At 35.0% G+C, this 121,896-nt stretch overlaps 16 protein-coding genes across 24 annotated transcripts; 9 read left to right on the top strand and 7 right to left on the bottom strand.

The window, feature by feature from the left end:
- The first annotated feature begins 520 nt into the window (after nucleotides 1–520).
- LOC130749654 (uncharacterized) lies at nucleotides 521–1,872 on the top strand. Its single transcript, XM_057603027.1, has 4 exons — nucleotides 521–626; nucleotides 843–902; nucleotides 993–1,109; nucleotides 1,191–1,872. The coding sequence occupies exons 1-4, from the start codon at nucleotides 540–542 to the stop codon at nucleotides 1,710–1,712; spliced, it is 786 nt and encodes a 261-aa protein (XP_057459010.1). The 5' UTR covers nucleotides 521–539; the 3' UTR covers nucleotides 1,713–1,872.
- An 8,149-nt stretch (nucleotides 1,873–10,021) lies between these two features.
- Nucleotides 10,022–12,768, top strand: LOC130745294 (BTB/POZ domain-containing protein POB1-like). Of its 2 annotated transcripts, none has more exons than XM_057597468.1 (5): nucleotides 10,022–10,305; nucleotides 10,456–10,568; nucleotides 10,658–10,721; nucleotides 10,801–11,065; nucleotides 11,425–12,768. In XM_057597468.1, exons 1-5 carry the CDS (start codon nucleotides 10,149–10,151, stop codon nucleotides 12,173–12,175), a joined length of 1,350 nt encoding a protein of 449 aa, XP_057453451.1. In that variant the 5' UTR covers nucleotides 10,022–10,148; the 3' UTR covers nucleotides 12,176–12,768. The 2 variants fall into 2 exon arrangements, with proteins under 2 accessions (XP_057453451.1, XP_057453453.1); XM_057597470.1 differs by having other exon boundaries at nucleotides 10,079–10,226.
- Nucleotides 12,769–13,792: 1,024 nt separating this feature from the next.
- LOC130745293 (BTB/POZ domain-containing protein POB1-like) lies at nucleotides 13,793–16,129 on the bottom strand. Of its 3 annotated transcripts, none has more exons than XM_057597465.1 (5): nucleotides 15,874–16,129; nucleotides 15,475–15,602; nucleotides 15,341–15,404; nucleotides 14,998–15,262; nucleotides 13,793–14,635 (listed from the first exon to the last, which is right to left on the bottom strand). In XM_057597465.1, exons 1-5 carry the CDS (start codon nucleotides 15,992–15,994, stop codon nucleotides 13,861–13,863), a joined length of 1,353 nt encoding a protein of 450 aa, XP_057453448.1. In that variant the 5' UTR covers nucleotides 15,995–16,129; the 3' UTR covers nucleotides 13,793–13,860. The 3 variants fall into 3 exon arrangements, with proteins under 3 accessions (XP_057453448.1, XP_057453450.1, XP_057453449.1); XM_057597467.1 differs by having other exon boundaries at nucleotides 15,475–15,650; nucleotides 15,773–16,017; XM_057597466.1 differs by having other exon boundaries at nucleotides 15,773–16,017.
- Nucleotides 16,130–18,571: 2,442 nt separating this feature from the next.
- LOC130748342 (amino acid transporter AVT6E) lies at nucleotides 18,572–20,744 on the top strand. The gene has a single exon (XM_057601530.1). The coding sequence runs from the start codon at nucleotides 18,875–18,877 to the stop codon at nucleotides 20,318–20,320; it is 1,446 nt and encodes a 481-aa protein (XP_057457513.1). The 5' UTR covers nucleotides 18,572–18,874; the 3' UTR covers nucleotides 20,321–20,744.
- Nucleotides 20,745–25,406: 4,662 nt separating this feature from the next.
- Nucleotides 25,407–26,600, top strand: LOC130748124 (uncharacterized). The gene has a single exon (XM_057601271.1). The coding sequence runs from the start codon at nucleotides 25,495–25,497 to the stop codon at nucleotides 26,095–26,097; it is 603 nt and encodes a 200-aa protein (XP_057457254.1). The 5' UTR covers nucleotides 25,407–25,494; the 3' UTR covers nucleotides 26,098–26,600.
- An 833-nt stretch (nucleotides 26,601–27,433) lies between these two features.
- LOC130748123 (protein NUCLEAR FUSION DEFECTIVE 4) lies at nucleotides 27,434–31,161 on the bottom strand. Its single transcript, XM_057601270.1, has 3 exons — nucleotides 30,717–31,161; nucleotides 29,055–29,947; nucleotides 27,434–28,329 (listed from the first exon to the last, which is right to left on the bottom strand). The coding sequence occupies exons 1-3, from the start codon at nucleotides 31,044–31,046 to the stop codon at nucleotides 27,864–27,866; spliced, it is 1,689 nt and encodes a 562-aa protein (XP_057457253.1). The 5' UTR covers nucleotides 31,047–31,161; the 3' UTR covers nucleotides 27,434–27,863.
- Nucleotides 31,162–33,241: 2,080 nt separating this feature from the next.
- Nucleotides 33,242–34,210, bottom strand: LOC130748549 (uncharacterized). Its single transcript, XM_057601773.1, has one exon. The coding sequence runs from the start codon at nucleotides 34,063–34,065 to the stop codon at nucleotides 33,427–33,429; it is 639 nt and encodes a 212-aa protein (XP_057457756.1). The 5' UTR covers nucleotides 34,066–34,210; the 3' UTR covers nucleotides 33,242–33,426.
- Nucleotides 34,211–42,727: 8,517 nt separating this feature from the next.
- On the bottom strand, nucleotides 42,728–50,488 carry LOC130742617 (probable mediator of RNA polymerase II transcription subunit 15b). Of its 2 annotated transcripts, XM_057594718.1 has the most exons (8): nucleotides 50,369–50,487; nucleotides 49,438–49,827; nucleotides 48,942–49,012; nucleotides 48,188–48,262; nucleotides 47,423–47,992; nucleotides 46,987–47,319; nucleotides 46,399–46,570; nucleotides 42,728–44,736 (listed from the first exon to the last, which is right to left on the bottom strand). In XM_057594718.1, the coding sequence occupies exons 2-7, from the start codon at nucleotides 49,817–49,819 to the stop codon at nucleotides 46,421–46,423; spliced, it is 1,581 nt and encodes a 526-aa protein (XP_057450701.1). In that variant the 5' UTR covers nucleotides 49,820–49,827; nucleotides 50,369–50,487; the 3' UTR covers nucleotides 42,728–44,736; nucleotides 46,399–46,420. The 2 variants fall into 2 exon arrangements, with proteins under 2 accessions (XP_057450701.1, XP_057450702.1); XM_057594719.1 differs by lacking the exon at nucleotides 46,399–46,570 and having other exon boundaries at nucleotides 50,369–50,488.
- Nucleotides 50,489–51,179: 691 nt separating this feature from the next.
- On the bottom strand, nucleotides 51,180–61,118 carry LOC130742616 (mediator of RNA polymerase II transcription subunit 15a). Of its 2 annotated transcripts, none has more exons than XM_057594716.1 (13): nucleotides 61,015–61,118; nucleotides 60,855–60,908; nucleotides 60,141–60,267; nucleotides 59,646–59,757; nucleotides 59,419–59,539; nucleotides 57,856–59,130; nucleotides 57,021–57,091; nucleotides 56,318–56,392; nucleotides 54,768–56,141; nucleotides 54,288–54,623; nucleotides 52,535–52,735; nucleotides 52,359–52,447; nucleotides 51,180–51,624 (listed from the first exon to the last, which is right to left on the bottom strand). In XM_057594716.1, exons 3-13 carry the CDS (start codon nucleotides 60,251–60,253, stop codon nucleotides 51,420–51,422), a joined length of 3,972 nt encoding a protein of 1,323 aa, XP_057450699.1. In that variant the 5' UTR covers nucleotides 60,254–60,267; nucleotides 60,855–60,908; nucleotides 61,015–61,118; the 3' UTR covers nucleotides 51,180–51,419. The 2 variants fall into 2 exon arrangements, with proteins under 2 accessions (XP_057450699.1, XP_057450700.1); XM_057594717.1 differs by having other exon boundaries at nucleotides 60,141–60,264.
- A 5,633-nt stretch (nucleotides 61,119–66,751) lies between these two features.
- Nucleotides 66,752–70,760, bottom strand: LOC130748500 (pentatricopeptide repeat-containing protein At1g80550, mitochondrial). 4 transcript variants are annotated; one of them, XM_057601730.1, is made up of 3 exons: nucleotides 69,263–70,760; nucleotides 68,468–69,058; nucleotides 66,753–68,242 (listed from the first exon to the last, which is right to left on the bottom strand). In XM_057601730.1, the coding sequence occupies exon 1, from the start codon at nucleotides 70,711–70,713 to the stop codon at nucleotides 69,376–69,378; it is 1,338 nt and encodes a 445-aa protein (XP_057457713.1). In that variant the 5' UTR covers nucleotides 70,714–70,760; the 3' UTR covers nucleotides 66,753–68,242; nucleotides 68,468–69,058; nucleotides 69,263–69,375. The 4 variants fall into 4 exon arrangements, with proteins under 4 accessions (XP_057457712.1, XP_057457713.1, XP_057457714.1 ...); XM_057601731.1 differs by having other exon boundaries at nucleotides 69,295–70,760; XM_057601729.1 differs by having other exon boundaries at nucleotides 66,752–68,242; nucleotides 68,602–70,760.
- Nucleotides 70,761–72,066: 1,306 nt separating this feature from the next.
- LOC130748733 (3-isopropylmalate dehydrogenase 2, chloroplastic-like) lies at nucleotides 72,067–76,408 on the top strand. The gene is made up of 11 exons (XM_057601978.1): nucleotides 72,067–72,389; nucleotides 72,486–72,615; nucleotides 72,701–72,812; nucleotides 73,100–73,175; nucleotides 73,309–73,397; nucleotides 73,897–73,983; nucleotides 74,984–75,100; nucleotides 75,236–75,343; nucleotides 75,474–75,527; nucleotides 75,603–75,755; nucleotides 76,026–76,408. The coding sequence occupies exons 1-11, from the start codon at nucleotides 72,167–72,169 to the stop codon at nucleotides 76,101–76,103; spliced, it is 1,227 nt and encodes a 408-aa protein (XP_057457961.1). The 5' UTR covers nucleotides 72,067–72,166; the 3' UTR covers nucleotides 76,104–76,408.
- Nucleotides 76,409–77,335: 927 nt separating this feature from the next.
- LOC130749233 (BRAP2 RING ZnF UBP domain-containing protein 2) lies at nucleotides 77,336–81,088 on the top strand. Its single transcript, XM_057602556.1, has 11 exons — nucleotides 77,336–77,645; nucleotides 77,743–77,967; nucleotides 78,064–78,178; nucleotides 78,776–78,873; nucleotides 79,127–79,233; nucleotides 79,350–79,596; nucleotides 79,690–79,743; nucleotides 79,862–80,005; nucleotides 80,144–80,208; nucleotides 80,476–80,530; nucleotides 80,669–81,088. Exons 1-11 carry the CDS (start codon nucleotides 77,469–77,471, stop codon nucleotides 80,783–80,785), a joined length of 1,404 nt encoding a protein of 467 aa, XP_057458539.1. The 5' UTR covers nucleotides 77,336–77,468; the 3' UTR covers nucleotides 80,786–81,088.
- Nucleotides 81,089–81,554: 466 nt separating this feature from the next.
- Nucleotides 81,555–85,715, top strand: LOC130748473 (transcription factor bHLH25-like). Its single transcript, XM_057601699.1, has 4 exons — nucleotides 81,555–81,763; nucleotides 81,902–82,207; nucleotides 83,877–84,242; nucleotides 85,197–85,715. The coding sequence occupies exons 1-4, from the start codon at nucleotides 81,728–81,730 to the stop codon at nucleotides 85,263–85,265; spliced, it is 777 nt and encodes a 258-aa protein (XP_057457682.1). The 5' UTR covers nucleotides 81,555–81,727; the 3' UTR covers nucleotides 85,266–85,715.
- Nucleotides 85,716–95,202: 9,487 nt separating this feature from the next.
- Nucleotides 95,203–100,407, top strand: LOC130749536 (transcription factor bHLH19-like). The gene is made up of 4 exons (XM_057602911.1): nucleotides 95,203–95,361; nucleotides 95,461–95,883; nucleotides 99,195–99,584; nucleotides 100,177–100,407. The coding sequence occupies exons 1-4, from the start codon at nucleotides 95,320–95,322 to the stop codon at nucleotides 100,285–100,287; spliced, it is 966 nt and encodes a 321-aa protein (XP_057458894.1). The 5' UTR covers nucleotides 95,203–95,319; the 3' UTR covers nucleotides 100,288–100,407.
- Nucleotides 100,408–102,030: 1,623 nt separating this feature from the next.
- Nucleotides 102,031–106,215, bottom strand: LOC130742633 (transcription factor bHLH18-like). The gene is made up of 5 exons (XM_057594733.1): nucleotides 105,520–106,215; nucleotides 104,709–104,841; nucleotides 104,274–104,603; nucleotides 102,463–102,846; nucleotides 102,031–102,324 (listed from the first exon to the last, which is right to left on the bottom strand). The coding sequence occupies exons 2-5, from the start codon at nucleotides 104,742–104,744 to the stop codon at nucleotides 102,241–102,243; spliced, it is 834 nt and encodes a 277-aa protein (XP_057450716.1). The 5' UTR covers nucleotides 104,745–104,841; nucleotides 105,520–106,215; the 3' UTR covers nucleotides 102,031–102,240.
- Nucleotides 106,216–114,112: 7,897 nt separating this feature from the next.
- Nucleotides 114,113–116,285, top strand: LOC130748899 (F-box/LRR-repeat protein 14). Its single transcript, XM_057602150.1, has 2 exons — nucleotides 114,113–114,239; nucleotides 114,667–116,285. Exon 2 carries the CDS (start codon nucleotides 114,686–114,688, stop codon nucleotides 116,087–116,089), a length of 1,404 nt encoding a protein of 467 aa, XP_057458133.1. The 5' UTR covers nucleotides 114,113–114,239; nucleotides 114,667–114,685; the 3' UTR covers nucleotides 116,090–116,285.
- The last annotated feature ends 5,611 nt before the right edge of the window (nucleotides 116,286–121,896 follow it).

Raw genomic sequence — 121,896 nt, 5'->3', positions numbered from 1 at the left:
TAAAATTAAGGGTCTACCTAATATGCAAACTTTTTAGTGGTGTAACTTTGCACCACTATGTTAATTGTCCATTTTACCCCTGTTCAAAAAATTAATCCCATCAAAATCCACCCGGTAATACCAATATTTTTTTCTTTTTATAAAATAATTTTTTTAACAGGGGTAAAATGGACAATTGGTATAGTGGTGTAAGGTTGCACCACTAAAAAGTGGTGCATATTAGGTGGCACCTAAAATTAAAAACTAAATTACATACCTATATGAAGAGAGGGTAAGTGTTTTTTTCCAAGAAAAAAAATGTTGCATACTAACTTAATACGAGTAGGTTATTTTAGTTTTGACTGAAAATAATTAGCTTTCTATTATTAATTGAGCATTTTATTTTTATTAGAAAAAATACATAAACGCGTCAATTAAAAGTAGAAAGGAAAAAAGTATCAGGCCCAACCCATCCCAAGGCCCATTGGAACTATAATAGCAATATGAATACCATCAAAGCAAGCAAGTCTGAAGCAAAGAAGCACACAAGTGACACAACCATGAATCGTCTTCTCAAAATCTTCCGCTCTCACACTGGTGGTGCGTCCGTCACCGGCACCGGTAGCGGTGGCGCCGTCCGCCGAGCAGTAAGTGCTCTTCTTCTCTTCTTCCCCATCTTCTTCTACTACTACTACTTCTGCTACTTCTTCTCCTGCCCCCTCTTCTTCTTCTCTGCTACTTCTTCTCCACCCCTTCTTCTTCTTCTTCTTCCTCTTCTTCTTCTCCTTCCTCCTCTTCTTCTTCTTCTTGTTCTCTTTCTTTATCCCTCTTCTTATTCTTGATTTTTTTCTTTTATTGTTCAGCATTCTACCTCTGATTTTGTGGTCGCCGGAGTCGGTATCCAGAGTTTCCGTAATTTGTTGGTTAGTTGATTTTGCTTATGGTATTTTTCTTTGGTATGACATTGATTTTATTTTAGCATTTTAACTACGATGGATTAATTGAAATGACAGATGATGGAAAATGCTGTGAACCCCAAAATTTGGGGGAAGAAGGACACTGCAGAGGCCGCGGGCTCGGCGGCCGCCGCTGGAGTGGCTTTTGTCAGTGTTTTAAGCTTAAGAGATTTGGTCAGTATTTTACATTGTGACTTTCCATTCGGCTCTGTTTTTTTTTAATCGGGATATTGAAGTTAATTTGTTATTATGCAGCTCGATCAGAAGCCACTTATGGCTAAGGGTGAAGCTGATGGGGCTGCAGGTGCGGCGGGCGCCGCAGCCACCTCCGTGGATGCGGTGGGCACTGAGACGGTCCCCGCTGCCGGTGGGGGAGACAATGCAGGACCTCCAGTCGTAGCTGCCGGCGGAGTAGAGGATGGTGAGGGCGCTCCTGGCCGAGGTCGCGGTAGAGGCCGCGGAAGGGTGCGCGACCCTGATGAAGATCGCCGCCGTGCGGAACGGCTTAAACGCCGTGAGCGCCGCTTAAGGCAGGAAGTTCGTGAAGCTGCTGAACGTCCTCAGAAGTTCCGGATGGGGGAGTTTTTGCTGGTTGATTACGGTAACTCTCTTCTTTACTCTCAGAAGAAGAGGGTGCGTCATGAGAGTGACGACGAAGAAGAAGATGATTCGGATGATGCTCTCTTACCCGGGGAAGAGCCCTCTGGTATTAACCTCCACAGTCCTAACCGTCGCTCTCCTTCTCCTCCTCCTAGTGGTGGAGCGGTTGCGGTATGATTTGAGACCGATTTGAACTTTGCTGTGAGGTGACAATCTGTCATGTGAATAATTAACCTTCATGTGAATAATTAACCTTTTACTCATACGGTTTAAGCAGTAGTATATTGTCAATTTGCATGATTTCCGATTTACCCATGTAATGGAATGGTTTACAAAATTTGTCTCGCGTACAGTGTCTCTTCACAATAGCTTTCTAGTGGCAGCACTTTAGCTACAGTGTCTTGATGAAAACAAACTTTTGGCTAAATTTAAAAGTAATTGTATATGTTTTTGTTTATTTAATACAATCAATTTGTACGTTGATTAAACTTTTATTGAACATATAATAGGATCTATACATCATTAGATGAAGATTTTGTAAATGTTAATACACACCGGTAGAGTTAATGGTAGAATTAGTTACACTAGGATTATAGGCCATTGTCCTTTGTTTGTTTCTACTGAAGGTAGTAGATAATTGGTCACATGGTTGCTTGTACTAAAACTAAAAAGAGGAGAAAATTGTAATTTCAAATCTGTTGCAAACGTAAAAGTTGCATTTCATGTCCACCAATTCGTAAGAGTTTTCATATGAACTTTTCTAGTGTAGTTTTCATACAGTATTTTAATTTAACAATAGACTAAACAGGACACAATTTTAACAGTCGAAGCCTTACATAAAAAGTGAGCAATGCATATTTACTCAAAAAAAAATGTAAAGGTAACCTCAAAACTTGTACACAAATGTCATTGATCTGTTCCATGTTTAGAGACCTCACGAAGACTTTTCAATACCAAGCGTGTGCACCAAGTATTCTAGGCTTCTAGCTCCAAACTTTTTTTTTAGCTCCAAACTCGTAACAATATGTTGTGAACTATAATTCATTCACTTCTAAAAGTTGAGCATAATGTCTGTTATAAAAAATGCCATTGTTCAATTTATTTTTCTTTGGCTGCAATTGTATGTTTAGTTATGTTTGCTTCCTTCTTTCTTTCATAAATTAGAGAAAACTTTTAATTAGGAATAAAAAATCAAGTTTTAACTTTCGCATCAAATTCTAGTCGTTTATTAGCTTCTGACCTCAATCCTAGGAAGTCTTAAACAGTTAAACCTATTCCCTAAAAAATTGCACCAACAAACAAAATTATGTCAAGCTGAACAGTTGTATTTACCTTTCTAAGCTAAAACCTCATCCTTTTCTGTCATTAGTATTATAATCAGTAAAATTAAAACAGATAGCAGAAAATGAAGCATTCTTCATTGTTGAGAAAAGAAAACAAAACAGAACTCAAACCATCCCCCCAGATGGCAAAGTCACTCATAGTCAACAATTTATTACACCGAGTTCTAATTCGAAGTGGTTCTACACAAAAAAAAGAAAACGAAAATAGAAGTTCACTTTAAGCTAAAGAGAAGTAAAGCTACCCAACAATGTAAACAACATTCGATCACTATTATAAGTAAAAGTTAACTTTTTAGATTCATTCAATAAATAATGTATGTGATCATTTTAATGACCACATACATTATTTATTGAATGAATTTAAAAAGTCAACTTTTGCTTATAACAATGATGTGAGGGTGTATGAAATAAAGATGTTTGAAATGGCTTGATGCTCTATTCGTTTGATCGATCACACTATAAGATACAAGAGAATCAGAACAATTAAAGTACAGTATACAATAAGTATTTGAGAAGGAAAATTAAATGCATTAAATATTACAATTAAATGATAAAACTGATTTGGGAACTATTCTACATATAATTGATGTCGCGCAGCTGGGAGGCGCACACCAAGCAATCTGGTGCGCAGCCTGTTGGAGCCATGTATGGGAAATGTTTTATTGACCCTAATTAATTGCGATTGGTGCAGCTGTTACTTAATTGTCATAGAATCTATGATATACCCCTTAAATTATTGCAAAAGTTAAAAATTCAAAGGCAAGTTTTTAGCTAAGCCAAAAACAGCTTAAGGGAATTTGGATCATAGTAGTACCTTTTAATTTCAAAAAATGCATATCAACCCAATCCCAGGAAGTACCATAAAAGTCCTTGTTGCCAATGTTAGTTAGGGGATCATATTTATTTCTTCTTGGACACATGAGGAAAATATGGTGTCTTAAATTACCCATGAAAATAGAGAGAATCAGGCGCAAGGTAAGGAAGTAAGGAACCAAAGAAATTTCACCTAAAGCAAGAGATTAATATGAGATTAGAAATGAAATGAGATGATTGAAAGAAGAAAGCAATGAAAATGACGAAACAAGTCTTTTTCTACCAAGTGTTCCCTCAACCATCCTTCCTTCTCAATTTCTTGCCTATTCCTAACTTACGCGGTTGAATTTTGTTTAGGTTGGAAAGAAGATAAAGCCAAACAAAAATAAACCCTTAAGACTGATCATCACCGTTTTAAAAAAAATGCCGATTACAGACCACAAGGCTTAATAGGCCTGGGCCTTAGACCCCATAAAAATATAGTTTGTATACTTATTTTTTATTTTTCTAGAAAAGGTGCCGCCCATATTTTGTTTTCAGAAAAGGTAGCCAACAATTATTGAACAAAATTAGAATAGTTGGCCATATATTGGGCCTTGGATAAGTCAAAAGGTTAGCCCAACACAATCAATCAATCAATATCAATATCAATATCAATATCAATATCAATCAATATCAATATCAATCAATATATATATTAGAAAAGAAGAACTTTCATCAAACTGATTTAGTGACGTGTCGTTCTCACGTTAATTCTTAGTGACGTGTCATTCTCACGTTAATTCTCATAAAAAAATTACACATGTCATTCTCAGGTATTTTAGAATATTAATTATTTTTATGGTATTTTTATTGAATTTTGAAATTTTATTTAATTCATGATTTTATTAGTTTTTATTGTGATTTGCTAGATTTTCATAGTTTTTATCTATCTTTAATCAGTACCTTTTTTAATTTTAGATTTGATTAGGATTTATGTTGTTTATTTCTTAAATTTATCTTAATTGATATGTTTTAATTTTATATTATAAACTAATTGATTGATATTATTTTAAAAGATTTGGTCTATTATTTATTTTTGATTTATTTTCAGAGTATATTAATTAATTTTTATTAAATTTTTGGATTTTTAATTAATTCGGGATTTTATGAGTTTTTATTGTGATTTGCTAGATTTTGGTAGTTTTTATCTATCTTAATTTAGTACCTTTTTAAATTTTAGATTTCATTAGGATTTAGATTGTTTATTTCTTAATTTTATCTTAATTATCTTATTATTTATTTAATTTTAATTCCAATAAATATTTTATTTTATTTTAGAGTATAATAATGATTTTTTATTGAATTTTCGGATTTTTAATTAATTCATGATTTTATGAGTTTTTAATGTAATTTTCTAGATTTTGGTGGTTTTTATCTATCTTTATTTAGTACCTTTTTATTTTTTAGATTTGATTAGGATTTAGGTTGTTTATTTCTTAATTTTATCTTAATTTATCTTATAATTTATTTAATTTAAATACCAGGAAATATTTTATTTTATTTTTGAGTTATTGTTAGAGTATAAATTAATTTTTATGGTATTTTTATTGAATTTTCATATTTTTATTTAATTCAGGATTTTATGAGTTTTTATTATGATTTGCTATATTTTGTTAGTTTTTATCTATCTTTATTCAGGATTTTTTTAGTTTCTATTTCATTTGTTGTTTATTAATTTTCTAATAATCAAGGTATTGATTGATGTATCAAATACAATAGACATATTTCCCGTGCAACGCGCGGGTAAAAAAACACTAGTTTATTAATAAGACAGTTGCTATTATTCACCCAAAAAAATAAGACCGTTGCTTGCTATTTTTTTTTTAACATCCATTGCTTGCTAATTGCTATTTAACATTTTGGAAAGAACATATTTGAAGTAATTTGGAAAGTTAGAAATTCTACCCAATCGGCTAACAATAAATATAACAATTTCTTTTGCTTAAATATAGCATTGTTAAGGACCCATTTGGGCGGTTTTTGGTTTTATGTTGTGAAATTTTTAAAAACCAAAACTAATTTTCAATTTTATAAATCTAGTTTTTGTTTTTTGTGGTTTTGAGTTTTAAAAAACTTGTTGTCAACTTTATAAATTCACTATAGTTACAACAAAAATTATCAACTTTGTGAGTTCACGACAATGGCTGGCAGTGATGACATGATAATAGAGGGGTCAGATAACAGTGGTGCTAGAGTTTTGATGTAACCTAACGACGGTGATAGTGGCGGTTGTGGTGGTGGAGTGTGGTGGTGGCAACAACGACAGTGGTGGTGGAGGTGGCAACAGTGGCCGTGTTAGGGCTGGTGACGCTAGTGGAGGTGGTAGTGCAGGTGGTGGTGCCAACATCGATGGCAGCAGTGACGAAGGTGGAGGTGGTTGTAGTGGCAATGAAGGTGTGGTGGTTGTGATGATGGTGGTGGTGGCAACGACGTGGTGGTTGTGCGAAGACGATTGCGATGGTAGAGGTGGTGGTTGCAGTGGAGTCGACAACGGTGGTGGAAGTGGAAGTGGTGCTGTTGGAGGGTGGTGGTGATGGTGGCGCAGGTGATAGTGGTGAATGGTGGTGAGAGGCGGTGGTGGAGGTGGTAATGACGGTGAAGGGTACTGGTGGCGACGGTGGCACGGGCGAATGATGCATGTGGATGTGGTGGTGACGATGGTGGTAGTGGCGGCGGCAGTGAAGGTGGCGGTGATGGTAATGACGGTGATGGTGGTGGCGGTGAAGGTGGTTGTGGTGGCGGTGCTAGTGATGGCGGTGGGTGTTGATGGTGAGGAAGTTACATGTTATTGAAACTAAAAATCATAATCACAAAACCATATTTTGTGGTTTTGAGAAGCATGCCGAGTTCATAAAAAAAAAATGCTAAAACAGTTTTGAAAATCAATAAAAACCCACTTCAACTCCATTTTTTCCGAACAAGTTTTATTTTCAAATTTGCATTTGAAAACCAAAAACTGAAAACTGGCAACCACCCCGAACAGGACCTAAGTTTGTTATTTTTCCCATTGTTTGATACTTTGATTTTTTTTCTCTCAAAAAAAAAATTTAACATTGTTTCTACATTCAAGTGAATTATTAAAGGAGATATTTGATATAGAAGTGTTGCAGAATCTCATTATTACATTTCTTGGCTTCTTGCTTTCCAAGTTCTACTTTTCATCATTTTTTTATTTATTTGTAGTATTATTTTATTTGTATTACTTTTTTATGTTGTTTCTACTTTTATATGTTTACTCTCAGCAAGAAAAAATGACAAATAGAAAGTATGAATTTGGTTTTGTAAAAATTGAAGAAAAAAATAAAAGTTGAAAAAGTAATTGAATCTTGACGTGGTGCTCTTGATAAATTTATTACATTAACAATTTCGCCTTAGACTTAAAAATACCTATACACGGCCCTGGATATGGTATCGTGAAAATTGCTAGTATTTGATTTTATTTTTGGGTACAATATATCTGACTGTTTTGCAGGACTTGGACAATTTCTTTGATGTTTTTATTCCGAAATTTTTGTTTTCTTTCAGTTTTGTTAAATTTTGATTTAATGTACTTTCTTTGTCTTAATTCTATGGTCATCCTATTTTTCTGAAGTTTCTCCCTACCTTCAAAGTAGCACTAATTTTATGTCTAATAGATGATACAGGTTCTGCGATGACGAATTAACAAAAAAAATGTAAAGATATCAACGGGGATTGTGTTGTATTGAAGTTTAGAAGGAGTAATAACTATCATTGTATGTCACTAATGTGAGATCGTGATTGATATTCAAAAATATGTTTAACGGTTGTGGTAGAAAAGTACTATGATAGTGGAGCATGAATGTAGATGTACTAAATTTATTGACATTTTTTTCAAGTTAAAACTTATATCGTAAAGAATTTTTATCATTATTTCATAACTATTTTCAAAAATATTAAAATAGTTTTAGAAGGAAATTAATTAAGAGTATCATAAATTAGAAGGTAAAGCTAGAAAGCTTCCACATGGGATTAAATGATTTTTTTTCATAACTTTAAAACTTATATTTTTTTCACGCCAGATCGGAATAAATTAACAAATATATTGTATTTATTTATGAATAAATAAATTAAGAATATAATAGATAAGAAGGTAAAACTATAAAGCTTCTACGAGGGACTAAAAGATTTTTTTCATAACTTTAAAACTTATAACTTTTTTCACGTGGGATTGAAATAAATTAACAAATATAATCTATTATTTATGAATAAATTAATTAAAAGTATCATAAATTAGAAGGTAAAACTATAAAACTTCCATGGGGGACTAAAATATTTTTTTTCATAACTTTAAAGTATTCCAGAATAAAAAATCAATAAAATAAATTTTATTATAATTTTTTTTGTACATCGGAAGATTATTATAATTTTTTGTTTAGTTTTTTATTTTCCTCTAGTTAACAGAAAGTTTAAATAAATTTTAGTAAACAGGTTTTAATTTTGACTTTTCATCCTTGGACCGTATTTCTTTTTAAATGAATGTAAAATGCATTTTTTACAATTTTATTTTGAATATAGGGATCTCACGAAGAAGAATATTTATATTAAAATATTTTACAGTTAAAAAAGTTAAAGATTAATTCTAATATAGTTTAATATTCTCTTCCATAAAAAGTACTAAAATTGTTTTAGTTAAACTAGTAGAAATGTTTCAATATCATTTTATCAGTACACTTAAAAGAATTTTGATGTTAAAATTAAGTTGAAACTAATAGAATTTTCTTAATATAATTTTAGTACTTTTTACATACTTTTAAATAATTTTAAGAGAAGATATACGAAACCATTTTAATTTAATTGTGAAAATATAGATTACACGGGGAAGAACATTTATATACAATATTTTCAAGTTGAAAGTAACAAACAATAAATTTTAATATAATTTTGGAATTTTTTTATATGTTTAAAGTAGATATACAATAAATAATTTTTTGAAATGTTAATAATTTTAATTTAAGATATTTTTTATATATATCTTAATAATATTTGAAATGTTAAGGGAATTTGAATAAATAAAAATATAAAGTTTATATTCATTTTTGTTTACGTTACATATACTAAAAAGCTCATACGAGAATAAATAATTTGCATGAAACTCTTAAGTTGAAACTAATAGAAAATGTTTTGTTATAATTTCAGTACTTTTTATAGAAGTCCCACATTGACTACTGATAGAACATAGATATCATTTATAAGGGTAGTGCAAACCTCAACTCTTGAGCTAACTTTTGTGGTTGAGTATAGGTCTCCCAATTTTTAATAATGAGAGTAGATATACAAAAATATTTTAATTTGATTGTGAATATGAGGCTCCCACGGGGAATTAAATGAACATATATAGCTTATATTTTTCTATGTTGAAGTTTTTCGATGAGAAAGTAAAATAAATTATTGAGTCTCTAAGTTCAAGTTTTCTAAGTATCCAATCAGCATAACAATCTCACAACATAGATTAATTCAACTTTTAAATGAACAAGTTGTCTTTATACATGAGAGAGAGAGAGAGAGAGAGAGAGAGAGAGAGAGAGAGAGAGAGAGAGAGAGAGAGAGAGAGAGAGAGAGAGAGAGAGAGAGAGAGAGAGAGAGAGAGAGAGAGAGAGAGAGAGAGAGAGAGAGAGAGAGAGAGAGAGAGAGAGAGAGAGAGAGAGAGAGAGAGAGAGAGAGAGCAATTCATCACACGAGAATTGTAAATATATAGTCTATATTTGTTGATGTTTAGGTTATATAGTAAAAAACTTATACGATGAAGAACATTTAGTATGAAAATACTTTTAAGTTGAAACTAATAGAAAATGTTTTAATATAATTAACTTTTTCTAGACTTTTTAAATATTTTAAGGAGTAGATATATATATAAGCATTACAATTTGATTGTGAATATAGAATTCGAAGGGGAAGAACATTTACATTAAAATATTTTTAATTAAAAATAAGAGAAGAACAAATTTTATTATAATTTCATTTGTTGAGTGGGAGAGATCTATAGATCAATTCCTAAATGATGCAATTTATCAGTCTGATGTATCAAAAAATATCATATCTATTATATATTATAAATTATGTATCATTATTTGAAGATAGAAAAAATGAAAAAAAAAAAACAAAATTCCTACAATTTATTATATTATTATATCATAATCAAATTAATCAAATAAAAAATAATATTTATATTTATTTTTTATTTATACAAAAAAAAATCCATATAATAAAAACAATTTATTATATCTTTAGAAATATAACCGTGCATCGCGACGCGTAAACATACTAGTAATATATAGATATAGAGTTGGAGATCTATCTCTCGCACGTAGATTTGATAAACCCTCTCCACCTCCATCTGTTGCAAATTGCAATTCTCAATTTTGTTTTTTCAGGGTTGAATCTTTTAGGGAAGGAGATGGAGTCGGATTCCAATTTTAATGTTGGCTTCGCTTTCAATGACAGCCGTTTCTCAGACAAGGTTCTCCGTATCGAGGTAATGACCGACCCGTTTGATAGTGTCACCTCCATCGCTGACTGGCTTCGCCACTGCAAGAAGAGGAGACGCGAAAACGGTCTCTAACTCTCGCTCTATCTCCTGATTATTTTCTGTTATATTTCCATTGAACCTATCTATCTATCTTATAACAGAGCACGCTATTTTAATTTGATTTCTTCTTTCTTTCTGCTCTATCAACACTTTTGGTTTCACATGCTTAATATAGGTGATGAAGCTGCAAACTGTAACATGGATGGCTCTGCCGCTACAGTTGTTAGAGTTAAAACACTGCATATAAGTTCTCCTATCCTGGCTGCTAAAAGCCCTTTCTTCTACCAGGTAGATTAAGACCTCTTCTATGTATAGTTCTGCCACAAATATGTTTGCCTAGCATTCATATATATATATATATATATATATATTTGCAGCTTTTCTCAAATGTGACGAGTGAGTCAGAGCAGAGACATATCACCCTCAGTATTAATGCATCTGGTAACTTTTTATATCTTTACCTGATCTTTTTAATTTTCATCAAAAGTCGCCTAAATGCCATACTGTACTTCTTTTGCAGAAGAAACTGGTCTCATGGAGCTACTCAAATTTATGTATAGTAATACCTTGAATATTTCTGCGGCACCTGCTTTACTGGATGTGCTTATGGCTGCGGATAAATTTGATGTGCCTTCATGCATGAAATACTTGCTAAATTCGCCCATGACAACTGACTCTGCATTACTCTACCTGGAGCTTCCTCATACTGTTGTTGCAGCCCAACCACTGATTGATGCTGCAAAGCAGTATCTTGTTGACCGATACAAGGATATAACCCACAAACAGTAAGTTCGCATTTAATTCAATTTCACTTGCATAATCTTAAGGGAAAGATCTTGAGGAACAAACCATGAATTCAAAGAAGGGACTGATGTGTGTTTGTGTATGCGTGTTGCGTCTAATGTTTGAAGCTTGGTGGACGTCATTTTTTTTTTGTCAATCAACTTCCTTCATGTTAAAAACATTTGAGAGGTTTTTTCTATTATGGCATTCTATGAAGTGTCTTTTGCAAACCATCATTTTCTCTACGAAGACATTATTGATTCTAACTGTCCATTATTTTGAAAAAGACTTGTAATTTTTCATTATTTTCATCTCAATGTCATTTTTCTTTCCTAATACTAATAATCTTGTATATGAGTAGGTTTGAGGAAGAGCTTATGGCCTTGCCTCTTTCTGGGATAGAGGCAATCTTGGCTAGTGATGATCTCCAGGTTGCATCAGATGATGATGTATATGACTTTGCATTAAACTGGGCTAGACAAAAGTACAAGAGTCTGGAAGAAAGGCGTGAAGTTTTGGGTACACGACTTGTGCGTTTAATTCGCTTCCCTTATATGACATGTCAGAAGCTTGAGGACGTCTTAACATGTAATGACTTTGAACATGAGGCTGCATCTAAGCTTGTACTTGAAGCCCTATCGTTCAAGGCGGAGTCATTGGCAGCAAAAGAGTCTACTTCTTTGAACCAGCGCTTTGTTAAGAGGGCATATAAGTGTGTGATGTACCTGCATCTGAAGCGGAAGAAGTGCGTCGCTTTGTTCCCATCTGGCCATTTCCAATCTAAGGCGTTCCATTTTGGTGGACAGATGTTTTTTCTATCAGCAAAATGTGACATGGACGAACTTGACTCTTTCCATTGCTTTTCATTGTCTTTGGGAATGGAGAAAAGGTGCCTGGGAAGCATTGATGTGAACTATGATTTTGGTGTATGGTTGAAGCCAACAGAGATGTTTGTTAGCTTGTACAAATCCAATTGCACATTTACCGCTGGGATATCTAGTGGATGTAGAAACCTCTTTAAGGTTCCATGGACTTCGTTCATTGCTGAGGATAGTCTTTTCTGCAGTAAAGGCAAACTCCACCTGATAGTCAAGCTCACTATCGCATCTTGATCCCTTTATTTGTGCTTATGAACTATTTATTCTAGTTGGATAGTCTTGACTTTTAGTTGCTGATTTCTCATTTTTTTTTAAACTAATGGTGTTAGTCTTGATCTCATATGTTTTTATTAGTATGAATAATATCTGAACATTTTAAAGTTATAATAGTTGCGTATTTGATAAGTATATCCAGTCATAAGAGGTTGTGACTCAACAATCAAGAGAAAATGTCACTACTTGCATTCCAAGGCCATAGATTTTCAACGAGAAAAAATCATTTCAAAATTGAGCATGCTGATGTTCTGCTTGTCTACTATACTAGAATTCTCGGTATGTATTCGACAATTTCAATTTACCTGAGTCTGAATCAATGATGTATTTTGATACTGATACCAATATCAACGTAGCTTGCAAATTTACAAATTATGGAATTTTCACGTTATAAATGTGTACTTTCTTTGTTTAGTGTCATTAAAGAATAGGTTGAAGTCATCATGGAAGAAATCTGTTAGAATTAGTGTAGGTGTATTTGAATTGATCTTTTGATTCATTAGTGAATTTTTGGCTGACCAGCTTCCTTTTGGAAGAGGAAAGTTATTGCACAACTTTCATATAATTGTTCCATGAAATTTCATGTCTTCATAAGTCAGGGTTGGTGTTCTAATTTCATATAATCGTTCCATGAAACTTTCTGCTTACATTCGGTATTAGAGTTTGAATTAATATGAGTTAGAAGTTAGAACCCATTATTTGTCATTGGATATGATTCTCGATTGATTTCTTTGGTTGTTTTGTTGAATATGTGATGTCTGATCGATGGTAATCTTTCTATTCAATGTGCAATTGTGAACATGAGAGGTTCATGAGAAGAAATTCAGATCTATGAAAACTTGAGAGTGAATTTGTGCTAGAGTGGAAGGAGAGGGATATAAGTTCCTGCAGCTTGTTAAGACAGTTAAAGCCACAATGTTCAATATTTCAGATTCTGCACAAAGTTGCTGTTTTGAGACCTTTGTGCTTTGCGATTGGTGGCTTCTGTTGTAGCTTTGGACCAAGTTGGTTGGGTCTTGAATCGGGAGGTGAATGTCTGTCTATGTTGCTTCAAGACCCATGTCACCTTGCGTCTGGTCTGTTTGGACATTGGTGGAATCTCTTGGCTTGATGCTTTAATTATCAATTTGTTTCCCTTTTCTTCTTCTGTTGTTCCTCTTCGTTTCTGTTTTTTGCCTTTTGTTTTTTTTTACTGCTTCTCTAGAGTACCCCTTGTACTCCCCTGTTAATGCAATTTCTTGTCTTACTAAAAAAAAATATTATGGCACATGTATAGTTTTTAAATACGGCATTCATGTCAAAATATAATAAATGTACCACAAACTTAAAGTTGGTTTGTATAAAAAGGACTAACGCGTCCACTCAATTTGGTTCTTATATTTGGTGTGGGTGGAGGAAGTTCCACCAGATGTGAACACTTTTGTAAACAATGCCGTAATGGCTTCTATGCCTTCCGTTTAATGAAATTTTACATCTCTTGCAAAAAAAATGAGGAATAGAGGTAGGACAACATACGGGACGAGCACTAAAAGCCAGTGCAACAAAGAATAAATAAAGCATAATATCACTAAAAACCAATGCAACAAAGAATAAATAAAGCATAATATCAAACTAGAATAAATAGTTCATAAACAGAAATAAGGGGATCAATGTGCGATCCAAAGCTTAGCTCTAAGGTGGAGAACGTCGTTAATGAAGAAAAGACTATCCTCAGCAATGAATGAAGTCCATGGAACCTTAAAGGGGTTTCTAATTCTACTGACGCTACGGGTCCCTGGGGTAAATGTGTGATTGGATTTGCACATGATAAAATAATCAACTGTTGGCCTCAACCTTACGCTAAATTGAAAGTCCACAGCAATGCTTCTTGAGTAACCTGTCTTCATTCCCAAAGACAACGAACAGCAATGGAAAAAGTCATGTTCGTCCATGTCACATTGTGCTGATAGAAAAAACATTTGTCCAGCCAAACGGGATGGTTTAGAATGCACATGACCAGATGGGAACATAGCGACACACTCCGCCCGCGTCAGACACATATCCATCGTTGTCTTATATGCTCTCTCCACGAAACGACGACTCAAGGAAATAGACTCTTCTGCTGCCAAAGTCTGTTGGCGATCTGGAGCCTCCGCCTTGAAAGATAAGGCTTCATGTACAAGCTTAGATGCGCCCTCATGTTCAAAGTCATTACAGGTTAAAACAATCTTAAGCTTTTCACATGTCATATAGGGGAAGCGAATTAAACGCGCAAGACGTGTACCAAGAACTTCTTGTCTTTCTTTCAGACTCTTGTACTTTTGTCTAGCCCAGTTTAATGTAAAGGTATATACATCTTCTTCTGATTCAACCACGAGATCATCACTAGCCAAGATTGCCTCTATTCCAGAGAGAGGCAAGGCCAAACGCTCTTCCTTAACCCTGGTCAAACACAAGATAATTAGCACTAAAAAAGAAAGATGACATTATGATGAATGACAACAAAAGAAACAAGTCTTTTTCAAAAGAATGGACAATTAGAATCAATAATGTCGTCGTAGAGAAAATGATGCTTTGCAAAAGACACTTCATGGAATGCCATAATAGAAAAACCCTCTCAAATGTTTATAACACGAAGGAAGTTGATTGAACAAAGAAAATGTCATCCACCAAGCTTCAAACATTAGATGCGACACACGCATACACAAAAACACAATAGTCCCTTCTTTGAATCCATGGTTTGTTCCTCAAGTTTTTTCCCTTACGATAATGCAAGTGAAGTTAAATAAAATGCAAAAGCTTACTGTTTGTTATACATATCCTTGTATCGGTCAACAAGATAGTGCTTTGCCGCATCAATCAGTGGTTGGGCTGCAACAACAGTATAAGGAAGCTCCAGGTAGAGTAATGCAGAGTCAAGTGTCATGGGCGGATTTAGCAAGTATTTCATGCATGAAGGCACATCAAATTTATCAGCCGCCATAAGCACATCCAGCAAAGCAGGTGTGGCAGAAATATTCAAGGTATTACTATACATAAATTTGAGTAGCTCCATGAGACCAGCTTCTTCTGTAATGCAAAAGAAGTAACATTTAGGTGACTATTTAGTGAAAATTAAAATGATCAGGTAAATATATAAAAAGTTACCAGATGCATTAATCCTGAGGGTGATCTGTCTCTGCTCTGACTCACTCATCCCATTTGAGAAAAGCTGAAAATATAAAAAATATGAAGGCTAGGCGCAGAACTATACATAAAGAAGAGAAGAGGTCTTAATCTACCTTGTAGAAGAAAGGGCTTTTAGCAGCCAGGATAAGAGAACTGATATGCAGTGTTTTAACTCTAACAACAGTAGCGCCAGAGTAATCCATGGTCCAGATTGAGTCATTGTTGTTTGCAGCTTCATCACCTATATTAAATTAATTTGAAATTTGTTCATCAGCAGTAAGATCCAAAACTGCAAGTGAGATAAATAGTGGTATGTAATTAGACAAGTTGCACACTTTAGACAAACACACCCAATTCATGAATAGAAATAGAACTAACTAAAAAAGTGCAAAATCCATGAGAATCACTTACTAAGTTTCTAGTTATGAAATATATATATTTCTCAAAACAAACTCAAATTACATCACTCAGAATCACAAGAATGAATTCGATGAAGAGCGAGAGTAAAAGACCGTTTTCGCATCTCCTTCTCTTGATCGGGTCATTCATGATCTCGATACGGAGAAGCTTATCGGAAAAGCGGGTATCATTGAAAGCGAAGCTAAAACTGGATTCACAAGAATCAGACTCCATCTCCTTCTCTAGAACATCAAACCCTAAAAAATATAATTTGAGAATTCAAACAGATCAAAGTGGAGAGGGTTTATCAAAGTGCGAAAGATAGAGGAGCATGTCCTATTTTTGATGCTATAAGCATGTCCTATTTAATACACTTGATTCAGTTTTTTATTTTTATTTTGGTTACAACTTACAACACTTGATTCAGTTGATTGCGTATCTACCAAAAACAAAGATTCAGTTGATTGCGTATTCAAACTATTATATTTTTAAAAAATCAATTTTTATTAAACAATTTCTTATTTTCAATTTTTTATTTCAAATTTTACTATAAATATTCCACTTGAAATTTGTATTTACTTCAACATGCAAGTAATTGCACCATGTTTTTATACATTGGAAAACAAGACAAGAAATAAAAGCATTAAGGAATAAGTAAGTTAAGAATCCGCAAACCTGTCCTGTCCAACGGCTGTGTCCACGTTCGTTTTGACCACGTTCTCCGCCACCTCTTCAAGTTGTCCCTCTCATGAGATGCGGCCAGTGTGAAAGATATAGTTGATTGGCTTACCAAGCTAGCTGCACGATCCAGCACCCCCGCAATGCAAAACACCTTTTCCTAAAAAATGTGCTTGTTCCTAGCCTCTCAAATAGTAAACAAAAGACGTTGCACGCATGTAGGTGGGTTTTGGTCTTGTTGCTAGAGACCATGCAGGTGAGGTTCTCGCAGCTGCAACAAAGTACCCCACAATGGTGCTTTCTCATACAGTAGCGGAGGCCCTTAGTCTGCGGTGGGCGATGGATTTGGCTATTCAGCTGGGGTTCAGGAGAGTGCAGTTTGAGACTGATTGTTTGCTCTTACAACAGGCTTGGAAGAAAGCTTCTGGAAACTCTTATTTATTTTCCATTATTAAGGATTGTTATAAGTTAGTGGTGTTTTTTGATCATGTTGATCTTACTTTTGTGCATAGGGAAGGAAACTCTTGTGCTGACTACCTTGTTAGGAACGCTTCTTCTTACCTAGACTCTGTTTGGATTGAGGAGGGGCCTCCGGGGTTGTCTAGTCTTTTGAGGGATGATGTATTGGCATATATGCCGAACTCGTTTTTGATTTAATTTTATTTGGTTGTTGATTTCAAAAAAAAAGTTAAGAATCAACGTTCAAAAAAAAAGTTAAGAGTTCTTAGGTCAACATGGAGAGAGATATGGGTGTGAGGTCTCTCCTCGGCTAAAAAGTGGGAAGTCGCTTCCCATTCCAAAGATTATAAATCTGAGATTAGCTTATGTAAGTCGTAATGAGGTTAACAACATCAGTCGGAAACCCAAAAAGATCAGTCAAAGTTTCCTGAAGAAAATCTCAAAAAACATTGTCATATGATTTTTTCCATGTCAATTTTAACACCAAAGTTTCTTTCCTTAGCATCAAAGCTAATCTTACCTGCTCTTTTACAAAGAAATTAGCTATCCCTAATTAATTAGAAGAACGCTTAGTTAAGGACTCGGAAAGTGGACAACTAGGCATAACACTATGAACATAATTAACCAATTTCATATGTATAATTGAGGTGGGGAGAGACAAAGAAATAGGGTTGACGAAATCATATCTCTAGTGTTTTCTCTGATTGAGTTTACAACAATCGTTTCTTTTCGCTTTCATATTTATTTGCAATAAAATCATTACACTCAATCAACCAGTCTTTTATTTTTGTTTTTCCGTCTTTTTACAATGAGTTTAATTAGTTTAGAGTGTAAACGATACCAACCCCTGAGGTTTAATTTTTTTATTACTTCATGCAATATGTACACTTGCATATTGAATATCAACCTGCAATTGGCTTTTCAATCCTGATTCTGCATTGCCTTTGCATGAGACTACCACCATCGTGATTTCCGTCGTGGGGAAAAGGAGGTTTAGTACCCAATTCCAGCTTCGTTGAGTTCGCCGCGCAAATCGTCATCTTCTTTGGCGATCCTTCATCGAAAAGTTCCCAAAATCTGAATTTCGTGAGTTCTTGACTTTCTAAACTCATTTCCTATCTTTGAGCACGCATTTGATGGTGAAAAATATAACTTTTCCTACCCATAACACATGCTTTGAGTTGTTGAAGAAAATCACTCCATGCATGTTATCTTTCATGCATTCTCATGCCTTTTGCACTGATTAGGACTTCATTATGACTTTTGGACCCTTATAGACAATCTCCAAGCAACAAAGATGAGCTCTCATAAATGAAGCTTAGAGGAGGGAAAAGGAAGATGTTCAAGAAATCTGAATTTGTACATCGAAATTATGTAATGTTTTTTTATTTCTAGTAATTTATATGATTATTGTATCATACACGGACCATAAATATTAAATAACTCTCATGCGCAAGATAAAATTTACATGGTCATGTTAGATGACTAACCTCACTGGGTAGATAATTGATTGCCTCAAAAATCAAAATTGATGATGATATATGTACAAAATTACTTAATTTGATTAAAATTTTCTCCCAAATATAACATTTAAAAGAATTTTTTTAGAGATCCAATTTAATTAGAAAGTCAAAGAGTTTAACATATTTAACTTAATAAGAAATACAAGTAAAGTAAACTCAAAGAGACAACGTAGGAACTAGGAAACTCCGAGGAACAACGACCTTTCTCCCCCTAAACTTGCCGTTCCTTGCGTTTCTCTCTCTCTCTCTCTCTCTCTTGATGTTATGTTGCAGGCAGCTGCTGAGTGCAGAAGAAAAAGAAGAAGAATGAATGAATAATTCAATTCAATGCAAATATCCATTGACCCAGAGATCTAGGGTTCTATAAATCCAAAAGAGCTCCCATCTTTTAATCCCAATTCTGTAAGTTCTTCCTCTCTTAAGATCTGTATCATTTTGATCTGTCAAATCGATCATGTCTCACAGAAAGGATTCTAATTATTCTTCATTACCCGTTAGCTCCTATCTAGAATTACAGCCTCACAATGATTCCTCTTTTGATGAACCTGGGGAGAGGGATTATTTGGGATCTAAGGTTGTCGATGATGACTACGATGATGATTTCGAAATTGACATTGATAATTACCCTCTTGTTGTTGTTGGCTCTAATCACGGTTCTGGGGTACCCGGGGCTGTGTTCAATTTGACCACCACGGTTATTGGGGCAGGGATCATGGCCCTCCCTGCCACCATGAAAGTTCTAGGAGTGGTTTTGGGGATTGTTTTGATTATTCTCATGGGGATCTTGTCGGAAATTAGTGTCGAATTGTTAGTGCGGTTTTCTGTTTTATGTAAAGCTTCCTCTTATGGGGAGGTTGTTCAGCATGCTATGGGAAAGCCTGTTAGGATTGTGTCTGAAATCTGTATTATAATGAATAATGCTGGTGTTATGGTGGTTTACTTGATCATCATGGGGGATGTCATGTCTGGTTCCCTTCACCATTTGGGGGTGTTTGATCAGTTGTTGGGGAATGGTTTGTGGGATCATAGGAAGATTGTGATTTTGGTTGTCATGGTGGTGTTTCTCGCGCCGCTTTGTTCTCTCGACAAGATTGATTCGTTGAGCTTGACTTCAGCTGCCTCAGTGGCTCTTGCTGTTTTGTTTGTTGTCGTTGCTTTCTTCATTGCTTTCATTAAGCTCGTCGAAGGAAAGATTGACGCTCCGAGGATGTTTCCTGATTTCAGCTCCAAAAAGGCCATCTTGGACTTGCTGGTGGTGATTCCTATCATGACCAATGCATATGTTTGTCATTTTAATGTGCAGCCGATATACAATGAGCTCCAAGGGCGGTCTCCGCAGAAGATGAACCGGGTCGGGAGGATCACCACAGTTTTGTGCATCCTAGTTTATGCTTCAACAGCACTCTCAGGTTACCTCCTATTTGGGGATGATACGGAGTCTGATGTGCTGACTAATTTTGATAAGGATCTAGGAATTCGGTTTAGCTCGGCCTTGAACTATATTGTCCGCGTCGGCTACATTCTCCATTTGATACTTGTCTTCCCTGTTATTCATTTCTCCCTACGCCAAACGGTGGATGCCTTGGTGTTTGAGGGATCTCCTCCCTTATCAGAAAGTAGGAAGAGATCGTTGGGGTTGACTTTTGTTCTGTTGATCCTCATATATATTGGGTCTACCATGATTCCAAACATTTGGACAGCTTTTAAGTTCACCGGTGCAACCACAGCAGTTTCATTGGGTTTCATATTTCCATCTCTTGTTGCATTGAGATTGAGCCATAAGTGGGATTTGAGCCATGGAGAATGGATTTTATCTTGGTTAATGTTGGTATTGGCTGGGATTGTTAGCATAGTAGGAGTCATTGGCAATGTCTATAGCATGCAGAGTAAGTCTCAATGACTCCTTTGTATCAGTTTTAATTCACAGGAATCAGTTGATTTTTTTACAAGGCATAGGAAGGTGACTTGTTCATTGGCCCTGCTGCGTATGCGATTCAAACAGCAGAAGATAGACAATGTAAGGATCCTTTAATGTGTAATAATTTTTTTTCTATTTTACCTCGGCTGTGATACATAAGATATGAGATGCACTTCATGCCTCAGAAGGCCTTGAATTCTTTAGGGATGATTCAGTGTGGAGGAATTTTTTGGCTGATTTGTTTGCCACAGGAATAGCTATGTATACGGTTCAGTCAGTTCTATTTTTTGCCAATTAATTTTATAGAAGAATGATGTTGCAACTTTTTGTAACGATTCTTACAAATACTTAAATGGTAGATTTCGAAGATTTATTTCATTGCCAGTAAAAATTGTATGTTCTAGTTGGTTTTTGTCTGCCAATTTTCTCTTTGAATAGTGCAAGTTTAACACTTGACTAACCATTTCATCTACTTAGTTCAACTGTGAACCATGACCCGATTTGTGGATGAACCAGTAAGGTGAAATAAATCAAATTTCTTGTACAAGTTAAAACCAGCTGCCAGCTGGTACCTCAACATTCTGAAAAGCTCCCCCTTCTAACTCTTCCGTAAATATTTACTCTTGAGCATTTCAGACCAGATTATTTTTCAGTAAGGCTTGTTATATTAATGTATGTTTTTTAGAAGTAAAGAATAGGCTTGTTGTATGCATGTATGTTTTTTAATAAGTAAAGTTTAATTAACAAAGGAGATAACACAACCAAGTACTGGGTTGACGTAGTAGTTCAGCACTTTATTCCTTAAGCAAATTATTGGGAGTTTGAAACCTAACTCTTGTGAATAGAAAAAAAAAACTCATTGACTAGTACATACCGCTTATAAGAATCAAATGAGAAGTGCACCTTACTCATTTCTATAAGAACCATTTTCGAGTTTATAGTGTGTTAATTATTTGTAGACAAAATGCTTTTATTTAATTGAATTCTTTCTCTCTTTTCACTCTAAATCATTAATGATATCGGTAATTTTGTAAAATTGATATAAATTGAGAACAACTTTAATGTAATTATCGAAATTAACTAAATTTTTCGTGAAGTAGTTATTTTTTGTTCTTATATTAAAGAACGAAGGTTCTTATAGTACGATACTGTGCGCCTAGTCATGACTAATTCACATTATAATACTGCTTCTATTTTATTTATTAACGGTTCAAAAAGAGAAGAAACATAACTCGAGTGAGGAGCCCTGATGGGGAAACATCTTGGCATGGTGTATGGCGGCTTAGACGACGTTGTCCATTGCGAGATTGTTGATCAGATCTCAGCTAGACTGTACTTCTAGCTCTAGTAGAGGGCGGTTCTGATTTTTGCAGGGTTTTTTATTTCTTGGGTGGTTTTTGATAGGCTGTGAGGAAGTCAATAAGCTTTTTGCAGATTTTGTTGGGCTTTATTGTTTTTTGACGGGGTTGTTGTTCGTTGTTTTTTTCGGAAGTAGGGTTGTTGTTCGTTGTTGCTCTCAGTTTAAGGGTTCTTTAGGGAGATTTTTTCTGCTTTGGTAGTAGGTTTTCTTCCCACTTCAGGTGGGTTTCTTCCCACATCATGTGGGTTTTCTTCCACAATAGGTGGATTTCTACCCAAATAAGTGGGTTTGTTCTCTTGTTTTGTCTAGGCTTTTCCCCCTTTCCTTGGCCTCCACCATCTTCCTCCACCCGCCACCACGCTTGCCTCCACCTTGGCCTTCTCTACCACCGCCATCTAGCACCGGGTGCCCAAACGCAGATCCAGTGTTCGGTTTGTCTTATCTAAAGGAAATCAGAGCTTTGTTGAAGCCTTTGTGTTTCTAGAAGCTCGATCCGCAGCCGAGATGCCTCGCCACAACCCAAGCCTGTGGCCATCTTCTCTTCGTCTCTTCCTGGCGGCTTTAAAGGTTGCAAGGGGTGGCCCTGCTTGGTTTTGTTTTGCAATATATGGGTTTAGATCCGGCGATTCACCGTCAACAACAACAGTTCTAGCTGCCACCTACAGCTCCGGCGACGGATCCAGCCACAGCCTCCACCCTGTTGGACTCCGCACTTAGTCTCTGCTCCCCTTGGCATCCCGTCTCCTCTTTCGTCATATCCATCACTTCATTGCCCCTCTGTCAGCTCCTGCTGCTGTATGTTTGGAATCTACAGAAAATCTCCTCATCCCCTTGCTAACAGAGCTGCTGGTTTTGACCCTTATTTGTGCACTTGAAGCCGCTGCTGGTTTCCTATATTGTTGCACTACAACTCCGGCAGAGCCGTTGTGTTGCGTAAAGGGAGCGCTGATTAAAAAGTAAATCAAGATCTTCTTCGCTCAGAAGTCAATTGTCTCTCTGTTTTTAGGGTTTTAGAGGTTTTTGTACGTCCCTATGGATTTTACTTTATGTTTTTAGCTGGATGTATCAGCTGAGTGTGCATGCTTGTTCTTCATTTTCTTTGGGTTTGTGCATTGCTGTAGCACTCTTAGAGATTATTCTCGCATGATGTAACTACCGTGAGGCAATCCTTTGGGTTATATTTCATTCATCTTTGATCGAAAAAAAAATAGTAATAGGTTGATGTACATAAATTATAGTACTATTTTATATTCAATTTTGGCTGGTCCTTTGAACCAAGCAGATAAAGCTAACAGACTGTCGTTTTCATTAGGAGCAAGGGCCACATAAGTAACATGGAACGTTGTGATTAATATATGCGGATTACAATTAATTCATGCACTTTTTGTTTGCATCAAAACGGTTCAACTAAAGAAAGGATATCTACGTATAGTATTTTATAATAGTGATTGTCTCATATGTGGGGTTTGAACTATTAATCTAACAATCAAACAAAATTGGTTAAAAGCAATAACTTTGACAAACAAATTAACAATTAAAAAAAAAACAAATTAACATGTGATTTGAAGAGAAAAAAAGTGGTACATGCTTAATTTGAGTCAGGTTCGAGTTTTATTTATGCAAAAAAAAAACTTCACTGTGGAAGTTAGCCCCTTATTAAAATGTGAATGTTTTATCTTAAATAAATTGCATCCCGTGGAAGATAGTATAAGGAAAATGTGAAGGAAAATGTGATGAAACGTGCCTAGAATTTACCTAGCTATACCACCAAGAAGGTGACGTATTTATATCATGTTCACATGAGAATAGTGCTCTTATGCTTTTTTTTTTATTTGTGCCCGTGAACCTGCAGCTTAGATCCAAATTCTAATTGACAAGACTCAAGAGTATGTCCGGAAGCAATGGATAGTGTTTGTGTTGTGCCATTTTATGATGTGGGAAATTAATTTTAATGTTACTTTTTCTATGTTCATAAGTATTTTTAATGTGAGAAATGTATAATTTGTGTTTCACTTCCCGCACATGTAAGTGTAGTGTAAAATTAAGTGGAAAAAAAATGAAAATGTGTGGCATTAAAATTAAGGGGAAAACTTAGGTACAATACCATTCATGCTGTTGGTACTGTTTTCCAATCAAAACATGACATGATTTTTTTTAACATCATATCCAAAAAAAATCTAAAACGTTTCCTATTCCCCCAATCTCTCTCATCTCCAACCTCTGATCTCCAAATTCCTTCCATGACATACACCTTACTTATCCAAACTCCAATACGCTTCCTCTTATGCCAATCTTAAAATTGAATTTTCAACCTCTACACTGCAACATGGACGACCATGAAAAAGGTACCACGAGTCCGTAATTTTAATGTTGGATACAGAATCAACAGCAGTACCAATTTCATATGATTAACTTGCTTTATTGCAATTTCTTCATTTCAAAAACTCGTTGTTGCTTTCGTTGTGGGTGGGATTTAGAAAATTCACTTTCTTGATTTCCAAGATTCTTGCTCCAGGGTCATGTTTCAAGGCTTGTGCAGAGATATTGTTTTTGTTGTCTTTAAAAATGGAGGAAAATTCATCACAAGTTAAGGAGAGAGGAGATATATTGGGTTCCAGATATTCAATCTACCATGGAAACGAAATCATATGGGAAGCGGAGGTAGCAGAATAAAAGAGTCAATGTGAAAAATTAATGGGTGCCACATGGCATTGTTTAGTTGGAAAACAGCACCAACAGCATATTTGGTACTGTATATAAGTTTTTCCCTAAAATTAATTCCCTATGAAGTGTTTGGGACAACTTCCGACAAGTTATGGATTACATTTTGTTGTTACATTCAGCTGCACTTTTACTTTGGAGAATAAATAAATAAATTTTGGAAGTTTGTGAAATAACTCCCTCTCTCAGTGCATATTATAAGCTACATTTTTTTTCCAGTTTTTTTTACTGTAAAATATAAATCACTCTCCAATATCTACTAGCCTACTACTTATAGTTATTTTTTTTTCATATTTATCCTTATTTTTAATTCTAGTTCATTTTTTAGACAATAAAGGACCAAGTTGCAAATTAATTTTTTTTATTATAAATAAAACGCAAATCAAAGCAAATGGTACAAAACCCTCTATTTTAAAAGGGTGCCAAAGTAATTGCCTATTTTTGGAGGCCAAAAGAATTTTTTCCCCAATATACTTAGTTTTTTTGGGTCAACTCCAAAGACCAAGTTTGAAAACTATTATTTGCTACTTTCCTCTTGACTACATACACCAAGTGAGTTATGGGTGCCTACTTGAAGGCTTATTACTCTCTCTCTGCCCTTGATTGACGGTACATAGTATATACGTTTCCGCATGAAATTCTTTGGTCTCACTATCTTTAATATTTATAGTCTAATTTTCAGTAGTCTAATTTTTGGAGCATACGTTACATACCGGCGTCCCCACATGCACATCCACATACTTTTTCTTTAGTCTTTAACCACAACATGCTTCATTTGAGTTTTGCGTACCAAATATACATGTTGGAAAAGTGAGTCTTATTAGAATGTGAATGATCCCGGCTTAAAATAAAGTTGTCGGAATGATGAAGGATATTTCTGTTTGATAAAAAAAAATCTAAATAAGTTTAATCCTTAGACTTTACCATTTACTTACGAGTTTTCTGTTTACCATCCATCACTTCTTTGTCTATCTATATATAATACACACACATATTTCAGTCTTGAAGTTGAAGGTCACATACATTACACACAATCACAATTCACACATTCCTGTCTTGTAACTCAGCAGAAGTCATGGATTGGTTCTCATGGCTTTCAAAAACTGGCCTTGAACCATCCCTAGTGTATGACTATGGCCTTACCTTTACTCACAACGAGCTTGAACATGATGACATGTTCTACTTCAGCCACGAGTTTCTCCAGAGCATGGACATATCTGTCGCTAAGCACAGGCTAGAAATTCTCAAGCTTGCAACAAAAGAGAAGAGATCAAAGAGGCCACGCCCGGTGACAAAGCTCATGGGGGCAATCAAGAGGACAAAGAGGTCCTTAGCTAACTACGTCCGGTCGTTGATTCACCGTGAAGAATCGGCACTTGTGGTGGTGCCAGAAAGGCCTAGTAGTGGTTTTGGGACAAGCTGGAAGAGTGCTGTGATGATGAAGAGGAACAAAAAGTTGGTGGGGGCTAAGCAAGAGAGACTCTTTCTCACCAATGGAAGCCCTGCAGTAGTTCCTGCTCCTCCTAGCCTTGATGGTTTTTCTAGTCCTGTGGTATACCATTTCCAGAAGGACGAAAAGGTGAATGAAGATGAAGATGATGATGATGATGGGTATTGGTCAGCTGCTGTTGAAGAAATCAAGTGGGATACCATGTTCCAGGATCTAAAGCCAAACTAAAATTTCCCCTTTTCTTGAGTTTTCTTTGGGGGTTAACTCTTTCTATGATTTTATATTAGTAGCATGTTCGGATGAGCTTCTTTTTCCTTAACTAATTGTGGGACCTAAAAGTCGTCCACAAAAGCTTATTCCAAGAATTGATTCTGGCTTTTGGATCAATTCTAGAAGGATTTCCATTTGGTTTCACAATCTGTACAGAATCCAAAGTAAGTTTACTCAGAAGTTATGGCTTGTAGCTTCTAACCAAAAGTGATTCTAGAACATTTCACTGTGGAACCAAACATGCTGTAAGTGGCAGTTGAGGGGGGTCACACTCACATAGTCTGTCTGTTGTATTACTAGCTCTGTCTCTATAGCTTTGATTACATGTTTATGTCTTAGTAGGGGGGGATATGCATCAGATTAATGTCTTCAGATGCAAGAAAGTATTGAGGTAGATATTTAGTTTTGTAGCAAGAAGTATTTAATTTGAAGCCCAGAGAATGGGACTTGAGTCTGCTTAACTTGAGTTTATGACTTGTACTATGTCTTATGATGACAAATGCATATTAGCATAGTATATTTGATACTATCTTGGCATTCAGGTGTCTGATTTCTTGAGCCTTTCTCCCCATCATCAAATTTTTATTAAATTTCATTTAGCTAGAAGATCCTTTGGAAAAAAATATTCTCTTCTGAACCTTGAAACATGTAGAAGGAGAAAAGGGGTGGATCACATGACAATATTATGTGCATTTGCTCAAGGCGGTGACTGCAGAATCTGAGAAGGTTGACAGACCTATATTAGAGCATATGGGGGCAACTGACCACTCAAACTATTTAATTTCATCACAATATTATTCATATTAGGTGTATTAGTTGTCTTCACTGAAGTATAATGTTATATATTTTTATATACACGTCTATATGTACGTTGCCCCTTACAACTTAAAACTTCTGGATCGATCACTCAGTACTAGCAGCTGAGATCTTCTTTGTTTGGTAAATCTGGGATTGAACAGTGGGGGACCTCATTTTCCTTCAAGTATATTATTGGTTCAGCATCTCCTTTTATGCAATAACATTTTATCCTAGTCAATAAATAAAATGTGCATAACAATGATTGTGTACTCAGCAAACAAGTATCAGCCAAATTTTAGAAACTAAAGGAACCAAGGAAATGAGAAAGGAAAACATCTGAAGAGATTGAGGACAGAAGATTCAGCTTTTATAATTTGAATGAGCCATCCATAGAGCAGAGGGAGGAAACACTTAAACTTCTTGGATTATATAAAAAGATCTAGATCACTGTACCAAAAAAACTAAGGAACTGCATCATAGTTAATTTCTAGGGGATAAAACCAAAAACACTTAAATATGCCATGAGAGAACCCTTTAGCAATTTCAATTTATATACAAGATCCTGAAGAAACTAGGGGAAATTTTAGGGAATGTAAAGCATCACCTATAATTTCCAATATAGCATCATGGTATGACACAACAAAAATTGTTTAAATATTGGGAAGTTCACAAATCTATCTCCAAAAGACCCTGACCACATTCTGAAGATCACAAAAAGAGTAGACAATTTCCCATAATTGTATCCCATATAAGCCAAAATAACACATCAAAGCCATAAATATGCTTAGAGTGTTTGCTATATGCTCATTGAAGAATAGCTCAAGATATTTGATAAATCTTGTACCAAGCATCACCTATAATCTTTCCAATCTCATAAGTAGTAAATATTCATTGGACTCTGTGCAAACATGAAACCAAACATGCTATCAGTGGTTTGAAGTCCGCGACAGACGAAATGAACCCCCTGCATACAACATTTGATATACCGGTCGTATTCTAACTGTCAAGATGATGCTCAAGATGGTACCAAGTCCACAGGCACCAGCCAAAACAAGAAAGGTGAGCCTGAAGCAATCTGCGCCATAGCAGGTGGAGTTTCCTTGCTTTGCAGCTTCTGTGTCATACACATTGCCAGCAAGGAAAACAGAGAAAAGAAGGGCACCAACCGGATTGCCTAGCATAATGAAGCTACTAATAACACCAAAGTGCTTCAAACCAAAAAGCTCTGAGACAGTTGGAAACATTATAGAATATTGAACCCCATAGCAGATCCCAAGCACAGCCGTTGCAGCATAAAGAGTGCCATCCAGAGCTGAAGCATAAAGTAAAAATGCTATGATCATAATGATTTGTGTACTTGTCATCCAAAATGTCCTTGGCAGTGTTACCAACCTGCCATCATGATGATAATCTCATTAATATATGCACAAACCGAGAAGATAATCACAACTACAACAATAACAAAAGTCTTATCCCACAGTAGCAATGTTTGGATCAACTTATTTTTCCTCAAAATCTATTATGTCACCCAGAAACTATTCGCAAATCTTCTCTATGGAATTGATAATGTCTTTAGAATCAATAGCAGAAGGTTTTCCAAACATACACTGTGTTCTGCTATGTAAATCACTTGATCTATATATAAGATACGGCCAGTTTTACATTGGCTGCCGCAAGCCTAACACAACCTTCCTCCTTTAGGCGGGCTTAGGAGTTAGGACCAGTTATGACACAACATAGAGAGTTACAATCACAGTTACCACAAGACAATATAAATTGCATTAAGAAGCTAACATCAAAACAAATTCACTTCATAAATAAGAAAGTTTTCAGTGGGAACTAGAAAACTATTTTTAAGTGTGTTGGATAGAACAACCATGTCCATGTCATATAAGATCAATGCTAAGTTAGAAACTACTTAAAGGTGTATGATGAGGATTAAAAAATATAGTGTGTTTGGGCTGGCGGTGGCCACAGAATCCAAAGCACAGTACTCCAGAAGTTACATTTTGAAGCTTCTCCCCAGAAGTGATTACAAGATTTCTTACTGCAGAATCAAACACGGTAACAATCATCTTTTGCTTGTTGTTTAGTTTATGACAATTTAAATAAATTACCTAACAAAGTGTTCAGAAACAATGCCAGCACCAAGACGCCCTATAAAGTTGCAAAAGCTGAAAACAGACAGCAATATGCTGGTATCTTCTACTCCCAAAGCAACTCCAATTTGAGCTAAATTATTGAGAACTGTTACTCCTGAGCCTACTCCAAGAAAGTAAGAAAACCAAAGAAGCCAGAAATCTGCCTTGACCAAGGCTTCAAAAAACTTGAAATCATCTCCTCTTTTAGGCCTCCTTTTCTTTCTAACTGCTCCTTCCCCCTCTGCAATAAGAGTCTCAACATCTGAAGTATCCTCACTTTCATGAAAACTTTCAAGGTATGCAGTTGAAGAAGATGGTGTCAACAATGGACTTGTCTGCATTGAAACATCATCTAACTGATCTGAGGAACTAACCGTTGGAACTTTGTTCTTTGCATCGGAAGGAAATAGTGTCATTTTAACAGGAATTGCAAGGGGAGTCATCAGAAGTATAACCATTATGGCAACTAGGATGTAGGAAACAGAATCACTTATGGAAACAATGTCACATGCTACTGTGGTTGTAACAAGATAGGAGGCAAGTAAAACACTTGCAGCTTGGGTATAAATAAAATGGACATGCACTGAAGAGTCTTCTCCTGAAGGAGGAGTGCAAGGCCTAATGAAGTACATCATAACTAAACACACAATAGAGACCCCGATTGCTAGGAACAAGAGTAATTTAGAAGCAGACCCTTTAAGCAGTGTGCTATATATTAATGTATACACTGCAGCACTAATCCCCACATAACCTTTGAGAATGCCAGAGATGGTGCCTCTACTGAGAGGAAAGTTCCTCATGTTGGTAACAAGCACGGCCGTGCCAAACCATGCACCGCTGTTAGTGGCAACAGCAAGAGCGAGCCATAGCTGCCAAGTCAACAGAATGGAAGAGATCAGAAATTCATGCATGTAAGAAAAGAAGCATATATGGCAGGATGATGAACTGAACCAGTAAACAGAAACCTTCATATAGGTGAAAAAATGAGACAAAAGCAAAACCTATTAAGAATTAACTAAACAGCTGAATTGAAGCTTCAAAATCATTCCTTTAGGTAAGTATAAGTTCTTATTCATAATCTAATCTGAACAACTTATGTGTTGGACACACACTCCATATTGTAGCTTCTGAGTTAACGTGATTTTGGGGTCTAAACGTGCAACCAAACATTATAGTTTATGACCTACTTACACGTTGTTTTGAGCTTATTAAGCTGATGAGATTAGTTTCTGAATAAGCACATATATTTACCTATGAACGGCTTTGAACTTATTTTCATAAGGTCCTGATATTAAGTTATAATTAAGTGCTTATATCAAGCTATAAAGCTCTTTGGACTTATTTTAATAAGATTCTAAAATTAGATTATGAATAAGCGCTTACAGACGCTTAAATCAACTTCTCTTTTTATCAGAATAAATTCTAACACCCAGAAGCAACCCACATAAGCTTCTCATTAGAATTGATTTTGACTTTTGAATCAATCCTAGAATGATTTCCCAAACCTGCAATAAACTAATTTACCAAAACGCACCCAAATAGTTTATTTCAGAATCACTTCTTCTCCAAACTTAAAAACATGAGTTTCCACACACACAGCTAAAAAATTGGAGAGAGCAGAGAGAAAGGGTGATTTACCACCACATAGGGAAGGCTGGAAACAGTTTGGGTAACAGCAAGCCAGATAAGGCCATAACCCAAGAAAGAAAGAACAGAACCAACAAGAAGCAAAGCCCAAGGTGGGAACTTATTGCTAGCAAGACCAGGAAGCAGGCTCACACTCTCCCCAACATCATTAGCCACTCCGAGAAAAGACACCTGCTGCTGGTTGAGACCCAACACGGATTTGAGAGCAGAAGAGTAGAGGGGAAAGTTGTAGACATTGCCAGCAGCTATTTGAACCCAAACTGCAGCTGCAAGACCCACCCATGGAGGTCTGCTCCCAGCTTTTAGAACCAACTTGGGCATTGTCAAAGATATTCAAGTCCAACGATTTTAGTTGATCATAGCTAATTCCAAGTTTCTCTCAAGGTGTTTTGCATTTTTTCCATTCTAGTTGTGAGTAGTTTTCAAGTCATGCTTTCAGTTACTTCAAACACATTCTCGCTCAACTGTCAGTATTACCAAACGGTCCAAATCTAACTTCCCAATTTGCAGGTTGAACTTGTACATATTTCAGAATTACCGGCATTAGTAGCAAGTGTTGAAGTATAAAACTATAAAATGAATGAAATAAGTTCTTTAATGGAATTGCAAGGCTTGATAGTTGATAATTGAAATGACTCACGCACTGGTTGCTTTAAGGTTTTATGAAGAATGTATGTAATTTATGTTTTATCTCATAGACCAACACGGAAGACCATAAAGAAAATTGGACGTCACATCCTTACCCAAAACTTTAAGCTTTGGATACTTAGGTCACATCTCTTATAAAACTCGCATCTCACTCATTCTTAATCAATGTAAGATTTCAATTCATACTTGAATTCTCAACAGCTATAACAGTCGACGATACGTTCAGCGTCAACATCAATGTAGTAGACTCTAAGCCGAACTTAGGAACCCTAAATTGTTAGCAAATGATGTAAGTTATTAGTAAATTTTCATTGATAGCTAACAAAATAAATATAATGTACATAACTGTTAGACAATCAATTATCCCAAAAATTTAAGTTGTTGGGTAAGAGCCAAATGAATATTTTATATTATATTTTAACATGCCCCCTCATGCAAGAGTTCTTTAAGCTTAAAACGTGGATATGCACATACCCACCTACCATGTCCTTAAATTTCACTTTTTAATTAGAAAGTGAGGGGGATAAAGGATCGAACTCTAGACTGCTAAGTCATAGAGACTCTAATACCATGACAGACAACCAACTATCATAAAAGTTTAAACTGTTGGGTAAGGGCCAAATGAATGGTTTTATATTATATTTTAACAATAACATAAAAGAAAAATATTACATTTTAACAAAAGTAATAAGAAGCTAATAAAAATTATAGGTTTCTCACATCGAGAGAAGATCAAGTAATTAAAATCTTCCACAACAACAATTAATTTGTTGCTTATCTCATTCTTTTCACATTTCTCATGCAAACTCCTTTCTACGATCATCCGCGTCATTTCATTCTTGTGTCATAAAAAAACTATTCAACTCATTGTAACTTAAAAGCTGCATTTCACTACAACAATTTAAGTATCAACGAAATAAGAATGTGAATTCAAGAAAAGTGCCTCCCTTAATGCAATTGCTTGGAGATAGTACATAAACCTTATTACTTGGCTTTCTGTGACAACACTTCCTCTAACTACACCGTTTATGAAGCTCACCGGTGGTGTTCACCAAATGATAATATGTATTCATGATGTGATTCTGAAATGAATGTTAGAAGAAGTAGAGTTTTTTCATTAATTCTGCAATGGTTAGTTGAGTTGGAATCTAACTCTATCAACCGACTGACTGACATATGGTTCTGCTAGGATTTGGGAGTTGTGAGTACACTCCACACCATTTATTATGGCACAAAAAACTAAATTAAGATTATTCACCTCAAATTGGACTTTAGGCCATCTTAGAACAAAGAAATCAAGATAATTTAGAGTATCAACAAATATATTGAAACAAATATATATATATATTTTTTGAAACTGAAACAAATATATTTAGACCTGTTCGGTTCACACAATATTGGTTTGTTTCAAATACACATGTAAAGAGCAAGTGCACATTCTATCACTAAAGTAGTCCAAAAAGAATAATAATTATCGAACCCAAAGTCCAAAAGTTGATTGATTGTGAATACAAATTTACAAATTTATATTCTTTTTTAGTCAACATCTACACATTTGTTTATTTTTTATATGGAGGCCAAGTCCATGCATGTACAAGTTTATTCTGTCCATTGTACAAGTGGAGTGGCAAAGAAAACTCTTTGGATTTAAAGATCTTTATTTTCCAATCTAATAAAAATATTTGAGGATCTTTTTAATTTCTTTAGATATAATTAAATGTGGAATATGAAAAAAAAAAAAGGTAGGTAAATTTTAGGAACACCTCCTTTAATTAAACTATAGTTCAGAAATAAAATCCAAATCACGAAACTGCACAAGTAAATCTACAATGAAGCCAAATCAAAGAAGCTTAATTAAAGAAACCATAGAAGAATAAATATCAACTATCAAGGAAGAAGACGATTATACACAGAAATTTACAAATATTGAATTTCCCGCTAAAAAGAGAGAGGGAGAGTTTCACACAGTTGAGAGATAGAGAGAGAGAGAGAGAGAGTTTCACACTCGCAAGAAAGAAAGAAAAAAGATTAAAATGGAAATATGAATTCATGACTATTGGGCTTTGGACATGACGGAGAGCCGGCTAGGTCTCGGCTCAAAAGCTTCCCGCCGGCGAATCTGGTGCGACGCCGACCGAACAATATTCGTCAAACCTCTCTTCACTAGTTCAGCGCCCTCCAGACACCCGATCCGCACCAGAGAATTCTTCATCGCCGATCTTCGAAGGTGCAGCTTTCTGCTCCTCAACGACGCCGTATGCTGCCGCTGTTGCTCTTGTTCCTGCAGTCGCTGTTGCTCCTTCTGCTCCGCTAGCCGCTTGTGGTACGCGCATCGGAACGAGCCAGCGTGCGACGTCGGAGAACACATGCACGCCGGCGTCCTCTTCTCCTCCTTCACCGACGACGACACCACAGCCGCATTGTTGTTGTTTCTCATTGATCGCCGCCCGGGTGAAACCGGTGGTCGCCGCTCCACGGAGAGTTTCACGGAGGAAGGAGGTGACGGCGGAGTAGGAGGCAAAGAGCGATGATCGCGCAGTCTCACGTTCGCGATGACGGCGGCGGAGGTGGAATTTGTCGACATGAGAGGGGACGCGCGGGGAGAGAAACTCGCCACCGTGGAGGAGGCGAAGGCTGAGGAGTAGGAAAGCGATGAGGTTTCGGTTCTTGAAGAAGGAAAAGCCACCGCCATTGTTGAAGCAGTAGAGAGAGAGTGTTTGCTTGTTTTAGAGAGAGAAAGTGAAGAGAGTTTGTTGAGACGGTTGCGTAATATGCGAGAATCAGTTACGAGTGAGGTTTTATACAGGAAGATGAGGAAGGGGTAAGATAGTAAATGAGTCACCTACCACGTGTTATGATATAGTATTCATCGTGAAAAATCAGCTAAGCTATGAAAGATTTGCTGAATTGAATTTGAATATGAAATGGGGTAAGGAAGAGATTAGCTTGAGAATGTTGTGATTATTATGACAATGACAATTCACAGTTGTTTTTAGATTCTTTTGAATTATATCTATTTTTTTATTTTGGAACGATAACTGGAGAAATAAAATATACATTACTAGCTTATCAAAGACATTTGATAATATTTATTTTCTAAAAAAATAATAAGAAAGTGTAGGGGAACAATTAAGCATTAATATAAAAACAATTAAGTTTGGTGACATGTAGTATCATAGTGGTTCAACATTTCATCTCTTAAGCAAGTGGTTAGGGATTCAATTTGTAAATGAAAAAGTCATTGGTTAGTCTTCTCCTACCAGTGCACTAATAATAAGTTGAGAGATTAATCTCACAATTATCAACTATATTTTTTATTATTAAGTTTAAGAAAAACTGAAAACACACTAAAAATAAAACACACACACACGATAATGTGTACATGAGAAAAATTGGTAAATATCTGTGGGATGCTGTGATTTGATTTGTGGAATGACAGCAAAGCAGTGCAAACATTGGGCGGTTGAATAGCCCATCGTCTGTTTACGTATTGTGGGCTGTTTGGACCAAAAGTTAAAAAATTGAGGATTAAATATGTTTTCAATCATTGTAAAATACATATTGACCAAAAAAAAAATCATTGTAAAATACATATTTTAACCTAAAATTCTGGAGGAATCAAATTCTATGATGAGAACAAATTTATTTTTACAATACTTATCTCGTACCATACGTTTTATTCAAGTTGAACACGATGACGTGCATTATAATTTATTGGGAAAAATATGATTAATTTATTGCAGGAATGACTATGGTCGTTGAAAGTAGAGATCCCCGATGATGGCGAACTTAAGGGCAAGTCTACCCTCCTCATGGAGCCTAGAATGGTGAAGCCGGCGAGTTACTTGGAGACTAGTGGAATCCACCCCTCTCAGATCCATCGACGGACACTTAGGCGAAATTAGACCTTAGGCATATTGTAAAGGGGTTTTTGGCTGATTATTATGAGGCCCAAAAGGCCACTAGGTAATCATTTAAGGTTCGAACACTGTAAAAGGAAAATGTTTCTCTCGTCGTAAAGAGGGTAATTCATATTTATTTTAAAAGTTGCTAGGTTATTACAAGACTCTACTTCGATTAAAATTTTGGATCTAGGACATTCATATTGCTCACCAAGTGTGAACATAAAGCAATTCCCCCCTCCCCACACACACTCTTAATTTGGAAGATGGGCCTAACTTTACTTTTCACTTCTTTTTTCAACTTTTTAAATTCATTTTTCTTCGACTCAACTTATGTCGGTAAAAAGAGCTATTCTAGTGGTAATAAGAGTTGATTGATGTATTGATATTTTTTTGTTATTTTCACATCATATTCTTTTGCATTTTATTTTCACATGTTTTTTCTTCATATCTTTTTTTTTTCAATCACATCACATATCATATTACTGTTTCTGTTAAATGCTGCTGGATGTTGTTGCTGGTTTTTCCTTGCTGTTTGCTGCTGCTGGTTTAGCTGTCATTGCTGTTGCTGTTAGTGCTGCTGGTTGCTATTGCTGGTTTTCCCTGCTGTTGTGTTTGCTGCTGGTTGCTATTGCTGGTTTTCCCTGCTGTTGTGTTTGCTGCTGCTGATTTTTGCTGCCATTGCTGTTGCTGTTAAGTACTGCTGGTTGCTGGCGCTGGTACTGTTGCTGTTGCTGATTGCTGTTGTCTGAAAGTGGCTGCTGTTGCTGTTGCTGCTGTTTGATGCTCTTGCTGTTTTACGTTTGCTGTTATTACCGTACATGGCTTGTTTCTTCAATGTTTCGTGCAATGTGTTAAGCTCAAATCATTTTTAATATTTAAGTTTGTGTTTCAGATGCAGAATGACTATCCCAGGATTGTGGTACTTTTTTTCCTTGCTTGGTTTTTATCCCAATGGGTTTTTCCAAGTAAGGTTTTAATGAGACTCTTTCTTGAGATTTTGTCTAAGTCATTATGTGGGTTGGTGGTGGGTTCTTAGGCAGTATTCAATTTGTACTCTATCCCTGCCTTGGGTTGTTTTATACTCAGACTTTATTAATATTTTCATTCATCTTTCGAAAAAAAACACATGAATTACGGCTAAAAACAAAAAAACTACACCGATACTCAAAAAATTCATAATGTTAATCCTGAGTAAAGCTCAGTTAAAGCCTCCCTTCTTTATACCATGAAACTCAAAAAAATTAATTTTTTTAGACTTCGCAAATATATCCATTGGCTAACATCTTTAAAACTCAAGAATATCGACAAAAAATTGAAAATCTGCACCAACACGAAAAAACTTGCCCATATTTTACGTTGAGAAAGTTTGGTTAAGGCTTCCCTTAATTATAGGATGAAACTCGGAAAAATTAATTTTTTGGAATTCTGTCACCCATTCCAAGGGTTAATACATTTAAAAATTCAAGAATTTCGACAAAATATCGAAAACTTTCAACCAACACTCAAAAATTTATACAAATTTTGGCTTGAGAAAGTTTGGTTATATCTCCCCTTCATCATATAATGAAACTTGGCAAAATTATTTTTTTTGAATTTCGTTAACATTCGAAGGGCTAATACCTTTAAAATTCAAGAATTTCGACTAAAAATTGGAAATTTCGACCGACACTCAGAAATTTCCACAAATTTTAGCGTGAGAAAATTTGGTTAAAGCACCCCTTCATTATATGATGAAACTTGTAAAATTTAATTTTTTTTGAAATTCGTCACATATTCCATGGGCATATAGCTTTAAAACTCCATAGCAACTAAATTCATGGACTAACATCTTTAAAACTCACGAATTTCGACAAAAAATTGAAAATCTGCACCAACACTAAAAAACTTGCCCATATTTTACGTTGAGAAAGTTTGGTTAAGGCCCCCCTTAATCATACGATGAAACTTGGAAAAATAAATTTTTGAATTCTAGCACCCATTCAAAGGGCTGATAAATTTAAGGCTTAAATGCACTTTTGGACCCCCAAGTTTATATTTTTTGCGATTGTTGACCCTGATCTTATTTTTCTACGAATGAAGACCCTAATCTTTCTAAATGTTGCATCGTTTACCCTTCCGTCCAAATCCGTCAAAAACTTGACGGAACCCACTTACCTGGCTTTCCAACGGAAAGTTAAACAGTGCAACGTTTTGAAAGATTTAGGTCTCCATTCAAACTAAAAATAAGATCAGGGTCAACAATCACAAAAAATGTAAACTTAAGGGTTCAAAAGTGCATTTAAGCCATTTTTTGTAAATCCCCCTTTTATCCACGTGGAAGGCCATATCAGCGTGTTCTGTCAAGTTTTTGACGGATTTGGACGGAAGGGTAAACGGTGCAGCGTTTTGAAAGAATAGGGTTCCCATTCGTAGAAAAAAAGATAAGGGTTGACAATCGCAAAAAGTTAAAACATGAGGGTCCAAAAGTGCATTTAAGCCTAAATTTAAAATTCAAGAATTTCGACAAAAATTTGAAAATTTTAAACGACACTCAAAAATTTGAACATGCTTTAGCTTGAGAAAGTTTGGTTAAATCTCCACATCATCATATAATGAAACTCAGAAAAATTAATTTTTCTGAATTCCGTCACCCATTCCAAGGGCTTATATACCTTTAAAATTCAGGAATTTCGACTAAAAAATGGAAATTTCCACCGACACTAAGAAATGTTCACAAATTTTAGGTTGAGAAAATTTGGTTAAGGCTCCCCTTAATCATACGATGAAACTCGGAAAAATTAATTTTTTTGAATTCTGTCACCCATTCCAAGGGCTAATAAATTTAAAATTCAAGAATTTCAACAAAACTTTAAAAAAATTAACCAACACTCAAAAATTCGCACAAACTTTGGCTTGAGAAAGTTTTGTTGAATCTCCCCTTCATTATATAATGAATCTCAGAAAAATTAATTTTTCTGAATTCCGTCACTCATTCCAAGGGCAACCTTTAAAATTCAGGAATTTTGGCTAAAAATTGGAAATTTCCACCGAGACGCAGAAATGTGCATAAATTTTAGCTTGAGAAAATTTGGTTAAAACACCCCTTCATTATATGATGAAACTCGTAAATTGTTTTTTTAGAATTCGTCACTTATTTCATGGGCATTTAACTTTCAAACTCAAGAATTTCGAAAAAAAAAATGAGAATTTCCACCAACAGTCTAACATTTGCACAAATTTAGCATGAGAAAGTCTGGTTAAAGTTCTCTTTCATCATATTATGAAACGTGGAGAATTTAATATTTTTTGAAATTCGTCACTCATTCCATGGGCTAACACCTTTAAAACGCAGGAATTACGGCTAAAAACAAAAAAAACTACACCGATACTCAAAAATTCATAATATTAATCATGAGTAAAACATGGTTAAAGCCTCCCTTCTATAATGAAACTCAAAAAATTTAATTTTTTTAGACTTCGCAGCTATATTGATGGGCGAACATCTTTAAAACTCACGAATTTTGACAAAAAATTGAAAATCTGCACCAACACTAAAACACTTGCCCATATTTTACATTGAGAAATAAAGTTAAGGCTCTCTTTAATCATACGATGAAACTCGATTTTTTTTTTTAATTCTATCACCCATTCCAATGACTAATATATTTAAAATTCAAGAATTTCAAGAAAAAATTGAAAATTTCAACCAACACTTAAAAATTTGAAAAAATTTCGACTTGAGAAAGTTTGGTTAAATCTTCCCTTCAACATATAATGAAACTGGGAAAAATTAATTATTTTTTTAATTCTATCACCTATTCCAAAGGCTAATAACTTTAAAATTCAAGAATTTGGACTAAAAATTGGAAATTTCCACCGACACTCATAAATTTGCACAAATTTAAGCTTGAGAAAATTTGGTTAAAACACTCCTTCATTATATGATGAGAGTCGTAAAATTTATTTTTTTTGGAATTCGTCACTTATTCCATGTGCATTTAGCTTTAAAACTCAAGAGCAACTAAATCGATGGGCTCACATCTTTAAAAATCAACAATTTCGACAAAAAATTTAAAATCTGCACCAATACTAAAAAACTTGCCCATTTTACGTTGAGAAAGTTTGGTTAAGGCTGCCCTTAATCATACGATGAAACTCGGAAAAAATTAAATTTTTTGAATTCTCTCACCCATTCTAAGGGCTAATAAATTTAAAATTCAAGAATTTCGATAAAAAATTAAAAATTTCAACCAACACTCTATTATTTGCACAAATTTAGCATGAGAAAGTTTGGTCAAAGTTCTCCTTCATCATATTATGATAAGTGTGGAATTTAATTTTTTTTTCGAATTTCTTCACTTATTCCATGCGCTAACACCTTTAAAACACAGGCATTAAGGTTAAAAGAGAAAAAAACTACACCGATACTCAAAAAGTTCATAATATTAATCCTGAGCAAAACCTAGTTAAATCCTCCTTCTTTATACCAAGAAACTTAAAAAACTTAATTTTTTTAGACTTCGCAACTAAATCCATGGGCCTAAATCTTTAAAACTCACGAATTTTGACAAAAAATTGAAAATCTGCACCAACACTAAAAAACTTGCCCATATTTTACATTGAGAAAGTTTGGTTAAGGCTCCCCCTAATCATACGATGAAACTCGGAAAAATTAATTTTTTCAAATTCTGTCACCCATTCCAATGGCTAATATATTTAAAATTCAAGAATTTCGACAAAAAATGAAAATTTCAACCGACACTAAAAAATTTGTAAAACTTTCGGTTTGAGAAAGTTTGGTTAAATCTTCCCTTCATCATATAATGAAACTCAGAAAAATTAATTTTTTTGAATTCTATCACCCATTCCAAAGGCAACCTTTAAAATTCAAGAATTTCAACTAAAAATGAGAAATTTCCACCGATACTCAGAAAATTAAGCTTGAGAAAATTTGGTTAAATCACCCCTTCATTATATGATGAAACTCGTAAAATTAATTTTTTTTAATTCGTCACTTATTCCATGGGCATTTAGCTTTAAAACTCAAGTGCAACTAAATCGATGGGCTAACATCTTTAAGACTCACCAATTGCGACAAAAAATTGAAAATCTGCACCAATACTAAAAAACTGCCCATATTTTACGTTGAGAAAGTTTGGTTAAGGCTCCCCTTAGTCTTACGATGAAACTCGGAAAAATTAATTTTTTTGAATTCTGTCACCCATTCCGAGGGCTAATAAATTTAATGTTCAAGAATTTTGACAAAAAATTGAAAATTTCAACCAACACTCTATTATTTGCACAAAGTTTCTCATTCATCATATTATGAAAAATGGGGAATTTAATTTTTTTTTTTGAATTTTGTCACTCATTTCATAGGCTAACACCTTTAAAACACATGAATTACGACTAAAACCGATACTCAAAAATTCATAATATTAATCATGAGTAAAACTTGGTTAAAGCCTCCCTTCTTTATACCATAAAACCTTTAAAATTCAGGAATTTCAACTAAGAATTTGAAATTTCCACCGACACTCAGAAATTTGCACAAATTTTAACTTGAAAAAATTTGGTTAAATCACCCCTTCATTATATGATGAAACTCGTAAAAATTATTTTTTTTTGGAATTCGTCACTTATTCCATGGGTATTTAGCTTTAAAACTCAAGAATTTCAAACAAAAATTGAAAATTTCCACCAATACTCTAAAATTTGCACAAATTTAGCATGAAAAAGTTTGGTTAAAGTTCTCATTCAAAGTTGTTTTTTCTTGGTGCTTTGGGTAGTTGGAGATGTTTGCGTTTCTTTCTGCATTGGGTTTTATTTTTGGACGTTTATTTTTCAGCTCTTGTTTCTTGCGACTTTTATTGAGTGTTGACTTTTGTTGGAGTACTCTTTTTCCCCTTTAGGATTTTTCCCACTGGGGTTTTCTTAGGGGGTTTTAACGAGGCTCCTTCATTAGCTAGTTTAGTTTACAAAATAATTATAGATTAGCTGTTTTGGATTGACTCGGGGGGTTTGTTCCTTGTTCTTGCTTTCTTTCTATCTATATGAGAGGATTGTTCTCATAATTTATATCTTATTAATGCATTCTCTTTTGTTCTCGAAAAAAAAAAGTTTTCCTTCATCATATTATGAAACGTGGGAAATTTAATTTTTTTCGAATTTCATCACTCATTTTATGGGCTAACACCTTTAAAACACAGGAATTACGACTAAAAGAAAAAAAACTACACCGATACTCAAAAAATTCATAATATTAATCCTGAGTAAAAACTGGTTAAAGCATCCCTTCTTTATACCGTGAAACTCAAAAAAAAAATCGTAGACTTCGCAACTAAATTCATGGGCTAACATCTTTAAACTCACGAATTTCGACAAAAAATTGAAAATTTGCACCCACACTAAAAAACATGCCCATATTTTACGTTGAGAAAGTTTGGTTAAGATTCCCCTTAATCATACGATGAAACTTGGAAAAATAAATTTTTGAATTCCGTCACCCATTCCAAAGGCCATTAAATTTAAAATTCAAGAATTTCGACAAAAAATTGAAAATTTCAACCAACACTAAAAAATTTGAACAAATTTTGACTTGAGAAAGTTTGGTTAAATCTCCCCTTCCTCATATAATGAAACTCGGAAAAATTATTTTTCTGAATTCCTTCACCCATTCCAAGGGCTTACCTTTAAAATTCATGAATTTCAACTAAAAATTGGAAATTTCCACCGACACTCAGAAATTTGGTCAAATTTTAGCTTGAGAAAATTTGGTTAAAGCACCCCTTCATTATATGATGAAACTCGTAAAATTTAATTTTTTTGGAATTCGTCTTATTCCATGGGCATTTTAGCTTTAAAACTCAAGAATTTCGAACAAAAATTGAAAATTTCCACCAACACTCTAACATTTGCACAAATTTAGCATGAGAAAGTTTGGTTAAAGTTCTTCTTCATCATATTATGAAACAAGGGTAATTTAATTTTTTCTCGAATTTCGTCACTCATTCCATGGTCTAACACATTTAAAACACAGGAATTACTGCTAAAAAAGAAAAAAAACTACACCAAGACTCAAAAAATTCATAATATTAATCATGAGTAAACTTGGTTAAAGCCTCCCTTCTTTATACCATGAAACTCAAAAAAATTAATTTTTTTAGACTTCGCAACTAAATTCATGGGCTAACATCTTTAAAACTCACGAATTTCGACAAAAAAATTGAAAATCTGCACCAACACTGGACTGGGCGAGCTCCTAGGGGGCCTACGCCCAGGGGTTGCCTATCCTGGGAATTGGGCCTCCTCCCGCGAGGCCCAATCGGCCCAACAGAGGCAACTATGCACATTAGGCCCAGCTCCGCTACTATAAATAAGGAGCGGTTACCATTTGTAAGGGACTCTTGGCTCATTTGATCTACAACCAGAAACTGAAAACAAAGCTATGGGAAAGTTTACACAAAGACGAAAACAAAGCTAGTGTTGACTATTTGTTTTGAAAATCCACTTTACACCAATGATTTTTTGTCCTCTTGGAAGTTCTGTAAGCTCCCAAGTATTATTTCTTTCAATAGATTCAATTTCAGCATCCATAGCTTTTTGCCATTTAGGCTCTTTGACAGCATCTTCAAAAGCTACAGGATCACAATCTGAAAACAAAGCAAAATGTGTAAGTGGATGCTCACCTTGGTCAACTCCAGCAACCTCATAGTCAGACATCCATGCGGGTCTTCTCCTCTCACGTTGAGGCCTTTGAGATTCAGCTACAAGTGGGATTTGATCATCTACAGGAACATTTTGAGTGCTTTCTAACTCTTGCACATTCTCTATTTTCTTTTCTTCATTGTCGTCAAAATCTGCTGGAATACATTGTTTATCCCCTTGTTCTTTCCATGACCAGGTTGCTTCTTCATCGAAGACTACATCACGACTAATAATAATTTTCTTAGTGTGAGGGTTGTACAATTTATAAGCTTTAGAATGATCACTCACACCAAGAAAGATGCATTTAACACCTTTGTCATCTAACTTCTTTCTCTTCTGATCTGGAACATGTGCATATGCCAAGCATCTAGAAATTCTGAAATGATCAACTGCTGGTTGGCGACCACTCCATGCTTCTTCTGGCATCATATTTTGGACTACTAGAGTTGGACTTCTGTTCAGAATGTGAAGGCTCCACATGACTGCTTCAGGCAAAAAACTCTTTGGTAGACCACTCATTGTCAATAGACTTCTCACCATATTCAGAATTGTATGGTTCTTTCTTTCGCTCACGCCATTTTGTTGTGGCGTATAGGCTGCTGTCTACTGTCGTTTGATGCCATGGATATTACAAAATTCATGCGAGGTATACTCTCCTCCGCGATCTGTGCGCAGAACTTTAATTGGATATCCAACTTCTTTCTCGGCCATTGCTTTAAAGCTTTTGAAAGTAACAAAGGCTTCTGATTTTTTTTCCAAAAAATAAGCCCATGTTTTTCTAGTCAAATCATCAATCATCAATGAAGGTGATGATATAGCGTTTACCTCCATTTGAAACTGGATTGATTGGCCCGCATAAGTCTGAGTGTAGAATTTCCAATGGCTTTCTTGCTCTTTGTGTTTGTCCTTTTGAGAAAGGTTCTCTGTGTTGTTTTGCAATAACACATTCCTCACAAACTTCCATTGGATTTGAGAACTTTGGAAGACCAACCACCATTTCTTTTTGTTGGAGTGTCTTCAAGCCACCGAAATTTAAATGACCATATCGAAAGTGCCATAGCCAAGCATCATCTTTAAGCCTTGTTGACAGACAAGTCTCTGAAGCAGCATTTAAATACAGTGGAAACATTCTGTTTTTTGTCATTTTAGCCTGTGCAATCAGACCTAGTTTGACATCTTCAATGCGGCACACACCACCTTTGATTGTAATATCATATCCCTTTTCGTGTAGCTGACCAAGGCTTAACAAATTGGTCTTTAAGTCTGGAACAAAAAGAACATGTGAGATTGTGTGAGCACCGTTTCCTCTGGTTGGCACACTTGTCCTTTTCCCATAACTGAAACTTTGGTATTGTTGCCAAACTTCACCTGATCTCTATATGACTCATCTAGAGAAGAGAAGATTGTTTTGTCACCGCTCATATGGTTGCTGCAACCTGTGTCAAGGTACCATAATTGATTGTTGGCTTCTTCCTTGGTGTGACAAACCATCAATAAAGATATCTCCTCCTCCTGTGTCTGGGAAAAATTGGATTTTTCTCCATGCTCATTTGACAAGTGGGTTCTGCATTGATTCTGATAGTGCCCATACCTCTGACATCGATAGCATTTGACATCTGGCTTGTATACTGGCTTTGAGGACTCAGCTGTTGATACAATCAGGTTGGTTATTGCTTTAGCAGCTCAATATTCATGGCCCATTTATCAACTAGATGTAAAATCCGCATTTCTCCATGGTGACTTGGAAGAACAGGTATTTATTGATCAACCCCCTGGGTATGTAAAGGTTGGAAGTGAGCATAAAGTTTACAAATTAAAGAAGGCACTATATGGACTAAAACAAGCTCCAAGAGCTTGGTATAGTCGTATCGAGGCCTATTTTTCAAAGGAGGGTTTTCAAAAATGTCCATATGAACATACACTCTTTTTAAAGATTGGAGATGATGGAAAGATGATTATTGCTTGCTTGCTTATATGTGGATGATTTGATTTATACTGGAAATGACAGTGCCATGATTCAAGACTTCAAGCAGTCCATGATGCTTGAGTTTGAAATGTCTGATCTTGGAATGATGCATTACTTTTTGGGTTTTGAAGTTGTTCAATCAGATGCTGGAATATTTCTATGTCAAAAGAAATATGTACAGGATGTCTTGGACAGATTCCAAATGAAGCATTGCAATGCTGTCAACACACCATTTGAGGTTGGCTTGAAACTGACAAAAGACTCTGGAGGAAAAGAGGTGGACAACACTCTTTACAAAAGAATTGTGGGGAGTTTAATGTATTTGACAGCCACAAGACCGGACATAATGCATGCTGTTTCTTTAATCAGTAGATACATGGAATACCCAAGGGAGACACATCTTCTTGCTGCTAAAAGGATTCTCAGATACCTTCAAGGTACAAAGAATTTTGGATTGTTCTATAAGAAAGGAGAAAGGTCAGATTTGTGTGGGTTTAGTGACAGTGATTATGCAGGAGATTTGGATGATCGTAAGAGTACTACAGGATATGTTTTTATGCTTGGTTCTGCTGCTGTCTCATGGTCTTCAAAGAAGCAACCAATTGTCACTTTGTCAACAACTGAAGCTGAATTTGTAGCTGTAACAGCATGTGCTTGCCAAGCCATTTGGCTCAAGAGAGTACTTGAAGACTTGCATTTTAAGCAAGAAGGGGCTGTGGTAATTTACTGTGATAATAGTTCTACCATCAAACTATCTAAAAATCCTGTTTTGCATGGAAGAACCAAACACATAGATGTGAGGTTTCATTTTCTAAGGGATCTCACAAAGGAAGGAGCAGTTGATCTTTTCTACTGTCGAAGCGAAGATCAAATTGCAGACATTTTGACTAAGCCCTTAAAGCTTGCTGCATTTCACAAGCTTAGAAGTATGCTAGGAGTTTGTTCTTCAGCAGAGGCAATCTGAAGAAAAGTACTGCATAGTGTTGTTAAACTGATTTATGCAGATATCAGTTTAAGAGAGGGTGTTAAGATTAATTATTAGAATTAATTAGTTGTTATTTAATATTTTGCTTTAGTCTATTAGTTAGACTTAGTCGTGTGTTTTTGTTAGTGTGTTTAGTATGTTGTTATTTTTTAGGGATTTTAAAGTTAATGGTTATGTAGTTTGTTTTGTTGTTTGTTATCTGATGCATGATGTACCTAAGCCTATTTAAAAGGCTATTGTTATCAATAATATTCCAATTCAGTTTTGCCAAATAGTCAACAGCTAGGAGTGATGACCATATGGCCAAGCATTCCTCCCAAGTTCAATACTTGGGGCTGAATGTCCCTCCCCCGCTCTGCTGTGCATACTCAGAAATAACACTGCGAGCGCAAATATCCCAAGTCCTTGCTATCGCCGCAAGAGACATAGGCTGTGATAAACACAAGATAACACACAGAGATGCCAAAATGCTCAGTCTCTCACCTGGATTCAACTGGAAACTTGTCTAGGAATATGGGGGAACTGGTAGGATGACTTGTAGGGACAAGCATGCAGCAGCTGCAGTTGGATCAATTTCTTCATCACTTATGTCAACTACTGTGTCGATAAGTCGCTGATTAACCTCCCTAATTTCTTCCAAAAGGGCATGATTAGTCTGCCATGAAAGTTACATGTTCCTTATCAGCAATCAAAAACTGTCAAGCAAATCCACATATAAAGTGGTTCCTCACAATGCTAACTTCGGAATTATCGGAAGAGAGAGAAAGAGAATAGGAAAGAGTATTTCAATACAGAAAAATCATGAGTGATACAGGTAACTCTAGAAGTATATAACAGCATAGCTAATTCTGTTGGAGTTCCTAACAACTAACTGCCCTTCCCGCCAATACCAACTAACAATATTCCAAATGAAATGCAGACTCAAACCCCAAATGTAGCCTACAGGCGCAACACTCTAGGTGTGGGTGGATGTTGGGTCTTAAGATAAAATTTTCCATAATGCATTGGCGCAGGTATGATCCATGAGTTGCACCGGCAGCCCAAAACATAACAATTGAAAAGTAATGGTACCTGAATCCTAGGCTTCTTGATACATGTTGCAGTTGAATCCAAATCAGAAGCTTCTAACTGCTTGATACTATTGTTCAGGCAAACAGCATATGATACATCATTCAAGGGTGTAGCGTGGGTGCAGCGTTTCATCCTCCTGGTTCCATTGGCACCATCTTGGTTGATGAAATTCCTAGCCTGAAGGCGACAATTAGTCATGGCAACCAAATCTTCACCAGCAGCAGCTTTGGTTCCATTACCAGGAGCTGATCCTACTATCCTATCATTCATGCTGACAACTGAACCAATATCACTGACAGCAGTACTTAATGCATTAGGTGTCAATGATTTCACCTGGAATCAACATTAAACATAAATTGTCATCGATAAGTCCAAAATTAACACAGTGGAATAGCTATGGAAGCCTTCACATAACACAGAGATCAACTAGACTAACCGCTTTAATTAGGCGATCAAGAGGCTGCTCAGAAACAGTTGACTTTCCCAAAGTGGGTGGAAAAGAATTGCCATGAACACCATCTGGACCAGTGAACTCTGCCGATTCAGGAGGGGCAGATATTCCAGAAGTTCCAATGGCAAGGGATTGAGCAGCTACGGCTGCACACCCTGTTTGTTGATGTCCAATATTTGCACCATGTGATATTGATGAAACTAAAACAACAACAGGAGCAACAGAACCTTGCATATTTGTTGTTTGCATCTGAGAGTTTATTTGATTTTCAAGAGGCTGAACTTGAGTAACTTGGGGATGTGACTGTGACATGGAATGCATATGCTGTGGGGGGAGATGTCCTGGATTCTGCAGTGAAGACATGCCTTTCCTAGGTCTATTTATATTTATGAAATTTATAATCTGCTTCTCGTATGAACCTAGTTTTTCCTTAAAACTAGGTGCAATGTTGCTCTTGGAAACCTGGAGGAATGATATCATGCGCTCCAACATCATTTTAAATAACTTATACTTTTCAAGCTTATCTGACTTTGATTGTTGGGCAAGGGAATCATGCTGACAGAGAAAAGAGGATAAAAAGTTAAACAGGGAAAAAATAAGTTCAAAGGAAACAAGAAAACAATAAAAGGCACCCTTCCAGGAATGGTAATGACGCACACATTGCAATCTCCAGAGTTTCCCAAGACATTTGTAATGGAAAGGGCTTCTTTAGTCTTTACCCATAGCAGCTATTAAAAAGTTGCTACATACCTGCTGAAGTTTAGTACCAATTTTCTGGTACAACTCATTCAAATCAGGCAAGTAATTTTCTTTCATGGTTTTGATCTGTAGGTTAAAATCACCAGAATCAAATAATCACATTAGAAACGTTGAAATAGCGCGCAAGTAGATGAATATCATTGTTGCTTTAATTTATACATAATGGAAAACGATATTTTGTTTCCTTTCGTGAAGAGTCATAATTCATAAATAGCAAGTTTCACTTGCATGCTTAATTTGAGAAGAAACTAACCATGCATTTCTGTATCATGACTTTGAATATTGAATTGAAAACTTTAAAACTCACCAAAGTAACATCATTCATACCAGAACAAAACCAATTTATAAATCACAGTGGATAATATTTCTTGATGCCAGAAATTAATGGAGGATTGAGACAAAGTTAGAAAAGAAATTCACTCAACGAAGAAACCCAAAACCGAAATAAAAATTCAGGGTAAAACACTAGAGGTTTCTGCTGTTACAGCACAAATCTTTGTAAATATCATGTGAATGATGATTATCATCAATATGAAAATTGAACAGTGAGAACTTTAGAAGAGGTTCCAATTCCATAACTTTTCCTCTAAGACTAGTGAAAGTTCCATGTTCTTACAATTAAGGAAACTGCTGAGGATAAACACCATCAATCTTCATTATATTATTTGAGGGTTTGTTTAACAAATTTCTGTAGTTCAACCTAACCTTCTGAAGAAATAAATATGAAAAGAAAGCAACATATTACCTTTTGATACACTTCTTCTTGCCAATCACCCCCGTTTGGCTGTCCAGTCTGTGTTGTTGAATCCAGAGAAGCTACAACAGATATTATATGATACACATAAGTATACAAGGTTAAAAAATGAGAAATTTACTTTTTTTTCCTGAGAGAGAGATAGAATGACAGAATGAGGAAATATTTGCAAATTAACTTATAGAACATTATTCTATCAATTACAAACAATACATTTATGAGATATCGTAACATCATAATCTTTTTTTTTGGGACAGACATGACTTAGACCTTCTTAGTTCTTACAGACTTACGTCCATTATATGTATGTTGAATAAGATGTTATTTCAATGCTAGTTGTGCTCTTCCATTCCATCTTACGATCTCACAATTTACATGTCTACTGCATATATCCTGGGTAGGAGGTAGGATCTCCACGTGTGACAACTTTGGAGCTATCAATGATAAAGGTAAAGACAAAAAAATGGATAGTTATAATTTTACATACTTGATGAAATTTTTGGAAGGGGTCTTTGTGACTGACATAACTGCTTTTGTTGATCTAGAACACTTTGTGGTAGAGTTAAAGAACCTGATGCCTGAAGCCTTCGCCACATATCTCGTTGCAATGTATTTGGCTGCTGTTTGTGCCTGATAACTTGCGGGTGTTGTTGATGCATGGACTGTGTTGACTGTTGAACATTATTTGATTGCTGATTGTGCTGCTGCATAGCAGAAGACTGCAACTGATTTGATTGTAGAAGGTTCTGCTGTGGCTGTTGTTGTTGTTTGGAAACAACATGCTGATTTCCTTGCATTTGGCGTGACTGGAGCTGATTAGCCGGCGGAATAGGATGCTGCTGCCCTTGATTGTGAACTTGAGGCTGCATAACAAGTCCTATAAAAAAAATGATGATTGTCCATGTCAGAGGAAGAAATAAAATTTATGATATAAGGTCAGATTAAAATGAGTTGTTAACAACACAAGAATGATTTTAATCTAGAAGACACAGGACAATGACCATATGTAATATGTAAGACCAGCAGAGGGAAAACTAAAATGTTAATGATATTTAAAAGCAATAGGATTCAGTATGATCCATTGATCCCAACTCCCAACAGCTAAAGCTGAAAGACATGAAACAACTCAGAGGGACAGATACTCTCGAATCAAGTTGGCCATAGCAGTAAACCTGACCTGGATCGGGAGGGAGGTTGACTGCTAGGACCAACTTGATTCGATTGGATATTATTGGACATAGTGCCCTAGGGTTTAATCTCCATTGTAAGCATCTTCAAAGATATTTTCCCTAGATAATCAGACTGAAATTAGGGAAATACAACATTAAATCATTAATCCTCCATGTTGTGAGTGTTTGTATAGGTAACCATAAATAAATTGATATTCATGAGGATTCCAATTAGAGTTAGAGATGTACCTGGCTTGTTGCTGCAGTAAAAATCTTCTCTTCAAACCTTCTTGCAAGACAGAAATAGGAAGATGTCTTTTTAAAATAAAAGTTGGACAACAAAAAGTGCTTTGATATTTAAATAATACTAGAAGTTACTGAGATGTTACACATAGAATATTATTAACACGTAAGAAAACCCCATTGAAATTACGCGGATTCCACCAACTGCCAATTAATGTGGCCCAATTACAAATACACAGTCTGTATCATTTTTTAGTTTTTCTTTACTTTCTTTCTTCATTTAGTTTAATTTTAGTTGATGTGAGTAGTGAGTACAAACTTTTATAAGTTAATTATTATTATTATTATTATTATTATTATTATTATTATTATTATTATTATTATTATTATTATTATTATTTCAATGTAAAATACCAAAAGAAAAAAGCAAAAACCAAGAAAATGAAAAGAGTAGTTAAAAAATATATTAAAGCAGAGGCCTCTCAGTAAATAGTAAACGAGCGGCACAATCTACCACAAGCCTTCATGCCCAATTACGATTGATGTTAAACATCACATAATTAATATATAGGCTAAATATGTTCTTGGTTCCTCTAACTTTATCATTGGACAAAAGTTGCATTTTGGTCCTTCCAACTTCTAAATTGTTTGATTTTAATCATCACTAGAATCTGAGTTACTTGCGTGTATGGTAAAGCATGATGTTGTATAGTCCACACATCATTTAATGAGGCTGACGTGATTCACACTTGTATTTTCAATTAAAAAACAAATGACACACCTAAATGATTAATACTATCTAGTCATGATCAAGGCATTGAGAAAGGGCAATCAGATTTAAACACCAAATAAACTACACAGATTGTCTTAGGCAATAGCACATATCGCAACTATGCACTAGACAAGTGCATAAAATAGGACAACTTGCATCATGCAAGCACTTAAAATGTTTCCATCTACAACCCTAAACTGAACACCCAATAATTAACAGAAGCTATTGAAAAATTTACACAAAAAAACGAAAAAAAAGGTTGACATGGAAAGCAAGTAGTGATGATCATATGGCCAAGCAATCCTCCCAAGTCCCATACTTAGAGCTGAAAGTCCCTCCGCCGCTCTGCTGTGCATACTCAGAAATAACAGTGCGAGCACAAACATCCCAAGTCCTTGCTATCGCCCCAAGGGACATAGGTTGTGATAAACTTCGCAGGGATATGCTGAACTTGGACTTTGCTTTCGCCGAAAGATCTTCGTTCTCCATACTGAAAGAAATATCCAGTGCCACTTCATTTAATTAGAAACACAAGAACTCTCGGCAAATTTAAGATCAACTATGAAGATGAGGGGAAATAATATGGGGCACCTACCAGCCTTAACTACTTTAGTCAGTCATATACAATAAAAGCAAAGACATGTTGCATGTGTGAAAGAAGTTACGAGTCATAACTCATAACTCAATCACTGAAAGCTTGCAAGATGAAAACATTTGAGTCTATTTGTTTTACCATTAGAGAGTATGAAAACTGAAAAATAACACATCTCGGGACACATTTTGTTGAATTAGTAAGCTCCCATTTTCACTTTCGAACAGTAAATCAAACGGATCCTTAAGAGTTTAAGACCTATCGAAACATTTCTTGTTTCCATTTGCTGTTTTCGTATTAAATTAAATTATAAAATATTATGTTAATTTCACATCTTTTCCTGTTTTTAAATATTTATTCAAAACGGGTAGACTAATAAATAGTTATTTTCACCCCTTTTTTTTTAGAAAATATTGGAAAACAGTAACAGTAAAAAACGATGTCATTTTTGCAGCTAAAAATTGAAATAGAAAGCACACAAAAAAAAATTCACAAGCCAAATAAGCCCTTAGATATCTCCTCTTTTGGGAAGCAAACATACTAACTTATGATAACTAGTGGTTTGCTGAAAGAATAATTTTTTTTTCTTTGGAGTAGAAATAACAGAGATGCCAAAATGCTCAGTCTCTCACCTGGATTCAACTGGAAACTTGTCAAGGAATATGGGGGAACAGGTAGGATAATTTGTAGGGACAAGCATGCGCAGGGGTTGAATTGGTGACTGCATACACAGATAAGGACAAAAATTGTGACGAAAAGGAGAAAAAAAGGTTAATAAGTATAAGGTTTAAGAGTGCTAAGAACCCACCATCTGTGCTGACGCATATTGGGATTTTAGGCTTGGACTGAGAGCCACAGCACAGTAAGAACATTTGACAATGGTCCCTTCTGCACCTTCAGCAGCAGCAGCAGCTGCAGTTGGATCAACTTCTTCATCACTTATGTCAACTACTGTGTCGATAAGTCGCTGATTAACCTCCCTAATTTCTTCCAAAAGGGCATGATTAGCCTGCCATGCAAGTTACATATTCTTATCAGCAATCAAAAACTGTCTCAAGCAAATCCATATATAAGGTGGTTCCTCACAATGCTAACTTTGGAATTATTGTAAAACCTATTATCTGATGAATCATCATGCTCTAATGAAATGAATTTCAATAGCAATAGCAATGAGACAAAATAATCAGTATAACTAACAACATCAATCAGTCTAACTACTAACAAAATTGCTGTTGTTGGCTTGTTGCACGCTTGTACAGCCATAGTACTATCACAGTGGTTTTTTTTTTGATTGGTTTACTGTTATTATTTTATTATATCATTTAGTAAATTTAAATTTAGGTATACTAATTGAATTGGTCCATTTAACATCAAGAGAGAAAATCGCAATTCCTAAATCAATATTTTTACTGGATACATTAACAACCACAGAAATGTCCTGACTAAATATAATCAACGGTGAAAAATATTTGTTCTCCTTTGGTACACACATAAAATACAGATAATTGCACATCCGCATTTGTAAAATAAAAGTGTGAATAAGTTCATCTTTCCAACCAAGTGTATACTCCATTCCCTTAGTACCATTCTGGTAATCTTGTCTGCTACACTGATTGTCCTTAAGTTCAGGTATAAAATCTCTAATTTAGTCTGGATGATTCCAGTAGCTGGAAATCTCGAGTGCAATTTCATAAATGATATGTTTCACTCTATAAATGAGAATATGAAATTGTGCCTTTCTACACTCTTCTAAATTGAACTTGCAGCATTTTTTCAGGCTGAATCTTTTTGTCACACAACACGACCTAACTGAAGTGAAACATGCTCGCAACTTTGAATCATTAGATTCAGCAGTGAATCGTGAATTGTGTGATTCAGCTCTGTTAGCGATAAGGATTATGTTAGCCATGGATTATGTTAAGAGTTAGGGTTAGACATAGAGTCTATGGGCCTGGCCCATATGTACTCTAAGTCCGTACTTTGTACTACATACTGTACTACTCTTAACCTAGTATTATATATATGAGGGATGCTGCACCTTGCAGTGTATCCTATTACAATATCCCATTACAACTCGGAGATAGAGATTGAGATTCAAGTTCACCCTACGTAATACATCGTTGCCTCAAGAATTTCTATTGCATCGAGATACGAATGGTACTATCGTGAGATACTGATATCAACGGTCAGAAATATTAAATTGCACTTACACTTTGTGTGGCAACAAATGCATTCTATGTAAATGAAAAAGGTGAAATAGTATTGTACATTGTAGGGTTTTCATATATTCACACCCCACTCTATTCCTATCACTCTCTTCTATTCCTGTCACATCAGTTATCCTATTATTTATTTGTCTCTCTTATCTTCCTATCTATCTCTAGGTGTGGGTGGATTTTGGGTGTTAACATAAAAATTTCCATAATGTATTGGTGCATGTATGATCCATGCGTTGACACCTATTAATGAATTGCACAGGCAAGCCAAAAAAATATAACTGACAGTAAATGATAGATGATCAGTTATGAAATAAAATGTAACAATTGAAAAGTAATTAGTACCTGAATCCTAGGCTTCTTGATACTAGATGTTGCAGTTGACTCCAAATCAGAAGCTTCTAACTGCCTGATACTGTCGTTCATGCTACCAGCAGATGATACAACATTCAAGGGTGTAGCATTGGTGCAGCGTTTCATCCTCCTGGTTCCATTGGCACCATCTTGGTTGACAAAATTCCTAGCCTGAAGGCGACAATTGGTCATGGCAACCAAATCTTCACCAACAGCGGCTCTGGATCCATTACCAGGAGCCGATCCTGCTATCCTATCGTTCATGCTGACAACTGAACCAATATCACTGACAGCAGCACTTAATGCGTTAGGTGTCAATGATTTCACCTGGAATCAACATTACACATAAATTGTCATCTACAACTCCAAAATTAACACAGTGGAATAGCTATGGAAACCTTCACATAAATTTCTTGTCATAACTAAGATCACTAACACAGGTCAGGAAAGCTTAAGATCAACTAGACTAACCGCTTTAATTAGGCGCTCAAGAGGCTGCTCAGAAACAGTTGACTTTCCTGATGTTGGTGGAAAAGAATTACCATGAACACCATCTGGACCACTGAACTCTGCCAGTAGAGGAGAGGCAGATATTCCAGGAGTTCCAATGGCAAGGGATTGAGCAGCTGCGGCTGCACTCCCTGTTTGTTGATGTCCAATATTTGCAGCATGTGTCATTGATGAAACACCAGAAATAGGCTTTTCAGAATCTCCTGGCATAGGAGATGGAGCCAAGGGAGGTGAAGGAGTGGGGAGTCCAAATGGTGAGTTAGCAGAAGGAGTAGCAACTTTTGTGAGAGATGGGTGGTGATTTTGCTGGTCAACCTGGGGCGACGAATGTTGTGGAATCTGAGGAGATGTTGCCTGGAGGAGTTGGGGTGAAGAAACCGGAAAAGGACTCCCTTGTTTCAATTGTTGATGGGGATAAGCTGAGCGTTGACTGGAAGCAAGATGTTGCTGGAAGACCCCTGGCTTAACACCAATTCCTTGCCTCATATTTATGTCCTTTACATCATTCATTTGGTGAAGCTGTTGCATTTGATGTGTCTGCAATTGTGCAGGCAACTGTTGCTTTGTTGTCTGGTGTAACTGCTGCTGCTGCTGTTGTTGCTGCTGCTGCTGTTGCTGTAGCATCTGCTGCCTCTGCATTAATTGTCGCTGATATTGTTGTTTGAATTGTTGACTCTGCAACATCTGTTGTTCCTGTTGTTGTTTTAGTTGCTGGTGTTGAAGCATACCAGAACCTGGCTGAAGGGGATTAAGATTTGGTTGGATCAAATTAACCCCACCTTGTGAAGATAAGGAGTTAACATTAGTTTGTTGAGGAGCAGTAACAGGGTTTTGTTGAAGGGAGCTCGCTGGAACCTGTTGCAGGGAGTTCATAGCATTTCCTTGTCCTGAATCTAAATTGGTACTGGGCTGCATTGAATTCATCATACTCTGCTGCGATGTAGATACACCAGACAGAGAATGCTGCATGCTTGTCATATTATTCTGCTGCATCGTTGCTACAGAACCTTGCATATTTGTTGTTTGCATCTGAGAGTTCATTTGATTTTCAAGAGACTGAACTTGAGTAACTTGGGGTTGTGACTGTGACATGGAATGCATATGATGTGGGGGAAGATTTCCTGGATGCTGCAGTGAAGACATGCCTTTTCTAGGTCTATTTGTATTTATGAAATTTATAATCTGCTTCTCGTATGAACCCAGTTTTTCCTTGAAACTAGGTGCTATGTTGCTCTTGGACACCTGGAGGAATGATATAATCCGCTCCAACATCATTTTAAATACCTTAAGCTTTTCAAGCTGATCTGACTTTGATTGTTGGGCAAGGGAATCGTGCTGACAGAGAAAAAAGAATAAAATGTTAAACTAGGAAAAAATAAGTTAAAAGGAAACACGAAAACAATAAAGGGCTTAGCACACATTGCAATCTTCAGACTTTTCCAGGATATTTGTAAATTGTGATGGAAAAAGGCTTCTTTACCCATAGCAGCTATTAAAAAGTTGCTACATACCTGCTGAAGTTTAGTAGCAATTTTCTGGTACATCTCATTCAACTCAGGCAGGTAATTTTCTTTCATGGTTTTGATCTGTAGGTTAAAATCATCAGAATCAAATAATCACATTAGAAACGTTGAAATCTCTCGCGCAAGTAGATGAATATCATTGTTGCATTAATTTATACAAAATGGAAAACAGTATTTTGTTTCCTTTTGTAAAGCGTCATAATTCATAAATAGCAAGTTTCACTTGCATGCTTAAATTGAGAAGAAGCTAACCATGCATTTCCGTATCATGACTTTGAATATTGAATTGAAAACTTCAAAACTCACCAAAGCAACACCATCAATATCAGCACAAAACCAATTTATTAATTACAGCAAATATTACTTGATGCCAGCAATTAATGGAGGATTGAGACAAAGTTAGAAAAGAAATTCACTCAAGACAGAAAACCAAAAAAAGAAAATAAATATACCTTCAGGGTAAAACACTAGAGGTTTTTGCCAATTGCCATTACAGCACAAATCTTTCTAAGTATCATGCAAATGATGATTATCATCAATATGAACAGTGTGCATTTAAGAAGAGTTTCCAATTCCATAACTTTTCCTTTAAGACAAGTAAAAGTTCCATGTTCTTACTATTAAGGAAACTGCTCAGAATAAACATCATCAATCTTCATTACATTATATTAGGGTTTGTTTGACATATTACCTTTTGATACACTTCTTCTTGCCAATCACCCCCATTCGGCTGTCCAGTCTGTGCCGTAGAATCCATAGAAGCTACAAGAGATATTATATGATGCACACATAAGCATACAAGGCTAAAAAATGAGGACATTTGCTTCTTTTTTCCAAAGAGAGAATGTTAGAATAGGGAAGTAATTTCAAATGAACTTATAGAACATTGTTCTATCAAATCCATTCCAAACAATACATTTATGAGATATTGTAACATCCTAACTTTTCTAAAGACTCGGGGGTTATACCGGTCTATAGGCTGAGAAGTAAAGATCTTGTGCAATAATCATAAACTTGAGTTAACATATGTATATAACATGTCCATCACCACAGAACTCCAGTAAAACCTAGTGATACTACATGTTTGAGAGGCAGGATGTATCTTGATACCCAAAGAAAACTCATTCTGCTGAGGTTGTGCAGGGACGTAGAATCACAGGGATTGTAACATTTCGGTACCCAGCCCTTGGAAATTGCAATTCACTGAAATGCTAATCTTTTAGCGTTTTAATATTTTGATTTGTAACTTCAACTTGTGCCTTTGTTTTATTAGAGCTTAGACCATCGTTATTTTTGGGAGAGACATGACTTAGACCTTCTAACGGACTTACATCTATTATGTATTTTGAATAAGATTTTATTTCGATGCTAGTTGTGTTTTCAAAGTTACTCCGCCTATTTGTCTGAGACATGATTCAAATATAGTTTTATATTAGAGCTAGCTCTTCCATTCCACATATGACAACTTTAGAGATATTAATGATAAAAGATAAAGACAAAAAACACATAGTTACAATTTTACATACTTGATGAAGTTTCTGGAAGGGGTCTTTGTGACTGATATAACTGCTTTTGTTGATCTAGAACACTTTGTTGTTGAAGTAAGGAACCTGATGCCTGAAGCCTTTGCTGCATATCTCGTTGCAATGGATTTGGCTGCTGTTGTAAACCCAATTGCTGTTGCAATTGCGCAGGTTGAGATTGAATCTGTGGCATCAATTGCTGCTGTGGAGCCTGTGGCTGTGACTGCTGCATTTGAGATTGTAACAAATTTGATGCATTTTGCTGTGGTTGCTGCGGCTTCGATTGTTGTAGCACGTGTGCAGAGTGCTGGCTTGTCTGCATGCCCGAGTTGCCAGATTGAGATCCAAGGACCTGCTGTGGCTGTAACCCGGGGACATTATTCCCCAACTGTTGATGTATATTTGATAGGTTATTTTGCTGATTTATTAACTGCTGCTGCTGCTGCTGCAGATTTGAAAGATTATTCTGCTGCGCAAGTAACCTCTGTGGTTGCTGCAAATCACCAACATTATTTTGTGACCCAAGCATCTGCGTATGTTGGATGTTTGTTGCATTTGCCTGCGGCCCCATAAGCTGTTGTTGCTGCTGCTGCTGTTGGGGAGGCAATATTGACTGTTGATTCATTGGTGTTTGTTGCTGATGAATCATAGAAGTCTGTTGTTGCCTGATAACTTGCGGGTGTTGTTGAAGCATGGACTGTGTTGACTGTTGAACATTATTTGATTGCTGATTGTGCTGAACACTAGATAGAGAAGATGTTTGAATAATGGAAGGCTGCTGCATAACAGATTGCTGAGAAGACTGCAACTGATTTGATTGTAGAAGGTTCTGCTGTTGCTGTTGCTGTTGCTGTTGCTGTTGCTGTTGCTGTTGCTGTTGCTGCTGTTGTTGTTGCTGTTGTTGCTGCTGCTGAAGCTTCTGCCTCATAAGTTGTTGCTGGTACAGATACTGCTGGGGATTCTGTGGTGGCTGTTGTTGTTGTTGGGAAACAACCTGCTGCCTTGCTTGCATTTGTCTCTGGGAACCAGTAAAAATATTTTGCATGTTGGAATTCTGGCCAATAGTGCTCCCCACTGAGTTCTGTCCAGCTATGTTCTGAATGTTGGAATTCTGACCAACATTCTGAATGGGAGTCTGGCCTAGACTAGATACAGGAGGTAAGTTAGGTTGAGATGCAATGTTGTTTTGAATGTTCTGAGACAGAAGCTGTTGGCGTGACTGGGGCTGATTAGCCACAGGAATAGGATGTTGCTGCCCTTGAGGCTGCATGACAAGTCCTATGAAGAAAAAAAATGATTGTCCAAGTCAGAGGAAGAAATAAAATTTATGATACAAAGCCAGATTAAAATGAGTAGTTAACAACACAAGAATGATTTTAATCCAGAAATTTTAAAAGAAATAAAGATAGAAGACAAAGGACAATGACCATATGTAAGACCAGCAGAGGAAAAACTAAAATGTTAATGATATTTCATAGCAATAGGACTCGGTATAGTCCCAACTCCCAACAGCTAAAGCTGAAAGACATGAAACAAGGAGTATTATACTCTCTCTTATATACTAACCTGGATCGGGAGGTTTACTGCTAGGACCAACTTGATTCGATTGGATATTGTTGGCCATAGTGCCCTGGGATTTAGTCTCCATCGTAAGCATCTTCAAAGATATTTTCCGTAGATAATCAGACTGAAATTAGGGAAATACAACATTAGATCATCAATCTTCCATATTGTGCGTGTTTGTATAGGTAATAATAAATTGAAAATCATGAGGATTCCAATTAGATATATACCTGGCTTGTTGCAGCAGTAAAAATCTTCTCTTCAAACCTTTGAGCAATCTTCCGAAGTTCTTGCAATCCCTCTTGACCAGAAACAGGAAGATGTCTTTTTAACGTGTCCATTCTACAAAAATTGAAAAAAAGCGGTTTAATAGTTAAATAATACAAATAAAATGAAAAAATTGGTATTCAGCAAAAATTTAAATAAACATTTGTTTGAAAGGAAAATGAACAGATTTGATTATTGTTTTTCACCTGTCAAATATATATTAGAGCACAAGTTTCATAGTTTATATGCATTAGACAACCACAAGGTGCTGTGTGTTTGTTTATAGTCTTCAACCATACATTTATTTTTCATTTCTTGGAGAAAAAAATACCAGGATCGTCAACGAAATGTTGCCAATATATGAATCAATTATTTATATTTAACTGTTCTGTTGATCTGCAGCAGTATTAAAAAACTACAAATCACATCGGAGACACAATATTAAAGCTGAAGCTTACATTTTGTTGACAATTCTTTGGCGTGACTCAGGCTGCAGAAGACCTCTCCAATCACTAGTATCCATATTGGGTTCAGCGCCTTGATTAGGCCTCCAATTATTGTTGTTATCCATCAAATTTATATCTACTGAAACACCAACACATAAGATCATTCTTCTCAAATCAAACTCTGTAAATAAGGTATTAAGAGTGTGTGCAGTGAAAATTTAAGCAGACAATGAATAGCAATTATTGACTTCGCACCGAGCCAAACTGGCCAACTATAAAATCATCAATTAACTTCAGCTTATACTCTATGCAGGCTTGTAGTGGTTTACTACAAGCAACATTACCCTTGACATATCTTCATTGCACACAACAACAACAACAAAAAACCCTAAAAGAAAGGGGGGGAAATTGTTAACATGCCCTAAAATCCATTGAGGATCCTTACAGTTTAAAACACAATTTGTTAACATGCCCTAAAATCGATTGAGGATTTCCAAAAGGAGGAAAAAAAAATCTCAAAAAGTAGAAGCTAAACAAACCAAATATCATTCAATCAACAAACAAAGGGTTAGGGATCAATGAGAATGCGAATTTTACTAATCTCAATGCTTCCAAAAATTGAAAAGTTTGTAAAACCCCAAAATCGCACAAAAAAAACGTTGCCCCAATTGCAATATCTATCGAAGAGTAACTCCGAATTCGGCTTCAACAGATGATGATGTTTACCTCTGAATGCGTCGATTCCTATTGCATCAAGATGATGATTCGAAACACCTGCCGCTGAAATTGAAAGCATCGTCAATCGAAGCAAGAAGATCAACAAGCAATGAACAGATGAGGAGGAGATAGAGAGAGAGAGAGAGATGAAGAGTGAGAGAATCGGAACCTGACGGCGGTGGTTGACGAGGATTTCGGTGGTGGCGTGAGGAGTGGTTTGCGGTTGCGTGTCTGACTCGGCGAGCTTGCAGGTAAAACAATTATGGTTCAGCTAATAAGACCAACATGTATATATATATATATATATATATAAAGCCTTCGATTTTTTGTAAATAAATAAATAGATGTTAACCCAAAAAAAAACTAAATAAATTGATGTGGTAACTTCAATCATCCTTTTTTCTAAAAAAAAATCTTCAATCATGATCTAAAAAGATGCAAGTGAATATATGAACTACCATTATCATTTGAAATCATCAGCATGCACTAAGAATGTAAATATATGGATTAAAGTTGTATGCACTTTTAGCGTAAGATTTGTTTACACGAATATTCAATCAATTTCAATTTTACTCACAAGAGAAAATATGTATATTTTTATAAAAATTAAATATAAATGCAATTGCATCTTAGATTTAATCAAAGTAAAATTACACTCAAAATATATTTGTATATATCCAATCAGAGTTTGTTATTTATCCAAGAAGGAATAGTCCAACATTGTTTAGTTGATGGTTGTACGCACTTAGCCGAAGACAAGGGTAGATGATATAAATGAGTTTTGTGTTCAGAGATGTTCGAACAAGTAATTAAGTCATAACTTAGAAAAAAACAATAAACTTGCAACATTCACTCAACTCCTAAGCTGACACGTTGGAAATTGGAAATGGATGCATTCCTTAATAATAGGAATAATTGTTAGGGATCCCTAATTGTTATACTGTGGAGCCAACTAATTCTCATATAATACCAAGACTTCAAGGTCACTAACATAGAGAAGCATAAAGCCATAAACCATTCCATGATTTTGAAGTTGAGTGAGATCATGGAATGAGTAATAAGAGGTTCATGTTTGGAAAAAAGTAATTGTGGAAAATTAGGGGTTGTCTGAGTTACCCCATGAGGTTGTTGGTGAACTAATGCAATTTTTTATTAAAGAAGATTGTATGAATTTTTTTAACTTATTTATCTTAAATATCATGATCAACGAGTTAAACAACCCATAAAGTAATTTAGAAAACTCCGGAGAATAATCTTTATAAAAAACATTCTCAAGAATATGTTGATTAAAAGTATTTATATACCCTTAATAAACTAATCCAAACATGCTAGAGAGAAAAGAAACCTCCAAACAATAAAATGAACTAATAATTGAAGTTGATGGTATAAAGTTGAGTTGACCATAATGATCATCTAAAACTTACTCCTCAGTGCAAGCGCCTTCAAACCTATTTTATGAAAATAATCAGCCTGAAATTAATGAAACCAGTGTCAAAGCAACCATGACCCAGTAAATTAAGAAAAACATTACAATACATGCTAAGAGCATCTTCAATGGTAGTATCTAATGTTAAATACATACTCATATAAGTATCTATTACCATTGGAGTACATATTCAATTCCAACATGGCAAAAATGAGTATGTGGGAATAGATACTCCTCACTAGACTTGAAAGTTGAGCTTGTATTTATTACAAACACTTACAATTAATTAAAATGGAGATAAATAATAAAATATACAAATGTGATGTTTATGGTGGGATCCACTATAGAAACTTTTAAGAGTTGTTGAGTTAGAGTAAAAAGTTAGTAAAATGGGGTAGATGATGTGGCATTATGGAAAATTGAAAAAATGATGTATAGATATTCTAGTGAGTATGATGGATGTAGATGCTCTAAGTCTGCTATTTATAATTTATGATTTATTTATGAACCTTATGGACTTAATTACCTCGCTTGTAGCACCATCATAAGTTCTCTTTTCTATACTTTGAGCAATTTTTCGAAGTTTAAACGACTCATCTCTTGTAGAATTATGTATCTTGAGTGCATCCAATCTGTCAAATGATAGGGTAAAAAAAAATCAAAAACAAGCCCTGAGAAATTGAGGACATTGGTATAAGTTAATTAGCCCATCCCAAGAAATGAATAAAAGTACTAGAATCCATCCATTTGACTCAAGAGCACTGCTTCAAACAAAATTTTCCAGAATGGCTCCTCTTCTCAACACAAAATATCAATTTTGTAAAGGTAAATTGACTGCATGTTTGGATTTGATTTGGAAGCATTATAAATTAAGTTTGCAGTTTGAGGCTTCTCCTTGTAAATGATTGTGAAATTTCCAAAACAGAACTAAACACGCTATGAATATAAGCCATGAAAAGCTAGCTTTACATTCCAAAACTCCACTCGGATAAAATTCTGAGAACATACATTTGTTTGAAAAGGAGCTGGCGAGTTCCAGGCTGCATTTGATTTCTCCAACCACTTGTATCCATGTCTATCTCCAATAGAGGTACCAACACTAGAGCATAGAAATCAAATGAAATGAGTACTTAAAACCAAAATTTATAAAAGAGCCATGGACAAGTAAACAACACACTCTAGTCATCAATCAATATAACTTTTTATTACATTACTATTATTGATATTTCTAAATAAACCAATAATGATTAATAAAAGGATTGTTTGAAAATGTATATCACTTGAGAATCTTAGAAAAGCTTTACAATAAAATCAAAAAACGAAAGAGAACCTTAATTTGGACTGATAAAGGAAGAGAATGAGAAGGGGAGAGAATTATTAGATGATCATAATAACAATTGAAAGCAAGAAAAGATCAAATTTTCTACAATCTCTTACCTTGCACAGAGCAGAGCACACACCTGATAATGAGCGTCAGTCGTTTGGTTCTTCAACGTCTGAAACGCATTTATATGAATGATAAAATTGTTAATATTAAATTTATTATTATGATATTAATAATTTTGTCTTTCTCGGAATAGATTTAATATAAAATATAATTTTTTATACGTATGCAAACCGACATCTTAAAAATAATTTTAAAATATAGTAGATTAAAATAATATGTTTTTTATTTATATTATTAAAATATTAACATTTTTGTCTTTGTCGGAATATATTTAATATAAAAAATTCATTTTTTTATATATATGAAAACCGACATCTTCGAATAAATAATTATAAAATCAATTATATGAAAATACTTGATCTTTTTATTTCTCAGGATAAACCTAGTATAAAATTATTTATGAACTCCTTTTTTTAATCCTTTTGAAAACGGTCTTTTATAAGGAAATGATTTCCCAATTATATATATGTCAGTTTTCACTTTATCATTTAGCGTGAAGAGTAATTTATTGACATGTAAAATTCAATTATTAGGACATAAGAAAACCTCAATTTGGACTAGTAAAGGAAGAGAACAAGGAGGGAAGGGATTTATTGGATGATCAGAATAACAATCCAATACAAGAAAAGATCAATTTTTCTACGGCCTCTTACCTTCACAGAGCAGAGCACACCCCTGATAATGGGCGTCAATCGTTAAGTTCTTCAACGTCTGAAACGCATTTCTATAAACGACAAAACTGTGAATATTAAATTTATTATTATGACATTAATATTTTTGTCTTTCTCGGAATAGATTTAATATAAGAAATAATTTTTTATACGTATGAAAACCGACATCTTAAAAAATAATTTTAAAATATATTATATTAAAATACTCTATTTTTTATTCATATTATTAAAATATTAACATTTTGTCTTTCTCGAAATATATATAATATAAAAAAACAAATTTTTATATACATGAAAATCGACGTCTTCGAATAAATAATTATAAAATCAATTATATGAAGATGCCTTATTTTTTTAATTTCTCAAGATAAACCTAGTATAAAATTATTTATGAACTCGTTTTTTTTAATCCTTTTGATTCTTTAAGGAAATGATTTCTCAATTATATATCTAAAAGTTTTCACTTTATCGTTTAGCGTGAAGAGTAATTTATTCACATATAAAATTCGATTATTAGACATAAGAAGACCTCAATTTTGACTGTTAAAGGAAGAGAAGAAGGAGGGAAGGGAAGAGAATTATTGGATAATTAGAATCACAATGTGAAACAAGAAAATATCGATTTCTACAATCGATTACCTTCACATAATAGAGCAAACTCAGCAAAGCACACACATAATAATGGACATTAGTCGTTAATTCTTCAATCTCTGAAACACATCTATATAAATGATAAAATTGAAGTATATGCGTTGTTGTTAAGTTCTAACGACATAAGAACCTTTTATAGACTTCTAAAACACATTTTGGGATGTTCATGAGTTCTGGCACAAGCATGCATGTGATCCTTAAGAGGCACGATTGTATTTAATTTATTGCTCATAACCATAACCCTTGCAGATTCAACATGACTGTGGCTTCTTGTTTAGGCTCGTTCTCTTCTTACATACATTTTCTTGATGATATGACCAATCAAATTGAAGATTTGGAAGTGTAAAACAACATATCTATATTTCTGCCAGATCCAACTGTTGTTACTTTTTGTTGTCTGCATTTTGTCAAAAACAACCTGATGTCGAAGCAGATGCCTTGACATCTGATTTCGTAAAGCTATGACATCAGTCCTTTTCTTGGAACGTGTTTGTGGGTCCTTGAAGATATGTTTTGTAGTTACTTGAGGATCAAGTAGCTGTACCATAAGGGTTTTTATTTGTGGGTTGTTATTTGTTGAAACAATCTTTGTTAAAAGATTTGTTTCTATCTTTACTTTTGAAAAACGCAACAATATCTTGGAGATTCAGTTTTGATTTGTTTTGTTGTTGCAATCTGTTACTTCAACCCAAGCAAACCCTAGTGCTTATGCTACTGCTGCTGAAGTATATAAAAGGATGAAGACATCAAACAAAGAGACTACGGAAGCTAATAGAGAAAGATCAAGTGTTTTAGGGTTGTTCATTGTTCTTTGTCCTTGTTACTTGTGAACAAACTTTGCTCCCTGATTCTATAAAGCAAAGTTGTGTTCTAGATTGAGATACTAAGTAGAAATACACTGGGTAGATTAGGAAGTGAACGTTGTGTTCATGAGTGTCTGTAATTCCTGAATCTTGAGATAGTGGATTTCCTTTCTTTGGGTGCATACCCTCCAGACGTAGGTCTAGTTTCACCGAACTGGTTACCAATCCTCTGTGTTCTTCTTTATTATTTTGCTGGTTTTGTTACTGTTAGTCAATTGTCGAACCGGTTGTCCCAGCATCGCGTTCGACATCTGTCCTGTGCGAGAACCAGAATTTCATCAACAGTTAAAGAATTTGCACGAGCCATTTTACGGTATTGCTCAAAGTAAACAACTTGCTAAATTCACCAATTTACCCTATTTTCACCTGTTTTTCTTATGTATTTCACTTTTTCCCATTTTGACCTGTTATTACATCATAAAACACTTGAGTTCTGTAAATATAATAAAGGTACAAAATCATATGAAAAAATATAGTAAAAAATATGCATTTTAAACGCGCATAAATAATCCTTCACGATCCAACAATCTCCTCTTTTTTATGATGACAACTATATGAAGAAGTTTTTGTTATACTCTTTGAATCTCGAAGAGATCATTAGTAACTTCACTATGTTTTTTCTTCTCCCCTACCAAAGTGAGAAGAATAGCATAAGATAATCATTCAAAGTAATGAAGTATTCAAAATCATATTAAGTAATATAGCAACTTCATAATCTTGTTGAACATCAGAGCATAACTTGTTAAGCATCAGAGCTATATACGAGATATTTATCATAGCAGAATAAGTATAGCATATTAAAGTTTATGTACAAGAATTATGATGGCATCAGAGCAAACATTAAGTCAGCAATTTATTAGAGAAAATATTATGAGATAAGTTATTAGAGTATTCAGATTTAAGAAATGAGATAGATTATAAGAAGTAAAACAGACTTAAAAAAAATTGTCATTCTGAATCATCATGTTTGTTACGGTAGGAAATTGGTCAAAAGAAACAAGTTTGGCTCAAAGATAGGGTAGAAACAAAAGAATGGTAATTCTTCTTCAAAATTCCTATTCTCTTTTCCTAATTCAGACTTCTTGATTTTCTGCTCCCCCTGAGTCAGAAGTCTTTCTTTTTCAGCATCTTGCTTCACATGCTCTTCTCCCTTCTTCTCTTCTTCATTGTTTTCTTCCTCATCCTTCTTCTCTTTTTCAACTTCTCCTTTCTTTTCTTCTTCATCTACAACTTGTTTAGCAAACACTTAAGCTTGACCACTTGTGTCACCAGCAAATTCTTCATTTCTTACCTCTCCCATTTGTCATGAGCAAAAGCTAGGGCACTGGGGGTAGAGAGCATATCTTCTAAGGAACACTCATTTCTTGATTTAGCTTCTCATTAAGTGACTTAGACAAGTTATTAAGAGTATCAATGGCGCTAGATCTCAGGCTTGTGTGGTCAGCTTGAACGTTGGCAATTCTTGGAGATAAGCGATCTAACACAATAGGGTCAAAGTCGTCTGGTCATTTCTGAACAGCCCCGTCAAGTAAAAGATCATCTTGAATGATTACATTTTCAGCATTTGGAGGGTTCCTCATATCAGAAGGAACTTCCCATCTCTCAAGATGTCCTGGTTCAGCAGGTTGAGATCTACTGAGAGGCCTAATGGCATTCTCTATGCGCAGGATATCATCCGGAATTATTTGAATGTAGATGCAATAACCTTTATGATTTGGAGAGTCAAACTTCTTTGCAGGTACCCTGTGAAGACTTGGTAGAGGAATGATTTTTCTCATGAGTGGCTCAATGAAGAACCTCAAGTCTTCAAATCTCTTACCATATATCTGCGTGGATCACAACCATCTTCTTGGGTCACAACTCACAACTCCCTGCACCTTACAAACTGCACCTTAGCCTCATCATTCTTATCAACCAAGCTATAAATCATAACCCTATAACAATAAGGCCTCAAATCACCAGGGTTCTCTTTTGTTATGTTCACAGGCACAGTGGATTTCTCAACCATAATCTTGTCAGATTTTGAAACATCAGCAATCGTCCTAGCAGCACTCTCCTATTAAGTCAGATCAGCTGCTTTGCCAGCTCCAAGCCCCTGAGTTTTTGTTGTGGTGCTCAATCAGACAAAGATAATGTCAGCCTCAGCAACATGTTTCTCCACATCAGAGCAGAGCTGAGGAAGTTCTTTCCCCTGCACTGCTTCACCATATCATCAAGGCCTGGCTCATAAATCAGCAAGAGGTCTCTGTTCCAGCAATCACAGCCATGGTTGGGCCACCAACGTACCCAGCTCCAATGTAGCAAATCTTCACCATTTATACTTATTTGTTCTCAGCAACCTGGGCCACATTAGAAAAGTAAAGCCCAATCTCAAAACAACACACAAGAAATGCAATTATTTAAAATGAAAGATGGGTCTCTTCCTACCATGAAAAATAACTATACTTCTAATTGAAATAACTATTGCAATGTAACATACCTATACTTCCAAGTCATATGCATCACAAACAACATGGACTAAAAACAATGCTTAGAAAACAGAACATTAAAATGCAGTTAGTTACCTAAGTAAAAACAATCAATTTCCAGCCGAAAATTCCCATTACCACAATGAATAATTAAAACCATATTCTGAGCCGAAAGCATTCTTTGCTCTAAAGTAATATTCGTCTTCCAGTGTAGAACTCAATATACTTACTGGAGCCAACAACTGTAAAGATAAGCATCAGAGAAGCCACCGTGACATGACTATGACTTCTGAGATGAAAAATGTTGTGGGAGACCAGCAATCACCCTTGGACCCCTATGTGCATATGGGTGCAAGTCAAAGGTACTTGACAGCCCAGCCAGACGGAGAACCAAATGTGCAGAGAACTGACTGAAGCCCCTCAAGCCCATCGTGACATGTTATAGATACAGATGAAGAAACAAGGCTACATATTGCCACAAAGATTGGACACTTTCCCAACCTGTTCAAGCCTAGACAGAATTGCGAAACAAGGTCCACTATGAGGAAATAAATTGTAAGGGGAAGAGATGAGCTGAGTTTGAGGTTAAGAAATATCATAATGCCTCCAGATGTGAAGGGGAAGGTAGCTTCCTAATATCAATACAGTGACCACAATTGCTATAGGGGATGGTCAGATAATTCCGATCTGCATGAGGAAAGCAAAAAGAACAAGAGCAATGAGGTTAAAATAAGGAGGGAACAAGAAAAAAAGTGTGTTAGAATTCAAAAAGTGGTTATGTCATGCCAAAATTTCTTGATATTGATGGGTAATGTTATCTACATGTAATAACTCCAGAAGCTACACTTTGTAGCTTCTCCCAAAAAGTGATTATGGGGTTCCTATTCCTACCACAGAATGAAACACACTATAACACCGCTCACATGCTTCCAATGTTTAAAGCCGCTGAACTTCAATATCCTCTGAATGTATTACACTTGTGTATCTGTATGCTTGCATAAGAGTTATTCATCAGTAGGTTCTCCTCCTAGAAGCTTTGTCCCCAACTCTTTCCTAGGCTTAGGTGAAAGTCCTTTGAGCAACATCTCTTCATCATACTTCCTTGCCAGATCTATCTGGCCCTTTTCCACAAGAGCACCTATCAACGCATTGTAAGCATCTGCATCTGGACTACATCCAAATTTTTTCATTTGATCCCACACTACAAAGACCGGCCTCAGAAATCCCCACCTCCCAAACTTGCTCAACAGCATGACATAGGTGTCCATACGAGGACGAACTCCACTTTCAACCATTCTATCAAACAAGTCAATTATCTGATTAGGCTTCTCCAGGCAAGCAAAAAAGCAATGATAAGAAACAGCATTAGGCTGGCAATTATCATCACGCATAGTACGAAGCAATGCAAGTGCCTCCTTAATTCTATAGCTATCACACAAAAGCCTAATGATAGTATTGTAAGTGACAACAGTAGGGTTGATTCCTGATTCCTTCATTTCACGGAAGGCCCTGATCGCGAAATCAACCCCTTGAGATTGACCAATGGCTCTAATGAAAATGTTATAGGCAACAACATCCAATTTAATACCTTTTCTCTGCACCTCCTTAAAAAGCTTCACAGTCTTCCATGGCTTCCCCCCTTTGCTCAAAATATCCATGTAAATTGAATAAGAATGAAGATCCTTCTCAACCCCTTTCTTATCCATCTCCTCCCAAAACTCATTGCATTTCTTCCACCACCCCAACTTGAACCACCCACGAAGAACCATGTTGTAGATCTTCGTCGTCCCCACTCCCACCACCCCATGACCCCATGTCTTGTTTTCGCCGAAAATCAAATCCTGCGCCTCGAGAACATGCTTGTACTCACAGAGAGCATCGATTAGGTTGGAGAAGGAGGTGTCATCCTTCAAGTTAAACTCGCTGAGTCGCTCATAGGTGCGAATGGCTTCATTGACTTCGTGAGCGGAGACATAGCGCTTGAACATGACACGGAACGTGGTGTGGTCAGGGGAGGAAGAAGGGTGGTTCCGCATGCGGTGAATGAGGTTCCAACATTGGGAAAACTCGAAGAATTTCCCGAGGATGTCGATGGTGAGGTTGAAGGTTTCTGTGGTGTGGAGGAAATGGTGTTGGGTCTCGACCCAGTTGAAAAACTCGAGGGCGCGGTTCCAGTCGTTGTTGAAGGAGATGAGGGTTTCGCGAACGGTGGTGGTGTCGACATGGATGGGATCTTCAGGAACTGGAGTGTGAGATGGTGCGTTTTGTGTGGAATGATAGCGTTGTTGGGTTAGAAAGAGGCGAAGTCGAGTTGAAGAAGAAAGGGGAATCAACCTACGCATTGTGTTGTTTGCTCTGTTTCACTCCACACTCAAAATCTCTGCCTCAAGGGTTTAAGCAACAATTTGTAAGTTGTAACCAAAATACTTTTAAGATGATAAATAATTTATGATAACATAAAAACTTTAAATTAATAATCACTTTATAAATATTGATGTAAGAAAAAAAGTAACGATAAATTAAAAAAAAAAAACAATTCATTTTATAATTTTAACTAATTCAACCTTGGTTGGTGGAGGAAGTGTGGCGGCAGGTGCAACATGAACATGATGAGTTCATATTGTTTTTGGATATTGAGATCGAGGATGTGGGTGAGACATTAGTGAAGAGTCGTTGTGTTCCCCCCCGTGGAAGGATCAGTGAAGCTCAATGTCAGTGATAGCTTTTGCGAGCAAGTTAATTGTATGGGGGAGGTGACATTCTTTGTGACGAGCGGCGTTGCTCAATTCTTGGGTTTTCTTCGCGTGATCATGGAGGCAATGGCTCTTCGAGATGGATTGTCGCTAATCTAGAACTGTGGCTTCATGAGAGTTGATTGCATGAAGGTTTTGTCTGTAGTGGAAGATCTAGATAACATATGTGTTGCGTCAGTGCTTGAATGATATTTGTGAGCTTCTTCATAGGGATTGGGTACTGCATCTTCGACAGATTCACCGTGACTACAATGCTTTGGCGGATTGCTCGACAAAGTTTAGAGCCCCTAGAGACGTCATTATTTGAGTGAGAGACCCTAGTGTTAAGGGACTCCCACCTAGTGTCGTAGTTTTTATCTTTCATTTTGTTAGCTTTTTGATGTTCCAACAAAAACTAGTTCAACCTTTAGTTTTAACAAATCCTTTCGGCCATTTTTCGGCCATTTTTTTGTCTAGTTTATACAAACATAAACTCAATTTTTTATGATACAAAACCAATAATTTTGGGTCATTCTAATAACACCTCTTGAAAAATGACGTGTCCTTCTATTTTACCATGATCTCTCGTGTGGAAACTAACTTCATGCTCTTTTTGAAATATAACTTCTAGTTTATCTAATTAATCTCAAAGTTTAAGAATGATATTCAAGTAAAAAAAAAATTACCTATGTAAATGAACAATCAAACCTATAGTAAGACCTGCAAGTGTGACATGAAATCTTTAATGGTACCCTTGATAAGGTTTTCAAAATAGTGACTACACTTTAGTAGCCTCACAATTGTTTAGTAATTTTGTGAGATTTGTTTTGCTCAAGTAACTATTTTGTCCATAACAAATAACAAATAATAGTAACTATGGTCATTTGGACGGGTCAGATCACCTCACATTGTCGTGATAAAATTGTGTACCTATTTCTTCTATCTTGATAAACATGTGAAACATTTTAAAGGACTGCTTACCCAAAAAATGAAAAAAACACGAAGGACTTGTTGACACATTCGTGTTTCAGTGCAGAGTAGCAGCTGTTATCAAACCCCAAAAATGGCGGCTTCTGTGCAAATGCAGCTCCTCCACGCCAGACCTATGAAAGCCTCTCCGTTTCCCTCATTCTCCTTGCCGAGACCAACCTCCATGCGGTGTAGATGTTCCGCCGCCACCCCTTCGAAAAAATCCTACTCCATCACTCTTCTTCCCGGTGACGGAATCGGCCCTGAAGTCGTCTCCGTCGCTAAAGACGTTCTTCTCCTCGCCGGCTCTCTCCATGGTTTGTACCTTCATATAATCGCTTTTTTCTCATCTGGGTACCCAAAAATGCTATCATAATCGCTTCTTTCTCATCTGGGTACTTGTGTTTCATCAGGGATCAATTTCGAGTTCAGAGAGATGCTTCTGGGTGGAGCTGCCTTTGATGCTGCGGGAGTCCCCTTACCTGACGAGACCCTTTCCGTTGCAAAGCAGTCTGATGCTATTCTCCTTGGTGCCATTGGAGGGTGTGCTTACCTTTACTTTTACCTTTTTTCAAATTTTGTTACTTTTCTGTGCTTCTTGAGCTCATTTTGTCTGTTTGGTTCAAAGCTATAAATGGGATAAAAACGAGACGCGTTTGAAGCCAGAGACGGGTCTGCTTCAGCTACGAGAAGGACTTCAAGTGTTTGCAAATCTCAGACCAGCAACTGTGTTCCCACAGGTAACAATAGTTTGCATACTTCATTTCCCAATTCATGGTTTAGTAGTGAAAGGGAACATGACCTTGCTTGTTTTTGCTTGCAATTAAACTGCATATCTGCAATATGAATTTGCACTGGGAGAAAGGGTAAAACAATGATGAAACAAATGAAAAATCAGAGAAATCTTAGTGATAGACTTTACAATATGGTAATGGTGTGCAGAGATAGGTTTTTTTATTCCTTACTATTTCGTAGTAGTTTTCGACCTATCTATATTTGCTTCTAATTTGTGTTAATTCTTCTGTAGTTAGTGGATGCTTCAACTTTGAAGAAAGAGATTGCTGAAGGGGTTGATCTTATGGTTGTAAGGGAGCTAACTGGAGGTCTGTAATGTCAATTCTTCAGTCTATATAAATAATCACAAAGTCTCATATGTTCTTGTACTATTTGAAGTTTTAAAGATATGTGCAGCTAATTCACCGGACTTGGTCTTGTTGTTGTTCTGTTGTTATTCAGGTATCTATTTTGGAAAACCCAGGGGCTTTGGTACCAATGAAAATGGTGAAGAGTTTGGCTTTAATACTGAGATTAATACTGCACATGAGGTACTTTACTATTACAAGATGGTTCTGTAGATTTAAAAAAGTGCATTCCCAAAGAATGGGCTCTTATAAGATATGACTGCAAAGGATTTAAATTCATTGCAACAGATTTAATGGAGGTTGTTGATCTTGGTTGAATATTTATGTGAAAGAGAATTCATGTGAAGGATTTAAGTTTAATTTTTGTTATATGATCATTCTGAATGATTTGGTTGAATTGAATCAATGCTAATTGTGAACAATATTTCTAATTCAACTAAAAATTGTGGTAGCAGGAGCTGGATTTTCATAGGATCTTTTGTGTATTTTTCCCAATTATTTTGAAGTAGAGGAAGGATAAGGGACAGTACTATGTTATGCAGATTTCACATTTTTGCCTTCACTCTAAAGGAACTTTTACTATTTTAGTTCTCTCCCTTGAGAGCTGTTTCTTTCTTGTCTCTAACTGATTTTTATACTATCTCTGTATCTAAGATTCTCAAGTTAATAATTTGTATACCAGATTGATCGCATAGCTCGTGTTGCATTTAAGATTGCTCGGCAGCGTCGTGGGAAACTTTGCTCTGTTGACAAAGCCAATGTACTAGAGGTACTTTTGCTAGACGGATCTTTGAAACTTGCTCCAGATTTTTGTAAATTTCTTGCCATTCTATTGTATTATAAGTTTAGAAAAGACTCATGGCAGATGGATTCCCTATGAGTCTTGCCTTTTTTTTATATGCACAGAACATTAGTTCCAATGTAAATCATGTAATAACACGAGTTGAGCTGCACGCCGTAATTTTCTTAAACTTGAAATTGGGAAGCTTCGATCGTGCTTCAAAGAAAATACCTCCTATGTTTTAAGTTCTGCTTAGATGAGGTGGTATTAAGACCTTCTGAGATAAATTTAGGACAAAAGGTGCCTACCCTCTGCTAATGTTTTAATGTTGTTGAAAATTGCAGAGTTCTATCAATCTGTATTTATAAATAGGTTATACTTTATAAGAGTAAATATGATAGATGTTGACTTGGATTTTGCATTTTCTTTTTAACTTGATAGCCACTTGGTCATGAGATTGGGACATCTGCTAGCACTTTTCCTAAACCATAATATGATACTTCCAGATAGATTTAACATATTAAATGTACTTTCTAATGCTTTGCTTGCCCAAAGTGATATATGATGATTGCAGTGATAACTAATTCATGGTGGAATATATCTTAATTTTTTTTAGTGGCTCTTGCTGATTTTAATACTATAAATTAGCCACTAACTACCGTCAATTCAATGGAAACTTGACAATACTTCAACATAACTACCATGCAAATGCTTCAGGAAATATGTTGATGATTGGGTTGAAAACTTGAAATGGTATTTGTGATCATGTGCTGTGATAGGCATTAGTTGCTCCTGAAGTAGCTGAACAAGGAAATCATGAATTAATTAATTGAAAGCGTATTTAGGTGTCACGGTGGATGCTAGTAACCTTTTATATGAAAATTGCATGACCCCTGAATGATTGAAACTTGTGCATGTTTTGGTGACTTAAATGCACAAGAACATACTTTTGATGGTTTTAAGCACAGTTCCTATTTGAATTCTCCAGGCATCCATGTTATGGAGGAAAAGAGTAATTGCATTATCACACGAATATCCTGATGTTGAGCTCTCACACATGTATGTTGATAACGCCTCAATGCAACTTGTTCGCTATCCAAAACAGGTTTGCTTTTGGAATATATTAACATAAATCTGTCTTTCATTTTATTTGTGGCTATTCAAATTTATATTCACAAAAGAAAAGTTGTTGGAATGATGAAAATGCAAGTATTACAGCATTCAACTCTGAATTTTGCAGTTTGACACAATCGTAACAAACAACATTTTTGGCGACATATTATCAGATGAGGCTTCAATGATTACTGGAAGTATTGGGATGCTTCCTTCAGCCAGCCTTGCGGATTCGGTATGAAAACTATATCGATATCAAATCATAATATAGATCATGAAGTTTATCTTGCAATGCTTTGTGTTATGCTAGAGGCAAGTAACATTATCAATTTCACTTGGAATTTACTGGATTTTTATTGGATCAGGGACCTGGGCTCTTTGAACCTATACATGGTTCTGCACCTGATATTGCTGGACAGGTTCGTTTCTTTACTACAGTTCTTCATTTGCCTTCACGCGACATGCTTAACGACAACATAATTATTTATATACAGGACAAGGCAAACCCATTTGCCACTGTTTTAAGTGCCGCTATGCTTTTAAGATATGGACTTGGAGAAGAGGAGGCTGCAAAAAGAATAGAGGATGCAGTTGTAGATACTTTGAACAGAGGATTCCGAACTGCTGACATATATTCTGCTGGAACAGTAAGCACCTCTTTCATTATCTTGACATTAGTGTTGTGAAAACACTTGTTTTTTTGGTGTTACATTCCAAAATTCAGATTATCTTCACCTTGATTAATTACCACAAAAGGCTTGAGATAAGAAAAAGGCCATGGAAGCTAAATGTTTACAATTTGCATATTTCTCCACTTTTTTCTCCCTTTTGACTAGTGTTCTCATAATTGTCGCATTGAACTTGGATTGATATGTTTTGTTGAATAAACTTGATGTTTGGATCGTGTGTGAATGCAGAAACTAGTAGGATGCAAGCAACTGGGTGAAGAAATACTGAAGTCAGTTGAATCTCTCGTTCCTGCTGCAGCAGTGTGACTTAAGACCAACTCAGCATAGAATTTCAGGGCCTTGTTTGAGACCAGCTCACATTGAGTATCAAAGCTCTCAGATTTCAGAGGTTCTGCTACCATCTGCATCAATCATCATGAATGCTGCTTTCAACACCCAACCTGTGATTGAACTTTCGGAAGTGGCAAGGTTGTTGTTTTTTCCCCGGGATTATTCATTTGTTAGTTTCTTCCATACGCGGAGCTATTTGTAACAGTAGAATAATGACTGGTCTAGAGATTGAACTTTTCACTGCCGTAATGAAAACCCAGAAACTACTTTTATAGCATGCACACGACGGACACAAGATGTTCCAAGATTAAAAACGTCCCGTATGATTTGAAGTGTTGCATTTCGTCTTACGCAAGTGTCTAGTATATGCATTTGACATGAATATCAACTATGAAGAGTCTTTTTTTTTTTTTTTATGTCCCCGAGGGTTAGCTCAAGTGATAAAAAAGGCTAGGGGAATGAAGGGTGAAGAGGCCTGGGAAAGAATTAATTTGCTAACATTACTAGTAACTAACATTAGTCAATAAAAAGACTTTTTTTTTTGGTGAAGAAAATGACTCATGATTTGAAATGTTGCATTCCGCCTTCATCCACCCACATTCTTAAACAATTCCAAATATTATTTAATTTTCACTTACATTTAATTTATCATATATTTTAAATAGAAAATAAAAATTGAAGGATTCTAATATAAAAATTGATAAAAAGAAATTAAGTAAGTGACAAGTATTGACATCTCTTCAAGTTTCTGTAACAAAGATGTTTTTTTAAGTTGAGTGACTCGCTATGTAGGTTGGTTTACGGCGTACTTGAGGCTTGAGTTTTAAGAAAAGTTGGTTGTGAATTTGATTGTTAGTAGGTTATCCATCCAGCTTCTTATGTTTAATTCTAATGCTAGTACTTATTGGTTAATATATTAGATTCTCCGAGTTAAGAGTACGCTGAATTGGAGTCGATCGGTTTCCTTATCTCATATATTCAGAGACCACAACATGGTTGCATATGCTTTGCCCGGAAAAAAAAAAAACTTCTAAAAATGACTCTCCTTTGGAACTTCCCTCTTTTAACATTATTTATTTGCTTTGTCAGGAATTGTTAAAAGACCCTATATTAAAAATATCACGATTTCAAACTTTCTTGATTAAAAGTGTAATTAAAACTAAGAAAGTATAATTAAAAGTGTAACCAAGTTTATGATTGGTTTGAAGTTTGACATTACCTACTTTACCTTGTTGGAGGGAAGAAGCCAACGAACCAAGTGAAGTCGGCGCATTCAGGCGGCGTTCGGTTCAGGCGAAGGAGAGGTCTAGTAAACCAACAAAACAGTTATAACCTCGCGCCATGTGGAACTCTAACACCGCGTCGGAGATTGAACCGTCATCGTCATCATCATCATCGTCGTTCTCCACCACGCTCTTCAATTTCTCTTCTGGAAACCCTAGAATCGAAGAAACTCGCGGCCTCATGCATCTCATCCCCGCCGACGCCACCACCACCACCGCCCCTCCCTCTCTTCCGGTAACGATTGATTTCCTCTCAATTCTCACAACGCAACGTTGCTTGCTTCTTCTGATGGAGTTTCCATTTTCGTTTCGTTTGGTTTTGTTCTTGCTAGGTTGATCGGAAACCGCTCGTGTGTGTCGTCGGAGTTCCGAATCACATGACCTATGCGGATTTCTGCCAATTCTGCGGCTCGTTCATTCACCACATTCTCGAGATGCGCATTGTCAGGATGGATGGAATGGAGGATCACTACAGTGTCTTGATCCGTTTTGATGAACAGCAATATGCTGATACTTTCTACACACACTACAATGGTCGTCGTTTCTCATCTCTTGAGGTAGTTTTCGTAGTCTTACTTTCAGTTTTTTGGATTGAACTGTGTATGAAGAATTGTGATGATAATTGGTTATGCCTTTGTTTGCTGCTTTTTCAGGTTGAGGAGTGTCGTGTTCTTTTCACATTGGATGTGCAGTACACTGGCTCAATTGAACATGCTCAACCATCCAGTGCTAGCTCAACTGAACAGCCTACATGTCCTGTATGCCTCGGTACGTCTCCTTTTACCGCCGTGCCTACTACTATTCATGTATCTTTCGCTTGTGTTTAGTTCATAGATATACTTGAGGTGCATTTTGATAAACAGTTCAATCAAACACTTATGGCAATAAGTACATATTATATTAGGGCTTATTTGAGTAAATAAGCTTAATATGGAGTTATACGCGTTTATTTATAAGTTAATATAAGAATCCTAATAAGCTCAAAAGAGCTTATAGGTTTTAGGCATGTCATAAACTATTTTCACAAGTACAACTAATTATCTGCATATTATAATTATATTGTGTTAGCTTAAGTTAATATAAGAAGCTTAATAAGCTCAAAAGAGCTTATAGGTACTAGCTAGATTATGAGTCATTTTCATAAATTCAACAAGTATCTGCATAAATTCTTATGATATTAGATATAAAAGCTCTTCAAAACACATCTTTGTTACTATTTGTTTTGTAAGTGTGGAACATTCTGAACTGAATTATTCAGCTGCATATACTAAGTGGATAAAGAAGAATAAATTGCTCCAAAATGTCTATTTTGTGAGGTAGATTTCAAATGTTTTTGAGTTCCTTTTGCATATTGTTATTTTGCAGAGCGGTTAGATCAAGACACGAGTGGAATTCTTACAACCATATGCAATCATTCTTTCCATTGTTCTTGCATTTCAAAATGGGCAGATTCCTCTTGTCCTGTAAGTGGCTCCATTGGCTCCTTCTTTCTATGCAATTCATCAGTGCATGTTATAGGGCATGGTGCCTTGCTCGAAAGCAAACTGTTGACTATAATGTTTGAGGTGCTATGGGGATTGGGGTGTCTGGAAGAATTGTCTGTTTTATAATTTATAGTTAATTTCAGCTTAGATTCCTTGATTAGTTTGACAGCAGGGGTTATTTTTAATCACTCTATTAGTTAAGTATTCACTAGTCCCCCACTTTCATTTACAGGTATGCCGCTACTGTCAGCAGCAAGCCGAAAAATCTATATGTTTTGTTTGTCAGACCACTGAGAACCTTTGGATATGTGTTATATGTGGGTTTGTTGGGTGTGGAAGGTGAGTGATGTTTGTCCATCGACCCCCTTCTTTTGCATTTGATTCTTCTTTTTGTTAAATGTATTTTCTTGCAGCCATATGTATCTTCTGAAATTCCCAACTGAATCTTGATTCAGATACAAAGGTGGACATGCCATAATACACTGGAAAGAGACACAGCATTGTTATTCCCTCGAAGTGGAAACCAAACGCGTCTGGGATTATGCGGGAGACAACTATGTTCACAGACTTATTCTATCGAAAACTGATGGGAAGCTGGTTGAGCTGAACTCTCACTGTGCGCATGCAGACAGCGGATGTGGAAGTTGCAGCTGTGAAGATAGTGCTGTCAGCGAGGCTATACATAATAGTAAAGTTGAAGCTGTAATGTTGCAACATTAGTTTAATAATTTTCGTAAATTTTATTTTTATGTACCTTTTACAATAAGTCTTAATTACATTCATTTTATTTTACAGATTGTCAACGAATATAATGAATTGCTGGCCAGTCAACTTGAAAACCAAAAATTGGTAACTGTATTTCATTTGTCATCTGCAGCAAGTCTGCCAAGATAACCTCTGTATATTATAAACATTTTAAAAAAATTTAGAAGTTATATTGACTGATCATTTTCTGTTTTGATTGTAGTATTTTGAATCCTTATTACAAGAAGTAAAAGAAGAAACTGAAAGGAAAATTTCCCAAGGCGTTCAGAAGGCTGTCAGTCTTAAACAGCAGAAGATTCAGGCCAAGATCGACAGATTTAACAAAGAAAAGAAATTTCTGGAGGAGGTAAGGTTCAATCGACGATTGAGCATGGCTTTTTAAGAATAATACAGTTAATAACCAAACCATAGGATTGTGTTCTCTTATAAAATATATCACAAGGACATGAAATCTTCATGCAAACATTTGTGTTTGTGTCTGCAGATTAATGAGAATCTTGTGAAAAATGGGGAGATTTGGAAAGCAAAGTTACTTGAGATTGAAGAGAGGTATGCTTTAATTCCTTTTTCTTTTCCTCGAGTGATGTGTTTTTTTGTCTCTCAAAATAATTAGTATATGGTTGTAAGATGTCTTATATCCAATAAAACTAAATGTCCAGAGTTGCTGCTTTAGTGTGTGTGCGGCCTTTTTAGGCATATTTCTTTTCTCTACTTTGTAATTGTGATGCTATGAATTCCGATTGCTTGAACTTGAGCAGTTGCAAATTCAGTCCTGAGGTTTGTAGACTGACGGGTGATGATGTAACTCTTTTCCAGGGAGAAGAAAACATTAAAACTGAATAATGATAGATTAACAGGCCTGGAAAAGCAGGTAACTCTATATTTTGCCTTATTTTTGCTCTTTTTTCGGGGGTTAATGGTGTTGTGGGGGGTGGTGGGAGTTTGACTTTTGTGTATACATACTTCAAACTAATCGAACTGCTGTTTGGTTTACTCTAAAACGGTGCAGCTTAGTGATCTCATGATTTGTCTCGAGGGAGGGAAGACTGTGCCCGTGTCAAATGAAATTAAAGATGAAACTGTCTTTGACAACTCAAAAGAATCGTCGTCAACTAAAGGCTCTTAGCTGGGTAAGAAAAAGCCGAACAGACGAAGAATCATTTCGTCAATGGACTAACTGCATTCCTCAGACTTCAGATTGACCTGCACCATTATAAAGTTCACAAGATTACACATACTACACACGCGGATGTATACACGAGTTTGTGATGTTTCCACCTGATTTTTTTTTCCGTTTTATCTTTCAAGATTTGTAAATAGAAAGATTTTCATCATTCATATACTGTTGATGGATTCATCAGGCAGACACTTTAGACTATAAATATCGAAATTAACAAATCCTATAAATTCGTCAAATGGCAACCAACAATGTGTGTTGATCCAGTTATAAGAAAGCTAGACCCCCCCATAAGGGCGGGCTAGAACACAAGTAAGGGTACTAAATTAGAATAAGTGATAACCTTACTCTTGCCCTTACTTCTGGTATCGAGTGATCAGGTGTGCGCCAGGGATAACCTTACTCTTGCCCAGTTGCCCTTGCTGAGAAGTAACCATTAATTTTTTTTTTCATTCAAATAAATATAAATGAGTAATAATTCATTGACACTTCGTTTTCTTTTTCATCTCATTTTTCACTTTTTTTTTTCTTTTTATCACTCTATATTTTCTATTATATCACTCATTTCTTCATATTGTATCAAGATGGAGGTGGAAAATGTGTTTGAACAAACTATTATTCAAAAAGTGTAATAGCTTTTTTATTCATTTCTTCCCATTTTCTGCTCACCATAAACATTGTAGGATGGAAAAATAAGCTGAGATAAAAAAAAGAAATCATAGGCGGTGGGAGAAATTGTGTATAATATTATAGATTGGAACACACCCTTGTGGTATATGTCTTGTCTCCTTTGTCCCATCACTCCCATCCCTCAAAAAGCCAATCCAGAATCTTTCCCCTTGAGCAAAAGATCAACCACAAACAACAAAAACACTATTCTTTCACTCTACCATGAAGGATTGGTGGGAGAAGTGGTTCTCTGATTTGGTAACTAATTATTTATCCACTTCAATAACATTATTTAATTGTCGGTTATATGATCATCTCCTTCCATCATGTGCATATATATTATCAATTCTCTTCTATAAAATTCAGTGTTTTAATGAATTGTATATATTATTATAGGATAGGAATGGTGCTAACTCCTTCAATAACATGGAAGCGCAACGAGGAGACATTATCATGAGGCAGCACCCTGAAACCTTATCTTCTTGTAGAACTCAAACACAAACTCACCATCACTCTATGTATTCTTCTAATTGCTTGGATAATTTGGGCTTCAAGGGTCAAAATTCTGGGCCTCATCTTGGAACGAAGAGGATTAGAAGCTCTTCGGAGATACAGGATCACGTAATGGCAGAGAGAAAAAGGAGACAGGAAATGGCAGAGAGGTTTATAGCACTTTCAGCTATGATACCTGGCTTGAAGAAGGTTAGTTCTTCTTCTTCTTCTTCTTCAATCTTCATCGCCTAATTATGCAACATGCCCTGTTTTGATGAGTTGTCTTGATGAGTTTCATTTAATGCTCTGATTTCAGATGTTATATCATTTCATAGACCAAACTCTTGAAAGTATATAATACAAACAACTATGATTCATTCATACTTCTATAATTTTCCATTTCATTTCATGTCATACATAACATCTTTTATTTTCTTTCTTTTTCTCTTCCTATCTCTCTCTTATCTTAGATGAACTTTTTCCTAACTATTTTTTTATACATGTTGGATAATAATATTACTTAAAAAAGCAAAATGAACAAGAGTAAATTACCACGATCGTAACTTAGTTAGCAACCAATACAGAGTATATGGGAGGAGTTTTTCGAGTTCAATTCATAGACAATACACATAGGTAGAGATAAGTGTGATTAAATTTCAAATATGAAATAATAAACATTCTAATGGTGATCGAATACTGTTTATAAAAGGAGTTTAATTTCTATGCACCGACGGTGTAAAGTTTTTTTACACCGTCAACCAATAAGATTTCAAGAATGTGAGAAAATCTCTCATTTTATTTAATTTCATTAATTGACGTGACACATCCTTAAAATCTGATTGGTTGACGGTGTAAAAAAACTTTACACCGTTGGTGCATCAAACTTTTTCTCTATAAATTAGCAGCTGATGAAGAGAAGGGTTATTTTTTTGTTTTCATATTTTCTTTTTAACCTAGCCAATCTATCTAGATCCTCAATGTTTTTTTAACTTTACCAACTAGCTAGTAAAATAAAAATATTATTTTAATACTAAATTAACAATGAAAAATAATAAAATAGTGTTCCAACTAAAATTGTTTCTAATATTTTTTTATTTTACTTACCAAACAAAATAAATATATGTAATAGTAACTACTAAGTATAAGTGTATAATACCTAGGCTGATTTTTTTTGTCTGAAATACTTGGGCTGATTCATTTTTATAAATCTACAAACCTACAAACTCTTTTATTTTTTCTGATTGAAATACAAACTCTTTGGTGAAAGTTTTTTCCATTCTAGGCCAGTTTTATGTAGTCCAAACGGCCCTGTTGGACCTAATTTGTCATCATACCGAAATGGGAATGGCTCGTGTAAGGTTAGGTCCTTAGATTCGCACGTTTTTATTCTTCTCAACATATATTTCTTGAGAAAAAAACATAAATTTCATGAGATGCAATTAGCTATGCCTTTTCTTTTGTTAATTTTCTTCTTGTAACAAAAAAAAACCAATAGATTTTGACCAAAAATAATTAAATAAATAAACCAATGCCAAGAAATATTGTCAATTGTCCTTTATCAAGAATTAAAACTTTTGGAATATTAATCATACATAACATGAAATCACAATTTTTATAATTAAATGATCTAGAGTTTAATTGTTGCCCTCATTATGATAACAAAAAATAGAATTTTAGCACATGAGAATTCTTGCATTTAGATACGCTCCAAATCCAAGTCGATTTATCCATGAGGAACATGTTAGAAATATAATGTAAAATTAATAGAGTCTTTTACCCAATAACTTGAATTTTTTGGATAACTAATTCAGAACTCCCAAAAATATTTTATATTATTTTTTGTTAATTAATTTGATTTCCTGGTCAATATATGCATTAGATAGACAAGGCCTCTGTACTTGGGGAAGCAATTAATTACGTGAAACAACTTCAAGAACGCATAGCAGTGCTTGAAGAAGAGGGTAACAAGAAGAAAAAAAGCACCACCAACTCACTAATATTGATCAAGAAATCTCAATCTTATCCTCATAATTCCGATGATTCCGATCAAGTGCTCCCTGAAGTTGAAGCAATTGGATTAGACTCAGAATCAGAAAAGGAACTACTCATCAGAATCCACTGTGAAAAAAGAAAGGGCATCTTGCTCAAACTACTGGCCCTACTTGAAAACGTACATCTCTCTGTCGCTAGTAGCAACGTGCTCCCATTTGGAAAAAACACTCTCAACATCACCATTATTGCTCAGGTAAATAAAATCATTAATGATTTTGTATTTATCCATTTTAATTCTTGAGCCGCACTACATTCAACCTTACCCTATAACACTAAACTTCATTCTTATTTAAAATGTACACTCCACCCTACATTTTTCAATGTTTGTGACGGACTATCAAAATCCATCGCAAAATCTCTGGCTAAAATTATTTTACGAATAACATGAACAAAATTAGTGACAGATTTTATAGAGTATTTTCCTTCGTAAAATTAGTAATTAATTTATAAATTGACAACTTCATCGTAAAAAGGTTAATATTTGTGATGAATTTTCCTTCCGTTTCTAAAATCCATCGTTAATTTTTAAATGTTTGTTAAAATTTGCATGTGTTAGTCATAGATTTTACATATTAAAAAACCTGTCGCCAAAATAGATGAATTTAAATTACAATGACATTTGCGACGGAAAACCTCAAAAGTTAAAAGGGAATGAAGTGTAAATTTTGGAGAGAAATAAAGTATAGTGTCACATTGTTAGAAGTCCCACATTGGCTAGAGATAAGGCCAATCAAGTGTTTATAAGGGTTGTGCAAACCTCAACTCTTGAGCTAGCTTTTGTGGTTGAGTATAGGCATCCCAATTTCTAATATGGTATCAGAGCCTATTCTAGATCCATTTGTTGTGTGGAGACCTCCCATATTTGGGCCACCCGTTGTTGTTCCCACGTTCCAGTCTGTTCAATCCTGCACGTGAGGGGGTGTGTTAGAAGTCCCACATTGGCTAGAGATAAGGCCAATCAAGTGTTTATAAGGGTTGTGCAAACCTCAACTCTTGAGCTAGCTTTTGTGGTTGAGTATAGGCATCCCAATTTCTAATACACATGAACAAAACTATATAGTGAAATGTATTTTACTCTAAATTATTGTACTGTGATATTACTTGTTTGTACTTTTGAAGTTCTAAAATGATGCCTAATATATGGCAGATGGGTGAGGAATACAAGTTGACAGGGGAAGAATTGGTGAAAGTTTTGAGAGAGGGTCTTTTGAAGTAATATGACATTATGCCATTGTGATCCTTGCTAGTGTATCAATCAAGTGAGTATATTCAAGTTATAGTTAAGATTGTAGGGGATGAAGTGGTGGAGTGGTCTTGCTCTCACAAACCACTCATATTCAGCCCTTATCCTTTCAATTTGTAATAAAAAAACTGAACAAACTAGATTCTCAAATTATGCTTTCTAATCGTTTAGGAGTTTATTGGAGTGTAATGACTGTGGGCCTGTGGCCCCGTTCACGTGTTTTGCTCAGAACACCATATGCGTGGAATTGTCCTTTGGACATAATAGAAGCTAATGACCCGTTTGGTGGTCAGGATAGGATATGATAGGATATGATATGTGAACAGGATATCAACAGGATAGGATAAGAGCAGGATAGACTCTTATCATATCCTGTGTTTGAGGTGCACATGATAAGAACAGGATATGATAAAGAAAAATGTATCAGATTTATATTTGAATAAAAAATACATTTAAAATTGATCATTCTATTAAATTTAATTTCTTTACATTTTCATGAATGAGTCTATATTTTAAAATAAATAAAATTAATTTAAATTTTATTAATTAGCCTATTTTATTGTTTTGAAGATGTCCTATATGTTAAATAAAATTATGCAGTTAACCGATTGGTTTTCAATTAGTTGTGACACGTGATAATTAACAATAAAATTAACTAAATTAAGAATATTATTATTTCAAAAGTACTTTATATTTGAATTATAAATTATTATATAAGTAGATAAGTAGTTTTAAATAATAGGAGATGAAAATAAAAGATTAATCTACTACTATTAAAAAATCAATATTTGTAATCAATGTTTTTCACTTAGTTGTGACACGTGATAAACAATAAAAATTAACTAAATTAAAAATATTATTATTTCAAAAATACTTTATATTTAAATTATTATATAAGTAGATAAATAATTTTTAGATAATAGGATATGAAAATATTAAATTAGTCTATTATTATTAAAAAATCAATATTTGTAAGTGAGTAGTCTATTTTACAATTTATGAATAATAATTTTATTTATTTTTATTTTAGTTAAATTAATATTTTTATATTTATTAATTAATATTATTATTATAAATTATAAATTATATAATATTAAAATAAATTAATTTGGAGTTAGGATACTGAAAGAAAATATATAACTGGTATCCTATCCTGCTCTATCCTAACTCCCCCCTCAGGATAACTTTTACACATGATTGACAGGATAGGATATGAGACAGGATAGTGTTATCATATCCTGCTGACGCAACAAACAACAGATAACAACAGGATATGATTATTATCCTGTCTTATCCTATCCTGTCCTGGTAACCAAACGGGCCCTAAGTGTACTTGACCAATCTTCTTTTTACGGTCTGTTACGTTGTCCCACCCACACTCATGCATCTTTGCTCTCCTTTATTGTTGGTAATGGATTTTCTCATATATTTCTCACTGAAAATTCTGCGTTTATCTCTTTATAATTTATATGCTTGTATTAATTAGTTGTAGGTGATATTTTTTAAATATTTATATATAACAAAATTTTCTATATAGGAAAACATGAAAAAATGAGACGATTCATTCCCTTTATTTTCTTTCTCGATTCTGTTCTTGGCTCAAGTGAATTCTTTGGTGTTTTCACATTATATTTTATTCTATTCTTTCTATTTATCTTGGAAATGATATTGCAGACACATTCACCACAACTTATAAGGCATTGATTTATTGGTAAACAAGTTAGATTATTATAAAGGTTATAATAAAATTTCGAATCCTTGAATGTTTTTTATCAAAACTTGTCAAAGTTTAGTTTTATGAAATATATGATTTTGTGCGATCTAAATTTTATATAATTAATAATAGTAGAATCTAGTCACTATAAAAATTATTTATAACCTCCTACTTATTATTTTTTTCCCTTGGTTGTAGTCGTTGGTGGTGGTAGCGTCATGACCACCGCCGCACAATGTGGTGTAGTTTTGAGAAATGAAAAGAGGAAGAAGGGGAAGTTATAAAAGACTAAAATCGATGTTTTATTTAACGGACAAAAAAAAAATGAACTCACCACATAGATTGGTGACGGGCTAAAAATTGGTCAATGACATATTTATGACATCATGAGGGTATTATTTGAATTTTTTTTTACCAAATTTGATATTAAAAATTTGCAGGACTGAAAACATATTTAACTTTTAAGGTTGTCCATGAGGCTCGTATCTAACCATGACTCGGTTCGATTTGGTCCACGAGTCCAACAGGTAACAAAAGTCAGTTTTTGTTGGTCTTTTATGGTCTATTTCAATTTTGGCTCCAACCCACCGAAACACCTGTATAAAAGAGAGCCCATAAGTTAGCCATTTAGCCTAGTACTAGAGACATTCAATGTGAGAGAAGAAAACCTAGCTTTCCTTCTCTACATTGGCGTCACTCTTCTCTATTCTCTCCCTCTCCTCCTCTCACATCTCTTCCCATTTCCTAGCAAACCCTAGTCGTCGCAAACACTATTGTTTGATTGCAGTTTAGTTTTCTATTTTTAAAACAGTTCTAAAAAACAATTATTAAAAACAGTTTTTAGAATAAGAAAACAATTGAATGACATGTTTTATAACACTTAGGAAACTGATATCTAAAAACTAAAAACTGAAACTGAAAACATCTTTTAGCTGTTTTGATATTTTAGTTTTAAAAACTGAAATGAAAATTGTTTTCAAAAACAGTTTTTGAAAACTACAGACAAATAGATCCTAACCATCACAACATCAACTCCTTCTATTCTCTTCTCCTCGTTCTCCACCAATACTTACTCACTGCTCTTCTTAAATCCTAGTCTTTGGTCTTCTTCCTTTCCTAGCCGCACCAACCGCCACCTCCTTCTAGCGATGCAGTTCCGATTTCTTTGGTATGATTCCTATCTTTATACGATTCTAGTTTCTAAAGGCGCGATCAAGTCTCTCTCACCACCCCCACCAAGATCAGTGTCCTGTTCCATGTCTTTCGAGATCAAAGAACCTTTGGTAGATTTGGATGTAATTGTCGTCCTCGCCTCTAATCATGTTGTTGTTATCCCAAGTTTTTAACTTTCTCTTTGTTTGTCGCTCTCATCTCCTCTTCTGTTGCAAAATTTTTCATTTCTAGATTATTCACTGTAAGTTGTAATATTGCTTTCTTATGTCAAAAACTAACAATCATTTCTTTTGGAGACCAGACTGCTTCAAGTTTCTTTTTTCCATTTCCATTTCTTTTGTTTTTCATGCATTAAGCTGGTTTACTACGGGCTAAGGACAACCATACATGTGTCACAATTTTAAAAGATTTGTCTAACTGAAGAAGGTTATAGAATTAAACAAGTACCATAGTCCAAAATTAAACATAATCCAGTATAGCCACTTGGGCTTATTAGAGTGTTTCTTTTGGGCCTAGTAGATGAAAGAATGCTATCATCTTCATCCTTCCTTATTTTCAACCTAATCAAAATAAAAGAAAAAACAAAGCATTGAAATACATGATTTATTTTGTTCGTTTATTAAATACAAAATGGTTGAGAAATCAGAGGTAATTGAACTTTTAACACTTAAGGAAAAAGGCAAGGTCTACGAGTGATATATATAAATATTTTTTAGATTTGTTAATTAATGGAAAATAAATTTAAACTAAAAGTGATTTTAATACTGTTAACTTAGCTCTAATCTCTTATACATCCACCCTTCAACGTAGATAAAAGCCACATTTTTTTGTAAACAAAGGGGTATATCAGCAATTTTTTTGGTGAGGGGTAAAAATGAAATTTGATAAAAAAATACATAGACCAATTTGACCACTAATCTTATTAAAAAAAATATGAAAAAAAGGAAATGAGATATTAGGAGGCGTTTGTTTCAAGATTTAGAAAGAGATTCCCGGGAATATGAATGTTGGGAATGAACATTCCTGTGTTTGTTACAAGATTGGAAACTATGATTCCTGGGTATCAATCATTCCCGGGAATAAAATAACTTCCATAATTCTCATGATTTCCTTCATATTGATTCCCATGAAAAAGGTTGGGAATCTTACATTCCCATGGGAAAGATGAATGTAACTTCCCACTTCTCCCACAATTTATCATTATTACCTCTATTTTTAAGTTTTTTTTAATTTTTAAATTAAGAAAATTTTAAAATGTTCCCAGGAATACAAAATACTTACCAAACACATTTATAAAATTTACTCAGGAATAGCATACCCTGTAATCATATTCCTAGGAATACCATTCCCGGGAATGTGATCTCAAACCTTGAAACAAACGCCCCCTAAGAAAAAGTGAAATGTCAATATAATCAATATATCATAACAATAATTATTTGTCCACACCTCTAAATTGAGGTGGAAAGAGGTGGAGAAGGAGAGAAATATGAAGAAAAGAAAAAGTAAGAGGGAGAAAGTATAAGATGTGATAGATGATAAAAGGAGAGAGATAAAAATAAAATAGGTGAAAATGAAGTGTATAAATAAGGAGGTGTGTATATATCATTACTCATATCATAACTCCAAATTATCTGCCCATAAAAAAAATAACTCCAAATTATTTGCCTATAAAAAAAATAACTCCAAATTATTTTATTGTTGAAAAAACCGATACAAAAATAAAGAAAAAAAAACAAATATTCGTTCTCTCGTGGGTTGGGAAACATAAAATAAACGTGACGAAAATATTTGTTTGACATAGAGAAACGAGATTGTTAGGGAAAACAGTAAAGAATCAATCATGATATAAATAGTCTGAAATGGATATAAATGATGATTTATGACTCACAATCCAGCCAAAACCCAAAGGTCGCCTGTGGGTCACGTGCTAAAATCCAACGTGAAAGTGCCAACACACTTCATTCCAATAAATCATTATTGATCCCATTCCAAACAAATGTAAGAGCTAAACCACTATTCCTCCTTTAGTTTTTTTATTTGTCCATTGTTCGCCGTTTCGGCAATTCAGTAGTTGACTTTTTGGCAAAGAACTCCTCAAAATTCTCCAATGTTATTTGGATTGAGGAGGTTTCGCCGGTTATAGACGTTTTGATGTCTTCTGATGTATTAGCCTCTATGGCTTCTTGATTTCTAATATATTATCCATTTTCCAAAAAAAAAAAAAAACTAGTAATTCATTAATTAAACAACAATCATACATTTACATCGTATTTTATATACTCTATTCGTTTTAAAATAAGTGTTCACATAGAGCAAAAAAATTTATTTCAGAATATTTGTTCACTTATAATTTTAAGAGACTATTAAATGACTATTTCCCAATAATACCCTTATAGAGTTTCAATTACAATAAATTCTATTATATTCTCCATAAAGACTCACTAAGTAATAATTGCCGTAAATAATAATGGAAGGAGTCAAACAGGTAGGTAGGCATGCGTTTGGTTTGCGTGGTTTCGGTTTGCGTTATTTTGACGGTCTTTTTGTGTGTGTATCGTGTAGGTAGGCGTTTGTTGCTTTCGTTTTTGCTTTGTTTTGTATCTAATCCATTGTCGAGAGAATTCATATCTCGACTTCTTTCGCATTCAATAAAATTTTGCTTTTTAGAAGAAAAAAAAAGGGACTCCTTCCGTAATAAGGAATTTTTTTTAATAAAAGGAAATAGAAGATTGATATTAGAAGATACTCCTTCTGTTTCACAAAGATTGTTATTTAAGGTTGTGGCACAAAGAATAAGATGATAATAATTGCAAGTATAATGTTACTGAAGTTCCCTTATTTAACTTTACAAGTATAATGTTACAAAAGAATGTTACTGAAGTTCCCTTATTTAACTTTACAAGTATAATGTTACTGAAGTTCCCTTATTTTACTTGTGGTTGGTTAATATGAAAAAGTGATAAGTGAGAGAAAGTGTATTAAATGAGGGTATATGTGAAAAAAATTAGCAAAAGATTCATTGACATACTAAAACAACAAACTATTTGGAATATTGAAATCATACATAAAACTACAATCTTTCTGGAACGGAGGGTGTAAATAGATAAGATAGTTATGGTTTTATCAAATGAAAGGTTACACCGCTGGTTTGTTAAAGAGTTGCTACCTCCTAGGAATGAAAATAAATACTGGCGAGGATATTGAGAGAATTAATGTGAAAAGATAGGAATAAAGCTTAAAAGGGTAAAATAGGAAACTTGATACTATTTTTTTGATTTTAGGAAAATTGATTGCACTTCTTAATATGTGTGTATCTTCTCTAAGTAGACACTTATTCTAAAACGGAGGAAGTATATATATTTTCACTTATTTTTATTTTTATCTTTCTCTTCCTATACATTTTATTTCCACCCAATTTTATTGCGCTCTTTTTATTGTATTTAAATTTGGTTCGATCAGCTCAGTCGGTCCGGAGCTCCAACCATAACTGACCGGTCTAAACCACCCGGAGGGTCAATGCATTATACATAATAGGGGGAACGAAGTGCAATAATAATAAATCTTAGGGGAGATGCGTGTAATTTTTCCTTTATTTTTATTTTTTGAAAGCAAAATGATTTATTAATATAGCACAATTATAAAAAGATTGTAAATTACTAAGCTCCAACAAATCACAATCTACAACATAAATCAGATAAAAACCAACTAAAAAAGATAAAACGGCCAAATGATGGAAATTTTTATACACTTCAATTTTCGTTATTTGTATTTCTATCTTCCTTCGGCTTCAACCTCTTTTTCATTGGGGGAAGCTGTGAACCAAACATTAATATTTGGTTTTTCAGTGAACCACCATAGCTAAATTAAAACTGTTGTTACTTAGCAGGAGAAGTAAAACATGCATGTGATGATGTGAACAGAGCAGAACCATTCACTATTTCACTTCATATATTATCTTTGCCTAGCGGTACCTTTCTTAGATCACTTTCTTTGCATTCTCACTCACACACCCTCCAATGACAAGACAAGCGAGTGAAGCGACTGTTTCATGTCTGTTCTCACTCTCGCCGTCCACTTTCTAATGTCCGCATAATAATGACCACTATTATTTGAGGGTTAAGTTTTTATTTTTATTATTTAATAAGATTTTTTTTTTTTAGTTTTTACTAGTATTTCACCATTAGGAGTGGTAAGACTAATGCTTCAACCCACAATCAACGCACTAAGTGGTAAGATATTATTGTTGATTTTTTAGTATATACTTGCTACCATACCTTAAGTCAGAGTAGGGTATGATACATGAAATGATGAGTATCAAGTACCAACCACATAGATCAAGAGTGTAATTAATTAAACACTTTCTCTTTTTATTTTATTTTTAAAATAAATGTTACTATTAATTCTATTATTTACTTAATAGTTATTGGTTAATGTATTAATTGACCCTTCTCTGCTCCTCCATCAAATTCTTCATCTTAAAAAAAATTACAAAAAATCAAACTTCTTCAAACCCAAAAGGTTACAAAACATTTCACATCCACAAGAGAACCAAAACAATATACCACGCTGGTTCTGCATGAAAGCTTATTTGGAGGAACCTAGTAAAAATAAGTGTAAAACAAAAACCCAAAACAATAATCACCGGGTAAAAAAGCATCACTATTGTGCCTCCCAGAAACCTCCACAGCCCAAAATCGAGATCAAAGCACCACATCTTTCAAACTAAAGTTTGAAGCTTTGTCAGACAACCATCAAATCAGAGAAGCAAAACCCCCCAAAACCTAAAAAGATAAGGAGGAGGAGGCATCGTCCTAGATCTCACTGTCATTTTCAAATCTCGATCTGCGAAGGACGTGTGTCAAGCTCTCGATCTGTGAAGGACGTAGGTCAGGTGGTGGTGGGATTCAACCCAGATAAGAGAAGCAAAAACCCCAAAGCCCAGAGGGAGGAGGATGAATCTTAGATCTCTCGGCTGTTTTCGAATCTCGATTTGCAAAGGAAATGGGTTGAGAAATGGTGGGGATTCAACCATCAGATCAGAGAAGCAAAAACCCTAAGACCCAGAAAGAGAAGGAGGCACTATCTTAGATCTCTTTGTCATTTTTAAATCTCGATCTGTGAAAGACGTGGGTCGAGTGGTGGTGGGGATTCAACCTATAAGGAGGAGGAGGAGGAGGAGGAGGAGGAGGAGGAGGAGGCATTGCTTTAGATCTCTCGATCAATTTTTAATCTCGATATGCAAAGGACGTAGGTGAAGCTCTCGATCGCCGAAGGATGTCGGTCGAGCTTTTGGGGTCGAGGTCGCTGAGCGGTGGTGGGGACTCAACCTCTGAAACAATGGTGATGTGTGCGATCTAGGGAAGGTGGAAAAGGTTGGTGGATGGGGAGGGTCGCTGGCGATGGTGGGGATTCAACCTCTAAAATGATGGTGATGTGTGCAACCTGGAGAAGGTGGAAGAGGATCAGTGAGGGCAGGATTGCTAGGCGGTTTGGGGAATCCAACCTCTGAAACCCTAATTGGCGAGAGAGAGAGAGAGAGAGAGAGAGAGAGAGGAGAGCAAGAACTTGGGTGTCTTTTATTCCTTGGTCATGAAGAATTGAAAACGACAAAAGAATTGAGCAACAGTTGAGATTCTATTCTTAACAAAGCATTTTGTGTGTTTGTTTGAACTTGATTTGTGTTTTTGAAGTTTGATTTTTTGGATTATTTTTTTGAGAAGATGATGGAATGAGGTTTGAAGGTGATGAAGAACTCGTTGGAAAATCCCAACGTTTTCTAACGGAGTGTAACATTTGGGACTAGAAATGCGATTTCCAAAGTTCAGGGGCTCTAATTGCACATTCACGCTAAGTTGAGGACTAAAAATGCAGTCAAGTCTTAATTTTATTAACTATTTTCATTCCTTTAAAAAAAATAAAGAAATAAAGAACATAAGTAAAAAATAGACATATGTAAGTTATTTGTTGGTCACGACCCATGCTGGATTAATAGTATTCTGGGTCATTCATGTATAATACGAATGTGTTTGGTTGTGATTCTCAAACGTGGATCTAAGCTCCAAACGTGGATCAGGGTCTCAAACGTGGATCTCTAGTGTTTTGAAAATGTTTGGATCCATGAGATTACAAAGGGAAGCGACAGGGAAGCGACAGTGGAGCGCGACCCACACGGCGGGTTTGCCGGGTTGGGGGTGGGGGGTTGGGTTGGGGGTGGGTGAGGTTGAGGGTGGGTATGGTGGGAGAGGAGGGAGGACGATGAGAAGTTCAATGAGATTTTAGGAGAGGAGGCTGAAAGGGTATGGTGGGAGAAGAGGCTGAAAGGGTTCAATCTAGGGTTGAATTTGGAGCTGAAAGGGTTCAATTTAGGAAATTTTGATTATTAGATTAGGTTAGGGATTAATTAGTTTAGGTCATTATTTAGATTAAGGATTTATATTTAGATTATAATTTTATTAAGTTTTTTTTTTTCTGCTCATATAACTGACTTGGAATTAAAATTAAAATTTTAATTAATTTTTCTAATTAAAAAAAATAAAAAAGCCACGTGGTATTGCTGATTGTGACAAAATTAAGCTCTGGCACACTTTGACCTTAATTGAATTAAAAAAAAAATTAGGGACCCAATTTGATGCAAAATTTTTCTAGGTCCTAGATTTGATTCCCTTTGTAATCTCAGGGGCCTTTGGACCCATTAAGCCAAATGTTTGAAAACCAATTTTGAGAATCAATTCTACAAGCTTGATGTGAATCTGGTAGAATTGATCAAGAGTAGCTTCTTCATCTGACTGGTCCGATTTTGTGTAAGCACTGTGTTTCAGTTACGAAAATCAATTGTGGGTAAATGTATTCAAACATAAATCACGTCACTTAAAATCATGTTATCAGACTTAATTCTAGCCATATCAATTATGCTAACTCTGATCCAAACACACACTACATTATCAACCACTTTTTTGAATTGATGCAAATGAATGCATTTAATGAAAGTAGACCAGTTTGTTACTGATTTTATTTATACCCTTTCCTTGCCCCCTTATCATCAATCACCCACTCAGGGCCCTTCTTCCTTCTGTGGAGACTAAATAGTCAAATACAATAATTGCATAACCCAAAGCCACTCATCCAATCTTCCACTTTCTGATGATGGAGCAGTCATGGGAGAATTTCCCTCTTCATCAGATGGTAACACGCTAGCTATCACAGTATTTTCAAAGCAGCATCATACATAGTGTCCTATTATGACCTAAATTAACATGTTCTGTTATGAAACAACTGTTACAGGAAATCTTGGGTAGTAGTGATGAGGATGAGGATGAGTTCTTAAGAGATATCCTGCTACCACCAGATTTGTCTCCTGACCATGAATCTCAATCTTTGGTTGTCCAGAAAAAGCTTCAACCGAGAACATTCATTTTGTCTTTCGATAACTCCACGATTTTACCTGCGAGTGCAACCTCAGAACGAGGTACACATTCTAATTCTAAATCTAGTAATAATTCTTCTTTGTCCTCCAGAAGAAAAAGGAACCTGGAAAAAAATCATGTGAGCTTGGAACCAAAATTACCAAGCACCACCACTCAAAGAGGAAAGAAGAATAGAAGCGATTCTCAGACAACGGATCATGTTATGGCGGAGAGAAAACGGAGACAGGATTTGACAGAGAAGTTCATAGCACTTTCAGCTACTATTCCTGGCTTGAAGAAGGTAATGGGATTAATCCCTTTTCTTTTTTAACATCTGTTGTTTCAAGGAAGGAAATAAACACCGATTACAATTTGTTTTTTTATATTGGAAAATTATTATTCAATTTTTTAGTTCTTAATTTGTTTTTCTGTTTAATTTATTATTGATTATTATTACTTTATTTATAAAATAAATTATAAAATAATATTTAATATCATTTTAATTTTTAATTCGATCTCCGGAAATCATTTATTGGATATATATCCACAGTTTTACGAATGGGTAAATTTAGATCCCTCATGTGCTAATCTCACATGACATGTAAAAGATTTTGACCTTTAATTATTTTTTTCCATGAAATCTGAAGGTTAAGATCTCTACATGATATGATAATGTGAGATTTCCACACGAGGGATACGAATCCTTCTCAATGTAAAAGTTAAAAAAAACTACTATTATATATAAGTGTTTGAAATATTTTATTTTTTAAGAAACGAAAAGAGAAAGGTAATTTTGATTATTATTTTCTCCAAAGAGTTAAATAAGATTGCTTTTCTTTAAATATTTAATTAACATTCATTTAGACTATGCTTGTTTTTATCTTTAAATGATAGCTCAAGTGGTAAGAGTTAGAGACATAAAGTTGGGGTAGAGAGGTCCAAGAATCAATCCCTAGTGTGCGCAATTTATGTTTTCAATGTAAAAAAAAAGACTATGCTTGTTTTTAAAAATAAAATTTGAGAAATGAATTTAAGAGCTTGACAAATTCAGAAGCCAGAAAAAATTTGTGGTGGAGTTTACACAATTACATTTAATTCTTAGAAAACAAAACATTGCTTAATTTTCCGATGGACCAAAGAAAAATTAAATTCCTGGCTAATTAGTTTGGAGCAAGGTAGTCAAATCGAGATACGTATCGTGTATCGCTAGACCCTAATTCCGTGTCGCGTATCGTATCGTAACGTGTATCGTAAGATACGGACACAAAAAAAATTAAGTCATAAATTAAATAATATACTAATATATCATCTAAATATAGTTCAAAATAATCAAAGATCCAAGTCATAAGTAGAAAAATAGTCTCACAAAGTTCAAGTTCAACCTAATTCCAAGCCATAAGCCAAACTAAAGTACTAAACATCAAAGAGATGAAATTAAATGCCCACTCCCTAATTCCAAGCCATTAAAGGGCTGCTGAAGTTGAACGTGAAACATGAAAGGGCTGCTGAAGTGAAGTTGAACGTGAAAGGGTGAAAGAATCAAAGAAAACATCACTTTTTAGAGCAATTTACTAATTTTTAATGAAATTAAATGCCCACTCCCTAATTTTTCTAGGGGAGTAAGATGAAACGGCATTTGAAAAACTGTTTTTGTATCGTATCGGGATACGTATCGTGCGATACTCATGCGATATGTGCGATACAGGTCACGATACGAACACAAAAAGATACATACATGGGATACGTATCGTTTGGTTGATTTTCGTATCGTATCGGGATACGTATCGTGCGATACTGACTACCATGGTTTGGAGAATGTCTAAACATTTGCAGGCCCACTACCGTTTAAATCTAACCCAACCTAAAAATACAATCAAACAATTTTAAACTTAGTAGCTATTTTTTTTCTTAGTGTCAACTTTGATTTGTACATCAATTGTTGATTTTATTTCTTCTTTTTTCTTCTAGTAAATTGAGCCAATTTTTTTCTTTAATTTTTCAAATTAAAACCTAGATTAAAATAAAACCCACTTGTTTTTTAATCTCTCTTCTATTTTCTGAGGTTGTTTTTTTCCATTTTTCTTTCATGTATGATATTATTTTATAAAAAATAAGGTTCATAAGCTATAACTATCTATTATTTTTGTCATCCATCTGTAAAAAAATGGGGGAAAAGGAGTTTGCAAATCTTCACAGTCGTCCTTAGCCAAGGATGCACCAGATAACGAAGGAATATACTATCTGGATTCTGGACACTTCCAACTTCAAGACATAATTTTTTTTAAGACATAATACTTAATAATGATGAAGAAAGTGAAAAGCGTAGAATAAAGTAAAAAGGCAAGGTCCAAAGTCCAAATGATAACATCGCAAAGGAGAAAAGAAAAAGTGAAAACACAAATGGTTTCAAAGTTTAAATATTGCACTTTTTTAAAAAAATATAATTGATAAAAGTTTAGTGTTAAATAAAAATGCATTTCTTAAAAAATATTGCACTATTTTTATCAATCTCAAATATTTTAGTTCAAAGAAAAATGCATTTCTTAAATTTATTGTAAATATTTTAAAAAATAAAATAAAAATAGTGTTAAATAAATTTTTTTTATTACATAATTAATAATCTTGTTTTAGTTCCTACCAAAAGATTTATTTAATTTAGGTTATTGTGAATATAATAAAAATATTGTGGTTTCAATTCCTCTTGAGAGACTAAAGAAAAATTTAAAACAAATTATTTCATATTTTTAAGGATTAAATCGAATAAATTTTGGGTGGTTTTTGCTCGGGCTATTAGGTTTGTTCTCTTTTGTCTGTTTGGGTCTTTTGGATGATTTGCTCTTTATTCTGTAATAGATCAGTTGCGTTTGACTTTCCTACTCGAGTGACATGCTCTTAGACTTTAATTTATTAATATATATTTTCACTTTCTAAGAAAAATTGAATAAATTTTAATTGGGTAATAAGTCAAAAAAAAATTGATAGCAAATAAGTCAATTCTTTTATAGGAATAAAAATTATAATTAACCCTAGAAAATAGGTGGGTGGATAGAATTTATTTATTTAACCATATATTTCTTTATATATATGGGCTTTCCATATCTACATCGAACACTGCATTTTTATGAATAAAATGTTTGTGATAAAATAGTTGTGCCCTCTAATTGGGCATTTCTATAAAGTTTTTTTTGTTGGTCAAAGGCATTTCTATAAAGTTCAACTTTCACCTTTTCCAAAATGACTTATCGCTGTCAGATGCCAAAAGCTGATTGGACACAAGCACGAGAGCGGAAAGTAGGGATGTGATCACATTGTTCATCAAGTTAGTTTGTGGTTCAAAATTTTTATATTTAATTTTTTTACTCACAAATTATTTATAAAATTATTCTAAATTAAGAACAAGTGCAACTTAAATTGTTTCTATGTTACAAATGATTAATGAACAATAATTAATAAACGAACATACAGTTAATATAGCATACATCCAACATAGTTCACATTTCTAGTGATTTATAGTTGCTGCAAATATTAACAGAGTCAAAAAAATTTACTAATCTTCATATTCAAAGAATATGTGCGAAACACATGATAATTATTGCCGATGATGATTAATAGACGGACAAGACCTCAATAGTTCACGGAGCTATCGATTATGTGAAGCAACTGAAAGAGCGCGTGACAGAGTTAGAACAACAGGGAAATGGGAGAGGCAAAGAATCAATGATAGTTCTGAAGAAAATGAATCTGAGTGCAAATCGTGAAGATACTCCTACCACATCAAGTGAAACAAATAATTCTGAGGATTTGTGTAGACCCAGAGAATTGTTCCCTGATGTTAAAGCAAGGGTGTTGGAGAATGAGGTGCTTATTGTGATCCATTGTGAGAGGGAAAATGGCATTGAGCTCAAAATATTGGACTTACTTGAAAATCTTCGTTTGTGTGTCACCGGAAGCAGTGTCTTGCCGTTTGGGAATTCAACTCTCAGTATTACTATCATTGCTCAGGTACGCATAGCTAGAGTTTCATGTTCTACATTTAAATGTTGAAAAATGATACACATGACATGCAATAATTATCTTAAATTATCAATGGTCAAAATAAATAAAAATTAAATTAAGTAGAAGTTTTCGGTTTAAGTTTATGTGAATGCAAATGCTGGCTAAGTATATAATAAGAACAACATTATTGTTTATAATGGTCATACTCAACTTAAACATGATTACCACAATGAGATGTATAATTGTCCTTCTGCTTGCTTTAATCTATTTGACTTATAAAAAAAATTAGAAAAATGAATTATAATTGAATAATTGTGTCAAACTTCTATACCTTACCGATGCACAAAAATTAAACTCTTATTCTCAAACACAAATTTTTATTACTTAACTTAAAAAAAAACTTAATTCTATCACATTTAATTTAATGATATATAATTATATCGATCCTAGCTCATTCTTCAACATTTTCTAGGTAAAGTAATTGATAAAACAAAATGTTTGGTGGGAAATAATAATTATATGTCACGTGTTGTATTGTACGGTAAAAATTGTGTATTGAATTTTAACAACGTACTGTGTCTGTCTTTGTGGATGGCAGATTGGTGACGCGTGCGAAAACACGACGGTGCCTGATATAGTGGACAACGTCAGACAAGCTCTGTTGAACGACGTCACCACCGATCGTTTTCGTCCTCAACTATCTTATTAACAACTTGCTTTTTTTAACCCTTTGTGCTCATGAGAATGAAGTTGTTTGTATGATTAAAAGTGTTTGTTTCGTTTCAGTTTATAAGTATTTTCACTTAATGAATGTTTATAGTCTCTTTCACATTTAAGACGTTCACATCTGTGATCTTAAATTTTTATGCAACAGACATAAAACCAAACATAGCCTAACTAAAATGTTTAAGTAATTTGTGAGCTTAACTCGTGTAGAATCACTCTCAATAACAGTGGAGGTCCAAACTTAACACGTTATCTATTAACTATTGCGAGTTATGATATATATTTATATTTTTCTTTCTCTACCATTTCATTTCTACTATTCTTCTTTTCCTATCTTTTTTTTCTATCACATCATTAATCACATCTCTCACTTTTCTTTCTTTTATTCCTTCATCTTTCTAACGGTGTGTTTGGAATGCAAGAAGGACATAGGAAAGAATGTACGATGAGAGGAAAAACATCATTAAAAAGTGTGTCTTGTCTGTTTGGTTATAATGTTACTGTGGATGGAAAGATCAAAATCAGTGGGACCCACGCGAGAAATTTTTCTCTCCAAAATCCCAAAATCTTATTATTGATATCACAAATTCCCAAAATCTTATTGTGCAAAAATTCCCTTTAGAAAACAATTAAATAGGGTGTTCATCACAAAAGTGAACTTCATTAGAGACTAAGCTAAGAATGAAAGATAATTTTGGACTCAAATTTTTGTATTCAATTGTATTTGAGGTCTCCTACAACAATTTGCTACTATATACCTTAAAATCTAGTCTATTGTGCAATCGCCCCTAACCACGTAGCTACTGGTAAGTATCAGACTCGTGAGCCTTGACCCATTCAATAATGTAAAATATTTCAAATACAACGATCCGCAATAGAAACGTGATAAGATAAATCTCTCATACCAAAAGAGATAGCACATGAAGATCCATTCGCCCCGTTCTAGAAGATTCCACTCAACATCTTTTAGTATGTTTTGATCCACTAGGCCCAAACTCGGTTCTCCATACTCAGGTCACTCATTTTAGTCAACAAGCTCACACTATATCAAGCCTTAACAATAAGGCAGAATGTGTCTATGAATTTGAAGCTTCATTGACTCGTACTCCAAAGATGCCGCTCCTTTTGAACTTGCTCGTTCCAATCCGCAATCCTATAACTACATCGATCCATGTTCGATTTCACCCCTTTTACCGACCTCACCAGTTTCAACCCACAAGACACCAAACCTTAACATTAAGGCGAAGTGTGCCTTTTGAATTTGGGCGAGGTAATGTTCATTTTAACACCAATTAATCGAGTAATCCAAGTGCACATTTGATCGCTCCTATTGTTCCACTTAGGTTCCTGGCAATCAAGTTAACTTGTATGTCCAAGGTTTCCTATGTGTCTTTTGGCTTGCAATGCTACTTTCTCCTTTGCAATTCCCAACACAAAAAGTAATGATTAGCAATAAATTAATTAAATTTAAAACACACCATGGTGAATAATTACCTCACTTCAAGAAGCTAATTAACACATCTACTCGCGATTCGTCTTGACCTGGGGTGTTTGGGATTTAGACTACTTCCTATATAAATGAGTTAGTTTGTCTCAATCCTACACTTCCAAAAACATCCAATATTGGTCCTTACCTGTCGTTGCCACCACAGTTTCTCTCTTCTTCGAGACTCCTTTACTTTTTTTCTCCCGATATTAAGTAATGTTACAAGTTTGAATTTGAAAAAAGAAAAACACTTTTTGGGAGAGACAAGTACAACAATTTTGTGAACTCGTTTATATGTATGAAAGAAGAAAAAAAACTTAGAAATCATACATATGTATGAGATTTAAATACGATATACGCATGTGCTATATGCTACTCTCAAACTTTCCATGAATAAAACTAAATCGTGTATATTGACTCATTTATCACTCTCGCATGTATGGGTCGCAACTATTTCATGTCAGTTGACTCCAAAAGAACTTTTCTCAAGCTTCTCACTAGATCCTTCAAAGTTATCTTGTAATTGTCACCCATCTGCAATTAATAGTCACATATATTAAACAATTTGCAAAAGCATATATGTTATTGTCTATGTTTGTACAAAACCAAATTGAGCAATTTGCAAATCATAATTCTTCATTAGTTGACAAATTAAGATATATTGTTGTGTACCTGAGCAATAATAGTAACGTCAAGAGAAATCTTCCGAAATGGTAACATTGTGTGGCTTACAATGGAGAGATCAAGACTAGTAACGTGGGACAATGTTTTGAGCAAAATGTCTTGGTTTCCGTCGCAATGGATTCGGATGAGCACTTGCTTTTCCATCACTCTTGCTTCAACTTCAGGGAGTGCTGCATCATTGAGTTTGTGGCGGTTATCAGAGTTCATGTTGTAAGGGACAATGCCTTGGTCATAGTGGAAACCGGCGTCATTGAGAACCGACATTGACTCTACGATTATCTTCTTGGCACTTTGTTCTTCCATCTCTTTTACTCGATTTTGGAGTTGTTTCACATAAGTGGTTGCTTCCTTAAGAATTGAGACCTTGTCAATCTACACATTGAAAACCATCTCATGCTAAGTAATTGTGAAAGAAATTAATTTTTTGTGGCTTTCAAATTTTCATCTTTACGTTTAATTTTTTGTGCAATTATAAGGTGGATAATGTAAAAAATTAACTTATCTATGAATTATGTTTTTCAACTAACACGCAATACAAGTCATTTACAATATGTTTTTTATGTGCTAAAATTACGATTGTATCAAAAAATGGGCTGACCAAAACCGCGTGGCTTTATAGGTGTGTTTAAAAAATCCGATCGATTTCGGTTTGAGCTTCATCTCGACGGAAGCAAGTCTTTAAAAAACCAAGATCAGCCCAACCTAGTTTTTTAGTGAGCCCTACATTTTTAAATATTCACTGACTTGAGAAACCCTAGTCACTAGTCACTCATCACACACTTTGCTTCACCATCTTCACTTCTCTCTCCCCACTCACAACTCAGAAACCATATCCATCACTCATGACATTGAGAAACCCTAGCCACCACCGCTTCTCTTCTTCTCTTCCCTTCCCAGAAGCTAGCTAGTCGTCGCTTATCTTCCCCCTTTTGTATGTTCCACTTCCCACCCTCTTCTCTTCTATCCTCTCCTTTCAACCTACCCATCCATAGAAAACAATATGAAAGCTCCATCTCCATTCGTTGTTGGAATGGCGAGAGAAGAACAAGAGAAGAAGGAGGGTTTCAGAGGAATTGAGTCAGAGCATGATATTCACCTATCGAGGACAACAACCACCGCTCTTCCTCAACGTCTCTCTTTGATTGAGTCCAAGGCATGATCTTCACGTATTGACAATAACCACCGCTCTTCCTCAATTTCTTCTTGAAATAATCTTCTGTGCTACTGAATGTGAATATGTGAATTGTTTCTCTTTCTCAGTCTCATCGCTTGTCTTTTCCCAAATTTTATGGATTTTATAGTATGAACCCCAAACCTGAGTGAACCCCACCCGAGTTATACCTGTGATTCGTTCAAATCGAACTTGAGAAAATCGTACCCTAAGATCGGACGGTGGCGGGCCTAGAGTTTTGCTGCTATTCACCCGACACAACCGATAATTTTGACCCGAATCCGACTATTGAATAGTCCTAGCTTAAATATTACGTACAATATTTTCATAAATATCATTTTAACTAATGAACCAACTTTTTCTTAATTTCATCTTTTCTCATTTTTTTCGATTTTTCTATCTTTTCCCTTGGACTGTATACACACCCTAGAAAGGTGTCATACAATGTTATCTTCTCAATACCTAATCCAAACACACTAAAAGTAGAATTCCATTTTCCACTAGAGGGAAACTCAAAGTAATTAGGACACGACTTTATGCATAGATGTAAAAACTCCAATATTGCAATTTAAAGGTATGCAACAATTAATAAAATAAAATTAGTGCAATAATATAAAAAATGACTAACCTTCTTCAAGCCCGGAATCAAGGCAGAAAGTGCTATGAATCCCTGGGTCAGTTCCAGTCTTCTTTTTCTCTCGGCCACAGCGTGGTCCAAATGCCCCGAAGAGCTCTTACCTTTCCTTCTCTCTCTCCGACCGCCGGCTTGGTCGTCATGAGTTTCAGGGGCAGGTTGGGACTCATCAATGGCTACTCCCTTCGACCCACCGTCGGTGCTATTGAGTAAGTTATTTGCTAGACTTCCGGTCTCAGAGGACAAAGCAAACTGTTGCAGGATCTCTTCAAGAAATAAATGTTCTTCATTGTTGATGTTGAATGAGTCCCCATCTTCCATTTCCTACATCAATTCATATACAAATAAATGTATATACATTATACATATATAGTTTGAAACTTGAAGTCAGTGTTCTGTTGATAAAATATAATTTTAATTTTTAATTACCACATTTGGTAAACAGTTCTTCCATGGGGACTCCATTGTTTTTTAGCTTTAGGCAGAGTACAGGCAAAGAAGACCTTTGAGATTGACTTTCAGGCAAAGCCCCAAAGGTGTTGGAGGATGCTTTACTGTGAGTCTGTGATAAATTTTAAACAAGAAAAATATGAAAAATTAATACATGTGATAAATCAGTCGTGATTTTAGTACACATGTTTTTTAAACTCATTTCCTTCTATCTTTATCTTTTTCTCATTTCTCCATTACATTATCTGTTAAGAATTTTTTTCCTTTCAATTATTATCTAGCTGTGATGTACCCACCACGGCAAAGTGTCAATCAATGAGACAATGACTCACCAAACAAACCAAAATTTCCCAAAAGTGTAAATCAATTGCTTACTATCACCACATGGGGATCTAGATCCTAGAAAATAGTGTTTCATGGACGATGTCTTGGGTGGGACAGTGAGTTTGGTGACACACCGTGGTTCACTTCATAAATGGTTTGAAAGTACTATTTTGTCCCTTTGATAGTTTTGTTTTTCCACAAATACCCTTCACCCATGGTGAAACTCTGAACTGAATCCATTGTGGTTTTGGTCCCAGTGGTCGGTGGTGGCAACTATGGCGCGCGACAGCGATAGAAGCGGAGTGTTCGAAATTAGCGAGGCCCCTCCTCTCTGGTCCACCATCAACAACCAGAAATCCCCACCCTCATTCTCATCCTCCTTCTTTCAGCCTACCTCAGAAACCACCACCACCAATTGCCAGAAACCCATGCTAATCAAACGATAAACAAGAAACCCATGCACTACCTGCTAGGCTGAAGGTGATTTGGGGTTCACCCTTGCTGGATCTGGAAGAAAAACGTTTCTTTCCTTATCCTTTTGCTGGATCTGAATTTTGCAAGGTTTTGTGGCAGATGAAGAAAAAGGCATTGCAAGTTGGGGTTTTCGTCTTATGTCGATGATATCCATGCTGCTTGTGTTGTGCGGAAGTGGAAGGAGAATAATGGATTTGCTGTGGGATTGCAAGTTGGGGTTTTGTGACTGATTTTTTTATTTTATTTCTGGACTTTCTTCTCTTGTGTGTGATGCTATTGAATTGAAGAGGATAAAACAATGTTGATTAAAGAAAAGGGTAAATGAGGTGTGGGTCTGATGCTATTAGATTGAAGAAAAGGGATAAAACAATAATGCCATCTGATCTTCTTGTGTCTAATGAACAATGAAGATTTCATTTTGAAGTGCTTGTCTCGATGTTATTAGATTGAAGAAAAAGGCTTCAATTATTCGGTACCAATTTGGAATTAGAGTTAGGATTTTGATTAATTTCCGTATAAAAACATTTGGGGGGTAAAAGAAGAGATAAATTCATGGATTGAAACTCAGAACTGGAAGAGATGGAGTGGTGGCTTAGGTGAGAAGCACAGTGGTATGCCAGAGCTTGGTGGCAGAGATGGAGTGAGAACGGAAGAGATTAATTGTACCAGTGAGGAAGTGGATCAGGGGTTTTTTTGTTATTGTGATTATTTGGGACCTTCAATTTGAATCACCTAATATTTAACCAATAAATCCAACGGTGGAGGATAAAATGTATCACCGTGGATCAGTTTTCCACTGACCCACGGAAGCCAACACCTGTTTCATGTCTTAACTAATGATAAAATTAGATATATCAATTTAAAAATGAGGTTGTCTAAATGACTCATGATAAAGTTTGAGTTAAATAACCCATCATCCAATCACATTGGAGATAAATGAGTTGAAAATAAATTAATAAATAAAATATAGAAATTTCAACTCACTTATCTCCAATGTGATTGGATGATGAGTTATTTAACTCAAACTTTATCATGGGTCATTTAGACAACCCTTTAAAAATGCACTAATATAAGATTTATAATTTAATATGATTATTACAATTATAACTTTACATTAATAATTTTAAAGTTTACTTGACTGAATCTCATTGATGAGTCATGGGAATAAGTTAAAGACGGAGAATCTTAATCTCATCTCAAATTACATGCATGATAATTATGAAATGTTGTGCTGATCTCTCTCATCATAAAAATTTATGAGATTTGAATTGTTTAATTAGTTATCAAGACTTTATTTGTTAGGCAAGAGTTAAGTTAGAGAAGAGAAAAATTGAGGAGAAAGAAATAAAGAAGAGATAGGAACATCTACCCTGATTTAATTTGTTCGGAGAGATGGAGGAGGAGGAGTCACAGTGGTGTATCCGACCACTTTTTACGGTCTCCCAAATTTGGAGACAATAGGGGCTTTCATCGTCTTGTAATTTTGATTTCATTTATGCCGATAGTTTTACAAAGTTAGAAATGTGTCTCTATTGCAAATAAATGTTTTAAATTGGATGAATAAATTAAAATAAAAAGTAATTAATTTTTCTCCTTGTTTTCTATTACTATTATATTAAACAGCCTATAAAATTGAATCTCTTTATTACATTTTTTGATATAAACATCTCTCTTTTTCTCCTAAACCAAATATTAAAGCTTAAGAAAGACAACCCAAATTTCCAGCATAATTTTTACATGAAATTATTCTAATCAGCAGATCAATATTTTTCCCAATTTGTCTAAATTATCGTATTATTTTATCATAATCCTAGTGAACCTATAAAATTATTTTTTAAAAATGAATCAAGATCAACTGTGAAATTCAAATTAAATTTCTAACTTATCTTAATTTTTGTGAATTGAAATAGTATTCATCCACCCTCTAACGGAGATAAGATAATTTTAGAAAAAAACTATCAAGTTCTTTATGTCTATCAAATTCTTCATTCAAACAAAAACAAAAATGAATAGTGCAGCAACAAAAATGACTACCGTCACAAATATTTTTGAATTTTCCCCCTAAAATGAGAGAACAGTGATGGACTAATAGTGTGGAAACATGCACTCCCATTGACCCATCCGATTTGGAAAGTTTTGGAAAGAGGGACCAAAAGAAAGCTTCCAAAGGTGGTGGACCGCTAACTATCCCTCTCAACTCTCGGCATGACTCCTTCTCCGTTTGTACGCAAGTCATCTCATGCAAGTCGCAACAAACACGTCCGGTGTTTAATCACTTTCACAATTTCAACTCGGGTGAAATAAATGTAAAAAGTCTTTTTGAAAATGCAGCTATTATGTATCGAACCTTTGAATTGAAAGTTTAAACAGTCATTTTCTACAAGATCAGCACTAGCCTTAGGTCTTTGTGTTTTTGTTGGCTGCGCCTACGGTGGGATTTTTTTCAATCTGGACCACCATGGTCCAGTTTCAGTTATGCATTTGAATTACAAAAATATCCCTTTCCTCAATTTTTTCCATCTTTCTCCTTCTCCTTCCATCATCAGCATCTCCTTCCATCATCACCATGGTACACCACCACCACCACCTGCTCCGGCCGCCGTCACCTTCCTGCCCCATCTCTCACTGATTTCTTTCTCCCTTCTCTGATGTGTGCCTCTGAATCTTCCTTCTCACCCTCTCTTTGGTGCTTCCACAAGTTAGGTTAATGGCATGATCAAGTTTGGGTCAGGGGTCCACTTCCGCTTCCGCAAAACCCACCACCACCCGGAGCCTCCACCGAGACTTCCTCGTCGGATCTGTCACCTTCCATTATTGAAGCTTTGTTTTGAAAAAGAAAAAGCTTGAATCTTGGTCATTGTTGTGGAAGGCTGGGAAAAAATTCAGTCATTTTCATTATTTAAGCTGTTATGAACAAAAAATATTGAATTGTGTTCATTGTTGATGGAAGGTTTGGAAAAATGTTCAATTTTTTTAATGATTGATGCTTTATTTTGAATAAAAAAGCTTGAATCTTGTTCATTGTTGGCAGGGGCGTAGCCAGAATTTTCACGCCGGGGGACTATAGATCAAACAAATGATTTATATATGCATGTTTCATGTTTGGTAATACTTAAAAAAAATTATAGTGGAAAAAATAATATAAAATTGCTTTTGTCGACTATCATTTTGCCTTAGCGTGATTTTTATTGTATATCCAAACATTCACAATTATTAAAAATATTTTTTTCCCTCATGAACATAACAATATGTTTGGATACGAATCACATTTTTCATTAAGTATGTTAAGGGAGAAAAATTCACCTTAATTTTTTTCTTATCTTTTTTAAAAAAATCAGGTAAACGTAATAAAGTATGTTATGAGTGTGAAAACGTAATTAATGAAAATGTAGAAATGTGATAGTTTTTCTATTTCAATTTTGTGTTGAAACACAAGAATTACAAAACTTTTCACATACAAATCTAATATTTTACACATTTTATCAAATTTCATTATATCAAATATAATTTTTTCAATTGATATTTTTATAAATAAAAGAAATATATAATTAGTTTGAGTATAAAAGATACCAACAAAAAACTGTGTTTGTTATCTAAAAAAATAAGAGAAAATAACACATAATAATTAATATAAAATATTTATCATAATGATCAATGATGTTATTTCAAAAAAAATGATGTTAATAATTAAATGTATAAATAACTTAAAACATAAATTAAAGTACAAGAGTCGCACCTAGTTTAGTGGTAATTTATTCTCACAGTGTTTTTTTGGGAATGGGTTCGACTCCCATTCAAAACAGTTGTTAATTTTCTTTTTTTCGTTTAAAAAAACATAAAACAGGGGAAGCAAGATTCGAACACGAGAACCATAGACTAAAGGCAATAATGCTTGCCACTGGACCACCATGTGATTTATGATTCATACTGACTTTTATTTTATATTATCGTTTACGGGGGTGCTAGAAAAAAAATTTACATAGCATCGCTAAGAAAAATTAAAATTCACGGGGGTGCGGAGCACCGGTAAGCCACCCCGGTGACTCCGCCCCTGATTGTTGGTGGAATTTGGTTGCTGCATGTTAAAGAGGTGACGAAAAAGGGAACAATTGGGAACAAGCTTTTACCTTTACCTGATTGGTTCGTGTTTTTGCATTTGGTTAATGGTTTTCTATTCAATTTGCTTTCTGGTTATGCTGGAAAAATTGAGACATTCAGCTGATTGATGATTTAGTTAGATTATGTTGCTGAAGATGGTGTTGGTGGTGGCCACTTTTGACGTTGCTGAAGATGGGGTTTGTTGGGTAGAAAGTGGCAGGGGTGTTTTGGTAAATTGATATATATTTAACAAATGAAATATGTTAACAACAATTAATCTCAGCCATTGATATTTAAAAATATTAAATCTATTGGTGTAGAGTAACCTGGACCACGGTGGACTAGTTTTCAACTTGACCCACCGTAGGAAAAACCGTTTTTGTTTCAATATTGTACGTGTATTTCAAGTTTGAACTCGATCTAGATGATTTCATATTGGGTGCACACAAGGTATCTTATGTGAAGATAAGGATCGATTATTGGACGGGATGAAAGGTGGAGAAATTAAGATGTAGTAAAAAGCGACTATTTTATTTCTAATTGAATGCTTGGATAGGTATCACCAGATTCTTTTGTGTTGTTTCGATGATATTTTAATCTGATTCTAGCCAGTGGTGAATGGACACACTAGCTTCAGTCCAAAAACCATAAAGTTTGCTTGACTTACTCGTAACACTTGGCTAGAAATAGCTGGAAAACATTTATTTTTAAAGTGATGCATGTCTAACACATGTTTCATATGTACATTACCAGCACTATTATTGCGAGTCATTTGTACTTATTCATCTTAAGCTTTTTCAACTTAATTTAAGAAATAGTTATATTGTCTTGCACAGTTGCACATTTATCCTTAAATTGTTTCGATTGAGAGAAAAAATGAAGAATGATTGGAAAGTGAGAAAAAATAAAAATAAGTACAAGATATAATGTCAATTTTACACTTATATACATTTAATTATATATATAAACTTTTGAGTAAAGTACACTCACCCCCTCAAGTTTTGTTAGAATAACACTCCACCCCATTCTTATATAAAATCTACACCCCACCCCATTTTATATAGAGACAAATTTAGTGACGAAAAATATTCTTCATTAATAATTAGTTATTATTTAAATTGTTAATCAATAATTTCAAAAAATATTTTCAATATAATCCAATAAATATAAAAATGAAAACATCACAGTCCTCCTCATTCTCTCAATCGCGTTCTTCCTCCGTAAATTCACAATGCAAATTCTGCAATAACACACATGACTAGTTGACAAACCATATCTCGAACATAGTGAAACATTGTGTTTTCATATTTGGTAATAATTCAATTTTAATCAAAATAATCTATTTATACCTTCAATTTTTAAAATTGGATTGTAGACCCAAAAAGCAACACAAATGGGTGAAGAAAATAGAGAAACAAAATTAAGAAATATGAAGTGGATCGGAAGTTATTAGAACCCAACGATGTGGTGGAGCACCGTTTTTAACAAAATCCAACATCTTAAACCAACAAAGCGTTCACTCACAACTTAAAGGGGCGAAGTTCACAACAAGTAGTTGAACAAGTGACTTTGGGATGTGCGATTCACGTTCTGGGGTTCAGGTCGCAACAAAACTTTGAGGCATGGTGGTGCCATGGGGTTTCACATTCTGGGATGGTTGTCGTCGTGCTAAAGGGAGTAAAGGTTTGGTGGTGACCGTTTGTGGTGAGAAATATGATTTGGAGATAGATGAGACGTGGACTTAACAGACAGAGTGAGTGATTTTTTTAAATTTAATTCAGTAAAATTATTTTCATAAATTGATGTATGACAGTGTATATGCATTTAATTTATTTAAATTTTAATTAATTAGTAATTAATTTTTATTAGTGACGAATTTGTTTTCGTCACTAAATTTTGCCTTTATAAAAAATGGGGTGGAGTGTCATATTTGCAAACCTTGAGGGGGTGAGTGTATTTTACTCTAAACTTTTAAAACATTAAGAGTAAAATACACTCACCCCCCTCAAGATTTGCAAGAATGACACTCCACCCCATTCTTTTTAAAAATCTACACTCCACCCCATTTTTTATAAAGGCAAATTTTAGTGACGAAAACAAATTCCTCACTACTAAAAACTAATTACTAATTAGTAAAAATTTAAATAAATTTAATGCATATACACTATCATACATTAATTTATGAAAATAATTTTACTGAATTAAATTTAAAAAAACCATTCACTCTGTCTGTTAAGTCCACGTCCCATCTATCTCCAAATCATATTTCTCACCACAAACGGCCACCACCAAGCCTTTACTCCCTTTAACACGGCTCCACTGTCCCACAATGTGAAACCCCATGGCACCTCCATGCCTCAAAGTTTTGTTGCAACCTGAACCCCAGAACGTGAATCGCACATCCCTAAAGCCACTTGTTCAACTACTTCTTGTGAATTTCACCCCTTGAAGTTGTGAGCGAACGCTCTGTTGGTCTTAGATATTGTTGGATTTTGTTAAAAACGATGCTCCACCGCCTCGTTGGGCTCTAATAACCTCAGATCCACTTCATATTTTCATAATTTTGTTTCTCTATTTTCTTCACCCATTTGTGTTGCTTTTTTGGCCTACAACCCAATTTTAAAAATTGGAGGTATAAAGAGATTATTTTGATTAAAATTGAATTATTACCAAATATGAAAACACAAGCATGTTTCACTATGTTCGAGATATGGTTTGTAAATCGGGCAGGTGTGCTATTGCATAATTTGCATTATGAATTTACGGAGGAAAAACGCGATTGAGAGAATGAGGAAGATCGTGATGTTTTCATTTTTAAATTTATTGGATTATATTGATTTTTTTTTTGAAATTATTGATTAACAATTTAAATAATAACTAATTATTAATGAAAAATATTTTTCGTCACTAAATTTGCCTCTATATAAAATGGGGTGGGATGTAGATTTTAGATATGAATGGGATGGAGTGTAATTCTAACAAACCTTAAGGGGGGTGAGTGTACTTTACTCAAACATTAATGTTGAAGTTTTATTTCTTTATTTCGCTTTATGGTATTTCAATAATGGATGTGCACAATCACTTTTTACACTGACAGTCAATCACAGTATGACACGTAGAGAAATCGGTTACATTTGCTTTAAATTTTAATTAAAATAAAAATATATTTTTTGATTTGGCGGAATTCAATTGGTCGTTAGTGTAAACAAATTTTACACTGTCAGTGTATACTCTTTTAATTCATAATAAAAATATATAAATATTTATAGATGTTTTTAATATAAATTAAAGGACTATGCACCGTCAGTGTATATAAATTTTACACAAACATCTAATTGAAATCGGTCACGAAAACAATTATTTTTCTTACATGACATAATGTGATTGGTTATCAGTGTAAAACTGTTTTACATGATATATTCATTAAACTCTTTTAATATACCAGTTTGAAAAGTTGGTATAGTGTGTAAAATAGGAAAAAGAAGGTATTTGTCACATTATGTCAATTTTCATGGCATTTCTGGTGTGAACAAATTTGTGGGTCCCATAGATACTGTTTTCCATTCAATTCCACAAAAAGATTCTGTTTTCACACCATTTTCCTTTCACACTTTTCCTTTCCCGTCATTTTAACCCAAAAGAAAGCATCATGGTGTGTCTCTGAGTTTTTAGGGGAGGGGAGAAGGCTTTGAGGGGAAGGAAAGGGGTTGTAAGGAATGAGGAATACAACTAACTAAGACAGAATTTTGGAAGAGTGTTGGAGAGTTTCTTGAAATTCCCCCAAAGCCTTCCCTTTTTAAAATCTCATAAAAAATGGAGGAGTTCACATAAGTCTCCCCCTTACATTTCCTCCCTCCAAAACTCAATTAAAAACACTTTTAATAAATGTATTGGGAACATTGAAGATAATTAACTAGTGATTTAAAATTTTAGAATTACAAACTTTAATAATTGCAAGGAGTATGCATAGAAAATCATAATAAATATTTAGCTTAATTGCATTTGTGGTCTCTCATCAATTATGATTGGGCGATTTCGTCTCTAAAATTCAAAACGAAAGATCCTAAGAGTTTTTTATTTGTGAAAATATTATAGTTTAGAGTGATTTAAAGTTGTCATTTATTTCAATATATTGAAAAAAAAAATTGTTGAAGGAAAAAAATATTATATTATTGTGGATTTAGATCTAGCGTGCTTGCCATAAGACTAGTTGGTTGTGACAACCTTATTTGTAAGACCAAATAATTTAGAAACTCATGCTTTTATGTTGTTGATGGAATGTATGTAGTAGATTATCTGAATTTTGGCATTAAAAAATCTTACATATTTTTGGGAAAATGTATTAGTTGAAGTATTCTGGGAATTTAAATGGGCCTGTGCAAACAAGTGCTATAGTGCCCAAATTGGCACAAGCTTATGCAGGCCACACTCTCTTGGGCCTGGAAAACTCTTTCTTGGACTCAGCATTGACAGAAAAAATAGATCAATGTATTGATCCACCAAAATATATAAAAGCAAAACAAAAAATCCTATTTCAACAACAAAAATATCAATCATCTTCCAGTTCCTTTGCGATTCTTCATTTTCCTTCCTCGTATGAACACAGACACACAGGTGCGTATGATCACACAGTTCTTTTCCTTAATAATGTTTGATTCTTCCCAGAAAATTAAGTGTGTGATTATCAATTTCAATTCCACCATGCTAATGATACCATTGAATTACCCTTTTGGTTTAGGTTTTATATAATTCTAATTTCCACTTTCCTTTTTTTCCAATCCCAATTGAATTGAATTATCCATTGAATTACCCTTTTGGTTTAGATCTGACTTGTTTATATATAGATTTTTTGTTTCTCCTTTTGGCAAGAAATATGACCGACAGAGCAATAATCACACATGATTTTGTTATCAGACAATAATGTTCCAATCTTGTGTAGGATTTTTTTGAAACTTTTGATGTTGTTGTTGGAATACAAGTGTTTGTATGAGTGTGAGATTGTGAATTGAAATTGAGGATTTTATGTTGATGTTTTGGGCAGAGGAGAATAGAGATTCTGAATGGATAACATACCTGAGCATCTAGTATGGGAGATATTGAGTCGGATAAAGAAAACCAGTGACAGAAATTCGGTTTCCTTAGTTTGTAAACGACTTTACAATTTGGATAATGGACAGAGGAATTCTCTTAAGGTTGGATGTGGGATGGATCCTGCAGATGAAGCTTTGACCTGTTTATGCACTAGGTTTCTCAACTTGTCGAAAGTCGAGATCACATACTCTGGTTGGATGTCAAAGCTAGGGAGACAATTGGATGACAAGGGTCTTCTCATTCTTGCGAATCACTGCCCTGTGCTCTCTGATCTTTCCTTGAGCTACTGCACTTTTATCACCGATGTCGGTCTCCGGCACTTGGCGTCTTCTTCCAAATTGTCGTCTTTGAGGTTGAATTTCTCACCGAGAATCACTGGTTGTGGCATATTGTCTCTTGTTGTTGGTTGCAAAAACCTCACCAGGCTTCACCTTATCAGATGCCTCAATGTGAGCAGTGTGGAGTGGCTTGAGTACCTTGGGCGGCTTGGGACGCTTGAGGATCTCTCGATTAAGAACTGCAGAGCTATCGGTGAAGGTGACTTGATTAAGCTAGGCCCTGGTTGGCAAAAGCTCAAAAGGTTGCAATTTGAAGTCGATGCTAATTACCGGTACATGAAAGTTTATGATCGGTTATCTGTAGATAGGTGGCAAAAGCAGCCTGTCCCGTGTGAAAATGTGCTCGAGCTAAGCCTGGTGAATTGCATCATCAGTCCTGGGAGAGGGCTTGCTTGTGTAATGGGGAAGTGCAAGAACCTGGAAAAAATCCACCTAGACATGTGTGTTGGGGTTAGGGACTTTGACATTATTTGTTTGTCGAAAAGATCAAGTGGCCTTCGATCAGTTTCATTTAGAGTTCCATCTGATTTTTCACTTCCTTCCTTAATGAATAATCCATTGAGGTTAACAGATGAGAGTCTGAAAGCCTTAGCTCAAAACTGCTCGAAGCTTGAATCAGTGAGGATATCTTTCTCTGATGGGGAGTTCCCCTCATCATCCTCATTCACATTAAGTGGAATACTTTGTTTGATTCAGAAGTGTCCAGTTCGTGAGCTCTCTCTTGATCATGTTTATTCCTTCAATGATGTTGGAATGGAAGCTCTTTGCGCGGCAGAATATCTTGAATCTCTTGAACTTGTGAGGTGCCAAGAGATTAGTGATGAGGGGCTGCAGCTTGTGAGCCAGTTTCATCGGCTATGTAGTTTAAGGTTAAGCAAGTGTTTGGGGATATCAGATGATGGATTAAAGCCACTTGTTGGATCATTCAAGTTAGATTTCTTGGCCGTTGAAGATTGTCCTCAGATTTCTGAAAGAGGTGTCCAAGGAGCTGCAAAGTCTGTATCTTTCAGGCAAGATTTATCGTGGATGTACTAAACTACTAGGTTTGATGAACAAGGTGAAGTCCAGGGGTTTTGTTACAAGCTTACATGGATTCTTGATTATCCACAATGCTTCTCTATTTCTTTATGTTGTATATCATACACACATAAGCTTTTTTTGTTGTATTTGTTTTGTAAATCTTGTTATAAATTAAATAAATCTATAGCAACATGTGATGTGAATTACATTATCTAGTCAAATGCTTCATTACATATGTGAAATTGGAATTTCTTGCGTTATCATATTTATAAATTATAATGTTGATTTTCGCCATTTCAATTCTGTGAGATGTAATGGGTGTTTGGTTGAAATTACGTCTAGCTAAACGTTAAATCACAAGCTACAATGTATTGCTTTGAATGTCATCCTGATTCACTGTTGGTAGGAATTGAGACTTAGAGACTTAAGCTTTGTTTGGTTTTCTACGTATGGTAGTTAGTTGTATTAGCATGAATGAGTTAGCATGCTTTGTCCTTAAATGTTGAATCTAATTGTATTGTTGAATCATTCCTTAGGGTTTTAGTCGTGGCTAATGTAAGTGTCATTGGACAACCATTTGGTAATAACCGAAGCACCCTTGACCCAAAAAAAAACGATAGTATATATAATGGAAACATTCAATAATGAATGTCTAAGTGTGTGTTTGGTTGTGAGTCTCGAACGTGGATCTGAAGCTGAAAATCGGATCTAAGGCTGTAACGTGGATCATTGATGTAAAATTGATGTTTGGCTGCTCGCGTCTGAGAACCGGATCAAGGAGGAAACGTGGATCTGGCTGAAGCATCCTATACCAGCTTCTTCATCCATCAAACGTGAATCTCTGAAACCATGTCAATACCAAATCTTAAACTTTTGAAACCTTTCCCTTTGTGCCCCTTTTCCCTTCATCCACTGTCATGGTTAGATTTTTCCACTGCCAATCGATCCTCTGAAGAAGGGCTTGCAATTCCATGCCAATCGAAGAAGAACGTGGTTAGATTGTTCTCTCTGTTTTTGGTGGCTGTAATCAAGGGAAAGGAAAACAAAGTTGCAATGTGGGAATAATAAATTTCTCACCGATGTGGGACTAGTTGTAGTTTAGATGGCGTTATTCATTATGTTGAACTGATTGATTGATTTATTTAATTTTTTTCATTTGTAATGAGTTGTATGTAAATTTCTGTTTCATATCAGCACCTCTACCAACAATGATGGGGCTGGCTTTAATTTGTACAGGAGACATTTTATAGAAGGCATAATTTTACACTCGCAAATGAGTATTGCATCATTTAAGTGAAGGCATACTACAATTTCTTTAGATGAAACTTCATTGGAAGTGCCTTTAATCTGTGAACTAAAGACCCCTCATGTTTTCTTATACACAACGGGATATATTAATATCCTATCTTCTAATAAAAACCATCCTAATTCATAATGATAAATGGAAAGTACATTGCTCGCAGCGTACATATATGAGTTTTAACAATGCTTTGTTTTCATACCCCTTTTAGTCATTACACACTCAAAAGCAATTCTAATCAAAGATATCCAAACAAAATTTTCTTACTAAAATCACGTTCTTGTAACTGTATCCAAACATAAATCACGTCACTCAAACTCACGTTTACCGGATCCAATTCTGCCAGATCCACTTCTGACCAAATCCAATTCTGCTAACGCTCATCCAAACACATACTAAGTACTTGGTGGAAAAATAGGTTGGCCATTATTATTTTAACATCACAATGGTTTTCAATGTGTATCCAAACAATATAGAAAGGGAGTAAGGTCACTTGTAGATCATAGTTATAACTGTGAAGTGGTAGAGATTAAACTGGAGTTCTCAATTCTCCAAAGTCTCAACCCCATTCCCATATCTGTCTCGGAAACCTAAATATTGCTATTTTCATGAAAGAAAAAACATGGATACGGACGATTGACGAATAATCAATAGCACACTAGAAGTTGACCAAGAAAGAAGACACAAAAAGGTTGCATTATTTAGACAAACATTCGCAATTCCCACACTACCATGGAACTTTCCAAGAAGAGCTAGAAACTTGCACTAGTTCGCACAGCACTAAAGTAGGAAAATACTATAAAATATCATTATAGCATACTTTCCAGTTTCCTGGTCTATTAGTAATTTACTACTTACTAGTACTATATTCTTGGCATTTTGTCACCCACTTTCTTTCATCCTCTGTTTTTCTAAGCCCTTAAATAGATAAGTCTAAGTACACTTCAATCCGAGCAAACAAGACAAATCTCTTGGTCCGAAGAGTGAGTGCTGTGCAAAACCCAAGAACTTCGCGTGCTCCCCTTCCTCTCTTTGCAAAACTCATCTTCTCTTTCTTGCAAACCCCCTTCCATGTTTTTTTATTTATCGTGTTGATCTCCTTTTTGCGCATAAAAGCACGAATTGTGTGGTTAAGTATCTGACTAAGAATGTTTTCTTTTGATAATTCAGTTTGAGTGGAAGAGATTCTCTCAGCTTATTGCGTTTTATTCGTTTTAATGTCTTGACTTCTTAGCCCGCTTTGATTTAATTTAATGCATATTTTCTTGGAAAAAAATCAACAAAATAAGATATCTTGTTTTAAGAACTTCATGATATGAGTTCGAGATAATGTGAGCTGAATTTGACAACCATAGAGTTTTACCTTTTCTACAAACATCTTTCAAAGGTTTCTCGAAATGAGAAGAAATGTTAAAAATCATGGACATTCGTATGGAGCAAAAAGAAAAAGAAAATAATAAATGATAAATGTAATATATATGATGTAAATTTTTTTAATCAGCCAATTTTATTATTTTGGGGTATAGGGATTGATCTCTACACATTTGCATTACATGCCCGTAAGTGTTTATTATATGATGAGATACAAAGAACAATGAAGTATGTCTATGATGTTTATCATGTTTAACTTTGAGTTGAACACAATCGAAACCATCAAATATCATGAGGTGCTATGTGTCTCATAATCCTAAGAGTTTTGATCCGTTCATATCACACCTCTCACCTCATTTCCACATTTACTTTCTCTATGGCTATTTTTGGCATGTTTAGCTGATAAGCTAGCTGAAAACTGAAAAGCTAGCTTAAAGCTTATAAGCTAGCTGATAGCTGAAAGCTGATAAGCTAGCTGAAAGTTGATAGCTGAAAGCTGATAAGCTAGCTGAAAGTTGATAGCTGAAAGCTGAAAAGCTACATGATTAAAACAAAAGTGTTTGAAAAAACTAGCTGTTAAACAAGCTGAAATTGTAAAATGACATAAAAGGACATACTTGTATAATTATTTTTATATTTAACATTACTTTATTTTCACATTAATATCTATATGATATTAATATTAAAATTAATATCACTTTAAATATTTTTATTAACTCAAGTTATTTATCATCTTAATATAATATTTTTAATACTTGTGGTGCGCAGCGGTGTGGCGGGAACTGCATACGTAAGTGTGATGAAAAATAAGTTTAGTGTTTTTATAAATATATAAGGGTAATGGTAGAATTTTAATAAATTAATAGGGATAAAAATGAGAATAAATTTAATAAGCTATAAGCTACCAGAGATAGCTTATAGCTTAAAGCTTTAAGCTACTGAAATAAGCTCCTTCACCAAACACTTTTGAAGAGCTTTTAAGCTAGTAAAATAAATTTTAAGCTAGTCAAATAAGCTATAAGCTAGCTGAAATGACATGCCAAACATAGCCAATACATACTCTTTCATGAACCATTTATTTTAAAAGTATAAGGTGTTGGGACACATAAATAATTTTATAGTGCTTATAGTATATGTGTTAGTAATACTAATACTAATTTGCATTCGCTAACTTCATAACTACGCCACGAGATAGATACCGTCATTTACAACGGAAGCTGACAAAAGTAGTTCTTAGGTATCTTCATATGTTCTCTAAAATAAGATGCATTACAACATCAATCAGTGAAACTAGGAAGTGGATAAACCTATAGAAATAGAATAGATAGTGGCGGTGTTTGGTTCATGGATGAAATCGCGTTTGAAAAAGGACAAACACTCACACCTTTGCTATTTCCGGGTGAGGAAAGGCACTCTCACCAATATTTGGCTTCGGGCATGCAATTGTGGGGTTGGTTAATTATATGATTGACTTGTCATCTCAAACTCTCCATTTGTCACCCTTCATTCACACAAGAGATACAGAAAAAGTAGTAACAATTTAATGAAAAATTGGATGAATTCGGCTTTTGTAACCATCACGAGTTAGAACATTAGAACATGTTTCTGAGATCATAAATTGCTTACAAACATATTTAAAATTGTCCACCAACAGAATCCCTACACCACCGGTAGAATTGTACACCTTCATTTGAAAATTTATGTCTTCAACTTTTGTGTCTTGAATCTGTTACAATTTCGGTTTTGGTTAATGGGAGCCCGGGGGATGAGTTCAAGATGGAGAAGGGGTTGAGGCAAGGTGATCCATTGGCTCCGTTTTTGTTCTTAGTAGTGGCAGAGGGTCTTCATGGCTTGTGTCAGCAAGCTGTTAGCAAGGGCATGTTTTCCGGGTTCAAGTTTGACAGGGCAGGGGAGTTGGAAATATCTATGTTACAGTTTGCAGATGACACTATTTTCATTGGAGAGGCTACTGTGCGGAATATAACTGTGATTAAGTGTGTTTTACGGTGCTTTGAGCTGGCTTCTGGTCTCAAGGTTAATTTTCACAAAAGAAAATTGGCGGGTGTGGCAGTGGATATGAGGCTTTTATCTAGATTTGCTTCTATTTTAAATTGTAAGTGTAACACCCTCTAATCCCCTTGTTTATTTTAAACTTACATCAGAGTGATTATACGCATATTCAAAGAGAGCATTACAAAAATATTTCAGGACTACATATCTCCTCAATAACATATGTCACATTCTCAAACATTAGATCAAAATATTTCATAAAATAATCATACTTCATCTTTTATGCATTGCACAACGGAAATAAATAGAATCATAAAAAAATCATCTTCCAGACATACTTCAATAAAAAAAATTCAGTAAAAGAAGTATAGGCATTATGGTCATCCAAAAACGTCAACTCCATGTAACTCAAGTTTACAAAAGAAAGAACCAAAAAGAGTTGTCAATTACTCTCATCAAAATAATTTATTAAACCACGTCCCCCAATGTTACATACAGAGCAATTGACCCTCATACTACTAGATAACTATCTAAATAACAGTATATAGCTCTCTGTCTACTTCTCATGAGATGCTCCACTAGCACCTGTACCTGTACGATGTCGCATAGAACATCATTCCAACAGAAGGGTGAGAACTTCATCATATAATTAAGCATAATAACAGGTAATGAAAGAACAATACATAAGTTTACATTATAAAAACTTTCTCTTCACAATAATACTTTCCTTACTCATTATTTCCAAAGACAGTTCTACTTAGCAACTTTGTTCCACAATAAAATATCTTTAACAAAGTAAACGTCATCCAAACTTTTACTAACAACATCATTCACAGATATTCACCAACAACAACTATCACAGTTCTTATATTTCTTCCATCACATAGGACCACTCAAAAACGTGAGACTCAATATGTGACTCTAATGCACATGCATGTGGTACCAATTGTTAACCTTAGCGGTATCACCGCGTTCACACAGAACAGTTAACCACCAAATAAAGTCTATCAGACTCCCAGAACTACCCCGGTTTAGGGACATTCTCTAGCTCCGCAGTAACTAGCAGACATACCTCTGTCACCGGGTTCTGAAACACTCTCTAGCACCGCAGTAACTAGCAGACATGTCTATTGACTGTATG

The sequence above is a fragment of the Lotus japonicus genome, chromosome 3, assembly GCF_012489685.1.
Source record: "Lotus japonicus ecotype B-129 chromosome 3, LjGifu_v1.2".
In the NCBI taxonomy this organism is placed as follows: Eukaryota; Viridiplantae; Streptophyta; class Magnoliopsida; order Fabales; family Fabaceae; genus Lotus; species Lotus japonicus.
Note: the sequence above shows the minus strand (reverse complement) of the source record. Positions and strands in the feature narration are given on the sequence as shown.

Coding starts and splice junctions, on each gene's coding strand:
- LOC130748500 (XM_057601729.1), bottom strand. CDS start 70,713: ATGCGTAGGTTGATTCCCCTTTCTTCTTCAACTCGACTTCGCCTCTTT.
- LOC130742633 (XM_057594733.1), bottom strand. CDS start 104,744: ATGGAGTCCCCATGGAAGAACTGTTTACCAAATGTG. Junction 102,847..104,273: donor TGATTCCGGGCTTGAAGAAG/GTTAGTCATTTT, acceptor TTCAATGTGTAG/ATTGACAAGGTCTCAATTCT. Junction 102,325..102,462: donor ACGTTACTATTATTGCTCAG/GTACACAACAAT, acceptor TATTAATTGCAG/ATGGGTGACAATTACAAGAT.
- LOC130745294 (XM_057597468.1), top strand. CDS start 10,149: ATGGAGTCGGATTCCAATTTTAATGTTGGCTTCGCTTTCAATGACAGC. Junction 10,569..10,657: donor AAAGCCCTTTCTTCTACCAG/GTAGATTAAGAC, acceptor ATATATTTGCAG/CTTTTCTCAAATGTGACGAG. Junction 11,066..11,424: donor AAGGATATAACCCACAAACA/GTAAGTTCGCAT, acceptor GTATATGAGTAG/GTTTGAGGAAGAGCTTATGG.
- LOC130748473 (XM_057601699.1), top strand. CDS start 81,728: ATGAAGGATTGGTGGGAGAAGTGGTTCTCTGATTTG. Junction 81,764..81,901: donor AGAAGTGGTTCTCTGATTTG/GTAACTAATTAT, acceptor ATATTATTATAG/GATAGGAATGGTGCTAACTC. Junction 82,208..83,876: donor TGATACCTGGCTTGAAGAAG/GTTAGTTCTTCT, acceptor TATATGCATTAG/ATAGACAAGGCCTCTGTACT.
- LOC130745293 (XM_057597465.1), bottom strand. CDS start 15,994: ATGGAGTCTGATTCTTGTGAATCCAGTTTTAGCTTCGCTTTCAATGAT. Junction 15,405..15,474: donor AAAGCCCTTTCTTCTACAAG/GTAGATTAAGAC, acceptor TTATATTTTCAG/CTTTTCTCAAATGGGATGAG. Junction 15,263..15,340: donor CCTCAGGATTAATGCATCTG/GTAACTTTTTAT, acceptor TTTGCATTACAG/AAGAAGCTGGTCTCATGGAG.
- LOC130748342 (XM_057601530.1), top strand. CDS start 18,875: ATGTCTCACAGAAAGGATTCTAATTATTCTTCATTACCCGTTAGCTCC.
- LOC130749654 (XM_057603027.1), top strand. CDS start 540: ATGAATCGTCTTCTCAAAATCTTCCGCTCTCACACTGGTGGTGCGTCC. Junction 627..842: donor GTGGCGCCGTCCGCCGAGCA/GTAAGTGCTCTT, acceptor TTTATTGTTCAG/CATTCTACCTCTGATTTTGT. Junction 903..992: donor AGAGTTTCCGTAATTTGTTG/GTTAGTTGATTT, acceptor TTGAAATGACAG/ATGATGGAAAATGCTGTGAA.
- LOC130748124 (XM_057601271.1), top strand. CDS start 25,495: ATGGATTGGTTCTCATGGCTTTCAAAAACTGGCCTTGAACCATCCCTA.
- LOC130748549 (XM_057601773.1), bottom strand. CDS start 34,065: ATGGCGGTGGCTTTTCCTTCTTCAAGAACCGAAACCTCATCGCTTTCC.
- LOC130748899 (XM_057602150.1), top strand. CDS start 114,686: ATGGATAACATACCTGAGCATCTAGTATGGGAGATATTGAGTCGGATA.
- LOC130749536 (XM_057602911.1), top strand. CDS start 95,320: ATGATGGAGCAGTCATGGGAGAATTTCCCTCTTCATCAGATG. Junction 95,884..99,194: donor CTATTCCTGGCTTGAAGAAG/GTAATGGGATTA, acceptor GATGATTAATAG/ACGGACAAGACCTCAATAGT. Junction 99,585..100,176: donor GTATTACTATCATTGCTCAG/GTACGCATAGCT, acceptor TGTGGATGGCAG/ATTGGTGACGCGTGCGAAAA.
- LOC130742616 (XM_057594716.1), bottom strand. CDS start 60,253: ATGGATAACAACAATAATTGGAGGCCTAATCAAGGCGCTGAACCCAAT. Junction 59,758..60,140: donor CAAAGAATTGTCAACAAAAT/GTAAGCTTCAGC, acceptor CAATTTTTGTAG/AATGGACACGTTAAAAAGAC. Junction 56,142..56,317: donor TTGCTACTAAACTTCAGCAG/GTATGTAGCAAC, acceptor TTTCTCTGTCAG/CACGATTCCCTTGCCCAACA.
- LOC130748123 (XM_057601270.1), bottom strand. CDS start 31,046: ATGCCCAAGTTGGTTCTAAAAGCTGGGAGCAGACCTCCATGGGTGGGT. Junction 29,948..30,716: donor CCAGCCTTCCCTATGTGGTG/GTAAATCACCCT, acceptor TTGACTTGGCAG/CTATGGCTCGCTCTTGCTGT. Junction 28,330..29,054: donor GTTTCTGAACACTTTGTTAG/GTAATTTATTTA, acceptor TCATGATGGCAG/GTTGGTAACACTGCCAAGGA.
- LOC130742617 (XM_057594718.1), bottom strand. CDS start 49,819: ATGCAGCCTCAAGTTCACAATCAAGGGCAGCAGCATCCTATTCCGCCG. Junction 48,263..48,941: donor AAGAAGAAGTGTATCAAAAG/GTAATATGTTGC, acceptor TTTAACCTACAG/ATCAAAACCATGAAAGAAAA. Junction 46,571..46,986: donor TCAAGAAGCCTAGGATTCAG/GTACCATTACTT, acceptor CTTTCATGGCAG/ACTAATCATGCCCTTTTGGA.
- LOC130748733 (XM_057601978.1), top strand. CDS start 72,167: ATGGCGGCTTCTGTGCAAATGCAGCTCCTCCACGCCAGACCTATGAAA. Junction 72,390..72,485: donor CCTCGCCGGCTCTCTCCATG/GTTTGTACCTTC, acceptor GTGTTTCATCAG/GGATCAATTTCGAGTTCAGA. Junction 73,984..74,983: donor ACAAAGCCAATGTACTAGAG/GTACTTTTGCTA, acceptor TGAATTCTCCAG/GCATCCATGTTATGGAGGAA.
- LOC130749233 (XM_057602556.1), top strand. CDS start 77,469: ATGTGGAACTCTAACACCGCGTCGGAGATTGAACCGTCATCGTCATCA. Junction 77,646..77,742: donor CCGCCCCTCCCTCTCTTCCG/GTAACGATTGAT, acceptor TGTTCTTGCTAG/GTTGATCGGAAACCGCTCGT. Junction 77,968..78,063: donor GTCGTTTCTCATCTCTTGAG/GTAGTTTTCGTA, acceptor CTGCTTTTTCAG/GTTGAGGAGTGTCGTGTTCT.